Source organism: Saccostrea cucullata, unplaced genomic scaffold (genome assembly GCF_032062105.1).
Source record: "Saccostrea cucullata isolate Sc308-1 unplaced genomic scaffold, CSIRO_AGI_Scuc_v1 ctg20, whole genome shotgun sequence".
NCBI classification, from domain to species: domain Eukaryota; kingdom Metazoa; phylum Mollusca; class Bivalvia; order Ostreida; family Ostreidae; genus Saccostrea; species Saccostrea cuccullata.
The window spans coordinates 89196-233374 of record NW_026936980.1 but is presented as its reverse complement, the minus strand read 5'-3'; the positions used below and the strand labels follow the sequence as shown (position 1 = coordinate 233374).

The window sequence follows — 144179 nt, the reverse complement described above, 5'->3', positions numbered from 1 at the left end:
AAGTGATAAGGGTTTATAACTGCATAAGAAAGGGAAGTTAACAATTGAAAATTTAGAGCTATCATCATATCATGTTTATCATAAAGTATACATTATTTAAGGAATGAAGCTTATTTCAACTTTCAGTTTATAAAAAAGCGTAAACTGCCCCAAGTTATGTTATATCGTATAACATAAAATGAAATAAGCTTCATTCCTTATAATTTAATTTCAGTGTAGACAATGAGACAATCTTTCCATTTTTTCCTTCGGAAAAAGGCTTCAAATATCGCATGTTTTAAAAGTTAACGTCAAGCGGAGTAATACGTTTTTGACGTAACTCGTTGTGACGTAGGCAAGTTATATTATACAAAATGGATAAAACCAATCAAATGACCTGTTACAACTAAAATTATATATAAATATATATTATTTTGAAAATATTCAACTGAACCACAGACACCTGCATGACGTTACTTATTTTTCTTTTAATAAAAAACATATACATGTACCCCCTAACCTAATAATTCACCCTTGTGTATTATTATATATGTAGGGGGTATATGTTTTTTATCAAAAGAAAAATAAGTAACGTCAGGTACCTGTGAAATGAACGAAGTAATTTTACGTCGAATATACATGTATATAACTTTTGCTCCACTTTTATGCATAAAATTTTTGTACAAATCAATAGAGCCAAAGTTTGATATTTTATTGAGATTGAAATAACCGAGGCCTGACAATATGAATGTTTACTTAGGACGATCACCCTTAATTGTAATATGATAAAATTCCTAAAACATGCTATTTGTATTTGTCAATTTATAAGCAATGTTTATAGACATAAATCTTTGACGACTATAGGCAAACTGATTGATTTGACGTGTATTTTACGACTTTTGAACTTCTTTGATATTAGGATGCATGAATATCGTTGTACAATCTAAACTCTTCTATTCTCAAGAAATCATCTTTTATACTAACTTCGTAACTACGTACATATATTAACATATAAAGTAAAGCACTACTGTAATGTTTTTTTTTTGGCAGGATCTGGTGCTGAGTTTCATAAAATAGACATTTGTGAGCATACAGGACTTCAATGAAATCTTAAAAATGCCGTCCAAAGTCTCAGTATCTTCCGTTTCCTATGACGAGCCATCAACTGGAGTTAATGACGTTTCCAACTCTTCGTCATGTCCGAGCTGCCAAGTTCAAGTACCACCGGAAGTAGATCGACAGAACATGCAAATTTCGGATGGAAGCACTAGAGACGAATCAAAATGCTCCCAATGTGGAATTCTGATACTAAAAATAGCCACTGGCCTGTTAAGTGGTGTCCTATTAGGAATTGCCCTGGAGAAATCTCGAGGTATTTCGATTTATGCAGTCAATTTATAATAATTTTATTTGAATTTAATTGAAATAGCGATAATATATTTTCCCCAGGAAGAATTCGCAAAAACTAAACGCCATAATTATGACCAATTTCAACAATTACTCAGATTTTCTCAGAGAGATTTGAAGTAATTCTCAGAAAATTGTAATTTATGGATGTTTAGACTAATCGAAACCTTCAGATAAATCAAGTTGTACGCAGAAAAGTGTTCTTGGTGGATTTAAAAAAAAATGATCGAACGATTATACATTTATGTTGTGATTCGAGAATTTTATTGATGGATTAAAAAGAACTGATTGAACAACCAGGTACATTAAGTTTTACCCAGATGACTTGTGATAGATTTGATTTGCTCACGTTTATTGGAACATAAAAATTGTAATTAAAAATATCTTTATTAAAAATTGTGTCATTGCCAGTAGATTCTCCTTACTGTATCTTACATCTAGGACAGAACATTTTTACTGTAGCAGAACTCTTCTGTTCACATTGTTTAGAGATTCCATTTTGATGAAAAAAATTAAAAGCAAAAAGAATTCAAACAGTATAAAATTACTCATAAAAATTACCAAAGATAACTTATTTGATGACAATTGCTGATATACTAGAAAAAGTGAAAATATTAAATGATTTTTAAAGAAAAATCTACATTGTTTTTATTGAATAGTTTTTATTGAATAGAGAACATGTAATTATGTAATAACGTAAACACGTAATTATGTTATCTAAATAAGACATTAAGCAAAAATAAAAAAAATTAATAAAATAAAATAAAAAATAAAAATATTTTTTTCTGCAGTATTTGATCCTAAGAGTGTTCGGAACCAGATGGTATTTGAGAGTTTCGCCATGCTTAAGATGTTTCTGTCTGCTGTGGCAGCAGGTATTGTTAATGAACGTATTTTAATTTTTAGAATATTTATCAACCTACAATTTAAAATAAAAAAAAAATCATTGAGGGAAATGACAAGATTTCAAATGGTTCCTCGTCAAGTAGACAAAGAGGGAAAGGGGCGAAAGGCATGGGTGTCTTAAGCTAGAACAGCTTTTTTTCTTCGAAAAATGCTAATCACAGATAACTGATTGTTGTTCTCAGTGTGTTTTGCACTGATCAAAAACTATTGCAAAAAATTATTATACTGAAACAAATCTCTTACCTGAAGTACAGCTGGAAATTCACAATTTTTCAATACAGGTCAGATAGTTATGTCCATCATATCAGTGATCCCAAGGACGAAGCAGTTCTTTGAGCGAGCGGCTGAACAATTTGTCGCCTGTTTTGTCCAGAAGGGGATTCTCTCTACTGTACTGGGCTCCTTTATATTTGGAGTGGGGATGTCCCTTTGTGGGGCTGTAAGTATAACATCATTATAATTGTTCTATGTATACGAAGGTTGTTCGAAAAGTTCAGGACTTTTGTCATATCTTTTTTTTTTTGACGTCATATGTTATCGAAATTTGGTAGAAATATTTTAACAATAAATCCAAATGATTTGCATTGATGTTTTTTTTTTAAATATCACGATTTATTCAAAACTGATCCAGATTTTAAAAATGCAAAAATTAAATCGAGGAGCAGATCAAAATTTGTAAGTTACAAACAATACACTAAACAATCTCTGTACTCATATTCTCTGTAAAATGAAGCAAAAACGAAAAACAACCTAGCCATTCAAATTAAGAAATGTTACATCGATTCGTACTCAAATTATGGCTTAATATTTTGCTTTGTTAAAAAGAAATCAACTTAAGCAGCATCGGCATTCTTTAGAATCGACGTTTCCCTTCAAATAAGTAGAGATACATGTATAAACTGTGTGTATAAACATGACATATTTGATGCCTTTAGCTTACGATACATATTAATAACTACATGACATAGATCGAATATTAAAAATATCAAAATAGTTTAAAATACAATATGTATATTTTGATTACATATTTTGGTTTTAATTTATCTTGATATGTACAAATGTAGCTTTCGATTAAATTACGAGTACAAATACAAATATATAAATAGTTTGAAGCCAAGGACATGCTATATATACCAGCTACGTCGTAGTTAAGTCACATTTTTTGGCTGTGAAGAGAAAAAAATTGTAAAGACATAATCTAAGGCCCATTTTCCCCCAAATTATCAAAAATCTAATTAATGAACCTGTAAAACTTGTCATATTTAGCTTATATTGTATTACCTTTTTGGAAACCTAAGTTTTGGTTTTGATTGAGTATATGTTAATAATAAAAAGAACATTTAATACATTCCTTTTGTCTTTGTCAACTGAGCTATACGAAGTAAATTCTTCAAACGTCAATCAAATGTACTTTTTTGAACACCTGTACAGAGCTTCAAATTTCACTTTCTGTTTCCAAATATGTGGATATAATTTATTGAATCGATATAGGCCTAGTGGGTCTATTGCAAAATCGAAAGGAATCCCTAAATCAGCATTAAGTTTTTTTTTTCTTATTTATAACAGTAATGAAAATAAAATTAATATTCAAGGTTAATTAATTATTTCCAGTAAAATCTCAAAGTTGTTGAAGTATTTGATGAATATTTCCCCGTATTCTGAAGACTTTATACATTTATGATATTATATATGCAGTTATTAACAGACTTTAAACTTCTGCAATTAATTGTTATTGTCATTATATAACATATATTTAAATGTGGAAAAAAATTTTTCAAACAAAAGAACATAAAAATTAACTCTTTATCTCTTACATGTAAAACCATAGCCAAGGGTCAAGTTAACGTAAATACATGTATTGTTTATCATATTTAAGGAGAGACATCTTTAAAATAAAACTATAATATCAATTCAGTCATGCTCCCGAGATTCAAACTAAATTTGCTTATTTTCAAAAAAAACTTTTTTATTCCATAATTTTTAAAAGGTTTTTTTCTCTTGAAAGAAGCACTGTCCTGTTATTCTGCAACTGGAATTTTAATTTTCATCCGATAATTCAAAGCGGGTTTGGTTGAAATTGGTTCAACGGTTCTGTAGTACTTGTCAATCCAAATTAGATAAAAATTCTGTAATCTCTAAAAATATTTTCAAAGATACATGTTATACAAATGTTTAAAATTTAAAAGCAACCTCTTCACGGAGAGTTATGAGCTGACATCCACGGCAATTTTTTCTAAAAGAGGTAAGCAGGATGAAAAATATTTCTAAAACTCCTGGGTAGTGATATTTAATGCGCACCGGTTTTAATCAATACCCGACCTTGACCCAATTAAAGAAGTCCTAATAAATTATCCTTACAAGTTGCCCACGACCTCCAGTTTATGATTCTAAACAGCATCTGACCTTGAACCAAAAAAAAAAAAAAAAAAAAAAAGAAACCTAAAAAGTTTGACCAATTTTATCAATATCTAGTGCATTATGTAAATTTAACACATTTTTCTATTCACCTGAATGACGCAGCTTGAAAAGCGAGAAGCATTAAATACAATGTTGTTTATGAAAATAAATTCATTATTTATGTTAAGAGGTATTTAAATTCTCTTTGATAAAGAACTTAAAAGAGATTTTATTTCATGTAAGTAACAATGCATATGTAGGTTAAAGGTCTTTTTTATCACCTCTCTCTGAAATACACCGGCGAAAAACTCGCCTTCGTGAACTTGCAAAAATCTTGCATCATCAACCGTTCATTTGTCAGTGCGTAATTAGATACCCGGCGACAAGGTACATGTAATTACACCTTTCCAGAATTCTTAGGAATTACTTACAAGGTCCATTCAAATTGTGCAGATGCACGACATTCAATCCAGCCGGAGAATTTTTACTCTTTTTGTCAGTGTAACAATAAAATCTAGTCAGAAATATGAGTCATTAAGCCCTTGAGGTTACCATTCTTTCTATTTTTTTGTTGCAGTGCCCTGCCATGGTTTTTGCGCAGATAGGCAGTGTTGTACCAAATGCAGGTGCGTCCATGTAATTTTAAATTAGGAAACATAATAAAGATTTGAAGTAAAGAGATTTTGGACGGGAGAAGCTTAGAAAAGCTTCATAACCAAAAAAAAAAAAATTATGAAATTGCAATCAAAATTTTATAACAACAAATAAGAAAAAATAAAAAAAGAATTTTAAAGCTTATCATATGAGGATATTGAAAATTATTCTTGTCTCATTTGTTTATATAAATGTAACATTAGAAAAAAAAATTCTGTTGATAGTGTTCTCTCTGATTGGTGGATTATTCGGCGCTCTGACGTACGGATTAGTTGCTCCATACATAGAAAAAACAACCAAGCCAAAGAAACCCCTTGCAGTACACCAGTAAGTATTACAAAACTTACAACAACAAAAAAAAAGAAGTCAAATTTACACACGTGCGGTTTTCTTCCTTCGAAAATAAAAAAAAGAAATTGCCTTGTTTCAGAGTTTATAAAAAGTTCAACCTCCCGTACATAGCGCTTGCTCTTCCGATGGCAGTTTTTCTGGTCGGAGGAGTTGCCGTTCTTGAATGGCTGTGGCCAATGAGTAAAGACTTAGTTAATTTGAATGTAAGTAATGAAATCAAAAGTAAAGTACCATATGCATCTATCATCAGAACTTCTTTTGTTAAAAAACCTTATCATGACTAGTCATTAATTATGTTGTCATTTTTTATGTGTATAAAAAAATTAATATTCGTCATTTTATATTTAATACTATTATTTGATTTTATATATTTTTTCTCTTTCCAGATTGAAATTAGTTCAGACAAGAATTTTATGCAGCAGATTGCTTGGCCGCCATATGCTGCAGGTACGTTTCCAACAAGAAATTCTATTGCATCAAGAAAGTAATTGGAAGTAAATTGATTAATGTAGAATTCTAAAATGAGGTCACAGCAACCTTATATTGGAACATGAAACACTTTCTTGCAAGATGAAAGAATAAGAAAATCATAAGAGATACCGTAATATACAATGTACCTATAATTTCAGAATTGTGGCTCTCCGAAAAAAATATATTGACAGTCTGGACTGTCAGTATGTTTTTTGGAAGAGCTTCAGTTCTGCAGCAATCAATTTGATTAAAGAGAAATTAATTATATATACAGGTGTGTTGGTGGGACTGTGTCAGATCCCGGTGGTTCTAGTTCTGTGTGACACGCTGGGTGGATCCTCCTGTTACGCCACCATAGTGTCCCAGTGGGTGGTCACAGAGAGGCTACAGAAACTGTTCCCGTACCTGGCCAGGTGTAGGGGCGGGATGGGCAATTGGTGGCAGGTGAGACACTGCTAATTATTTAGCTTTTAATCAGCACCAGACGAACGATTTTGAAATCTAGCCATATATAGGACATCTATTGAAAACATGTAAATGCCGATAATACATATACTTTTATTCTGCTCATGCCTACAAACACATTCTGTGGCATTAATCAGTTTCGAATTACTTCATTTTACTCTCTTGTTAGGTGTTCCTAGTAATTGGGGTAACAGGTGGCGCTGTTTTGTCTGCGGGACTGTCATCATCAATCGGAAGCATAGAGGGCGTAAGCGTTCCTGACGCTGTGATTGGCGGGGTCCTCATGCTTTGGGGATCACGGTTTGCTTCAGGGTGTACAAGGTATTATACAGTAAGAACAATAAGTTGAAATTGTCCGTTTATTTAACACTAGGGCATATATATTAATTTAATAATAATATCTATGAATTAATAAAGAATAAACGTAATAGACATTCAAATTCACATTCATACCATGCATGGTATTTGTAATTTTGTAAGTATCTGTCCCTTCTTCTAGCAAACCCAATCTTGTTTGCTTTCCTTCGGAAAAGACCCTAATAGATATATTTTTTATGTAATATTATTTGGAGGAATTTTCATGTTTTCTTAAAGTAAAATCGGAAAAGTTGCACCGAATTTTCTCGAGAAACGTCATCTTGCAGGTTTTCATTTTGTTTCTTCTGGAAATCTCTTATCCTCCAATGTGACATTCATTTCTCTGTTTCAGTGGACATGGCATATCCGGTATGGGTCTGTTCGCCTGGCTGTCACTTCTAGCTGTGCCTTCCATATTCGCCGGGGGAATATCAACGGCTTTTCTGATGAAGTTGACAGGCGTCAAAGACAACTTTGTCACCTACACCGGTGCAGTGTGATTTTTAAAAATATACATGTACATTTGTTTTATATTTCCGTTTGGACCTTACGCAATGACTGCCTTGGTTTGAGGACATTTGTACTTTTTAAAATCACAATGTGATTCTAGCACACCTTAGTGTATCATATAAATGAAACGCATCACGACTATTCACAATTTCTTTGATCATTATTACCACTGATTTCTTGTGCACGTTCTAGTATTATTTATCTTTTCTCAAACATTTGAACTTCTTTTTTTACATTGTGCCATATTCTGTGTAAAAAGGGAGTTAAATCCAATCAAAATGATGGAAAATTGTTATATATATGTACGATGTAGTTATATATTTTTATTATTCATGTTGATATGTAACTTAAGATGGAAGATTACTGTAATCTTGTTTAAAGAGTATGCTTCCTTTAAAGCAATTTAACAAATCAATTTGCATTAATGAACTCAAAGTTTTGTCCTGTTAAGTATACACTGACATTAATTTATTTGAAATTTATTAATTTTCCCTTTTGTTATAGAAAATTGTGACAAATACAGAAATGAAAATAGTAAAAGTTTATCTTCCTTGCATAAAATATATTCATAATAAGTATAATAGATCTGTTCAAAAAATACTCATTCAGATATACTTGTATAATATTATGCCATTTATAAACACGTATTTCAACTGATGTGCATTGCACCTTTGGGCATGTATTCATTGTTTACAATTGTTGATTTTTTTTGATTACTTTTTATATATTATCACTCTGTATTTGGAAGAATATTTTGTTATAAATAAATAATGTTGTTATACTGAGATGTCGTTTTCCCATTATTTGTGCATTTACGGTCTGTCCTGTTGAATATATATATATCTATTTATCCTATGATACAGTATTAATCTCAATATTAAATGAAAAAAAAAATGAATCAATCTGTTTTTGCCAGTTGGTTGCGAAAGGACAAACAAACGAAGTTTTTAAGAATGAACTTCTAAATAATTCGTGAAGAAGAGAGGAAATCAAGAATTACTTTAAAAATTAGATACTGGGTGACAGAGCTGACAATCAGACCATGTATGTGTTTAATATTTAGAGAAAATATTGTGACTTACCATTGGATTCTAATTTTTAAGAAAGCTTCATAAATAGGAGCGGAAGGACCGAAAAGGTTAAAAGTACCGGGTATATCATTCGACTAAATGAAGAAAGGGATATTTAAATATTAATTAAAATTTGTAAAACCAAATACTTGGTTAAAAAAAACATTCATCTGTAGAACAGGACTTTCGTAAATAAGAAAATTAATACTTTCACAAAACTGTTAAATGTATGTTATTTAATTGCCCGAGGAAATTATAATCGTCGGAGAGTAATTATAATTACAATTTTTTAAAGATAAGATCTTTTTCATATCATTCATAATATCAGCGGCAAAAAACAGGTATCCGATGTTAAAACAGGTGTTTAATATGCATTTAAATGTGCATATAGACATGTTTCTCTGTTAATATCACGCCATTAATCAGCTATGGCAATTAATGAATCTCAGCTCACAGCATTGACAATCAAAAAGAAAAAAAAAGAAATGTAGATTCGAAATCTTAATGTTAATTTTTCTATTGTTTAAAAATAACGGAACATGGGTATGTGTCTTAATGTTGATTAAGGTACGTATAATGGGAGAAAAACATTCTATAAAAGCTGTTTTATTTATTTTTTGTAAACATTTTAATTTAACAATGAAGGTAGATGGTAAATTTAATTATATGTTTAGTCTACCCTCTGTACATTGGATAAATAATGTTAAAAACGGCCACACTAACAGTAAAAAGGTAAGATTATCTATCATGTTACTTATGACATATATAATCAATAAAATAATATTAAATATAAATAAAAAAAAAAATTAATCAATAAATAAAATAAACTACATTTAATTAATAATAATAATAAATATCTGTATTTATAAAAAAATATCTATCTAATCTGAAGGAATTTCAGTGGCACAATTCTTTTTTCATGTTTTCATTTTCACTTACATGGATTTTTAATGTCTAACTTTAATATCCCATTTATTATCTCATATCTTAAATTAGATTTTTGTTTTTTTTTTCGATTATAATTAAAAAATGATTTAAAACATTTAAATTTTTAATTCTTAATTTAGATCTCATTTCTTGATTTTCCAATTTTTATTCAAATTTAATTTTTATTTCTGATAATTTTAACACGAACATCTTGCTTTAATTTTCCTATTCTATTTCTTTATTTCATTTATTGTTGACGTTTTCTTGTTGAAACTTTTCTTTTTTTTAAACTGAAATTTCTCCATATTACTCAAATCTGTATTGCAAACTTTCCAACCTTATTTTGTTAAAAAATGTAAAGAAGCAATAATCTCCATCCCCGTTCTCTGAGTTGGATTTATGAATGAAATATAGAGATAACGAACAATACTAGTATTCAAGCTCAAAAGTCCATTAAACAATACACAATAGGAGCAGAGTAATCACGGACCTCCAAAATATCAGAGGTGGGATCAGATGCCATGGAGGAGTGAGCATCCCCTGCCAACCGGTCACATATACATGTACTTATGCATCTGTGTATACTTCAAGTATCTGTGTTAGTAGTGCAAGCACGTGGTGTGGCATATAATATGATTATACAATACGGTAAACAGCCGAATATTTTTGTATTCTTACTTTTACAGGTAATTCTTTTCGCCAAGAACTCTGTCAACTTCCTGTTATGGAGCGGAGAAGGACGTATAGAGCTCCGGAAACTTCACCTTGTCCAGATTCTGGAGAGAGGAGCAGGATATGTGGAGGAAAATCATGAAGTGACGTGCCGTATCACCGATATTTATCATCGGACAGTGTATTCGTACGCCGAGGACAAATCTATATTCCGCAACGAAATAATAGAAATTCACAAAGCAGGCAAAATGACTGCATATGTTTGGCAGTTTTATAGAAAATGTATTGGACTTAGAAGAACAGACTACAAATTTCTAATTTTAGACTTGACGTATTGTGAAGAAGACTTAGGGGAGACAATTCTCGATGAGAACGCCATTATCCGGATAAATCTCGCCCGCCATTTTGGTTACCTCCATTTGCTTAGTACATTTGTGCATGAATTAGCGCATTTTCTAGAGAATAAATTCTTTGAGGAGGATCATGGAAATACGTTTTATTGTCTAGGAATGACTTTATTAAACATTCTTCAGTGTTCGAACATAGACCTGTCAGAATTTGGTATTTCAAGAACAGACATAAAAAATCTGGAAATATCTATCATGTAAAGTAAATGTTCACATTGTATGAAATAAAATGTAAATACCTTAACTTAGTATTATATTCCGAGTCAATTTGTTTTCACAAGTTTTAATTGTTGATGATTTGTATATATGTATATGAAGAAAAGATGGTCACAGAGGGTTAAGGGATACAGTGTATATGATCTGGCATTAAAAAAATATTACTTCTAAAGTCTCAGATTTTTCCCCGTCAAAACCATTATCATCCTCGTCCTAATCTCATCTTCCTCCCCTTAAACAGCATCAAAGCAATTTTCAATTACTATAATTCAATTCAGTTTTTAAAAATTTTTTTTATTCCTTTCAAATACTTAAAATGTATTCAACTTTTGACAAAATGTGACCATAAAAATTAGACAAGCTCACCTTCTTATCAGTCTTAGTGATTCATCGTCGACATGTGAGACTGAGATAAAAAATGAACTCAGTCTGTGTAATACTTACATGTAAAAATTCAAAATTCTAACAATTATGGATTTTTAGAATTTTAATACAGTAGTTCAAATTTTTAAACTTCAAAAACACAAACTGTTATTGTGTGTTGAAATTTAATTTTTGAACACTGTTATTGTGTGTTGAAATTTAATATTTTTGTTCAAAAATTTTAATTTTCAAATTTCTAAACATGTTTTAGAATGTTTACTTTTTAAACTTTCCTCATAAATATTCGAAATTTAAATTTTCAAAATCAAGTTTGGTATTTTAAGCTTTTGAGTTTTTGTTAACCGATTGTTTAGAAAGTTTACACTTAACGATCTAAAATTCAGTACCAATTTACTTCTTTTGTTGTTTTAGTATTGATTTAAAAATGAGAAATTTCAACTTTCAGAACGTTTGAGTTTTTTGAAATTTGGAATTTAGATTCAAACAGTCACATTACAAATAACCAAAACACTTTTAGTTTTCAGAATTTTCTTCACTTTAAATATCCAAAATACATGTATCAAATTTCAAAACCTAAATTGACTTTTGAATATCAGTTTAATATACTATATATCAAAAAGCTATTTTGCTTGACCAAAAGAGTTTCTGACATGCAGAGTATATACTTTCAAAATTCAAACCTGGATTTTTATATTTTGGATATTTGAAGTAAAGTTCTAACAAAAAGCAAAAAAAAAAAGAAAAGTGTTTTTAAAAATTCAACGTTTTCAAAGTTACAATAACGAAATTTGAAGTTAATTTTAAAATATCAAAATACGAAAAATTGTAATGAACTAGATTGTTAAGCGTTAACTTTCTAAAGAAAAAACACACAAAAGAATCGATAGATCAAACACTCAAATGTTTGAAATACCTTAAAATACCTTGATTTTTTTTTAATTTAGAAATTTGAACTAATACACATATATTTGAATTTTAAAACTCTAAATCATTTCAGAAATTTGGATTGTTAAGTGTTACACGGACCTAGAGTTATTGCTCTTTTCATCTCTCAATAGTTTAGAAACTACACATTACTGCTATTTGAGGAGTCAAACATGGCCTTAAAGGTTCGTTTCAATAGGATTGTTAGATGATCCCTTGATGTGTTTTGCAAAAAAAGTCGTTAATTAATGGAATACATGTAGTACTAGTGTTCTCTAGTAAATTTATTCAATTTAAATTTATACACTAGTCTGACAATTTGTCATATATATAAATTATATTTAATGAAAGTGATATTTTTCTTAATTTGATTGAGGGCACTAATATTTGGATTTAAGCAAGACGACTTGCAAATATTGATCTTATCAAACCGATATGTGTTTATTTGGATTTATCATTCAAGATCCATGCATAAATTTTTTATGCCTCGATTCGTTTGTCTCCAAAAAATCAACGTCGCCCATAACATTTGATGGTTTGGAGCTATGATTTTCATATTTCACATATGCATCCCTTTGACAAAACCTTTCTTCACTGAAAGAAAAACCTAGTGAATTTAACTATTGTGTTTCGTGAAGCGTTGGTCGTGATTAGTAAACTTTCAGTTTACTGGTTAAGATAGTGAGTTGTGGAGCTGGGGTCCTATAGATACTTAGATACCTAGTGAAAGTTACTCATCAATCCTAAATTTGCTAAATCTTATCTAGTAAATATACCAATATCTGGTAAAACTACTATAAGTAATAGTGATTGTATGGACACTGAATCTACTAGTTTTCTTCGTGACATTAACTAGTTATTTTTTTTACAGTATTGTGGTACCAACATGAAATGCTATTTGACCTTTTGACTTCAGTCTAACATACTCTTCAATGTTTATCAAACTTTAACCTTGGCGTTTACAATGAGGTTTGGCATATTCTAAAAAAAGATTTTCACTTATGAGCTAAGGGCGTTCACAAGGCACTTCCTTATGTCGAGATCTTTCTTCTGGAACCGATATTTGATTTCTGGATCTTCACATTGGAGTTTGAGCATTTGAGATCTCGAATCCTCAACGTTTGCCATGATAGTCTATGAGTCCATTTGTTAACGGTTACATTAAACTTTCAATAATGGCAATTTTACTATTTTATACCCCCCGCTTGAAAAGCAGGAGGGTATATCGTAATCGGTATGTCCGTCCGTCCGTTTAGCTGTTCGTCCGTCAGTCCGTCTTTTACGCTTTGGGGTACCCATCTCTTATCCGCAACTCGTCTCATTCCACTGAATGAAATTTGATGAAACTTTCACAGAATCTTTATTACATATTGCCAATATGCAGGATTTTTGACCCGACACATATTTTGGGTTTCCCATAGCAAAACATGGACACTGCCATTATATTCATATGGGAGACAAAGGGTATCATTTAGTGAGCTCATTGCTCACAGTACCTCTAGTTAATTTTAATGTTTCGACCAAATCAATATGAAACATCAAATTAAAAAAAATAAAAGCTAACCTCTGATGCTTTCATGTTTGTGTTTTTGATGTGTTTTGTTTTTCGTTTCAATTGCACATTAACTACTGTCTAAAATCTTTTTATTTTCCTCGAGAAAACACAATTCTTCCAGAAAACTTGACAAATCTTTAAAATATTTATCCAAATTATAATCCAAATTCCGGTCATATACACGCGTCTTCCTTTCGAATTTATCAATCAAATCCGTTTTAATTAAACTTAAAATAAAACTTTACTTACAAATTAAAATTTTTAAATTCTCGCTTATTTCCTTCACCACGAGACCTTTTTAGTAAACAAATATCTCTAGTTCGGGACATTTATAAACAATGGGTCGTGTAAGGCATGTCATTTCGACACATTCCTGTCATAAAATTTAACCACATTAATGAGGGCTGAAATTGATTTGTAATATTTACATATTTTTTCGCTTTTAATTTATAAACTAAAAGGTTAATGAACAGTAATCCATTTGAATCCTGTCACAGAGAAATGTCTATACACATAGTATGGGAATTGTGAAATTAATTATAAAGAAGATTGGAGCATTGCAGGAATTGTGTGTACGAATCATTTGATGTTTAGAAGATTTAGAAAAAGTCCTGGCCTTGCTGAGTTCCGGTTTTACAGGACTTTTTTGTAATGGAGAAAGATGTTTGTAAGGAAAACTTTTTGACCCTTCAGCGGAATAAAAAAAATGCACACGGCGGTTGTGATCGATCGACTGGGCTGCTTACTCCTCCATGGCATCTGATCCAACCTCTGATGGTTACAGAGGCTCATATTTCATCTGCTCCCAATTTTTATTGTTTTAACTGACTTTTCATCGTGATTACTGTTCGGTATCTCCATGTTTCAGGTAGACATTCAGCAGGACTCTTCTAATGTTCATATTTTTTTCTGTTGCCCTCTTCTCATCAACGGGGAATAAAGGGTATAAACCCGTTTAAAAGTGCATTAATAATCAAATATTTACATTCACTGAATATTTTCTTCTTTATTTCTTAAGAAAACTCATTGCTTTAATCACTGCATGAACTACATTAGGCACGTCACCTGTACAGATTTCTTGATCAGTGGCTGTTCCATCAATGAAACTTATAAAGATGTTCGCATCATGAATACAATAATTAATCTTTTTAATCCTACTTTAAATGATTAATTTAAAGATATAAATATAAACAATAAAATGTCTTTCTTTGTTTGCTATTACTGGAATTGACGGTCGCAGCTATTGCAGAAAAATTCACATAACCCGCTTACGCGGGTTATGTATTTTTTCTGCAACAGCTGCTTCCGTTAATTCCAGTAATAACAAAGAAAGCATTTTATTGTTTAAATTTCTTCCGCAAAATATAAATACTTAAGTACTTGCTATATATATTCACAACTTTTAAAAAATCAGCATTTTAGTGCCCACCGCCTAAAAGTTAAGTCGAGCAGACGTTTTTGGTCAAATAATGACATACCTGAGAAAGGTCAGGCAGATATTGAGAAATATTAACTACACTGAGAAGTCTTGTAAGTTTGCAAATTAAATCAAAGTTACTAACTACTTGGTTCTCTTAGGAGAAAATGCTCCATACGAATAATACAGGCGCGGTTATGGTGAGTTTTAAATCAATTCCACTAATGCAGCAGTGCTTTACAACATGTGATTTTTAGTGGAAAACTAAATAATTTTGGTCTCTGGCTCTTCTCTGCATTATTCCCTCAAATTTTTGGTCGATTTGTTGAGAATACACACCAAGAATATTTCCATTGAATTTTGAATTGTGTTTAAATGAAAACTCAAACAATGATTTCAAATATTTTAAAATATTTTATTGATTTTCAGATAAATCAATCAGGAATAACTTTTTATTCTCCATATATTACATAATAATAGAATGGAAAAACAACTGCATACGTAGTACATGATCTTATCAAAATTTGGAAGGCGGAACAAAGTCCGCTGTTTTTATAGATTTTATATTTGATATTTATCTATAAGATTTGATATTTAGGGAGAGAGATAAAAAGGCTTAGTCTGTTGTCCAATCATTTTTACTTTTGGATCTGTGAATTAAATGGTGCATGTTGCAAATAAATTTGATATTTATCACCAAAGCCGTAGGTTTATCTTACATAAAGTATTTTGTTTATGATGAAATATTTAACATTTGTAAATTTTCTTCATATTTTGATTGGTTAAATGACTATATGACGTAAAAAGGAGATATCCAATCATCTCAAACGGCCAAAATGTTACTAAAGAGAAAGAGTATTTGTATTTTAAATATCCACTTTAAGTTTTGAAATTAAAACGTGTTTCCATTACGGTTTTAAGAAACGTCCGTTGAATTTATGCATATATATATATAGACAATGAAAAAAATCTTCACGTGTACAAATTTTATTCATTAAATGTTAGGAGTTTGATCTTACATAAAAAAAAATCACGTTTTTTTATATGCAAGAAAATTCAGTTTTTAATATCATATTTTAAAAACAAATTTCAACATAAATTGACAAAGATTGTAAATATATTGATAAAAGTCAACAAATTAAGTCTTAAAATTATTTAATTAGAACCATATTGTAAAATGTGCCTCACTTGTTCCAACACTTATCAGATTTAAAAAAAAAACAGCAACAACAACAAACAGTTCCCACTCAGAGATAGCTTCTTAAAAAGGGTCGATACAATGAATTATGATCTTGAATATTTTTTGTGTAGAAGAATTATACAAGATTTGTTTAGAGTTCATAAACATTAAAAAACACAATACATAATATCTTTGAACATCATCTATTCTCTGAATTACACCATCATAGTTTAGAAATAAACGATATGGTTGAATTCATTTAAAAAACATATTTTATTCCTAGGTCTTTTCAAAAACGGTAAAAGGTTAAATAAAGGACGAAAATGATTAGTAAAATATAGTGATAATATAATTAACAAGTATAATGGATATTGCAGAGGAACGCACATATATTAAAAAGAGCATATACGAGGGTTGATCCAAAAGTAATGTCACAACTTTGATAAAATTGCTATAAATCGATGTAAAGCAACAAAATTATACATGATGGAAGCTCTATTTATTTCAAATCTGACCAGAAAAATTCCAAGTAATATGATTTAACTTTCCAAAATATCGGATATTAAACAATGAACATTTATGGTAGTTGCCGCACCTAAATATAACGTCATATGACGGATACGCACCGTAATACTTTTAAGCATTTCCCCTTCATTTCATTAAAAAATATTAATCGCAATCACTTTCACCAATTCCACTTTCTTTAAGAATTCTTTCTTTTACAATACACTCACTCTTTTCATAAGTAAGCCCTCTCTCAAAATTTATTTACTGAAGCATAAGACAAACTTAAAGATTCACATGTCACTCTATACGTCTGTCTTTTTTGACAACGTCAGATACCATAATGATTGAACATTTCCGTCCGATCTCCTGTCTTTCGGTCTTCTTGTCCTCTGCTGATCATTCAGTGACCAATCACCCGCTAAAATTGCTGAAACCATCTACATGTATAAAGATGTCTCTTGTTTACCTTCTTTATTCTGTAAGTCTGATTAATTCACGTATCTGTCGATTGTGAAGGTTCCCATATTTTGAAGCAAAAATTTATTACAACTCGTCGAATCGTTTTTTTCCCATTTCGACAATCCATTTGTTCAATTCAACAGAGTAAAAACAACAATGTTTATGATAAAAAATACCAATCCCGTCATTTAATTTTTAATTAAAGACTAGAAAAAAATGGCGACAATTGTGTCTTTTAAAAAATTGAGAGATTAGGTACTTTTTTATTATCTTTTTTATGTGTTTGTATTCTTATTATAAGAAAAAATACACTTTAAAACGTGACGTTCCGTTTTGACGCGGCGACACCCCCTATGCTCTATGTTTTAAACATCTATAAAATAAATTCAAATAAACATTATTAAATTGAAATTTCAATGTTAATTAGATTTATATTTGTGCATCTTTTGGTCTATCGTACTTGATAATATGGCTTCAAATATAAAAGATATTACGGACACTGTGACATTACTTTTGGATCAACCCTCGTAATTATCTAAGAGAGTGAAAAAACTGCCAGTAAATGGGGTTAAGGGGGTGTTGCAATGCTCAGAGCTGGTTTATTCTCTGGTTTACTAGTATTTGACAGATCTTTCTCAATCAGAAGGCTACGCTTCTACAACTCATGTTTTTTTTTTTTAAAAAAAACTTTCTTTATGCAGGATGTAACTACTAAAACAGACATGTATTTATGGTTTGAATAAAAGGAAGTCAATTTTATCGTTTTAAATTTATCTATCAACAGAAGCGTTTGTAGAATTGATCTTTACAAACTTAAGAAATCGTAAATAGTCTACAGTCTACACATAGTATTGAATAACAGTTGACATTAAAAAAGTAAGTCCATTTGATTATCCTGGGGTTATGTGGATATATTTTCAAATACGATAAATGTTTATCTTAATAAAGAATTACCCATAAATTGAAAGAGTTTGTTTATCACTGAGCAGAGCAAACATGGACCTCTTAAACATAAGAGGTGGAATCAGGTACCAAATATTTTTAATACTACTATATTTTTCGATTTATTCCTTTTAAGTGATACTATACATATAAGAATAATAGAAAAAAGAATTGACACAAAGTTGTATTTATTTCTTTTAAAGATTTGATATTCATCAACATAGCCATAGATGAATAAAATATTGAATTTATTACAGTCAAGTAACAGTGCTAATTTCAACAATCATTAATTGAAAAAAAATCACATCACATGATTGAAAGAAAATTCTATTTTTGATTTACATATTAATAATAAACTACAGACAGATAATACACATCTGCTGGTATTTAACTTGATAGCTTTCGCCCAATCAGATACTTTCCAAAACCAAGGCAGAATAATTTATGAGAAAAACGAGAGAAAATTATATCATATAAAATGCCTTACTTCTCTACTTTTCCATTTTCCAAAATTAGCTAGGATTTGATATTTTAAAAGTAGTTACATGTATATGTGAATAAACAAGTCAGATGAATTAATACATGTACCTTATAAATCATTTCAGAATGATAGGAAACCCACCTGCACGATAAGGTCATATTTGAATGTTCCCGTATGACCTCATGATGGTTTATATTAACTGGTATTTTGTGATTTTCGAGAGACTTTCATCGAGATTGATTGTGGATTCACCGCATTATGATTTAATTCGTTTAAATATTGTGCAGCAAAGAAAACTTTTTGTTTACATGCATATATTTTATTTTATAAAAAATTCTGCACAAAATTAGATGACCTGAAGTATGAAGCATTTTTACTTAAATATTAGACGCATTCTCTCCTGTTGAAAGTGAAATACATGTATGACAATTGTACCATTTCCATTTAAATTTCGCTTTACATCTTAAGCTAAGGTTACAGATGTTTAGAAAGAAAAAAATCTAAACTTGTTAACAAAATTATGTGAAGCAAAAATAATTTATTAGAAAAAACCAGGGTATCGAAAGAGAGAAAAAGAAGATAAAATTATAGATGTCGATAGGCATGTAAATAGATAAATAGAGAATTAAATGTATAAAGATAGATAAAATATAAAAACTAAATGAGAATTAATTTTACTTTTTTAATTTAAAAAGATAAGTCATATAGAAATGTGACGCAGAATCATGCGACAAGACATGTGTTACATTAAATGTTTAAATCTAAAGTTTAACCTTATCTATAACTATCAGATAGTTATCGATAAGTTTAAATTTTAGATTTAAACTTTTAATGTAACATATGCATGGCCAAGAATGTTGAATATGATTCAGAGACTTATAACAAAATACAATTTTGTACCGGCGCAGATAACGACAATTACAATTAACTAATGCAGCTGTGACCGTACATTATAAATTATGATAACGAAGATTCTTACTCCTTTATGACACCCGATCCCACCCCTGATGATTTCAGAGGTCACTGTTTGCTCTGCTCCTGGTTGTTATAGTGTTAAAACGAAATTTTTGAGCACGATAACTGTTCTTTGTCTTCGTATCTTATACTTATGTAAAAGCCTGATACCAACACAGATAAAACATCACACGAACAGGCACACCGACTGCATGCCTTCATATCCCCCTTAGTGATAAATAATTAATCGTGTTAGAAGGGGGGGGGTTAAATATTTAGTACTTTGTTTTTAAACTTCTAAAATAGGAGAGCTCTGTAAAAAACGAATGACATCTAATCAAGTCAGAACTGTCAATACCAGGACGATATGGTACATGTATTCACTCACATTCTTTTTTTTTTGGAGAATGATCCATTTATGTGTTTTACGTGTGCAGATCATTGCAATATCTGCTTTCAAATTCGTTTAATTATTCCAGAAAAAAAGATTTATGTGCACTATTTTTTTTTTATTTTATAAAGGACTGTCTGATTAAAGGTATTTGAGAAGAACCATTTATTGTCCTATATTTCTGCAGTAGTTCTGACAAATCTTCTTTGGCCGAATTGAGTGAAGAAATATCAAGCAAGCTCATATAAATAAAATAAAATCAAAAGCTTCTTTATTTCAACCCAACATCCTTAATAATGATGAGGGAGAGATAATCTTGATATAGCCTAAAACCCTACTTTAATGTAACTTGGTCAATTTTTTTTCTTACAGTTTAGCAAAGTAAATCTGGCAATACATTTAGTATTGTTCTGTACATATAGGAAACTATTTTCCATGTAATAAATAAATTTATTTTTCACAAAGCCTAAATGAGGTTCGATCCTGAGCTTTTGCGCAGATTTTGGCCTGGACCTTTATTTCTAAAATTCTGCATCATTTTTAAGATCTAACATGAAATCTGGATTCTACAATGCAAATAAAACTATAGCCAATGAAAAACCGCGATTAAATTCCTTTCAAATAGGATTAAGCAAGGAACCATATTTTGTTTTTTTAAAGAAGAAAATAATAAGTTTTTCCCTTTTGAAATATATACAATACTGTTAAGTTTAGATTTTAGTCGGCTGGGGATGCTCTCTACTCTATGGTACTTTATCCCCCCTCTGAAGTGTTTGTTCTGCTCTTGATTTGTATTGTTGTACTTATTAGTGAATATGAGCTTGAAAATTGTTCATTATCGCCATATATTATTTGTGATTGTATGTTGTTTACGCCTTGTGATATAAGAAAATTTGAAGCCCTTTGCCTGTATATGGTTACTATATACAGACAAAGGGCTTCAAATTTAGACATTTACTCAGCACTTTGGGCAATTGAGGAGTGAGGAAACTTTATCGTGCCAACGCCTCTACCGACTGAGTTATCCTGACGGTGACAAAACTTGATAAGGAAAATTGATTGATTGATTGATTATATACTGTTTAACGTCCCTCTCCAGAATATTTCACTGATATGGAGACGTCACCATTGCCGGTGAAGGGCTGCAAATTTAGGCCTATGCTCGGCACTCAGGGCCTTTGAGCAGGGAGGGATCTTTATCGTGCCACACCTGCTGTGACACGGGGCCTCGGTTTATACGGTCTCATCCGAAGGACCGCCCCATTTAGTCGCCTTTTACGACAAGCAAGGGGGTACTGAGGACCTATTCTAACCCGGATCCCCACGGGGCGATAAGGAAAATAAAACTAAAAACAAAAGAAATTTTTATCAAGAAAATTAATATGTCATTGAGTTCTTAATTTAAGAAAAAAAAACTTATCATACATCCATATTTTTTCTTATGATAGCAAAACTTCAATACACTCTTTTTTAGGGCTCGGTAAAAGTCTGGAGCTTCAAGAAAATCAATGCAAAAGTAATTAAAAATCTATTGCTAAAATTGAAGTGCCAGTGACGAAAACATAAATAAATGAAAAACATTTTGAAGGAAGAATCTATAAGTAAATATGGCAACGCAACTATCAGTGGATATTTTAGGAAAAAGAACTATTTAAAAAATATGTTTTTACATAAATTGAAAATATTGAAATATTTTATTTTTGATACCGTTTGTAAACTTATTGATTTAGATAATAATTTTAGAAAGTACAAGTAATTAATATTCAAACCTGTTTTTCAATTTGTTGATGATATAATTTCTGGGGGGTTTTCGGTCGAAATAACATCCCATTATAGAGTAAATATAAAAACATGTTTTGATTGTTCACATTTTATTTGGCCTACCTCTTTGTATGTTCCAGGAAACGTATCAGTCTGCAATTGGTCCAAGTGTAATCAGAGGCTCATGAATTTGACATTCTACTCCGATTATTCCATAAGTTAGCTTTAACTCAATTTACGTCTCGCAACAAAATCTGTTGTTAAACGATGACATTGAATAAAATCAAAAACATGCCGAAAAGCAATAAAGATATGGTCAGGATTTCATGTTTTAGACGAAATTGTATATTAAAGAGCACTTAGTTTAACATTTTTGAGAGAGAGAGAGAATATCAACATGTTTATAAAATTATGAAAGGTCATTTTTTTCAACATTGAAATACTTCAATTTATTCCATTTGAACAAAGAGCGGTGTAAATCAGAGCATATAAATTTAATGCATTATTCCGATAGATAATAAAAAATGGACATATAAAATCTTTATCCAATGAAGTGGATATTAAACGAAGAACATGAACTTTTTATTAAAATATCAAGTTTTAAAATTTCATATAGAACATATTTGAATTGAACACATGGGAACCCAGAAAGTCAAAAATATCTTCTTTGTAGGTTTGATTTATACAAAAAAAAAATTGTGGATAATTGATATAATAATACAGTAACTGAAGGGGAATCCTAGGTGCATCAACTTTTTTGTCAGAACCTGTGCCTCTAGTAGTCTCAACAGACTGTTAGCTTTTTATACTAGACACGGCTCCCAGTTTTAAAGTGTGTTAACCTGTAGAATCAACCAATATGGAAATGCTATCTTTTCAATATACATGGGTGAACATAGACTTAGTGACAAGTATCCCCTGGGACAAACTGTCCACGGTAGAAATATATGCTCGGTGGTTAAAATGATAAAGGAGAAAATAATGAACCTTTACAACCAAAACCTAGACAAACAAATCTGCATAGAACATAAAACATGGATCCCGGAAATTCCAGAGAAAGAAGTGCCTGTGAAGAGTGAGCATCCCCTGTCGGGCGGTCACTAACACTGTGACCATTAGGTATTTCTCAGTTAGCCAGAATGTTTCAAAGTCAAATAAGGTAAACAAAGAACGAATTATTGGTATGAATCATAGGCGACCTCATAATGGTTATATTTGCTACATGTAACAAGTCGTTATTATGAAGTTATTACCGTACATAAGGATTTAATATAATATACGACTTCAACTGATAAACCAAAAAAAAAAAAAAACATCTAAAATCTACAATTGAAGTTTTGAGTATATTGAATCAATAATAAGGATTTTTAAAAAGCTTGAAATTTAAACAAGATGCATTTTATTTTCATTTACACTTATAGTTAAACATTAGTCGCTTTATCTTTTTTTTTTTTATACATAATTTGGTATATTACTTAAACATGCCGACACTTACATCCAAAAAAAAAAAAAAAAAAAAAACAAAAAAGAAATCAAAATTGATGACATAACTGGAATACGCAGTTCATTTGTGTATCCGATTTAAGGAAAGATGATACAAACAAATTTTTTCTTTGAAAAAGATTTCATATCATGTCATAAGTTTAGAAATGTGTTATGGTTCTTTGAATTTTTTTCTCCTAAGAACTGGAATATGAAAAAGACTTGGAAAATATTAGTAATATTTCAATGAAAAAACAAATATAGACAAATCAAATTCAGTAAAGGTTTACAGGTGAAAATAAATTTTAGAATATGTTATCTTAGCGCTAAAAGTGTAATTTAAACCTTTAAAAAATATACCAAGCCAGGTAAATTTTAAGAGGAAGATCAAAATGACAAAAAATTAGCAATATCACATAGGCTGATTTTTACCATATAGCTTTTTCTTATAAAATTCACCTGGCTTAATATATTTTTCTGAGGTATTATATTAAGGACTTTTAAAAAGCTTGAAACATATTCTGAAATTTATTTTCACCTGTAAACGTTTACTGAATGTGATTTGTCCATATTTGTTTTTTTAATTGAAATATTACTAAAATTTTCCAAGTCTATTTCATTTTCCAGTTCTTATATTGGAGAAAAAATTCTAAATTTAACCATCATACTTTAGTTAAACTTGTGACATGATATTTAATATTTTTCAAAGAAAAAAATTGTTTGTATCATCTGTCCTTAAGGAATAAATCAAGATGAAAATGAAACTAGTGAATTTCAGAGGCAATTAAAAAGATCGTAGTGCATTTATATTGCAATCTCAGGTGATACAAATTAGCGTCTTTTAGTCAAACACTTAAATTTAATAATATTCCACTGCAAAAAGGTTAACTTTATAATAAAACAAATAAATTGTCTTGTGCAGATAATGCAAGACAAGAGGGCAGAGAAATTGACTTTACCTTTTTGGCTAATGAATGACAAAGCATCTTGATTCAACATTGACAATTCACTTAACATTTTAAATCAAGCTTGACCCATGGTAATGAGACATTTTCTCTTCATTTGGTGACCATAAGCAGAACAAGCGATATGTGCATTTGTTTAACATTAATTACTGTATATCACAACTATATAAGGAGTGTGAATTACAAGATTTAGCAGCAACCCCTGTTCCTCCGGACAAATAAGGTAGGGTCTTGTCGAGCATCCTTAACTTTTTCTTCTTTTTTTCCAAAAGTAAATACTTTTTAAGGACAGATGCTATAAAAATGTGTGCCTGGGAATGGTATAAATATTTGATTGTAAATACATTTCTCAGTAAATGCATTTCTAAGATAATTATTGAAAACTTTCTTGGATGGTCAAAATTATATCCTTCTTCAACAAAAATTATTAAGCTATTCAAGTTTTTCATACTTAAAATAATACTAGTACTTAGGTGAAAAATTTAAAATCTATGAGTTAAATCTATATAAAGTCAACAAGTGTTGTTATATATCTTAAAGATTTTCTAAAAAATTTGTTTTATCTTCTGTCCTTAAATGTAAAAAAAACCCCCTAAATTTTTAGAGCATAATATGAAGACAACAAACTTGTCTCAGTCGTTAACAGACAGTGTTTATTTTTGGGGAATTAAATTCACATATTTTTCTACATGAGACAATATGCATGGAAGAGAACTTTTTGACAATTATTAGTTTATTCCTTGAGTTTTCAATATACAAGTGTATTCCGTGTTTTTCTATGTTTTGTAATGTAAATATAATTTGCACATCTAATGAATGTTTTCGTGTTTACTTTCAAGGTTGTTCACTATGGTTCGCCACCTGTTCGTGGGTTTACTGTTCGCATTTCTTGCGGCGAATGCAGCTGCCACTTTCTACCCACCCTACAAGCCGCATTATTATGGACTGTACAAACCAATCTACCGCAAGCCCTACTACAGACCTTATCCCAAACCTTTCTTTCTGAGGAAGAACAAATCCAAATCTTCTGATAAAAAGAAAGACGAAAAAAAGGAAAAGAAAGAGGACAAAGAGAAGGCGATGGAAAAGTCGATGGGATGGAAGCCTTATCCATTTGGACCGTATCCATTCGAATATCCATTTATGAGGAAAAGCAAGGGTGGAAAGGACAAAAAAGATAAAGACATGAAAAAAGATAAGGATGGAAAGAAGGACAAAGAAATGAAGGATAGAAAGAAGGACAAAGAAATGAAGGATAAAAAAGACAAAAAAGACAAGTCACCCATGAAATATTGGAAACCATGGTTTCCTAAGCCGTATCCGCCATTTTGGTTGATGAAGAAATCGGACAAGGAGGATAAAAAGGATAGTAAGAAGGATAAAGACAGAAAAGATAAAAAAGACGGAAAAGACAAGAAAGACGGAAGAGATAAGAAAGATAAAAAGGACAGCGGCAAGAACGGAAAAGACAAGAAAGGCAAGAAGAAGAAATCTAAGAAGGGGTTCAAACTTCTCCCTCCATGGTTCTATGGTTACCCGCGCTACTATCATTAGCTAAAATCTCAGGACTGAAAACGCTTTGAATTTGATTAATTAATTTGTGTATGCTTATTGTTAATTTAAAACGTTTGTAAGATCAATGTCCGTGTCTAATCAACATTTATATTTTTGCTTTCATGTTTATTTTGCTAGTCCTTCTTTCATTTGTAAATGTAGGAGTGGTGAATGATGCTTTTAATAAAATGTTCAAAGTAAACAAAACATATTTTAATTACTTGCAAATCGGCAGCAGGCATGATATTTATCCAATGCATAAATGGTTTTCATTTTATGTATAACACGTCTGTATTCGGATACATTCTTGTAGTAATATGTTCCTAATACTGTAAAATCATAGTTCATGGGATCAAAATTACGTGGTTTGATGGAAAAGTTCTTGGTGTGTGTGTGATTTCTTGGATGTCACATGCAGTTTTAAATTGAATTGAATATACATCTCATGGAGGACAGTAATTTATGACTCTCTTCATACCATAAAAAAAAAATTAAATAGAAAGGAAAGAAAAAAAAATTGAGCAAACAAAAAGTTAAAGGATAATAGAGTTTTTGACATAAATTCAACAACAAGCTAAAAGTTATCAATTAAAATAGCAAAAAAAAAAATTACTGATAGGAAGGACAAACTGATTTCCCTGAAAATCAACAAATGGATGTAGTGTACATAAATGACCAAAACAAATCTCATAATTAACTTCAAAGGTTAAAAAAAAACAAAACCACAAAAAAAAAATCATTTGCAAAAAAAAAAGGATAAAAAAAAACAAACAAACAAAACAAAAAAAAAAAAAAAAAAAAAAAAAAAAAAAAAAAAAAAAAAAAAAAAAAAACAAAAAAAACAAAAATAAATAAAGAAATAAATAAAGAAAGTAAGGAATATGACTCCGACTTTGCATATATTCACTTCACCTAATAGTTATTGTTGAAACGAGAATCACTGTTACCTTTATTTGTTCTCCTCTCTTTAGATATATATCATTTGAAGACTTAAAGAAGTTAACTTTGTTTGCAGACAAGAAATATCGGAAAGATCAAGGATACAAAATCTAGAAGGTGTAATAAGGCGATAGGTACAAAAAATTGACTTATTGTTTAACCTTCTAAAAATATTAAGAAAATATCAACGAATGTATAATTAATGTTAAGTTTGAATTTCATGATCTTACGTTTTCTATGACAAGTGCACATATACAGATACTGGTGCATGATTTGCAAATGTCACAGAAACACCTATTTTATGCAATAATGAAGGCGAAGAATACAAACAGTGCTCAATCTCATAAACCTACGAACATAAGTGACTATAAAACATTGACCCCTGAAAATTCCAAGCGTGGAACCAGGTGCTTCTAAGGCGTGGATGTTTTTTTCAAAGAAGAAGAAAACTCAACTGTTCCGGTGTTTTATTATATGTTGTTCCAGTGGGCATTTATATATAATATTATGGGCGTCAATAAAAATGAAAAATAAAATTCTGATCAATTAATTGAAAGTTAAGATCCCGTGTTTGCAAGATCTTCCACAGTTCCTGTACTTCGTGGCTTGTTTTTAGTTGTAGAACCTTATTATAATTCACTAAATAATGAATTTGATGGTTGGTAATTAATACTCTGTTGAGCAAAACGCTAAATATCATAAATATCTATGTTTTCCTTTATAAATTATAAATTATTCATATAGCATTTACCCCGTTGAATGTATTCTTTTGTCCATTTGTCCTGTAAGCTTTGATGTAGTTTTTATTTTACTTAAAGAATATATTTCTTTTAAAATATCACAGGAGTTTAATAAAGGCGACGTTTCCTATAGTTCTTTTCAAACTTTTGATATTTCATAAGCAAAATTTATATATATGACAATTAATTGTTTTGTGTAAAAAATACCAAAAAAATTGTATATAACACTAAGAATGAGAGAATGTTTTTAAACTAAAACTTTTTTTCCCCCAAACCATGTTTTTGTATTTGGAAAGTCTTTGAGAAGAGTCAAATAATTCAAAAACCTAGAAGGTGGAAATGATCTTTCTTCATTACATTTAGTTGATTACGGCATCGATAGTCTGAATGATTCTTTTCATTGCTACGACCTGGAACGGGCTCTAATGCTTTTTCCATTGTTTCGATTCGGCCCTGACCTGAATAAATCATAATAAGACTTACTTATTAAGCAAGCAGAGAGATGTAAAATGTAATATTTAATCAACAGTCAAATTTTTTTGAAAAAAAAAATCTGGATAAACACTGAAACAGAAAAAAAAAGATATTGCATTTGCTGATAAATATTTTAATGTTAAAACCTCAAGACATAAATCATTCTTAAAAATGATACATATCCTGTAAAAAAACTACGATAGTAACATTGTAACATTCATATATAGTTCACTACAGTTTACTTTGATAAAAATGTTGATGCATGTTCTGTAATTTTCTCAAAATAGAGATTTCTAAACTTAAAATTCTGTTAAATTGGAAGACGGTGATGCAAAACATACAAATGTGCCTGTAATTAATTGGAGGACATAAAATATAAAATCTGAAATAATAAAAACGTTGAATTACAACAGTTAAATTTTGATTTACTTTATTCAACTTAACTTATCTTTAATATTATTTGTTAAATGCAACAATCTTGATAATTAGATTTCTCGAGATAAAGGCGAATCAAGCTGACGAAGCAGAGTTTTTTCTGTTAGTTCTGTCTAAAGAGGAGATAACAATAGGATTTATTTGCGGTTTGGCAGAATTAGAATACAATCTTTAATCATTATATTAAATCCGAACAAAATTAACAGATCAATTATGATAATCAACCCATGTCAATAGCCAACTAACATGCTTTTAATGACATTTCACGAAAAAGAATTTTGACCTTATTGCTACGAACTTTGGGCGGGTAATACATAATCGAATAAATAAAGCAGGGGGGCCCCATGGGGGTAATGAATAAACTTATTTTTTAAAGATATTTTTCGGGATTTTTTTATTGCAAATTTTAGTTATCAAAAGTAGTAAAATATAATTGAGTTCACATGTATTTTTCGAAAAGTTGAAGTTTCCTTCAGCGATTCTTGTTTTTCACATGGTCATATTAAATGCATTCAAATCCCCCAAAACAATCCATCATTCTTAATACCAAACTCTAGATGAACGTTACCCTTACTGCCCCAATTTTGAAAATATCAGTTTGCATTTATTTTGCAGCGGTAGACTTATCTATAATTTATGCAATTCTGGTAATTATGCATAAAAATGAAGTCCAGATCAGTATAAAAGGCTCCAAGATTCAGACTTTGGCAGACTGATTCATTTCGAGGAGACTTCCATTTGGTAAGAAAATTTGCTTAGCCATCCTGTAGCTTAAATTTCACAATTTTTAAGTGCTTGAAAGACTTCTCTAAGCATCAAAATATTGCTCATTGTTAATGTATGGTACAGTGTAGGACGTTTTATGAAAATACTAAATACGACAGAAAAATATTGTTATATGACAAACGTTTTATTACAATCTTAGATGTTTTCTGAAGATACTAAATACTTTTCGAAATATATAAATATTGATATATAGCAACTTTTTAATAACAATCTTAGACGTTTTATGAAGATATTGAAGGTTTATCATCAATAACAATTCCAAGCAGGATAGATAAAATCTATAAAAGAAATAACTTACAATTGTTTTATGAATAGGAACCTGCCTCAGCTATGGATACCTGTCTGACATTCCTATGCGTGCTTGCCGCCTGCTTGGTGGGACAAATAGCGACCCAGGGCTATTATCCGTCCTACTATGGGGGCAAGGGAGGGTCATATTACGGGGGCAAAGTGGGAAAAGGCAGTATATGGGACTATTACGATAAAAAGTACTCCTACAACCCTTACGGCTATGGATCTAGCATGGATAAAGGAAGTAACGACAGAGGAAGCGGGGAAAATGGAAACGGAAATGGTATGGACAACGGAAGTGGAAGAAACGGAGATGACAGAAATGGAAGAAACGGGGATGACAGAAATGGAAGAAACGGGGATGACAGAAATGGTAACGGGAATGGCGACGACAATGGTAATGGTGATAATGGTATGGATTCCTGGATTTATCCAAGTAAATCATATCTCCCTATTGGAGGGTATAAGTTCAAGCTGGGATATCCTTACACCTCTTACATCCCTAAATATTCCTATACATATTCTGGAAAGAACGGAGATTATGGTAAAAATGGTGACAAAAATGGAAACAGAAATGGCGACAGTAATGGTAATGGTAACAATGGTAGTGGTGAAAATGGTAATGGTGACGACAATGGTATGGGTTCCTGGTTCTCGGGCTATAAACCATACAGACCATACAAATCATATTATCCTTACACATCCAAATCACGGTATAGCAGTAAATACTATTACTATGGGAGAAATGACGACGATAATGGAAATGGCGACGATAAAAGAAACGGCGATGATAATGGTAATGGCAATGGTGATGACAATGGTGACGACAATGGTATGGGTTCGTGGTTCTCTGGCTATAAGCCATACAGACCATACAAATCGTATTATCCTATAAATTCTAAATCTTATTATCCAAGCAAATACTACTACTATGGCAGAAATGGTGATGACAACGGAAATGGAAATGGCGATGATAATGGGAATGGAAACGGCGATGACAATGGGAATGGAAACGGCGATGATAACGGACGTGGTAGAAATGGTGATGATATGAATGATGATATGAGGACATTCTCTTATTCTGACAGATCTTACAGACCATATACTCCATACAAACCATATAAACCATATAAGCCATACTCGCCATACAAGTCCGCATCATGGTATCCAAGCAAGTACTATTACTATGGAAGAAATGGTGACGATAATGGAAACGGCGATGATAATGGAAACGGAAATGGCGATGATAATGGTAATGGTAGTGGTGAAAATGGTGATGACAATGGTATGGGTTCCTGGTACAGGCCGTACAGATCATTCAAAAGATACAGAACATATAGTCCGTTCAGATCATATTCCTACAGATACAAGCCTTGGTACCCAAGCAAATACTACTATTATGGCAGAAATGGTGATGATAACGGAAATGGCGATGATAATGGAAACGGCGATGATAATGGGAATGGAGATGATAACGGTAATGGTGATGATATGAATGATGATATGAGGACATTTTCTTATTCTGACCGATCTTACAAACCATATACTCCATACAAACCATATAAACCATATAAACCATATAAGCCATACTCGCCATACAAGTCCGCATCATGGTATCCAAGCAAGTACTATTACTATGGAAGAAACGGTGACGATAATGGAAACGGCGATGATAACGGAAACGGCGATGATAATGGAAACGGAAATGGCGATGATAATGGTAATGGTAACAATGGTAGCGGTGAAAATGGTGATGACAATGGTATGAGTTCCTGGTATTCTGCCTACAGGCCATACAGACGATACAGAACATATAGTCCATTCAGATCATATTCCTACAGATACAAGCCTTTGTACCCAAGCAAATACTACTATTATGGCAGAAATGGTGATGATAACGGAAATGGCGATGATAATGGGAATGGAAACGGCGATGATAATGGGGATGGAAACGGCGATGACAACGTAAATGGTGACGACGACAGCATGAGAACATATTTTTCGTCATTTAGATCTTACAGACCCTTCTACCAACGCAGACGATACACCCCTTACGTGTATAAATATAAGTATCCTAGCTACTATTCACTCAAGAAATACTACAAAAAGAAGAGATACAGTTATTGAGGATAAGACTTGATCTAAAAGTAAGTTCGTATTTAATCAACTCTGTCATCGACTGTAAAAGTTTCGTTTACTTATACAAAATAAATCTTGTTGACATTGTGTAATAATGATTATTTTTACTTTCAGGTATATCTTGGATGTTTGTTTGGGATGTTAACGGTTGGAAGAAATAAACTTTGTTTTACATTAATTTCACGTATTTTCGTCTTTTTTCTCTTTCGTTCTTATTTCTGTATAAGCAAAAAATATTAGTTAAAGGAAACAAAAAACCACAAAAAATGGAACTTGAGATTTTGAATCGTATTGCAATCCCTTTAAGTTGGAGGCTTTTCCTTGATCAGCCGTATTTGTATAATGCAATAATACCTAATGGAAATACAAGGGAAGAGATGAAGAATGATTTATTCCTCAATATTCACCTTATTTTCTGGAAATTGGTGTTACTTTAGTTCGTAAACAGAACATAAAAACCCCTCTATTTGTACTACTAGTAAACTACTGACTATTCTTTCAAAATTCTACTTTAACAAAACCTACATCATGCTAAAACATTCAATTTAAGATTATAGCATTTATAATTGAGGAATCTGGAAATTAATTACCCATTGATGTATATTTTTATTTTATAATTGGTGTTTAATGAACCTATGCGGGTTTTTCTCTCTTGAGCAATTAAATAATGAGTGCAATGTTATATACTTTGTTATAAACCATGTTAAATACCTTGTTATAGACAATGTTATATACTTTGTTATAGACAATTGAAAATGTTTCAGTTTGACGTGCTGCTTTCAAATTTCTTTTCATTGTTCACTTTATAATGGTCATATGAAATAGAAACGTTAAAATATCAATATGGTTTCTTTCTTCTTCGTCGCTGTTATGGTGGTACGCTTAAAACTTAAACGGTAAACACGTACTATAAGATCGTTCATATCATACTGATGGGACAAACAGTACACTCCTGATAGCGGATTATTAAAAATTAATCTGTCACGACAGCGAACATAAGTTAAAATTGTAGAAAAAAGATTTCAGTTTTAATTTGTTTTGATTTTAAATGTGAGGGCTTACTATATGGTATAGCTTGCACACAGTGTTAAATATTGCTTAAATTTGTTATTATTGTAGTTTAAACGAAAGAAAAAAAGTTTATTTCAAACAACATTAAGCAAATCAAAACATGTTTTTATATGAAGCAGCAGAGTTGTATTTCCTGTTTTTAAAATTCAGATCTGTTCTCCATAACAATAGGAGAATTTAATCAAGGAACTTAACTGTAAATGAAATAAAACTAATAAACAGCTTTGTCAAGTCATGAAATTGGACAAATACAATCTTAACCTCACATGTGTATCCATGAGAAAGTTCCAATGTTAATGTAGTTTTGTAAAAGTTTGGTATTTCATACCATGGTATCTCGAATACCTGAATTCTCTGATGTTCTTATATTTTAAGGATTTTATTTATTAAACTTTAATTGTTACACCTTAGATTCTCGAATCCTTAAATAATATTCTTTTTTTTTGTTTCAAAGTTTTTTTTGTAATCCGAAAGCAGCATTAATTCTGACCATTGTGTAAGAAGTTACTGTTAACGCACATATTTTGTGGGGTTAAATTTTTGTGGTTTGAAGAAAAACTCTTGGTTCGTGGGGATTTGATTGCTTGAATGAAGAATTGTTTAGTAGTTATATATACATGTAGCGAACATGAATTAGTGGGTCTCTTCATTTTTCGAAAACAACGAAAATTAAACCCCATGAAAATATGTGATTTGACAGTATTGATAACCGAGGATTTTTTTTTTTTTTTAGAAAACATGAAAACACACACTATTTATCATACGAAGGTATTGGTTTCTGGTAAAATATTTAAAACCGATTATAGATAATAACACAAGGCATTTAACTTCAAAGTCCATACCCTCCTCCTAAAATTCACAGTCATTTAAGCCTTCAGAGAAAATATTCGAAACCTTGTTAAATTACATTCTTTTCTACAATGTGTCTCCGTACACAGCTTCAAACTCTGCTCGCTAACTGAGAAAAATATACTCCATACCCCGAACAGGAAAAGTGAAAGTAGAAAAGAAGCGATGTCAGTAAAAGTATAACGATATAGGGCAGCGAGAAATTCGAATATTGAGTATATTTTTGGTGCTTCCAAACATGTAAAATGTACATATAAGGAATGTTTTTAAGTTTTTTGTGAATTATTGGTGTGTCAATCACATACGAAAGCCTATTAGGATCAATCTAGAGAGAAAAAAAATAAAAGGCGTTATAACGCCTTTCGAAAAGGCGAAATAACGCGAAAAAAGGCGTTATTACGCCTTTCCATTCCATAAGGTGTAATAACGAATTTTTAAAAGGCGTTATAACGCCTTTCCAAAAGGCGTTATTACGCCCTTTTAAAAGGCATTATTACGCTTTTCCAAAAAGCGAATTACGCCTTTCTAAAAGGCGTTATTACGCCTTTCCATTCTAGAAGGCGTTATTACGCCTTTCGAAAAGGCGTTATTACGCCTTTCTAAAAGGCGTTATTACACCTTTCTAAAAGGCGTTATTACGCCTTTCTAAAAGGCGTTATTACGCCTTCCTAAAAGGCGTTATTACGCCTTTCTAAAAAGCGTTATTACGCCTTTCTAAAAGGCGTTATTATGCCTTTCCAAAAAAGTTATTATGCTTTTTGAATAACCATTATTTTGCATTTAACAGGCCCGTGCTTTTAATAGCCCCCCCCCCCCCACACACACACACTCCACTGGCCAAATCCATTTGGGGAAATACTCGGTAAAAATTTATTTAAATGCAATAATTTGTCACAGTTTTACATTCTGCAACAAAATGTTCAGGAACCAAGAAACCAAGAGTTAATCATAATATTTATACTGTAGCAAGACTTTTCCTCAAAAGGGTGTATGTTTGGAGGGGGTTTACCCATTCGCACTCGTATTACTGGCCTACATGAAAAGGAAAAGGAAAAGGCGTTATCTTATGTTAATAAATATAGAAAGATTTAATTAAAACCATCTTTATTTATGCAATTCTCTATATTCCTGCACATCTCACTGACAACTGTTTGCATTCATATTAAGAGAAGGCAACACTCTACTTGTGAAGATCTAGAATATAGGCAGACAGGCGCGGATCCAGGATTCGAAGTTAGAGGGGGCGCCAAAAATAGGCAGGGCAAAGCCCTGGTGGTGTGTTAACTAGAGTTTTTTTAGGGTAAAAATGAGGTCTACCAAGTAGACATATTTACATTTTCTAGACGAAACTGTGATTTACGTTAACTTTGACAATTTTAGGGGGGGGGTGCCGGGTGCGCCCCCCCCCCTCCTTAAATCCGCCACTGGCAGACTTATCTTGCAGCTTTGCTTGCCATGTACAGTGTATTAAAATTTATGTCATTTGAAGATATTTTTCTCTTTTCTTGGAAAAAAGCAGGCAACTATTTGCATGGGTAAAATGAGCAATTGAAATCAATGACCCTTGGTAGAGGTGTGCCTGGTATGAAAGAAGGACTTAGTTGGTTCAACATTGAAAATATATGACGCATTTAAAAATCTTTTTTCCTGGAAATCTAATTGCTATCTGTTTAAATTATTTTTTGAAAAATTAGTCCTATATCTAATTGTGAAATTCATGTCCCAAAGGTACGATTTCTGCATACCCCCCCCCCCCCTCGGTTGGGCTAAATATGTTAAGTTATGTATTGAAAGTAAAAGGCGTAATAACGCTTTTTAAAAGGCGTAATAACGCCTTTTGTAATAACGCCTTTTAAAAAGGCGTAATAACGCCTTTTGGAAAGGCGTAATAACGCCTTTTGGGAAGGCGTTATAACGCCTTTTAAAAAGACGTAATAACGCCTTTTGGAAAGCCGTAATAACGCCTTTTAGAAAGGCGTAATAACGCCTTTTGGAAAGGCGTTATAATGCCTTTTGGAAAGGCGTAATAACGCCTTTTGGAAAGGAGTAATAACGCCTTTTGGAAAGGCATAATAACGCCTTTTGGAAAGGCGTAATAACGCCTTCTAGAATGGAAAGGCGTAATAACGCCTTTTAGAAAGGCGTTATAACGCCTTTTAAAAAGGCGTAATAACGCCTTCTGGAATGAAAACGCCTTTTCAAAAGGCGTTATAATGCCTTTTTTTCGCGTTATTACGCCTTTTCGAAAGGCGTTATAACGCCTTTTAAATTTTTTTTTCTCTCTAGATTGATCCTAATAGGCTTTCGTAATCACAAGACTTGCACGTAGGCATATTTTTCATGAAGCGTTAGCGCAATTCATGAAATATGCCTACGTGACAAGTCTGTGTGATTCACACACCAATAACCCTCACAAAACTTTAAAAAACATTCCTTAAGAGAATAACAAATTAAAAAGTGTCAATTTCCCTGTCAATTATTAGTGAATTTCCAAACTAATCTTTTTTGTTATACCCTTATAAATAGCTTTCTATATATTTATTACTAAAAAAAAAGTCCAACAAAAGAAATGTTTATTACATCGGTCTAACAATTTCACTGTTGACTGGCTGTCGGTCCAACATAAGAATTGTTAGACCGCAACGTCACTGCTACGTCACAAGTAATTAATTATCGTTCAATATCGGCGACACGGAAATAGCCGAAGTTAAGAGCTGCAAGAGTTGTTGCTACCAGCAAGGTAAGGAAGATGGAAAGAGTATGTTTTGTCATAAATAATTTTTTTGATATAATAAAAATATAGTAAAAATATTTACTGATTAAGCCATAATTTTCCATATAAAGTAATTGATAAAATCGTGTGTATTGATTAAATATTAAGTGAGCACTGAAGGGTATAACAAAACAGTTATAGACTGGTATTCGGGCAACATATGATTTAATTGTTGGACCTGAAGGTGAAAATGTTGCCCTTGGCCTGCGGCCTCGGGCAACATAACTGTATAATATATTTTTTAAAGAAACCGCAATTAATTACGATATTGTCAGCACGAATTGACCCCTGAGATTTAGAAGATTGCTATCTTGAGACTTTTTTACTGTATTTCATAAAGAGATGCTGATAAAACTCAGCAAAAGACTAATTCCATTTCAGGGGTTCTTAAGTTCTAGTAATAGGTTAAAATAATAGCACCATTAAACATTGGAATATTTGTTTTCGTGAAGATTTGCAAAGACAGAAAGAACAGTTAAAGGGATATGTTTCTATAAAATTTCTTTAATACAAAAAAATCTTAATTAATTAAAAGAAGAAATGGTATACACTTAAGTTAAGGTATCTGATCCATATTAGCATTAGATTAAATAGAAGTGAATCCATATCAGATATGTTTGGGCTGAATACTCAGAATATATAGAAATCATTTTCATGTTTTAGTATCAGTATGTAAGAGTGGTACTTGTCCTAATTTATGACCTTGTCCTGTCCATGAAGAGTTATTAGTATTCCTATTTGAATTTATTCAATAAATTCAATTATAAAAAAAAATCTATGCGGTGAAAAAATATTTTAAAATCATTTTTCTTTATTCCTTATGATCAAATGCATCTTTCCACTGTTCAAAGTATTGATTTTTTTTTAGTTTAAAAATTTATAGTGCAATTTTCAAAGATTAATTTCTGCTTCGGTAATGAGTATTTTGAATATTTCTCTCGGTCAATCCTTTTGTACTCTAAAATGCTGAAATAATATCATAGTATTTCTTTTATATATATGTTAATATTTAGGATTAGAAAATGTGGTCCTAATGTAGGCTAGATACCTTAAAATTACCATGTAGACTTCAAAAAATTGTATATTTAATAGAAAGTGAAAATGTAAATGTAAATTCTTCAAAATATTTTAAAAGCAAAAAATAAGCTATGAGTATTAAATCAAAGGAAAATCATAGCACGTATTATGATCATATAGGTAATAAATACTAATAATATTACATGTATTTGCATTAAATATATAATTAATTTGAAGAATTAACTAGATACTGGTTGCATTTGCAAAGATTGACCAGTGTCGTGCTGCCTCTGATTTCTAATAAGTTTTACACAAGCCGCAATAAGGGCGAGAGAAAGCAGTCCAACCAACACTCCCAAAACAATCACTGTGACGTCATTATCTAAAAATAAAATAAATTGTATTAATCATATATCAATCATGACATTTCTTATTTCATAAAGTTTTGAAAGATAAATAACGTTCTTTAATAGGTAATTCAAGATTTTTGTTCTTTTTTAAAATTTCTTAATGAATGAAGAATTACTGTTTACAAACTTTCTAGACTTTCTATTAGAAATAAAAATTTTTCTGTCTTGTATCTCTAGATGTTAGATAATAAAAGCCTTACTGCTTGATTGGTTAGAGGTATCTTGAGCTTCAGCCTGTGCCGGGAGGGACATTACGGAGGGAGTTTTACCACTAAAGCCATGGCAAGTCGGGAGTCCTTCAGGCAATAATTTGTCAATATGTTCAAATGACTCGTTTAACATAAGCGCCATCCCTGAGACCATATGTGGGTCGATGTGGCAATGCATAAACCAGACGCCTGGGTTCGTGGCCCGAATCCGAATGATTGAGTAGCCTCCGTAAGGGCATATTATGGTATCTTTACGAACTGGATCTACCAGGTTTATTCCAGGAATCTTTTTATAGTCATCCCAGGTCGTGTTCCTCCATCTGGCAATGTTACATTGACTCTGATTATTTAGCATGGTCGCATTGCATTGAATATCCTCATTGGCTAACAGATCGCCATTAGGTGAAACAGACGGAAAGCCTATTTTTAGAACCTCAAAGGTGTGACCATGCATATGCACGGGATGTGTGATAGCCATACCGGTTCCTAAGTTACTGAGAATCATAATGACCTCGGAGCCTGACTTCAGTTCCAGGGAGTGATGACATTCACAGGAATGCTCAGCGTCACATCCGTCACACGACGTGTCAAGATCACCAGGCTGTGAAAGAGCGGAAACTGTCGGCCAAATAAATTTTCGACCGTTAATTGATGATGAAGAATTTGGAAAACCAAAGTTTAAAAAATGAGTGTATGTTTCTTCTGTTCTTTGAACTCCTATCGTATCAAATTCAAAGCCGTTCCCAGGGTTTTTTGATTTCAGTTCAGAAACGGGTAGACAGGTGAAGTTTGGATTCATTGGGTACTCTTGAAATGGACAATTCAAAATCACTTCAGTGTCTCTATTTAACGGTATTGTTTGCAATGAGTTTTTGTTAGTAACTTTGATGTAACCACGTCCAATAACGTCTTCCCGAATTGTCATGTTAGAGTCTTTAAGGATATGCACGGTAATATCATAAGTTCCTTCAGTGGCATATTGTAAGTCAAGCTCAAAATCATATCTCTCTGCAGGATATATGATGATTCTATCAACTATTCGCGGTATGAATTCGTATCCGTCAGTTTCTTTAACAATGAGACGTAATCCTGGAACAGAGAATAGGAGGGTATCTTCAGATCCTACCCCTATCATTCGAAAGAGGTGCGTTTCATTTTTGTCAACATTAAATGTTTCCAATGGTGCCTTGTTGTTCTCGAATTCCCCTCTTCCATTTAAAAGAACGGAATTGGCTGCCTTAAGCTTATCAGTTAGATTAGCTTTTATCAACGTAACAGGATTATATAAATGGTTCCATTCCATGAGCTGAATGATATGTTGTTGGGGTATTGGAATTTCATTCTCTCTTCTTAGGACTATAAACGCTCCGTATAACCCCATGTCTCTTTGGTTACCCATATGGGAGTGATACCAATAGGTACCACTAAAACGAGGCTTGAAGGTATAATTAAAAGACTGTCCAGGTAAAATAGGACACTGTGACACAAAAGCCACGCCATCCATCGCCGGCCATCCCAGCTGATCTATCCCGTGCCAGTGTATGGTGACCGCTTCGTTTATTAGATTATTCTTGACTATGATGGTGATGGTCTGGTTCTGATACAGAAAGATTGGCGGTCCTGGCATGGTCCCGTTAACCGTAATCAGACTTCTTGTTGTATTCCATCCATCTACAGTTATAACGTTTGTTAAATTCAATGCATTTACGGAGTCCTCACCAGAATTTACTGGATAGATTGATCCGTTATCTGCATAAACAGGCCCTTTGGAGGGATAAATCATGGTGAATGCACTTTGGACTAGAAGTGACGTCACACAATGAGTATCATTTGGACAGATAAAGCCTTCTACAAGGTGGGGTAACCCCAGAATAAAGAATAGGGACCAGAACAGATCCTGAAAGAAAAATGCGATACAAAAATTAAATGGACAAATATGAACTCCTTATTTTTAATATTGTATCTATTATTGGGTAGCAATTGTAGCTTGCTGCATATGACATGTGCAGTGACTCGGCTGGGTGTCCAACTGATGCAATCAATACAATATTTTATTGTTTCATTTCTATCCATTGTCTACTTTTCACTTCTCGGAAGTCATTGTCATGGCGCAGTGGTTAGAGCTTCTACTCTAGAGTCGCAGAGTTAAGTCGCAACAAGCCATTAGTTAATATGTTTTCGATTGCAAGAAGGAAGTATATTACTCTCACTCTCTCTCATGTATTTATTACCTACAGCATAATTTTCTCAAGTAAAGTTAGAAAATTCCGTCCAAATGATGGAGATAACAGTCACATTAAAAATTCCGCAAAAATACTGGCATGTTAGTGTTGATATTCGTATTACACTGGTACACATACAAAAGTTTTCAATTGTGAGCGCGCTATTAATTTTCTTTTCACATTTTTTTCCAATAAATATAAAAAATTAATGCTCTTTTAAAAAATATACAGCTTTTTTAAATTGATAAAACTTGCTTCACGGATGAAATTTTATATATAACTCTTATTAAAATTAAAAATTGCACAATTGTAGCGCAAAAAGATTTATGATATTTTACCTGCCTCTAAAGTATTCATAAAACGTCACTGGGAGAAATTTTGAACGAAATTGGAGGGTATATGACTGTTTTATAGTCGTTTGTAAATGATCATTGCGTAAAAACACATCTAAAAATCGGAACGTCATTGAGCGTCATGGAGCACTGCACTTGTAAAAATTATGAATGCAGACTGGAAAATGTTTAAAAAGAGATTAAAATGTTCAAGATGCTGCCAGGAATTTCCTACACCTTCAAAGGACAAGTTTTCAAATAGTTTATATAAGAATGTTATGTGCATAAAAAGATTTATAGCAATAGAATACCCCCGTTTCGCATGGACGTTGCGTTGCGCCTATATGGGTTTGCATAGTTTCCATACCTGATCAATTAACTGATTAACTGCATAATCTTTTTTTAAGATCTCAATAATATCCGAATCAGTACAAAAGACATTATAGAAGAAAAGAAACATGTTTTGATATAGATATTAAATTTTAAAGTAGAAAAAAAGAAAAAACTAAAGATTTATAGAACTGCGACAAAGCTTAACGGGTTGAAATCTGGTTGTTACGTCGCCTTACGTCAAGTGATTGCTCCGTGAATCCCATAACCTCATAGTAAAAATCATTGTAAATTTTCAAGATTTTATTATATGGACCTGATTTTTTACATACCAATAAACAAAATGCAGGAATTTATAAATACTTCACAGTACACAATAGATTTTCCGTTTTATATCACAGGCTTTTCTGACATCCTATTAACAAAATGTATTATTCTTTTCACTTACTTTTAAACCTTTTATAAAAATATTTTAAAATCATAATGTAATGAAATTTTATATATATCTCCTATATCTTGGAATCCATTTTTAAAGTTTCCACGGATGCTGGACACTCGTCTATCAAGAAAATTTCTTCTAAAGTTAAAAATAGGATAAAGATCAACAACTTTAAAAAAAGGATTCGAGAAATTCTAAAAGGCCTATTTATTTTATATAGGTTATGTGCAGCTAAAAATATGTATAAAGAGATACACATCTACATGTACATTTCCTTTGTGGTTTTTTTTTTTTTTAAAAATCTTGCATAGAGATTTTCGTTGAAAACTGAAACGTTGGCATATACTATCATAATTACAACGACTGTCTTAAGTCATTTTATAATGCAAAATACAAAATTTTATTATGAAGAATATCATCTATGTTTAGATTAAACCATACAGTATTACTTAATTACTGAACGCTTTTTCCATCTTCTATAAATTAGGGGGGGGGGTCTCCATTCATGCATGCAATAAATTTAGAATAAATTATATCACAGGCATCGTGACATTTATTGACTAAAATGTAATTTTAACATGCAAAAGAAGCAATCTAAAAAGAAAACTAACACTCGCATACACATACTCTCACACACCCTCACACACCCTCCCTCTCTATCAAATTCTTACATCCCCAACGAAATAAAACAAAATAAAAACAAAAGCTCAAAAGATAATACATTCAAAAGTAATGCATAGACCTGTGTAAAAAAAAAATTAAAAAGGAAACTTTAAGAAATGAATTAATTTTAAAAGAATCAGAAATAATAATTAATAAAATTAACCCTGTACAAAATTATCTTAAATATTGTGTTGAAATTGATAATCAATTTATCCAAGGTTTGTACATACCATTTTGGAAAAAGACCAGATCCTATTAAATACAAACTGAAAATAAGATTTTTTTTAAAAATCACTAATCATCTGAAACCCAAATGAATACTTGGAATTTAAGTTTAATGAGGTGTTCTTATTTCGTAGAAAAATGGCTATGTAACCGATGAGTACCCCCTCCGACAACAATTAAATCAATCAGGCGTTTTAAAAAATGGTAATCTGATTCAGAAAAAAGGGACGGTTTTCTTCCAAGTACTTAATAGAATTTTATTTTGTCTTTCCTGCTCTCTATGTTAATGTATTTTATATCAAATGTACTTTCAGATGCTACAATGTTGGATCTAGATTTATAAATATGTTTAAAGGAAATAAATATTTCCTTAAATTGTGCTTGTTTTCAAAGGAGATGGATGAACATGAAGATCGAAGGGCATATAGCAAATATTCTAGTAAAATTAACCAAGAAGGCAATTCTACATTTTCTATGAAAATATGCTGAACAGAAATAAAATAATATTTCAGTCTATACAGTATTATTCCATTGTATATGAGTATTAACAAAGATTGGATAAACGACACATATTTTAAATGTTCATTATACCAGTGTTTCATATGGTCCCTTTAAATCTAAAAAAATATCTGGATAATGTTTTAACCGGTATTTTGTTGAATGTCTGACACTGAGCTGTCAAAAAGTGATTTATGTGATGATAAAATATGTTAAACGCTTGTTTAGAAATGTGATTCAATTAATCAAAATCACATATCTACTTGTTCTTAAATTTGTTTATTAATTAAAAAATAGATTTACTTGAAAGGAAAACATAAACATAGGTAATCAGAGATTACACAGCTCACCTCAACGAATGTTGTCTTTAAGTAAGGCAAAGTCACACAATTAACCAACAAAAAGTATACATTCCAAAAATGAAAATATTTTTAAAAGCAATTTTGATCTGATACTTTGAAATAGACCTACATAAAAAATTTAAACTACTTCTTCTTCATGAAAATGTAATGAAAATCCAGCATCTGAAGCAAATTTGAGAGTTTTCATCTCTTGATGCAGCATTTGTGCAAGTTTGGTTTATACAATGTTATATAAGCCTTATAGTTTTTGGTAATAGACCTGCAACCAAACTTTTACCTTGTCTATTATCTGAAAAATGTATGTCCAATTCAGCATCCGAAGCAAGTCCATTAGTGTGCATCCTTAGATGTATCATCCATGCAAGTTTGCTCATTATAGGGCTCATAGTTTATTGGAAATGAAACATGCATCAAAACTAACATTTTCACTCATCCACAAAAAGTAGGTCAGATTCAGCATCCAAAGCAAGCCTGGAAGTATGCATCCTTAAATGTAATCTATGCAAGATTGGTATTAAAGAACTCATAGTTCCTTGGAAATGAAACCTGCACCAAAAACATTTAACTATTCACTCAACCGGAAAATGTAGGTCAGATGCATCCGAAGCAAGCCTGGTAGTGTGCATCCTTAGATGTATCATCCATGCAAGTTTGGTCAACATAGGGCTTATAGTTACTTGGAAATGAAACTGCACCAAAAACTTTTAACTATTCACTCAACCGGAAAATGTAGGTCAGATTCAGTATCCAAAGCAAGCCCGGTAGTATGCATCCTTAGATGTATCATCCATGCAAGTTTGGTCAACATAGGGCTTATAGTTACTTGGAAATGAAACCTGCACCAAAAACTTTAACCTGTTCGCTCAACTGGAAAATGTAGGTCAGATTCAGCATCCGAAGCAAGCCCGGTAGTATGCATCCTTAGATGTATCATCCATGCAAGTTTGGTCAACATAGGGCTTATAGTTACTTGGAAATGAAACCTACACCAAAAACTTTAACCTGTTCGTTCAACCGGAAAATGTAGGTCATATTCAGCATCCGAAGCATTTTGCATTTAATGTATCATCCATGCAAGTTTGGTCAACATAGGGCTTATAGTTACTTGGAAATGAAACCTGCACCAAAAACTTTAACCTGTTCACTCAAAAATGTAGGTCAGATTTAAACAAGCCCGGTAGTATGCATCCTTAGATGTATCATCCATGCAAGTTTGGTCATGTTAAGTTACTTGGAAATAAAACCTACACCAAAAACTTTAACCTGTTCACTCAACCGGAAAATGTAGGTCAGATTCAGCATCCGAAGCAAGCCCGGTAGTATGCATACTTAGATGTATCATCCATGCAAGTTTGGTCAACATAGGGCTTATAGTTACTTGGAAATGAAACCCACACCAAAAATGTTAACCTGCTCCAAAAACATTAACCTGGTAGCTGAAATTGCAGCATCTGAAACTTTGTCTGGTACAATAAAACACACTAAAACCATCTTTCATAAATCACAGAAGTAATTAAAAAGAAAACTGCTCCAAAAAACTTAACCTTAACCTGGGACGCCGACGCTTTCTTTGTTGAGGTGAGCTAAAAATGGCTTTAGAAGTATACGATTTTGCATATGTCAAGTTTCCAATAATTTTGCCAAATTTTCAGTTAAAATTTACTGAAAAGTGAAGCTGTAGAGGTGAGGTTTTTTTTAAAAAACCTTTTTGTGTGATTCCCTCGAGGTTCACTGATAGTAATGAGACAATGAATGCGTACAGCTAATTATAAACACAACTGGACATTTTCTTTTTTCTTCTAAAGTCCAATCTCCGTTAAAAGTAGCTCAATTCGTGATCGGGAGGTCGTGCCTGGCTTAAGTCGATATAAAATTGGTAGCAACTGTTCCTTCGCCATGCACACAGCACTTGAAGTGGAAGTTGTGGGTCCTTCGGATGAGGCCTCGTGTGACGGTAGTCGTTGGCACGATAAAAAACCCTGCCTGCTCAATGGCCCTGAGTGCCGAGTAAAGATCAAAATTTGAAGCCCTTCACCGGTATATGGTGACGTCTCCACATGAGTGAAAAAATTCTCAAGTGGGATGTAAAACAACATACAATGAAATTCTTAAGTCTGGTTTTTAAATAATTTGAAACCAAAATACATACTTGTAAATCAAAGGCCGAACTAAACCTTCTTGAAAATCCGCTGGTAGTGCAATTAAGGAAATATGGTGCAGGGTGGTGGTTATTGCTGCAGCCAAATTAAAAATAAAATCCAGCAAAACATGCCCAATTAAGATTTTTTTTTTAGAAATAAGTTGTTTGCAAATTTACCGTTGTATTATCTGAACTAGAAATTTAACATCGGTTTCAACTTTAACACACATGGTTATTAATATTTACAAGTATATTTATGTACTTAATAAGGTGTGCCTATATCTTAAAAAAATGAGTAAGTAATCGAGAATTCTCCTCTTCGACAACAATTAAATCAACCAGGCGTTTTAAAACTTGCTAATCTGATTCAATGTAATTTTTTTTCTTTTTCTCCGTGTTAACCTTTTTCTTTTAAATTCGTTCTTTTTTCACAAAAGGGGACGATTTTCCTCCATGTATTAAATATACATGTTTATGAATGTAGAATAACCAAGTTCAAGAAAATGTAAAACTTTGCCCCCAGCCTAACATTGAAACATATTGAAACTATATATTGATACATATAGGGGGAAATTTTCTGGAGATTTAAACTATCTTTCCTTTCTGGTGTCTTTGTAAATGTATTTTATATCAAGTGCACTTTCAGATGCCTTAATGTTATATCTAGTCCTATAAATATAATTTTAAGAAGAAAAAATATTTCCTTAAAATGTGCCTGTTTTTAAATTTCAAATATTCTAGTAAAAATATTCAAGCATGTGGTTCCTTTACATATGAAAATATGCTGAACAGAATTAAAATGGAATATAACTATTCGTGTACTAAAATTCCATTATACATGAATATTCACAACGATTGTGTAGACGACATCAATTAAATGATGTGTAAATCAGTGAATGACCCTAAAAATTTATTATACACATGTATATGTATATTTTTAACTTGACTAAATTTGTTGAATGGTTGACTTTGAGCTGTCAATAGTGATTTATAAGATGATAGAAATCGCTATATATATTTAACGCTTGTTTAGAAATGTGATTCAATTAGTTGTAAAAGATTCATCAAATCATGAACTAGCATTTTTATTTGTCGACCATGTACGGGTCGACAGTTGACAGGTTGACAGATGAACCTTATATTTCTTCTTTTAATTTGGTAATTAATTCAAAACGAAAAAGACCCGAATAAAAAAAACAACATAGAAATGGCTTTAGATGTAAATGATTTTTCAGTAATAAAATAACACATAATGTTTACCACTAATTATAACATGTATAAAAACAATGGCTCAGATCTATAGGTACTTGTACACTTGTCACTCGTCAGCTTTTTAGAAAAAGTTCAGACAGAACCTCTTACTTCAAAACTATGTATTATTATTCAATTTTTATAACATATTTAAATCAAACAATGTAAACTGTTCAACATTCAATGAAAAAAATGCTCGAAAATTCATAAAGAATATAGGTCAAATCTAATGTAATAACGAATAGATCCTTGTATAGTTCTCAAATGATTTAGGTAGTCTCATTCCATGATCTGAATGATACATTGTTGGGAAATTGGGATATTATCCTCTCTTTTCAATACATATGAGTTATCCCCTGTTTCCTGGTTGTCAATGCGAGATTGGTTCTAGTAAGTATCGCTAAAACGAGGCTTCAAGGGATCTCCGGATTACACAGGAAATTGTGATACAAGAGCAACGTCATCCATTGCCGACAGAAAAAATAATTACACCTTCATTAAGGAATTGTTTTATTTAACAAAAAATGTTATGCTTTGGTTTTGGTATGGAAATATAAAAGGACTTGGCTCCATGGCACCTGATTACACCGATGATATTTTAGTGCTCCGTATTTACTTTGCTCATGATTTGTTTTGTTTGAATACCGTTCGTTATCTCCAGATTTATTTATGTAAAATCTCCATTACTTCCGTAAATCTCACAAAATGTTAATTTTTTTTGCCTATCAAATAGCATACACATGCAAAGAGGCCAAAGAGGATCATTATATTTTTTTTTGGATGTAAGTGGGATCATGCTTCAGTTTGTGAAGGTTTACCTCAATTTTTGTGTAAAAATATACTTGTGTTGTTAACAGAATCATACAGCAAAGATCCATTATACCTTCAAATTACACCTAATGTCAAAACATTCGCATATCTTTTCGAAAAATCTTTGTAGGAAGGGGTCGTTTTACAAACATGATTTTAATGCCATTCCTCACGAGTTGTATAGAGTAATGGTTAGCGTGTTTGTCTCAAAGGAAAATGATACTCAGGTTTTTAAAGTTAGGGTTTTGAATATCACATTATTTTTTATTTCAATAACAGAATGATTTTTAGCCGAGAAAACAAATTTGGGAGTTTTGTTTATCATAATTTCATAAATTTCAATACTGAGAACCTTACTCTAATTATTACGTAATTTAGAAATTTAAGGACAGATGATACAACCAAAAAATGGATTCCTGGATTGGTATATATTTTTGGCCTAATTTCATTGAAAATGATGCAAATAATAAATTTCTAGAATAAAAAAAAATTGTAAACCTTCTATGATGTTCAAAATTCTGCCTCTCTGAAACCATCCTTATTAATCTAATGAACTGAAAAATATTTATATAGAATCTTTACAAATATTTTTCAGTTCCAATCCCATTTTTGTGAAAATTTGAATAAAAAATTAAAAACTACACGGTGAAACGTGTTCATTTTATTGACGAAAATATGACTCAAGTTGTTATTTTCAGATTTTTTGACAAAAGTTTTTTGTATCATGTGTCCTTAATATGATTTTTAAATCATTCTAAAGCTATAGGCATTCTGCACACCCTCTGAAACACTTGTCTCCATTCATAAAATTTGCATTCTTTTTCCTTTGCGTGAAAATGATACTTAATGCTAGCTTGCATGATTAAAATTTAAGTAAAAAATATCCATTTTTTAAAAAAATTTAAAACTTAATTTTATAGCCTTCATAGTCTATCCTGGACGACAATTAGCCTTTTGTCGTTTGTATGCATAAAGATGTAAAGACACTCCCATAGAAGAAAGACAAATACTGGCGTGTTTTATTTGAATCGGTTGCTCAATTTACATGTTCTTATTCTGATATTGTTAATTTTCGTCTACCATTACATTCAATTTGAAAAGAGAAAAAAATTGTGGTAGATTTAAAAATTTATAATTAGGTGTACGTGAAAATCGTCTACAGTACCACAAGATATTTTTCTTGTTTTTATACGTTTCAGAGAGGTAATTGTTCGTTGCCTCTGCTTTTCATTTAGTTTAAAAATAATGAATCATCCATCGCAATATTTTTATCACGATTTTTATCACGATTTTCACTTTTTAAAAATATTTCAGTAAGGTTTACCTTAAGTTTTAAAATGAAAGTATTTTTTTGTCAAATGAAAAATATTATTTTACTTCAAATTCAACCGTAATGATTTTTAAAACTAGTTATTATGAAATTTGAATTTTTGCGCCCCCCCCCCCCCCCCCCCCGAAAAAAAAATCATTGACAAATTTATTCCTATCTAAGGTACGTTGTTGACAAAAGAGAAAGTAGACTTTTATTCTTTAAATATTATTTTAAGAAATTTTGAAAATCTTTAGTTTTAAGGAAAATTTTTGATAAAAGCACTCATATATACTAGTAATAATTTCAAAATAAGGTGGGAATTAAAAGTATATGAACTTTTTCTTTAATATATACATAAAACTACCTTTTTTAAATCGTTACATATAACCTAGTATCTGTCTTCGTAAATATGTGTAAGAATTTCAACGATGTTTTTTTTAATCATAAATTTTCAAAATAGAATTATTTTGACATTTTTATGATAGAGCAAAAAAGAAAAGCGAGAAAATAGATTTGGAATTAATTAATCAATTTTAGCATCAGTATTATAAAGCGATTAAGCAACTAGCAATGTGAGTAATCCTATACATCTCTACGTGATGTCGTCATGTGCAAACTCCCTTTGGCACTTCCGGTTCTCTCGGAAAATTAATATAGATCCTCTTCGATGGAAGCAATTACAATGAACTTCACACTATTATTGAGTAACTTGAATTGAGTGTAATAAACTCAGAACAATGTATATGCTACATACTTAATGGTTTAATTTTATAATTGTTTTCCTTCATGTGACGTCATGCATGGTACAGTTCAGTAAAACTAGGCACCGATTTTGTTGCATAACGTTTCTGATCATTTTTCAAAATTATCGGTCAAGCAATTTATAGTAGGTAAATATTCAATAACCTTTGCCCTTCTGTGTAGACCATTGTTGAAAGTGAAACTGTTATTAATTTAAGAACTTGTTAAATGTTTCACGTTTAACTATAGAGAATGTAGCCCGTAAAACATCATAGCATTGATAATTTAAAAAAAATCACGGGAATTGTTGCTATTTTGTGGTTTTTCCATTGAAGCAAAAAAGTAATAAAAGAAGAAGTTTTCTAAACTTTAGAACTAGAATTTGTCCAAATATGTTGAACATTAACGGTGAAAAAAACAACAAATTATAAAACATTCACCTTAGAAAACCAATAGAAAATTTAAATAAAATAAAGACATTGTTGCTATGGAAATAGAACAATAAAAAATATCAGAGAAAACTTAATTGCTACAATTAATAATAATTCACAATTCTTTGAAAATTTTTAATAGAGTTAATAAAATTACTAAAGTTATCATGTAAAAATGTGGAAATATATTGTTACTGGAATGAGATTATACAGTCCATTCTGAATATATTCAAAGTTGTATAGGTACAAGTACTTGTCAATCGTTTAAGAGAAATGTACACTGTATATAATGATAAATCACTGTATATTGTCAGTCGGCGACAATACGAGGGACTTTCAATAAATAATGTCATTAGCCGAAAGACAGGTCACCGACAAAAGTGAAAATTATATGACATTAAGCAATAGTGTCTTTCACTCAATGTTTTTATAATAATTGTTAAATGTCGTATTGAGTAGATCTATTCAGAAATAATAAACATAATAATCAAAGATGTATAAATTCAAGGGCTATTCGAGACACTGCATTAAAAATGAATGGTCAAGAATCAGTAAATTAGAGTAAAATTAAACGCTTCATTAAAGCAGCTGTAAAACTTGTCAATATCCCAAAAATATATTAACTTAAATATCTGAAATTTACAGCATCCAATGTCTGTTTTATAGACACGTGAACAGGTGGATTTCAATAAACAAAAATTATATAATGGGCATCAAAAATGGGTACAATCCTTGGCAACAAGGACTTACAACAACCAATGTATATTTGCAAAATATAATTTTTCACTGATTAAGTTTTATTGCACTTTAAACACATAGCAAAATTGATAGAAATCATTTTTTATAGCATGGTGTTTTTGACACTGTTTTAAATTGGAAAATTGAAAGCCTTGGAAAAGTTTAATAATTACATGTATGTTGTTAAATACTGTTTGATAATTAACCCAATATATTTTGAAAAAAAATTGTTTTGATAATGAAAAAACTTCACGGCTATGCAAAACTTGTGTGTTCCTAGCATTTGAAATCCCTAGAGGCTATAATTATAATTGGTATACAAGTCAATTAAATAATTTTCAAAGTCCACGTTTGTCTACAAATTCAGTGACTGAGAAATAATGAAACTTTTTTTTCCATATGTACAATTTTGATATTAAAACTTGAAAACAATATACTTACTGTGTTTAAGATGCACTTGACAAAACTGCAAAGGCCTAAAAAGAGCAAAGAATTGCAAGAGCAAAACCATTTTATATGTTATTTTCTTAAATATTAGCCGCGGTCTTATTGTTGAAATTCATTTTCGGGGAGGAAGTTCAATTTCTGGAGGAGTCTAGAAAAAATTTTTTTGCAAAAAAATTGAAAGGTTTATGAGAGGAAATTCAACAAATTCATCATTAAATTTGTTTTAAACCCACAGGCCATGAAGAGTAAAGAGGTTTTGGGGATAAACACAAAGTTAAAGTTTTGTCATACCAACAAAATTTGCCAGACCTTTCAACCTTTGACTTGTTCATTTCCCAAACGTAGATAAACATCTATCAGAAAAAAAAAAAACAAGTACAGCAATATTCCAGTATAAGAAGGGTTATACTCAAAAATGTGTTTTAAAAACAATTAGAAATTGAATAAAAATGTTATAACTACGGACGTGTTTTAATTAAAAGAGAATATTTTAGTGAAACCATTCAGACTATATCATAGAAAAGCGTTTTTTTTTGGGGGGGGGTTTCTTTACGAGCCCAAATGACATTATTTATTGAACGCCCGTCGTATGTGCTGCTTGGGGACAATATTTGTCAGTGGGTGGCAATATGTGCTGCTTGGGGACAATATTTGTCGGTGAGCGGCAATATGCGCAGCTTGGGGACAATATTTGTCGGTGGGTAGCAATATGTGCTGCTTGGGGACATTTTTGTTAGCAATATGTGGTGGCAATATGTTCTGGGCGGGATATGTGCAATATTTGTCGGTGGGTGGCAATATGTGCTGCTTGGGGACAATATTTGTCGGTGGGCGGCAATATGTGCTGCTTGGGGACAATATTTGTCAGTGGGCGGCAATATGCGCTGCTTGGGGACAATATTTGTCAGTGGGCAGCACAGTTAGGCATATAATGTCACCTATGACAATATCCACAGAAACGGCAACATGTACCATCACAGTCCTTGGACATGGAAAAACTTATTATGTCCCGAGGCAGACACATTAAAAATATTTTTCTGGGAAGATGAAGATAAAAGGTAGAGAGAATCCCTTTCAGTGGCCTTTTAAATATATGCACGTGTTTTTCTTCTTAACTATAAATTATTAATTATAAGGTGACGTCAGATTGAAAAATGCGAAGACAATTAATTTTGATGTGACCGAAAATAATGAGAAAAAATGCATTCACTTACACTTTAAGAATTTTTATCGACTCCTATCTTTTGAACGACCCTCGTATTAAAATATATATATTATATATAAAATCAGTGCATAAAATCAGTTAAATTAATTTACCCAACCTTTGTTCAAAAAAGGATTTATAAAGGCATTTAAAAATAATAATTGTTTTGGAATTTCCAATACTTTGAAAATGATTTAAGGTAGTGAACAATGCACTATAAATTCGAAAAAAAAAATCGTTATGCAATCAAAAATTTAAAATATGCCCTTTAAACTTGAAATGTTTAAATACACTGTACAGCTGTGCCTAAAACATTAGAAAGCAATATCTTTGGTGGTTATTAATTCCGATCCTTGAAATGTTAAATTTGTCTATTTTCGCGCTTTAATGACCAATTTGACGGAGGCATACAAATAACCTTATTAACGTGGGATTCTACGGTTAAACTGTCTCATCCAATACCCTTGAAATCCATTTCCCTGGATATTCCGACCATTATTTTGGTTCCCATACTTTCTATGATCTTTATGCTGTGTTGTCCTGTACTCTGTCTATTAATGTATGCCGGGTTAAAAGGTTTCACAGTAATGTAAAATCACTTCCAGATTTCCAACAGGACATCCCTAAGATTGCCGTAATTGGTCGTCCCACATGTCAGTACTGCGATTTCATGCAAGAATCTGGCCAATTCTGACTACAAAGTGCGGTCTTTGTGGTAAATGCTGAAAAATAAGCCATAAGACATACACATGAACAACTGAACAGCAACGTATGTTAAACGAGTTATAAGAACAAAATTGCATAAAATATCAGATTTATGTTATATGATTTCTATAAATCGCCTAGTGTATCAATTGCTGTTTAAGTGATAAAAGTTATCGCCATAACATAAGTAGCAATATGAGCGATCCTGTATACGTCTTTGCATGATGTTGTAAGGTACACATATCCCTGTGGCGGTTCTTTCATATGATGGACAAGACGTTCTATGATGGAATCATTTACAATGAACCAACCCGTTGTTGCCTTTGATCTTTCACTAACCATATATTCAATAGCCTGGCAACTCCACTCTTCCATCTATATTGTTAAAAAATCCAAACTGACTGTTAATATTTTAGAACAATTTGTGACGACCTATATTTATTGGTATAATTTCATGCAGGTTCAGATATATAAAAATCATATTCAAATTGTGAATTTAGTATTTAGAGTAAGTTCCATCATTGATTTTTATGAAATCATGATAAACAAAAAAGATTGGAGGAAAATTTTTCAAAATTTATTCTTTTATATGAAAAAAAAATAATGTGGTATCTGTTATGTAAAAATCCTGTCTTCTCTATTGAGACTGACCAATTTTGTTGTGTCATTTAAATCATGCTATATGACCATTGATATTTTTCTGATTGTTTTTCAAAGGTAATCTATAATTTTGGAAACCAAAATATGTATGTTGAAAACTTTGAGGATAAACTTTCAAAAAAATGGGAGAAGACATATATCAAAAATAATAGTGCTGTTTTTGTCCTTTCGTGTGTGTATAATATTTTATAGGCAAATAACTCTGATTGTTGTTGAAATTTTACTGTTATTAATGAAATATTAAGGAAAATTTTGATATAATTGAGATTGAATTTTTCACCTTTATGTTTGTTGCGCTTATTTATCTCTCGATGTTTTTATATCAAATGGAATGTGTTAAATGACCAATTTTAATGTTTTTTCTCACATAATCATGTTGAAAATATTCAATATTTTTGTAGAATTCTGATTGTCATTGAAACTGTTATTAATTACAATGGAAGACGTCTTATTTCATGTTTTTATATCAAATGGAATGTAGCCAATAATGTTACTGTGTAAAATATATTTTGGACTAATCATGAATTAATGTGCGAATTAAAATTTCAAAGTGTAAATTTTTTTTTTAGTATATTTCAGAAAATGTGATTAATGTTACTTTGTGTAAAATTATTATTATTATTTTTTTGTGAATTTCAGAAAATATGATAAATTCTTTAAATTCCACTCAGCCTTAATCCCACCCGAGGCACAGTCAGATGGACACTTTATCCCTTAATTGACTTCTGTTTATATTTATTAACACTTAATCTTTCATCTTTAATTCAATTATATACATGCTTCTAAAATGTCATTATTCGTTCAATAATTGTTTAATACTTGACTTATATATACTTTTTGTTAATCCTTTTTATTTTACTCTATCTTTGTTCAGTATATATGATTTGTTGTTAAAAATTATAGTGCGTTGGAATCAGACCTTATAGTTCCCAACTGCAAACTCCCGTAAAAGTATTTTCCATTCTAAGTCTATATAAAAGTACTGAAATTGTAACTCGTGTTATCTTGATGGTTTTTTTTTATATATAAATCTGGGTTCAACAAGAAGAGGAAAACTCACGGTTGACCCAGAAGTAGAATTGGACGGACAATCAAAATTCCATGGGGAATGTAATTATTTTTTTACTTGTGGATAAAAACGTAATTGTTCATCTATTTTGAACTTTAACAAAGATACTAAAATTAAAAGAAAATTTACAATTATCAATAGAAACTAATAGAAAGTTTTATAACTATAAAAATGATTTTGTTGCTATGGAAATAAAGCAATAAATATATCAGAGGAAACTTGTGACTCTCATCAACAATTATTCACCATTCTTCGAAATTATCATTGTTTTATATGTATATATAAAGTCACAGATGAAAATTTGCCAAAGGATATTTTACAAGTACAGTTTAATATTTTCTCTAGCAAACTCTACATAGCTGATTTTGTTAACTTCAAAAACTCGTATTGATTTCGTATATTAAAATTCAATACATGTATATTACTTCAAAAATTAAAATTTTCTATAAATTTTATAAATTTTCTAAATTTTCTATAAGTCTAAAACTTTAATTTTTAGCTCTACTGGTCAAGGACCAGAAGAGCTTATGCGATAGTAATGCGTCCTTCGTCCGTCCGTCTGTCTGTCTGTTAACAATTTTTCAAAATGCTACTCCTCCTACAGTTTTGGTCTGATTTCAATATATCTTGGCACACAAGTAGACTACAATAAGATACATAATTCTATATATCGGTTTTTGATTTCAATGAACGGTGTTGCCGTGGTTACTTAAAATAGAAATTTCTGGGAAATACTTTCAAAATGCTACTAGTACTCCTCCTACAGTTTTGGTCTGATTTCAATATAACATGGCAAACAAGTAGACTGCACAAAGATACATAATTCAGTGTATCGGTTTTTGATTTTGATGAACGGTGCTGCCGTGGTTACTAAAAATAGAAATTTCTGTGAAATACTTTTAAAATGCTACTCCTCCTACATTTTTGGTCTGATTTCAATATAACTTGGCACACAAGGAGACTACACAAAGATACATATATAATTCTGTGTATCAGTTTTTGTTTGATTTTGATGAACGGTGTTGCCGTGGTTACTAAAAATAGAAATTTCTGTGAAATACTTTTAAAATGCTACTCCTCCTATGCAGTTTTAGTCTGATTTCAGTATAACTTGGCACACAAGTAGACTTCACTGAGATACATAATTCTGTTTATCGGTTTTTGATTTTGATGAATGGTGTTGCCGTGGTTACTATAAATAAAAATTTCTGTGAAATACTTTTAAAATGCTACTCCTCCTACAGTTTTAGTCTGATTTCAGTATAACTTGGCACACAAGTATACTTCACTAAGATACATATATAATTCTGTGTATCAGTTTTTGTTTGATTTTGATGAACGGTGTTGCCGTGGTTACTAAAAATAGAAATTTCTGTGAAATTCTTTCAAAATGCTACTCCTCCTACAGTTTTGTTCTGATTTCAATATAACTTGGCACACAATAAGACTACACTACGATATGTAATTCTGTGTATCGGTTTTGATGTCAATGCACGGTGTTGCCATGGTTACTAAAATTGTAAATACTGTAAAAGGTTATTAAAAGCTACTCCTACAGCTGTAGTCTTATTGCAATATATTGCCACAAAAAGAGCCCAGTCAAGCATCATTATTGTATTTATTGCTGTTGTAAAGTTTCAAGTCCGAACTGCTACTTTTCTCTTCATTTGTTATAAGTACAAATCAGTAGAACTACAATCTCAACAGAAACTTCTGGTTAGATTTTACCTTAAATATTCAAAATTCAAATTTCTAAAATCGATTTTGTATTTTATGCTTTTGAGATTTTCATCTATACTTTGTACTCTGAACTCATCTTTTTTTTTTAATTTGCAGAATACCGAATATAAAAGGTTCGGAACACATTAGTAAGGGAGCTTGTGGTTTGCGACAGACACAGGTACATCTAAAGCGAAGGTGTGAAATGTCCATTTAAAATGTGCCATAAACTTACATTTACTGCATCCGTTTTGCAGAAACTTTGTACAATATTTGTGAGAGTGGTAATGTGTGCAGTGCTGTTCTTTGTAAATATGAGAAGACAATATATGTGCCTCCGCAGTTCTGGGCAATGGAATAATGCACAATGTATTATGTTAAGGGGGGCGATTGGGGTTTCCGTTTCGCAATAATTTGCGCATCATAGTAAAATGAAGCATATTGACTGTTTTAAAGCATTTTTTTTTCAATTACTCGTAATTCATAAAATTTAACAAAATTAAGAAATTACAGGCTGAAAAATTTAATTACAGTTTTATATGACTGATTTTCAAAATGATTTTTCAACTGATATTTAGATTGACGTCGTTACAGTGTGTTTTTGACGTTATGATAAACTAAACCTCTGAAAGAAGGGGTGATAAAAATATTATAAAAAGAAAAGTCATAAATATATGCTGTTAAAATTTAAAACGAAGAAATTTGAGAATATCTCCATCATTATACCCCCCGCTTGAAAAGCGGGAGGGTATATAGTAATCGGTATGACCGTCCGTCCGTCTGTTACGCTTTGAGGTACCCATCTCTTATCCGCAATTCTCAGACCACTGAATGAAATTTGATAAAACTTTCACAGAATCCTTATCACATATTGCCATTGTGCACATATTTTACTTTTTGATCAGACACATATTTTGGGTTTTACATAGAAAAACATGGATGCTGCCATTATATTCATATGTGAGGCGGGGGTATCATTAAGAGAGCTCATTGCTCACAGTACCTCCAGTTTTTATTATTGTTTTGTATAAATCCTTTGTATGTTTTAAATTTTGAGGTACTCTATAAAAACATGAAAACTCGTTAATTTTTGGCATTAATATATTATTACTCATCATTTATTGTAGTTTGAACAAAAAGTCTATTGTAGTATTTTTATAATTTGTTTCAAAGTGAGAAAAATTGGCACTTTTCTACATGGTCCCATGGTTAAAATAGTCCACGTCGTGTGACATATGCTGTCTTTTGCTTCTCGTCTGGGTCCATCTCTACCTGCCAATATCCTGAGCAGAGATCTAGAGTAGAGAACCACGAGCTACCACTCAACTGACCAGTGACTCGTCTGTTCTAGGAAGGGGGTATGCGTCCTTGATGGTACAGCTATTTAACTTGTGGTAATCAATGCAAAAGCGGAATGTACCGTCCTTCCTTTTCACTAGCACAATAGGCGCTGACTATGGGCTGTTTGATGGCTCTATCACACCTCTTTCAAGCATATCATTCAGCTGTTTGTCAACCTCCTGTGTTAGATGAGCTGGTACTTTCCTTGGTGGTATTTTGATATGATGGTTGTCCCAAGTATCAATCTTGTGTTTGACGATACCCGTGCGCCCTAAATCTTTTTCAGACTTTGCAAAAAGATTGGTATATTCAAACAATAATATATTAGCTTCCCTTCTTTTTTCTTGTCAAGTGGCTTGAGGTTTTCTTCAGCATTTCAACAAAATCAGGCCTTAACTTCTTAGGTTTGCTTGACGTATTCTCCTCTTGTGACTCAACCACTCTGACTTCACTTAGTTGTCCTATAACCATACGTGGGTAAATAACTTTGGATTCCTCGCCAATATTAAGCAAACGGACTGGTACCATCTCCTGTAGTAAGACCAATGTTCTGGCTCTTATGTAGCCTTCCCTTGGCGAACCTGATGCAAAGGGTTCTACCAAACACGTATTCCTTGGAACATGTTTGCAGTCCTTCAAGATTTGTCCCCGTGTGATGATCTCACTTCTAGGAGGTATGCTGATTATCTTTGTTGCGGTTATTCTGTTGCACCCTATGTAACCCTCAAAAAGCATTGGTATTACCATATCTCTTATGTGAATTTTGGCTCATGTCCACCGTGCATGCATTGACAGTAGAAAATCAAGCCCCGGAATTCCATCTGCTCGAATATCCGCAATGACTGCAGTCGTTTGTGCTACCATACCCTCAATATTAAGTATTAAGTCCGTCTTACCCTTGACAGACAGCTCACTCCCATTGGCAGCTTGGTGCCGATCTCGTAAATGGCCTCGAGTTCAACGGCTAGCCGGATAACTTCATTCAGGTTTTGAGGACGAGATTTCTGAATCTACCAAGCTAAGGCATCAATGATCGCATCTTTGGCCAGAGTTACTCGCACATCACCAGGTGCTGATGTATATGGCCAGATTGGTTAGTCGTCTAATGGCCTGGCCTAACTCTGGTATTGACTCAGATGCTCTTTGTCTACGTTCTTTTAACTGTACACAATATAGATCTGCTTGATTAGGAGGCGAGAACCTCTCCTCAAGTTATCTGACCAGTGTCTTATAGTGCTGACTAGTATCACTTGGTAAGTCACCTAACACTGACTGTCTTTGGCCACGCAGTGATACAGCTATGTAAAGACCCTTCTTATCCTCTGTCCAGCCGTTTACAACAGCACAAGCCTCAAAATGTGATTTGTAGTCCAGCCAAGAACTGGTTCCGTCATATGTGGCTCGCTTGATTATATGGCCTGTCTTCGCATTATCTGTCCCCATTGTCTGCATCTGTGGTTTTGGAGTGTCAAATAGATGGCCCGTCACAACGTCGTCAATCCCAGCGCGTGGTGTATAGCTTGCCCTGCCTTCTGGAAGTCTAACTTCAGACCGTGCGCCGTACTCGTCAAATGACACATCTCCTGACATACCGATTGAATCCCATTTTTGCTTCAAAACCGTCGGCCGTTGGTCATTTTTGGAAATGTGAAATGTTTTTCACGACACGAGTAAAATTTGGTCGCCTGACCATCGGCTTAAATGTGACCTAGGCAATAGGCTTACATGTAACTACATCCATAGAGATCGAACAACCAGGAACCTGAGTAAACTCAGGTGAGCTGAAAAGGCCTCATTTTATAGAAATTGAAATATGTCTTGCTTGTGTCCGTACTTTGTGACAAAAGAGATAATTTCGTCATATTGATACCTATGTTTATACTAAGTAATTATAGCAGAGTGCTGACTATACGCACTACAGTAATGTAGGACTATTAATTTTGATGACACTTTTTCAACTTTTTATGTTTATTCTTGCAGGATTTTTGAAATCACTACGTAATGTGGAACTATTTATTTTGATGACAATTTTTAAAACTTGTAAAAATGTTTGTGAAGGATTTATGAAATAAATATTAAAGTCTCCTATAAAAACGTCAAATCTGAATCATAAGTATTTTGAAACAAACATCTTACATAAAGTTTATTTAAAAACCAGAAGTCTCTGTCGAGACTGTAGCTCTACTGGTTTATACTTAAAACAAAGGAAGAGAAAAGTAGCAGTTGGGACTTGAGACTTTAAATCAGCAATAAATAGAAAAATGATCCTTGCCACTCATCAAAATAAAAACCAATGCACAGAATTATGTACCTTAGTATAGTCTACTTGTGTGCCAAGTTGTACTGAAATCAGACCAAAATTGCAGGAGGAGTAGCATTTTGAAAGAATTTCACAGAAATTTCTATTTTTAGTAACCATGGCAACATTGTTCATTGAAATCAGAAACCGATGCACAGAATTATGTATCTTAGTGTAGTCTACTTGTATGTCAAGTTATATCAAAATCAGACCAAAACTGTAGGAGGAGTAGCATTTTGAAAGAATTTCACAGAAATTTCTATTTTTAGTAACCACGGCAACACCGTTTATCGAAATCAAAAACCGATGCACAGAATTATGTATCTTAGTGTAGTCTATTTGTGTGCCAAGTTATACTGAAATCGGACCAAATCTGTAGGAGGAGTAGCATTTTGAAAGAATTTCACAGAAATTTCTATTTTTAGTAACCAAGGCAACACCGTTCATCGAAATCAAAAACCGATGCACAGAATTATGTATCTTAGTGTAGTCTACTTTTGTGTTAAGTTATATTGAAATTGGACCAAAACTGTAGGAGGAGTAGCATTTTGAAAGAATTTCACAGAAATTTCTATTTTTAGTAACCACGGCAACACCGTTTATCGAAATCAAAAACCGATGCACAAAATTATGTATCTTAGTGCAGCCTACTTGTGTGCCAAGTTATATTGAAATCGGACCAAAACTGTAGGAGGAGTAGCATTTTGAAAAATTGTTTACAGACAGACAGACAGACAGACGGGCGGACGACGGACGCATTACTATCGCATAAGCTCTTCTGGTCTCGACCAGTAGAGCTAAAAAAAGATTAAAAAAAAAATCATGCTCTTTGCTTTGTGACAATCTATCTTAAAAAGCCTTTTCACAGAAATTGGATAAAAAGGTTCGTGACAATCAGGTAAGTGATCACTTTTGTAAATCCTGTTAACAAAACTAATATCCAGTGGTGTACAAAAACAGAGACCTTGAAACACATGATGTGGTATCATGTATCTCCGAAAAAAAGTAATCCACTGACGACAAGCCATACCCCTGTGACTCTCTGTATTAATTCCTCCTGCAAAAGGATTTATCGGTCAGAATTTTTTTTTTCTTATGGCAGTAACCTAACAATTGGTATAATAAATGTACATGTTACTCAAGTTAGTCACAACAATAGGTTGTATTTGCAACCATGTGATGCCAATTTTATTGTCAGTAACCTGCTGGTTTGAAATTGAATGCACACAAAACATGCTCTTATGTACCGAATAAGCTACATATATGAGACATGAACAAAGAATTAAGTAAAAGATAGGGAAAATCTATTTAATTATTTTCCAACAGCAGTTTAAAAAGCTCGTCTTATACAAGTGGTTCACTTTTACAACCACACAAAAAACACCAAGGAATGCAATCTAGTGTTGGAGATATATGTAATGCTTCACCATAGATCCATTTTTAGCTCACCTTACCGAAGTTGGGGGAGCTTATGTGATACAGACATGCCTACCCTTTTCATTGCAAGGGTGTAATTTCAGTACATTTTTTGGTGGAATTTCAGACTGAGGTAAAAGCGTTATCAATCATGTTTTCCTATTTTGTTGTTTTTACTATAGTACTTTATTTTCTCTCAAAACAACCGAAAATGTACATTACTAAGCAAAGATGTAATAATTTTTTTTTTCGAATCATTTATTGGCAAAATTGTTGTAAAATACCAGTATCCTGTATTTTGATACAACCGTACATCCTTAATGAAGCATTAGGTCAATTTGTATCAAATCACTTAACTGAAGGCTAGCGTTTGCATGTTTACACAAATCTTATATCATAACATTGTACTTTATCTTTTTAACACTCACATTTCTCTATCTTGTTCTAAGCAATGTGAAAATAAACTAAATTGAATATAGAAATGGCTTTACTCATTGCAATATCATTTAAAAGTGCCTTCTCGTCTTCTTTCGAATCTTCACCATACCAGTTTACTTGTAACTATTAAGTGTATTATGTACGTTATCGAACCGGTCCTCTATTAATTACCTTTATTAGAACTTCTCATTTTATTTCTGCAAGTCGTACTTTAACCCTTTCAACTCTAGATTTAGTCGTTCATAAAGAATTTTAAACCAAAATATCAAAAGCGTAAAATTAATATCAGTGGCGTAATAGCGTAATTTTGTGGTAAAAAGCGGAAAAATTATGCCATAAGCGGAAGGGTAGGGTCTGGTGTCGACTCTCGGTGTCGGAGACCAAAGTAATAGTTTCAGTGCAGCTTTCGTATTAAGAACGTCTATGCCATACATTAATCAGAGATTCATGGAAGATACTTCTAGTGCGTTTCTTTGTATCAGTCAAGGTTTCAGATGCTGCAATTTTAGCAAAAGAATGTTTAGAGAAGTCTGGTTTTTGAAGTAGGTTGATTTTTTTGAACAGGTCCAATTTTCCAAGAAATTTTAAGTCCTATATTGACCAAACTTGCAGTGGTGATACATCTAAGGATGCAAACTACTTGTCTTGCTTCGAATGCTGGATCTAACCTATATTTTGAGGGCAAAGTTACATTTTTGGAACAGGTTCATTCCCTGAATCTCAAGTAACTACAGGTATATGCCGTACTTTGACCAAACTTGCATGGATGATAGAATCAGTTACATCTAAGGATGCAAAATACCTGGCTTACTTCAGATGCTTGATCTGATCAACATTTGCTGGATGAGGGCCAAGTTACAGTTTTTGGAGCAGATCTACTACATGCTCATTATGCTGTATTTTGACTGACAGTTATTTGTCCAATACCATTAAGTGACTGCTTCAGTCAAAAATGCCTTAAATTAAACTACTAGAAAAAAAATTAGAAACTTTCTTTAACATCAGCCATTTTAATTCAGCTACGATAATAACATAAAACATTAAATATACATGTAGCAAATATATGCACGATACAAAACAAAAGGGAGAACGGGGGAGTATGAAAGTGATATCACAAAGTAAGCTTCCTCACATCAAAAGCCGGGAGGATCAAACACTAAATCAGTTCTAGACTACTTAGTATACAATGGTGACACATGGCATTTGTGATTTAATGATGTATATACAATGCTTCTCTAATTTTCTGATCTAGACAAAAGAAATGAAATGATTTTAAATAGGAAGGTGATAAACAAAGTCCAGTGATATTAAATGTTTGTCAACTATAAAAAAAATGACCTCTTATAAAAAAAAAATTCATTAAGCACAAATCTCCATTTTTTTGTATGAATTCATATTACATTACAAAGAATGAGATTTTAAAAATAATTCACTTGTAATCAATTACTTTGTGTAAAACTCAACATATGCTTCTATTTAACTAAAGCTGGTTTTCATCACAAAAATAATTGTAAAGACTAGGAATGGCAACAGTTCAACATCTAATAATTTGCTGTTCATTATACTACAAATGCTAATGGCTTTGAATTTGCAAGAACTTTGTTTTCACATAATTTCTTGAGTCCGCTGCTCATGAAATTTTTTATTCTGGGTATATTTAGTTGGTAAGGATTGTATACAACAAAAACAACAGTTTGTGTAAAATTTGTCTCCCTTATAATAACCAAACAGCTAACTAGTGAAAATTAGGTTTCATCAAAATATTAACTACAGTAAAAGTACATTATAACATACATATTACTAATCAATGGATAAATACCTCTGCATTAAAATAAAGTTCTTACCGTTTTTTTTTTTTATAGATTTTATAAATAGATCAGAAAACATAACCGTCAGTTAGTGCATATGTACCCCTTAGTGCCCCTTCTTGTGAGTTTGATGCAAAATTCCCACATTTGTCAATTTTAGCAGAAAATTTTATCTCGACTGGTACATGTAATTTCCTCAACATCATGTGTCATCAAAAACATTGTTTATGAATAAACTGAAAAGTCCTATACCATGACCGATGGTGATCGGTAAAACCCACTTTCAATAGAAGTGTACTTTAAAAGTACAATTCTTTTTTATTTTGATTGTAAAGTACATGTAATTCCAATAATTTGTAAAAATATTTTTTTTTATGTAATGAACAACTTACGCTTTTCAATTTTTTTTTCCCAGTTTGTTTTGAATAGATATAATTTGAATGTAATAATTCCTTAGAAAATTACAAACAAGTCTACTTGTTCGATTAAACCAGTCACTTGGTTTATCTGATGCCATCCCTAGCACATACAGATTATCTTATAAACCTTCTTTTCCCTTGTGGTGTTATTATAATCTTTTTTAAGCAATTATGAGATGTGATTCAATAAAGAAATCGAAATAATCTGCAATTCAACTTTTTTAAACGTAAACAATCTTCATTGCTTAATCATTCAAAGCCATTTGTGATGGGTTTCGGTGAATATAAAAAATGCTGACTACATAATATTTAGAAATAACATGTTGTTTAATAATGTAAACTTATTTTAAATAAAACTGACAAATAAAAAGTAATACTTTCCTTCAAAAATCTTTTTCTTATATGTGAAAATTAGTTAGTGTCCATCTAACCAAGTGAATTATGTAACATGTCTCCATCCAATTCATTATAATTATTAAGTTTTTACTATACAAATCAAAAATTACATTTTTCATGAAAAGAAAGCTGAAGAAAACATTCTCAAACTACAACGACAGTTTATGAAGTTGAGAGAACATGAAAGACGACACTGTACTTTCTCTGCTTTAGACTGCCTTTAAAGCATCACCGCATAAAAAACTACAAAAAGGCAACAATATACTGTACCACATATGGATCTGCACCACTCAACAAGAGACGTAAGTCTACAAGTCTACAGTTTAACAAAAACTGCACGATAGGAAAATGAAACTTGTCAATGGACAACATAATAAAACATAATTCATCCCTCCCTTCTTCAATTCACAATACAGAAGCAACCATAGTTGTCGCCAAATTAGCATCAAAATATCTACATTGTATTACTTTTTTTCCTTCTAATTTCACTTTTTCTATCAAAACATAATACTTTTTGAATACATTGACATTATGACCCTCAATATATTTCATGGTGACCACTTCCTATTAAAATGAAGTGAATATTCCTTTTGAAAACAGATATAAAAAGTATGAGATTGAATATGTATCTATTACACATACACAAAAAGAAAAGCTGGTCAACAAACTTTGAACTACTGAATTCATTTCTTAATTGTACATGTACATATTGTGAAATACATTTGAGAGGCGGTGTTTACCCTGATATAACAACAAACAGAGAGAAAATGCTCCTCTCTCAATCCAGTAAAGCTTCGGTCCAGATTTGAAATTACCGGGGATTTCTCAGTGTTTGTTTACAGTGATACTGAATTATACAGTGGTATAATGCTTTTGAATACAATAAAATCTGGCAGCAGAGGAACTTATTGCATATAATCCTAGCGATTTTTACTGACTACAGTTTATATAAAAACAGGGAGGGGGTTGATAAATCACTGAACTGTTACAATACTTGTCATCAATATGTGATACAACCTTTTGACAATAAATTTGTACATTATTTTATCAACTAACTGCATCTTTTAACAGCATTTCGATCTGTTTAACTCTGGGTTGATGACAATCTCCTTTTCCTCTTCAAGAAGAATTTCTTTTCTGAGGGGCCCAAAAAAATTAGATTTTGATATCAAAAGAGAAAGTTGTGCAACATAGGCAGCTTAATGACACCTCCCTATGATTGACCCTTTCCCTAGGGTGTACGGCCTTAAGACATACTGGAGCAGGGTAACCCTGGTGACCCCATCTGGACCAGAACTCGGTCCAGCCATTGTAGTGGACCGTTCAGGTGAATTTCAATCCAGCAGGGCGTACTGGTCACAGTCTGTCTCCTGAAAAACAGAGAATTAAGGAATTACTCTACATAATTTGGCACCTATAAAATTTAACACAATCACTGGGTGTTGAGTTGTTGGCATATTCTTGAATTAGCGCTATTATACACACATCACCACTTCCTACTGTATTCATAATTATATGATTTTTTAGCGGTATTCTGTTAAGACATTCAATGTGAATTATCTTAATTAAGTGTGGGCATCAATATGAAAAGTTACGTGTATAACCCTGCAGTTTAAGTAGCTCTTTAAAGTCCTTTTCCTCCCACTTAAGTCTGAGGCCATTTAGGTTTAATTATACAGTTATTTCAATGTATTGAGGGTAAATAACAATTAAGCAGAGTGGGACTGCACCTGAAAAGTTCACTCCTTAGGTCAGCTGACTGTTAGAAATGTGCAGGTAGTGGTGTTAATTAAGGAAATACTTAAGGTACATGTATTCAGGGTAACAAACAATAAATTATGCAAGGAGGGAATTTTGATTTTGAGGGACCAAGGGCTTTGAAAGTTAGATCAAGACTGGATCCTGATTTTTTTTTTTTTGCACAAAAAGTTATCTCTCCATTTAATCTTAATTTCTGTCAATATGATGACTTTTTGTGAATTATTTCCTATGGCCCAAACTAGTTTCCATAGCAAAGAAAATGTGTTTCTTAGTTATACAGTAAAACTTAATTAGTAGGAACACAGATATTGAGAATTCACATATATAGTGAAGTTATCTTGGATCCTTAGTTATGTGAAGGATATGGAGATAACGAACAGTATTCAATCTCAAAGTCCATAAAACAATACAAAATAAGAGCAGAGCAAACAAGGACCCCCGAAACATCAGAGGTGGGATCAGGTGCCATGGAGGAGTGAGCATGCCCTGCCGACCGGTCACACCCGCCATGTGCACCTTGTCATGATCAGGAAATAATGGAAAAAATCCGTCGTCAATTCAGTGTATAAATAATGGACTAACAATTGGTATGAAAAACGTCAGTCAGCATTTGATTCAATGATAAATTGTATTTGCTGACAAGGTCATTGTATCGACCATAGAACTTATGAAATGATGACTTTGGACAAGACTGCTGTAAATTTAACAAATTCAGGGGTGTGCAATTACCATCGCCCGACGCCCGGGGCTACCAGTTTTAGAGGTCGGGCTATCTTAAATCTATACTGCGTTAGCTCATCGGGCTAGTAAATCTAAAACGAAAGTAAACATATATTTACCTCGACTGAATTGAGGTTCGAATGAACTTTTCTGTAAAATCATAATCTTTAATTCGTTTTAACATATATGCATTGTGTGTTCCTGTCGCCAGTCGTCTCAGTGACAGTTATAGTCGATATAAATAGGGGGAACCTGACAATTACAAAGCGCAAACCATTATTTGTTTTATTTATTTCAATTAAAATTTTTTTTTAAAACTTTATGTTATACTTATACATGACATGTATTGTTTTGGGTAGTAAATGGGCTAGTGACTGGCAACCTCGGGCTAGTAACTTTGTTACCGTCACTAGCCTCATGGGCTAGTAATTTATTTTTGTAATTGCACACCCCTGAAATTCCTTATACAGATATAGCAAAGTAATTTCCTAGGTCCCAGTGACTTTGCTATAACTGTACAGATTTACTGTACAATGAGACAAACAGGTGATCCCGTGGTCCTACCTATACTCCGCTCCCCAACCCTTGACAAAACTCATACGAATGGTGCACATCCTGGTCAGCTGGTACACAGACTCAAAGCCCTGATTGACGGACTGGGCAAGCAACGCAGCAAACTCCTGGTTATTAAAAATCTTCAGATTACAACCTACAATAGAGAGCATTTACAAATGACCAAAAGTCTACTGCAGTTATTGCTGAGGTCAAAGCCATGGACAGAATTCTCTAATAAATCACAGTATTGTGATAAAGTTATTCAATAAGAAACATGTGTAAGACCTGTACAGTTGAAATAAATATTTCACTGTAGAACCTAATACTTAATATATAGACCATATCGATGTGTGGTCTTATGTAGCCTAAAAAAATAAATCAATTCAGTAAAAGGACAATTAATTTGAGGGTTCCAATCATTTTTCTGTTTTTGAAAAAGGATCCACAGAATTATAAAACAACAAATGTTCAGACTGGATATATTTCTTTCTCAGTATTTTTTAACTTGAGAGACTCCATTTGGATTGATAGAACAAAAACGTGATTTATAACCATTTTTTTTTTTAGGAATGGATCTGGTGTCCTGAATCCTGAGACACGTGATATTGGTTTTTACAGTTTCGTCTGAAGGATCTGTCTTGATGTCCCATTGTGGGATTCAAATCAGCTATGTAGGGATAACTCCTTACTCAGTAAATCTAGAGAAATCTAGAAAACACTCTAACCACTGCACCCTGCAGGCGACTGTTATGTATGTTGGACTTACCTGGAGGTATTTTGCAGACTGTTGCCGGGTGCCATCCGTAACGCTGATTACAGTTCGGGCTCTGTACAAACACCGCGCTCTCACTGAGGCATTCCGCAAAAACCTCGCCTCCAATGTAGTACAGACGCACACCTTTACCTGTAAATAGACAACCAATGTTTCCCTATAAATAGACAACCAATGTAGTACAAAGGCACCCATTTGTCTACAAATAGACAACCAATAAAGTACAAAGGCACACCTTTACCCGTAGATAGACAACCAATGTTTACTTATAAATAGACAACCAATGTAGTACAAAGGCACCCGTTTGTCTACAAATAGACAACCAGTAAAGTACAAAGGCACACCTTTACCTATAAATAGACAACCAATGTAGTACAAACGCACACCTTTACCTATTAATAGACAACCAATGTAGTACAAACTTTTACAATCTGCATTACATGGCTGTGATTTAAAAAAAATTATGAGCATGGAATAATTTCTCAACTGTTTTTAAAGTTGTATTGCAATGCATAAAGAGTTAAAAATAGAAAGTTAAAATTCTTATAAGCATCTTTATGCTCTCTTACAAGAAGGTGCTGTTTTGAAATGTTGCATAATATTTTGAAATTAAATAGAAATCCGTCTTTTTCTTTTTTTTTCTTATGATCTTGGCAATAAAATACAAATCAGTTAAATTGAAATTGTTTATGTTAATGCTTATTTTGAATTAATTGGTTTGCTAAGCTGATAATCATGATAATGGATTCTTTGCTATGCTGAAAACGAGTTGTTTTTTACTGGTTTTTTTATAGGTGTCAGTCTCTTCAATGTATTTAATTTCATCTCATAAATACTGTGTTTTTCTTTCAAAAAAATATCGGTTAATACCCTTAGGGAAATCCTGGACACTGTGATCGTGCATTGATCAATTGTTAACAACAATTCTAATTGTATGTTTCTTCAAAAGGGTACATCTGGTGAAAGACCAAAGTACCCCATCACAGCATAAATCATGTAATTACACCACCATAGCATAAATCACATATAAGACTTACCGTATATACTCACCTATATGTCTGTTTTTGGGGAGTTAATCTCTGGTCCAAAACTCTTTGCCTGACTTATAGGCAAGTTAAAAAAAGAATTTTTTTTATAAGGTCAGTCCCTCTGATGTATAAGCTTATTAAATACAACCGACTTATAGGCAGACCAACTTATAGGCGAGTATATATGATATGTACAACACCACAGCATAAATCACATAAAAGACTGAAGTACACCACCACAGCATAAACAATGGTAATGTGTCATCTCCACCTGCTCAGTTCTTTTGATACTAACCAATGTGGCCGCATATCATCTCTCTATCTGCTGATTTCTGTGGATACTTACCAATGTGGTGGCGTGTCTTCTCTATCTCCTGAGTTCTACTGATACTCACCTATGTGGCGGTGTGTCATCTCTATAGAGTTCTACTGATACTAATCCATGTGGTGGTGTGTCATCTCTATATAGTTCTACTGATACTCACCTATGTGGTGGCATGTCATCTCTAAAGAGTTCTACTGATACTAACCAATGTGGCAGTGTGTCATCTCTATCTTTTGAGTTCTACTGATACTAACCAATGTGGCGGTGTGTCATCTCTATCTTTTGAGTTCTACTGATACTAACCAATGTGGCAGTGTGTCATCTCTATCTTTTGAGTTCTACTGATACTAACCAATGTGGCGGTGTGTCATCTCTATCTATTGAGTTCAACTGATACTAACCAATGTGGCGGTGTGTCATCTCTATCTATTGAGTTCAACTGATACTAACCTATGTGGCAGTGTGTCATCTCTATCTTTTGAGTTCTACTGATACTAACCTATGTGGCGGTGTGTCATCTCCACTTGCTGAGTTCTACTGATACTAACCTATGTGGCGGTGTGTCATCTCCACTTGCTGAGTTCTACGGATACTAACCTATGTGGCGGCGTGTCATCTCCACTTGCTGAGTTCTGTTGATGTTGGACAGTAGGCCCAGACAGAAGCGTTCCGAGTTGGAGGGATCAGTAAATCCATCCACAGTTAGCGAGGGCTGAGAGGCGTGAAAAGTCTCCCCCACGCGATTATTCAATTCATAGTATGCAATGGAGCACCAGTATGGAGGATCGATATAGGAAACTGGCTCAGCATCTGAAAAAGTCCAGATTACAGACATTTTAATTATTACGTTGAATGAAATACACCTTAAGTCACCTTGTTTCATTTTGAGGTATTAATGATTTCACTAATTATTCTGTTGAAGATTTTCAGTTTCAGAGCAAAGAAGGATATTGAGATAATGAACAGTATTCAATCTCAAAGTCCATAAAACAATACAAACATTTCTTTGGCAGTGCTTACTCTGTGATATAATATTTTTAGATAAGTTCTCCTATTATGTCACATTCAATGTAATAGTTTCACTATAAATCCTGAAAAATGCTGAATAACACTGGAAGCAGTTATGTCAAACGCCAGAACAGTTATGTCCCCTGATGGAAGCAGTTATGTCACCATCTCGATCATATTCACAAGTTTTTCCGTTACACATTTTAGCTCGGGTTTGAGATTTTATGACGTCGGTTGCTAAGGAAATGTAAACAAAGGAACATAATTTTTATTTTCTTGGAAGAATTTTTGGATTATTTGTCTAAACTTTAATTATTTTAGACAATTTTTTAAATTCAAAAATGTTGTATAACATAATGTACTACATACTAAAATGTGTAACGTAAAAACACGTAAACATGATCGAAAGGGTGACATTATAGTAGGTCTCAGTGACCTACTCATTGGTCAACATTCTCCGAAAACCCAAGGTGCATCAACTGACAAAATTTGACAATTCTAAGCAAATAAGTACCTGAGAATACTTAAGTATATAACATTTTTAGATAAGTTTTCCTATTATGTCACAAATGTACCCCCCGGTAATAAGTTTCGCTATAAACCCTGAAAATTGTTGAATTACACCAGAAACAGTTATGTCACACGCCGGAAACAGTTATGTCCCCCCGACGGAAGCAGTTTTGTCACCCTCTCGATCACGTTCACGTGTTTTTACGTTACGCATTTTAGCTTGGGTTCCAGATTTTATGACGTCCGTTGCTAAGCAAATGTAAACAACGGAGCGTTATTCTTAACGTCAAGAAAGCATTTTTGGATTACTTGTGAAAGTTTCAATGATTTTAAATTATTGATTAAATTTTTTTAAATTTTAAAAATGTCATATAACATATACCATATGGCTTCTCAGGAGACAATACCAGAATATTTGCCCCTCAGTGACAGGAAAGCCCTAAAGTGTTATGTCACCCTCTGCCTTCGGCATCGGGTGACATAACACCTCAGGGCTTTCCTGTCTCCTCTGGGCAAATATTCTGGTATGTCACCCTCGAATCCATGTGATATATGTATGATAGCCATAAAATGTCACAAGTAGATCACCCCGACCTACTTTTCGATCATTATTCTCCGAAAACCCAAAATGCTTCAATTGACAAAGTTTGATGATTCTAAGCCAATAAGTACCCAAGATATCTAAATATAGCCATAAAATGTCAAAAGAAGGTCACGGTGACCTACTTTTTGGTCCTCAATCTCCAAAAACCCAAGATGCATCTACTGACAAAGTTTGATGATTCTAAGCCAATCAGTACCTGAGATATTCAAAAGTAGGTCACCGTGACCAACTTTTTGGTCGACATGATCCGAAAACCCTAGGTGCATCAAATGAAAAAGTTTGATGATTCTTAGCCAATAAATACCTGAGAACACTTAAATGTAGCCATAAAATGTCAAAAGTAGGTCACCGTGACCTACTTTTTGGTCGTCAATCTCTGAATACCCAAAACGCATCGACTGACAAAGTTTGATAAATCTAAGCCAAAAAAGTACCTCAGATACCGACATATAGCCATAAAATGTAAAAAATAGGTCACGGTGACCTACTCTTTGGTTGACATTTTCTGAAGACCCAAGATGCATCAATACAAGAGGCCCAAGGGCCTTGAATCACTCTTCTGATAAATTGTACAACCTAACACTTGTATTTGAAGCCTCTAACCCTAAGTATCCTAAGACCCAAGTTGCATCAACTGACAAAGTTTGATGATTCTTAGCCAATTAGGACTGATGATATTTTAATAAAGCTATAAAAAACCATGAGTAGGTCACAGTGACCTACTTTAAGATTGAAGTTTTCTGAGGACTCAAGATGCATTAATAGACAAACTAAGATTGAAGATTCTAAGCCAATAAGTATTTGAGATATTCAAAAGTAAGTCACCATGACCTACTTTTTGGTCTACATTCTTGGAAAACCCAAAATGCATCAACTGACAAAGTTTGATTATTCTAGGCCAATAAATACCTAAGATACTTAGGTCATCATGACCTACATTTTAGTTGACATTTTTCAGAGTCCCAAGATGCATCTGCTGACCAAGTTTGATAATTCTAGGCCAATAAATACCTGAGATATTCTAAAGAAGGTCACTGTGACCTACTTTTTAGTCGACATTCTCTGAAAACCCAATAGGCATCAACTAACAAAGTTTGATGATTCTAAACCAATAAATACCAGATATACTTAAAAAAACCATAAAATGTCAAAAGTAGGTCACTGTGACCTACTTTTTGGTCGACATTCTCCGAAAACCCAAGAGGCATCAACTAACAAAGTTTGATGATTCTAAGCCAATAAGTACCAGAGATACTTAAATATAGCCATAAAATGTCAAAAGTAGGTCACCGTGACCTAATTTTTGGTCGTCACTCTCCGAAAACCCAAGATGCATCAACTCACAAAGTTTGATGATTCTAAGCCAATAAATACCACTTAAATATAGCCATAAAATGTCGAAAGTAGGTCATCGTGACCTACATTTTGGTCGACATTTTTCAGAGTCCCAAGATGCATCTGCTGACCAAGTTTGATGATCATAGGTTTGAAGGTAATCATAATATGCCTTTTAAACAATTTGAAAACAAATGCCTGCAAAATTCTAAAAGTAGGTCACAGTGACCTACTTTTTCATAAATATGATTTAAGGTCCCAAGATGCAGCAATTTACAAGATTTGGTGATTCTAACCCTCTCAGTGTCTGAAATAATGGGATTAAATGTTTTAAAAAGGATAAGTCATAAAGTTCAAAAAGTAGGTCACAGTGACCTACTTTTAAGTTGACGTTGTTCAAGGACCCAAGATGCATCAACTGACAAAGTTTGATGATCATAGGCCTTAAAGTGTCCAAAATATGCCTTCAAATCAATTTGAAAACAAATGCCCGAAAAATTAAAAAAGTAAGTCACCGTGACCTACTTTTGAGTTAACATGATGTGAAGTCCTAAGATGCATCAACTTACAAGATTTGATGATCCTAGTCCTTATAGTAAGCAAAATATAAACATTTTTATTAATTGTAAATTTAGGTCAACTTTGAAGTGACCTTGAGACCACGCCCTTTGCCCCAGGGTCATGCCTTGAACAATTTTTAATCTTCAACATATCCTGATCCTTGTATGTAAGTTTGGTGAAAATCTGCCTGGTGGTTATGGAGAAGAAGATTTTTTAGCAACCAGTACTTTTGGTATTGTTTTCATGATTATCTCCCCCTGTTTTAGGGTCCCAACCCTTATTTTAGTATAAATGGTAGCCCTTGGGCCAAGGATACCCTGTGACAAATTTGACAATGATTGACCAAGGGATTTTTGAGTTATGGCCCATAATCTAAAAAGTTAACGCACACCGCACACCGCACAAATGGCCATAGCATTAGCTCTTTGAGCCTTTGGCTCAGAAGAGCTAAAAATTGGATGATCATAGGTCTAATAGTATTCAAAATATGCCTTTTAAAAAATTTGAAAACAAATGCCTGCAAAGTTGAAAAAGTAGGTCACAGTGACCTATTTTTTTTATAAATATGTTTTAAGGCCCCAAGATGCATGAACTTACAAGATTTGATGATTCTAAACCTCTCAGAGTCTGAAATAATAGGATTAAATGATTTAGAAAAGATTAGCCATAAAATTCAAAAAGTAGGTCATGATGACCTACTTTTATATTGATGCTGTTTGAGGTCCCAAGATGCATCAACTGACAAAGTTTCATGATCATAGGCCTGAATGTTTCCAAAATATGCCTCAAAACTAATTTGAAAACAAATGCCCGCAAAATCAAAAAAGTAGGTCACCATGACCTACTTTTCAGTTAACATGATGTGAAGTCCAAAGATGCATCAACTTACAAGATTTGATGATCCTAGTCTTTATAGTAAGCAAAATATAAATGTTTTTATTAAGTGTAAATTTTGGTCAACTTTGAGGTTACTTTGAGACCACATTCTTTGCTCCAGTGTAATTCCCCAGGCAAATTTTAATCTTCAACATATCCTGATCCTTATATGTAAGTTTGGTGAAAATCTGCCCAGTGGTTATGGAGAAAAAGATTTCTTAGCAACTAGTACTTTTGGTTTTATTTTCCTGATTATCTCCCCTTGTTAAGGGGTCCCAACCCTAGTTTTAGTATAAATGGTAGCCCTTGGGCCAGGGATACCCTGTGACAAATTTGACAATGATTGACCAAGGGGTTTTTGAGTTATGGCCCATAATCTAAAAAGTTTACGCACACCGCACAAATGGCCATAGCATTAGCTCTTTGAGCCTTTGGCTCAGAAGAGCTAAAAATCAAGTACCAGTCCATGGGTTAGTGGTAGCAATAAACCCCACCCCAAACAAGATAAAAAAAATCCACTGACCCCAAAATTTTATTCCTTCAGTATTTTACCCTCAGAATCTAGGATGTCTCAATGTAATTTTTTGATTCCATCCAGTTTGAGATAACCTGATTTGATTGCATCAACATCATATAGTGCAAAAGGGAAACTTGATTTTTATGCCCCCCTTCGAAGAAGGGAGGGCATACTGCTTTGCTGCTGTCTGTCGGTCAGTCTTTCGGTCATGACAAAGTTTGATTATCTGAATATTCTTAGTATTTGAAATATTCAGACAATGCCTAGAGATTCCAAAAAGTAGGTCACCAGGACCATCTTTTTATTGAACACATTCTGAGGACCCAAGATGCATCAACTGAACAGAGTTTCTTAGCTTAACAGTACCTGAAACATTTTAAAATTTCAAAAGTAAGTCACCGTGACCTAAATTTCAGTTGACCTTCTCTGAAGACCCAAGATGCATCAATTGACAAAGTTTGACAATTCTTAGCTAGTTACAACTGAAGATTTAAATATAGCTAAAAATACCATGAGTAGGTCATTGTGACCTACTTTTTTGTCTGACATTCTCAAAGGACCTAAAATACATCAATTGACAAAGATTGTAGATTCCATTTAGCCAATGGGGACCTGGAAATAATTTCATATTGCCATTAAATTCAAAAGTTAAGGTCATTGTTACCTCTTTTTTGGTCAACATTCTCCGAAAACCCAATATGCATCTTCTGCAAAGTTTAATGATTCCAAGCCAATAAGTACCTGAGATACTTACATATAACCATAAAATGTCAAAAGTAGGTCACTGTGATATACTTTTTGGTCACTATTCTCTAAAACCCAAGATGCGTCAACTGACAAAGTTTGATGATTCTAAGCCAATAAGTATCTGAGGCACCAGAATATATTAAAAAAAAGTCTACTTTTTGGTTGATCATGTTCTTTGAAAACCCAAGATGCATCAAGTGACAAAGCTTGATGATTCTAAGCCAATAAATACCTGAGATACCTAAATGTAGCCATAAAATGTCAACAGTAGGTCGCAGTGACCTACCTTTTGGTCAACTTTCTTTGAAAACCTAAAATTTGATGATCATAGGTCTGAAATTATTCAAATTATACCATTTTATCAATTTGAAAATCTGCAAAATTTAAAAAGTAGGTCATTGTGACCCCAGGTTGATGCCTTGAACAATTTAAAATCTTCAATATATCCTCACCCTTGTATGTAAGTTTGGTGACACTCTGCCCAGTTATTCAGGGCAAAAATGTTTTTATTAGCAACCAGTACATGTGTTTCTATTTTCCAAATTATTGCCCCTTGTTTAAAGTTCACAACCCTAGTTTTATTACTTAACCAGGAGCACTTGAGCCAAATATATCCCGTGCCAAATCTGGCTATGATTGGCCAAGGGGTTCTTGAGTTATGGCCTATATTCTAAAAAAAGTTAAGGTTTCATAAAAGGTCAACATATCCAAAAATTTATTTTTACAATAGCTCTGAATTAATGTGAGGTATAAAGTTAAAACTTCTAAGTTTTATTAATATATCATTGTTTAGCATATAAAAAAGTATCATTTGAAAACAAATATTTAAAAGAAAAATATTTATAGAGAAAAAATTTATCAAAAATTTTGCATATTTTAAAAATGCACCTGCTTAATTCTGTATTATTAGTAAAAACCATCATCTCAGAAATAATAAATGCATGTTTATCAATGAAGGGTAAGTTGGACATGAATTGTCTTTGAAAGGCTCTTATTGAAAGCATGGCATGTATAAAGACATATCCCCTAAAATTTGCCATTTGCAATTAACTTTTGTTTCAGATCTTATCATTTGAACAAAATAAGCAGGGAAAACAACTTTCCAGAGACTTAGTATCAAAGTCCAAATTGCCGTTCATCGATAAAAATATATTTTTTCTGCAATAATGGCTTTCACTAAAAGTACAGATTTAATTAAATGTTTTTTTTTTTTTTAAAAATACAGGAATTCTTTTTAAAGAATTTTTCTTTATATTTTTATTCAGCATTTGTTAAATGTGGTTTATAAAATATACAGAATAGTATCGAAATTAGTATATTGGGCTAATTATCAATAACGTACAGGGGGTTAGCTAAGGCCTACAGACCTTTAACATTTTTAAATTTTTTTCAACACGGTTAACCTGACCTTTCATTGTCTTTTTATTGAATTACAAAAAAAAAAGAAATTAAGAATTTAAAACTCGCTCTAATAAGTTTCGTGTTGCAATCCTGTGGGAATAATCACAAATTTACTTTCTTTGTTTTTTGGTCCAAAATAATTTTTTCTTCACAAATTTTGTGATTTTTTTTATTTATATGGAGAATGGCTCATATTAAAAAAAAATATTATTCTCAAAATAGGATTTTGCGGACCTAAATAATTTTCATCTTATAAAATCACCATCTTAGAACATAAAAAAATAAAACCCAGTATCCATAGATGCATGTACTTACCAATTGGGGGGCTCGGGGAATGGACATCTACTCCATCTAAAAAAGACATTTTCTATCAATAAAGTGTGATGATATTGTAAATCATCAATATATAACCGCACAAAGAGCAACATTCTCACGTTTTATAAATCCAGTTTGATTGGATAATTGAAATGTGGTTTGTTATTTGAACAACGTTAAATGATTCAACTGAATTCACAGGATGTGAAAGGTAAGCAATATAATGCAGAATGATGACTTGTTGGAATATTCACCCACTGAATGTCAATGTTTCATAAGTAAAAAAAAGTTATGTAAAAAAACTAGATCTACACATATATGCCCATCTCAGGAAAACTGCAAACTATGAGAAAAAAAAGTTTATTTGGTCACAATGCTTAACTGGCTTAAGTTTTCTCTAGATTCTCAAAAGATTTTTCTCCCCCCGATTTTTTTTAACTGAACTTAAACAATAATGACCCAATATTATCATCATGATCATAAATAAACTCATCTTGCTTTACAGGAAAATAAATTTTTGAAAGATTTCCATTTCCCCATACTTATGTGAATTATACTGAATTTCAACTTTACTCCTGTCCTAACAGTGTGTCCATAATATTAAAAAATTTTGTCGACATCCTAATTTAATGAAACAATCATTGTAATAAAAAAAAAATTTGGCTCGTTTTGGAGAGAAACCGTTGAAAAAAATTGACACCCCTCACTGTCACATTGACCTTGCTGTCACATTGGTTGACAATGGTTTTTCTTGTGGTGTCAATTTCAACTTTTGCCCTCTAAAACTATGAAAACAGGCACTATGCATAAAATGGTACAATTTTTTTTCAAGACATGTGAGTATAAAATCTAGCAGAATTCTTTTTTTTTTTGTTTAACGTATGGTTTGAAATGAAGCCGTTTTGGAATGGCCTTGTGTCCTTACCCATGCCTTGGTTGTCCGTGGTGTCACCATCCTCACTGATGTAGCCCGGGGGAGGGGTCTCTGTAAATATCATAACATTTAATTAATTAAAGAATTCTAACCAAAGTCTCCAAAAAGAGTATGGCTATACAGTTAAACTCATTTAGTATGAACACAGATATTGCGAATTCACAGATATAGCGAAATTATCTTGGATCCCCAGCTATATGAAGTTAACAAATTCCTTGTACGGGTATAATGAATTATGGCTATAGTGAAGTAATTTCATAGGTCCCAGTGACTTCATTATAACCAAGTTTTACTGTACTGCTCTGTACTTATTTGTTTTTTGTTTGTTATTCAGGAAATATGGCACCATTAACACATGAGATCAAGCATTCTCAGAAATTGTAAAATTTCCACTTTTTTAAAAACAATATATATCTCAATTATAAAACAAAAGAAATTAATATGAAATGTATTTAATGTACATATGTATGCATATACTTCTTGCAAAACCATTTACCTGAGGATGCTCCATTACAGCTATTACAAAACAAATTTATTTCCAGTGGGGTCTTAAGAAAATCAACAACCTTTATTATTGACTTAAATCTAAGACAACCCAAATAAATAGTTCTCTTGTTATTGCAAATTTTATTAAAATATCACCAATGAAACGGAAGTGACCTTTAAAGGCATTTCACTGTGATTTCTACCTGGGGTAGCTATGACAACACTGTTCTTGGAAATAAGGCCCATGGACCACAATGCTCACCCCCAGTGACATTGATCTGGCTGTTTTGGAGATTTTGAAAAAAAATCTCTCTCTAGTACAATTTTTTTTACGTAATACTTAGTTAAGAAGAAAACTGGATTCAATCATTCTATAGTTTTTCCTAACCACTGTAAAAAGTCTTTAAATTTGTCAAAAAATGTAAAAAAAAAAAAATGTTTGAATTGGAACTCTTCAAAAGAAGGTTAAAAATTGTATTGGCCTGAAATATTTATAATCAATATGACTATCATAAACAGGTCCTGCTGTTCTTGAGTAAAATTTAATACTGTAAACCAACTTTTATTTGCGGGCAAGAAATTTTTGTGAAGATCGGGTCCGCCTCATAATCCCGAATATTTCCCAATGCGAACCAGTCCTTAAAGTCTTTGTGTCTATAAACTAAAGATTTTTTAAAAAGCTAAATAGTGATCAAAGTACTCAGAAGTAAGAGCCAGGCTCATTTACAGAGTAAAATGAATTTCTTACACGAATCATACGTTTATATTGTATTGACAGATAAATAGCAAGAATATCAGATTAAAAATTCTGATGAAAAAATTATTTTAAAACTAGCAATATAAATTATAAGACACTGACAGTGAGTTTTTCGATCCTAATACCACGGTCCGATTTTGTCAGAATCAAAATTAATCTGGTACTACGGCTGAATGTAAACAAACAGGCCAGTCTGGTTCCCTCTCCTAGCTGTTTTTCCTCGTTAGTGTAGAGAACTACGATAACACTGATTATCAGAAATCCTTACGCTAATAAACTATGTTCTTTGACTTAAGACTGAAGTTTTCAAAGTCATTACTACTAATGTTTATTTATTTAGATAAAACTTCGTTTTATTTATGTTGCTTTATTTAGCGTTTGTATTATCTCAGAAGAGGTTGAGAGTAAGAACTATATTGTTACACGTAACTTTAAAATGGCGACTATGGGGTTGACATCCTGTCTTGAACAGGATGACATAAGCCGGCAATTGCTCTTTGAGCAATATGCCCGGCTAAAAATTAATTGTCATGAAGTAATTTACCCCTGGTAAATCATGAAATAAAGTCATCGCGAATTAAGGGCAGATGATACAAACAAAAAATGGATGCCTGGATTGGTTTATATTTTTTGGCCTAATTTCATTGAAAATGATGCAAATAATAAATTTCTAGAATATAAAGAATTTGTGAACCTTATGTGATGTTCAAAAATCTGCCTCTCTGAAGCCATCCTTATTAATCTATACAAATATGTTTCACTTCAAACCTCATTTTTAAAATTTTTTTTTAGTAAAACAATCATTAAAAACTACGTGGTGAAAGTTATTCATACTACTCATAAAACATCACTCAGGTTGTTAATTTCATATCTTTTGACAAAAGTTTGTTTGTATCATCTGTCCTTAAAGTTGGTTTACAGTAATTTCTGTCACATATTTGCAAGCTCATCTCCTTATGGACCCCACCCAGCATTCAATATAATGACACTGAAATTAAAACAAATTGAATCTCATGATTTATACAAACTTGAAACAGCACTACAATAGGGAGCTTCTGTGTTAGTTTCTTCTGACCCAGCAGTCTGGATTATATTCTCCCATAAATGACTTCATTTAAACAAAACTGAATCCCCATTTACCCAAGGATGGTTTTTTTTTTTGTGAAAAGCATGGTTGACTTGGCATTAGTTGTTCAGGAGAAGTTGTCAGGAAAGCCTAGGAAAGACAGACAGACAAATGCCAGACAATTTTCCCTCAGACAAGTTCATCTAAACCTTCAGTAAATGTTAACTTAAAAATCAATACACAATGCATTACTGTATTATGATCAGAACCCTCAGTGTACACTGCTTGTTTTGCCATGTTTTATTGAACTTAATTTTAATGAAATCTGTAGGTGTTGTGTTTTTAGTGATTTTCACAGAATTTTTTTTTTTTAATTTTTTGTATGTTACCATGAGAACATCTTCATCGAAATCAAATATATATTGACAAGAGATGTTTGTAAAACACTTATGCCCCCCTCCCCCCAAATTGGATTTTTCCTAAGTCCAAAAGTGCATAACTCTGTCTAAAATGGTGCAATCGTACCCAAAACAAAACTTGACTTAGATATTCAGCTGAAAAATCTGTATACTAAATTTTATTTCATTATGTGCAACCTCTGCAAAGAAAATGAACGGAAACTGCAAATAATTGGAATTTTTCTAAGTCAAAGGGGCATAACTCTGACAATAAGGTTGTGATCGAACCCAAAACAGAACTTGTCCTAGATATTCAGCTGAAACATCCGTATACTAAATTTCATTTGAATATGTGCAACCTCTGCAAAGAAAATGAATGGAAACGGCAAATAAGTGGAATTTTTATAAGTCCAAGGGGCATAACTCTATCAAAAAAGGTGCGATCAAACCCAAAACAGAACTCGACCTAGATATTCAGCTGAAACATCTGTATACTAAATTTCATTTCAATATGTGCAACCTCTGCAAAGAAAATGAACGGAAACTGCAAATAAATGGAATTTTTCTAAGTCCAAGGGGCATAACTCTGTCAAAAATGGTGTGATCATACCCAAAACAGAACTTGACCTAGATATTTACCTGATAAACCTGTATACCAAATTTCATTTCAGTATATGCAGCGGTTGTAAAGAAAATGAACGGAAACTAAATGGACCGACAGACCGACCGACCGACAGACCGACCGACGGACAGCAGCAAAGCAATATGCCCTCCCTTCTTCGAAGGGGGGCATAAATATACTATACATGTAGTATACTTGTGTACCATGTTATACTGTATTACATGCAAGTCTAAAACTATCAGTACTGATAAGCTTAATTAAAAGGAAAACCCAATTTCAAAGAATTTCACAATGATTTTCTTTTAGAAAAGCCACATTTACCATACAATTACATCTGTAAAGAAAATTATTTATCAAATGTTAACAGTTTAAAAAAGTAAAATCTAAACTTATATCTACAAAGTAATATTTGAGTCTGATTCAAACAGTAGGAGGTGCAGCATTTTGATTTTTTAAAAATCTAACAGACAGATGAAGTGACTTTATTATTGCATAAACTATTTCTGGTGTATGACAAGAGCCTAAAAAATAAACACAAATATACCATTTTATTCTTTTCTAAAATTTCAAGAAAAACAAAAGCTTTTGTGGAATAAAAACCTTTCAGTTTTGTACTATGTTGGATGAAATTATTGTTATATAAATCATCCATCAATAAATCATTTGTTACAGTAACAAAAGGCCCACGGGCCTTATAGGTCACCTGAGTATTCATAATAACTTTCCAACAATTGGATTTGATTCATGTTTTAAACCAGAGGCTATGAAATTCATAATTTTGAAAGAGGCACCATTGCTTATCATAATTATACATTAAGAATGGTTACTCTGGTTCATAAATACCCAGAGGTAGATCAGAGTAACAAAGAGAAAATGCATTTCCACTTTGTAACCAATTGTGCAACCCATCCTACAGGAACCACAGACCTTGGCGCTACATATTTCAAAATTTTGGAAACCTTATCATGATTTTATTTCATCACAAATTACCAAATTTCAAAGCAATAAATTGTACCCCCCACCCACCGCCTTCCAAATACCTCTGACCCAGGGGCCCGGAAATTAACCATTTTGGAAAAGGCAATTTTCTTCAACATAAATATGTACTTAGATCATTGGCATAATACCCAGGAGCAAAGAAAAAGATTTTCCAAGAATTCATGCATTTTCAGTATATAAACCTTAGAGCCCCATCCTAACACAAGAAGCCCTGACTCAGGGGCCCTGAAATTCACAAATCTCAAAGAGTCATCCTTCCTCCCCAGAACTATGTACATAGTTCATTGGTTTAATACCCAGGCGCAGAAAAGATTTTCAAAGAAATAATTCATTTTCACTATATAACCTTTATAGCCCCTCCCTAGCACTAGAACCCCTGACCCTGGGGCCATGAAATTCACAATTTTGGAAGAGGCAGCCTTATTCAACATAACTATGCACTTAGTTAGTTTATTTAATGCCCATGAGCATAGAAAAAGAATTTCAAACAATTTATGCATTTTCACTATATACATATAATCTATATAGCCCCGCCCTAGCACTAGAACCCCTGATCTTGGGGCCATGAGATTCATAATTTTGAAAGAAGCAACCTTATTCAACATAACTATGCATTTGGTTAGTTTATTTAATGCCCATGAGCAGAGAAAAAGAATTTCAAAGAATTTATGCATTTTCACTTTATATAATCTATATAGCCCCGTCCTAGCACTAGAACCCCTGACCCTGGGGCCATGAGATTCACAATTTTGGAAGAGGCAGCCACATTCAACATAACTAGTTACTTGGTTAGTTTATCTAATGCCCATGAGAAGTGTAGAAGAATTTCAAATAATTTATGCATTTTCACTATACATAATCTATATAGCCCTGCCCTAGCACTAGAACCCCTCACCCTGGGGCCATGAGATTCACAATTTTGGAAGAGGCAGTTATATTCAACTTCACTATGCACTTGAAGATGTGGAAAAAAATTAAAAAATTTATAATAACTGGTTAAATGTAATATCTAATATTAAAACAACAAAACAAAAAAAAATTGAAAGTATTTATATTTTGGTTAAAAACAATTTTTCCTTTGGTTAGTTTATTTAATGCCCATGAGCAGAGAAGAAGAATTCCAAAGAATTTATGCATTTTCACTACTGTAAATCACTTTTTATTTGCGAGAACTTTATTTTCGCGTAATTACGCGAGACGGTATGCTCGCAAAAATTTAATTCTCGCGTATAATAGAATTCCTTAAGATTATATAGAGCAATGACCACAATTCGTGAAAATTTTGTCTCGCTAATAAATAGTCAACGACTATCTCGCGAAAATAAGGTGTCGTGAAAATTAAGTGATCTATAGAATATTATCTATTTAGCCCCGCCCTAGCACTTAAGAACCCCTGACCCTGGGCCATGAATTTCACAATTTTGGTAGAGGACTCAATGCTGATTACAATCATACCAACACTTTAAGTAACGAAGAAGATTTTTAAAGATTGCACTAATTTAAGTGGTTTTGGCCCCACCCCCCAGGTCCCAGGGGGCAGGGACTATGAAATTTAAAATTTTTCTTCCCCTTCACCCATAGATGCAATATGCCAAAATTGATTGAAACTGATTCAGCAGTTTCAGAGAAGAAGCTGAAAATGTTCAAACGACAGACGACGCACGACGATGGATGAAAACGGATAGCAATTAGGTCACCTGAGTTTACTCAGGTGACCCAAAAAAGTATACCAATGCAGTGAAGGAAGAAAAGAACTAAGGCTGATCTGCAATATAATTTGAGCACAAAACAAGTCTACTTAGAAATACATTTTTCCGCGTGGTATTAATTGACGCTGTCACCAATTGTGCGTGGAAATTTGTCCCATCGTACTCAAAATACTTGTAAGGATTACAGTGATTTTCTACCAGCGGATTAAACAGAAATAGTGATTCTGCAGAATTATGACCCTGTGGAAAATTGGTACGTCTACAGTATTTCATAAAATTTTTTCAGTTTCTAAAGAATGCACACCACAAAATTTTGGCAGTCTAAAATGTTTGGCTTCCTCCATACCTTAGAGGAACAATTGCCCTTCTTACCTTCCAGATGAATACCTTAAAATTTACTATTGTTATTCCTTACTGGTGCAATCCTCATTCTAAAAGTCTTTTCTCAGTACTTTTCAAATATACTTAAGAAATATGTGCCCTTCAGACCTACTCAATACCACTCTTAAATATCTATTGTTCTAAATCACATACTCACATACACTCTATACTACTTCCATCAAGCTACCACCTACTCAAAACCACTGTAACCACTTGAATCTCTTATCTCCTTTTAACCACTCCAAGCCATTTGCATTGACCCTCCTAGTCCATGCCACTCAAGCCTTTTAACCACTTGCCTCTTACACCTAGCTACTCAGTCACTTAACATATAGTGCTCAAATCTCTCACCTGCTCACTATCACCACTCTAAACCCTTGCTTCTCCCACTTATTTGTTACCAAGTAAAAAAAAAAATCTTTAACCTCCAATCTACTCTAAACAAATCTGAAACTCTTGTACTTTTCAGAATCAATACTATTCTGAAATATTTGCATCTCCCACTTTCTCAGTATCATTCTGAGACTTGCCCTTTCCACCTAATACTCAATACAAATTTAACCACATGCAACTCCTATGAATGCATGTGTCAATCTTTGAAACTTCCCTTTTTTATTTTTTTGATACAAGTATAAAACACTTTTACTTTCTAACTATGAATACAAGTACCGTCTTTAAATTTTTTTTTTATAACTTCTCAATACCACTCAGAATGTGCATCTCCTATCTACTCCATACCACTCAGAAATACTTACATATCCCATCTACTCCATAAAACTCAGAAATATGTTAAACTCCCACCTACTCCATACCACTCAGGAATTCTTAAATCTCCCACCTAATCCATACCACTCAGGAATATGTACATATCCCATCCACTCCATACCACTCAGAAATATGTACATCTCGCAGCAACTCCATATCACTCAGGAATTCTTAAATCTCCCACCTACTCAATACCGCTTAGGAATACTTACATATCCCATCTACTCCATACCACTCAGGATACTTAAATCTCCCACCTACTCTATACCACTCAGTAATTCTTAAATCTCCCACCTACTCCATACCACTCAGAAATACTTACATATCCCACATACTCCATACCACTCAGAAATACGTAAATCTCCCACCTACTCCATACCACTTAGAAATACTTACATATCCCACAAACTCCATACCACTCAGAAATACGTAAATCTCCCACCTACTCTATACCACTTAGGAATACTTACATATCCAAACTACTCCATATCACTCAGGAAAACTTGAATCTCCCAACTACTCCATACCACTCAGGGATACTTAAAATCTCCCACCTACTCCATCACTTTCCATTCTCTAAATGCCACACGAGAAGACTTGTTCTTTCCACACTACCACTCACTTCAAACCACTCAGTTTTCGGCTGTATTTACCACTACTAGAGCCACAGATATGGACACTAGGAGGCTGGGGCTCTAGAGATTTGGTGGTTGTTATTACTTACCACTACTGGAGCTACAGATATGGACACTGAGAGGCTGGGGCACTAGAGATTTGGTGGCTGTACTTACCACTACTGGAGCTACAGATATGGACACTAAGAGGCTGGGGCTCTAGAGATTTGGTGGGCAGGTTCATCCCATATATGAAGGACATATTAACTCCCGAACTCTTAGAAAACATCATTCTGCATTAATGCCATGGAACAATAATGATTTGGTTTAGAGAAAAGCTTTTCCCCTTAAAGGCCTTCCTAACTCTTCTGACATTTGACCAGTTCATGATTGAAGATGTGGAAAAAAATATAAAATTTATAATAACTGGTTAAATGTAATATCTTATATTAAAACAATAAAACAAAAAAAATAGTATTATATAACATAACATAAAAGAAGGGTTGACTATCATCCCAATTTTGTATTCGAATATTAAAAATATTAATATTTTTTGTTAAAAACAATTTTTCCTAGAAATGTCATGATAATTTAAATAAATTTAAAAAGTTTCTCTGTCTTCTATAATTGAGGCCATCTATACATCCCATTCAAAATTAAAACAAAAGGCTAACAGGCTACAATGCTCACCCGAGTCACTTTGGCCTGTCATTCTTCATTAAATATTCCTATTATAATACTTTAATGCCATACTGCACCCACCTTACCCCTGGGATACAATATGGTACAATCAATATATGTCTTTTCTAGTCCAGTGGTTCTAGAGCATAAGATTTTTTAATGATCTCCAAAGATTTTTCCTTCCAACATGTGTCCAAATTTCAATTTTTAAACTTTGATTCCCTATTGTGGTTCCAACCTACGCTCAAGGATTATGATCCATTTAAAGATACTTAGAATCTTCACAACCCAAAAAACTTACATCAAAGTTTTTATCTGGACTAGCTAGTGGTTCTAAATAAGATTTTTAAAGATTTTTCCTATAGATTTTAATGGTAAAATTTGATTCCTTATTGTGGCCCCACCCTACCCCAGGGAGACATTTGAACAATCAAAATCTTTACTTTAGCATAAAATTAATTTTTTTTTCTTGACCAGTGGTTTTTGAGGAGATAAAAAATTTTCATGACTATGGGAGGATTACATACCCTTGAAGGGGCTTGACCCTTCATTAAAAAATTTTAAACTCCCTTTCACCCAAGAATATGTTGTACTTTTTTTTGCTAAAGGCCCAGAAGAAGTTGGAAATTTGGAAACTGTAAAGATGGATGGACAGACAGATGAAGTGCAATGGGTGATCAGAAAACCCACTCTAGCATTCAGCTCAGGTGAGCTAAATAGGTACTTTTTAAAATTAAGTATACCAATTTTTCCAACTGACCCCCCCCTCCCTTTCTCCTAAAACTTATTAGTTGAATTATTTAATAAATTTAACTCATTTTAACTTATTATAACTACTCTGTACAGCAAAAAAAAAAAAAAAAACTTTTAAAATCAAAAACAACAAACACCAGAAACTTAATTTATACCTGAATTTCAATGTGCAAGGAATTCCCAAATTCTGAAAAAGGTCACCAATTTTTATTTCTATTACCCAAGTCTCATTATACCAAAAAGTGGTGCGAGAGCCCTGAAAAATGATATGTTTATTAAATATCCTGGACTTGGATCAAATTAGTTTAGCATAGCTTTTGAACTTTTGAAATCTAAACATTTTATCATCAGATAATATCAATTAACTGTTATTCTTTCCAGAGAAATAAAAATACTTATTAAATTAATTTTTAGAAATACGTGAGAAAATCTTCACAGCTATTAAACCTCATAATTATCAGCTCTATCTTGCTAGAGGGATTACTTTGGACTTTCCAATCATACACATATCATCTAATTTTCATAACACCTATACAGTCAGCCAATTAAATATTTTTATAATGTACTATAATAAGGGTTTTTAAAGAAGTAATCCATTCCCATTATTTTGTTTTTCACATGTAGATGTTTCACAAAAGGATACATGGGTTAAAAATTGTTCCTTTTTGATCCTCTAAGTATTGCATTAACATCAGACACTGGTGTCACAGAAAGAATATATGTCCACAAAAAGCCACTAGATTCCTCCACATTTCAAGGAAGGAATTCTAAATCCTTAAATCCTTTAAAGTCAGAAAACTTGGGTGAGAAAAAAAAGAGACTCGATCCAATGTATAATGGCCAAATGAGTGTACAAAGGACACAGGCTCGTTTTCTGCCACCAGGTCCTGGGCGAGTTAAAAAGACGTAGAAAAAACACACACAAAATATCAAATAATGTGCGCCGCCGCGGTGAACAAGTTAGGAGAACCTGACATGCCGCTTTATGCAGCAATGTCACTGCAACACACTAGAAATCTGTCTATAGCGAAAGACACAAAAAAAATCTATAGAGTCTTGGTGGACTACCTATATCTTCCTATATATAAATGGCCCACATCTTCTGTATTGATCCGAGAGTCTGCTAGAAGTCTAGGCATTCTTTGTGCGTGTTTATTTTGATTTTTTACCACTGTATTAGACCTAATAAAGCCAATGACCTGGTAGACAAAAAACAAGCAGCTGGGGGGATCAAGGAATATTCAAAATGAAGGGGTGGGGAAGAATTTCTATGAATAAAATGCTGCATTGCATGCAAGAATTAATGTCCTGGAATTGTATTAATTGCTGCGCACCTTTTAGACAATTATTACTGTATCTGCACCTTACGTGCAATAGGATCGACAAACAGAAATAAAGATTTCTTGTCATCCAGCCAGATTTTATTTCAAAATCAGATACTTTTACTCTTGTCTCACTCATTTCTTCAAAATCGTTTTCTGCAGCTGTTGTAATCTAAGCGAAAACTATGTACATTGTTGTTTTGTATGATGTACTCTGTACATTTATGTAAAAAGATGTAAAAAAAAAAAAACCAAAGAAAGAAAGAAAACAATGTACAGAGCATGATTTGCCAATCCTTCTTCAACTCTCCTTCAACCCATGTACCAAATGTATAAATTAGCTGATATTAACAGTATGTGTTTTGAATATATATATTGGTCTTTGATTCAATCTGGAGACATATCCTTTCTTCATTAACACTAATAAAAACTTTAATTACAACAAAACATCCATGTAGTCATGTTTATCATAAATGTTTTCACATATTTTTCGCAAAAACATGGGTCAAGGACACACAGCCGTACGTCATAAGGTGCCCTCCCAAAGTCCCCATTATTTTCCTCTCACTGAATTTTTCTTGGCATATTCATATACTTTTAGAAGCATTTGTTGTTTAATAAATAATTAAGGGAATAAAATGTTTTTTTTTATATCACCAAGACGTCATAAACCCTCAGGAAAATAAATTTAAATTGTGTTTTTGCTATATGATATATCATGTATGCTTAAGGAATCACTGTCTAGCTAGAATAGTATCTCTGGGCATCAACGATTGGGAAAGATGGGATAATTTGCATAACAGGCAAAGCTTGTGATTTTGGCTGCTTTGTTTGAAAATACATTCAAAGACATTGCCTACGATGTTCACATGCTGATAAGCAATGGATAAAGCAATCCTTTTGATCAGACATGGAAAGTATATCTGTGAATAAAATAAATTATCTTTATTTTAAAGAAAATTCGAAAATTGAAATTAAATCAAAGTACTCAGTAGTAAAGAGAGCCGGGCTCATTTACAGAGTAGAATGGATTTCTTACATGAATCATGTTTATATTCTGATGAAAAAATTATTTTAAAACTATCAATATAAATGATAAGACACTGACAGTGAGTTTTTCAATCCTAATACCACGGTCCGATTTTGTCAGAATCAGAGTTAATCTGGTACCGGAGCGGAATGTAAACAAACAGGCCAGTCTGGTTCCATTCCTGCTTTACCTCGTATGTTTAGAGAACTACGTAACACTGATTATCAAAAATCCTTACGCTAATGAACTATGTTCTTTGACTTATGAAGTTTTCAAAGTCATTACTACTAATGTTTATTTTATATAGATAAAACTTCGTTTTATTTTTGTTACTTTATTTAGCGTTTGTATTATCTCAAAAGCGGTTGAGAGTAAGAACTATATTTTTGCACGTAACTTTAAAATGGCGACTATGGGGTCAACATCCTGCCTTGAACAGGATCACATAAGCCGGCAATTGCTCTTTGAGCAATAAGCCCGGCTAAAAAAACACCTCCCTCATCTACTTTAGTTTATTGCCAATAAAATGATAAATAACATGCCTCCCTCCACCATCTGTTTTGGAGAAAATTGGCCTGAGAACCAGAGAATTAAATTTATATAGCCTAACCATGGAGTTCAAGTTTATATTAGTAAAATTTTATAAAACTTTTTTTTACTAAATAAATGATATTCAAAAACTGCTAATTTAATTCAATTAGCATAAAAGAAGAGCGATTTAAGTTTTATTCTTATATGTCTTGTTTCAGCTCGGCTCGACCTTACTGCTTCCTGCAGGTCTAATCATTGAGTTATTATTCAGTAATTTACACAACTATTTCCAAAACGAACTACATTCAGCTATTTCATATAATAAGAGGCCCAATTTGGCCCTGACATTCAGATTTTAACAGACCAAGTTAGTTCCATCTACAGCAAGAAAATTTGGATCCACTTGACATCAGAATTTTAATAGTAAACTTAAACCATTCATCCCCCCCCCTATTATACAGGGAAGGAAAGAAGATGCTTCAAACCCTGAAAGCATTGGACATAACTTTCTCTTTTTGATATACTGTAGAAGTACCTTTTTCTGCGTGGTATTAATTTACGCTATGTACGCGGTCATAATTTTTCCGCGGAAATTTGTCCAAGCATACTTAATGTAAATGTAAGGCATTTAGTGACAGTCTAAAAAATCGGCGTAATTTTCTACATACAGATTAAACAGAAATTGAGATTCCGCGGAATTATGACCCCGTGGAAAATAGTACGTCTACAGTAAATGTGCTTATTATAATCAAGCAAACAGTTTTCATTATAAAAGTCATAGGAGTGGGGATTTTTAACCAGAAGTCTCTGATTAGACTGTAGCTCTAGTTTTGTATATAAAATAATAGAGGAGAAAAGTAGCACTTGCATATAAATAAAAAGTAAAATTGATATCACTCAGGCTAAAACTGTATAAAAATAGCATTTTGAAAGCATTTTACAGAAATTGCCATTTTTACTAACCAAGGCAACATCTTTCTTCAAATTCAAAAACCTATATTGTACAATTATTGCTTTTTTTAAAGTCAATACAATGATTTTGCCACCTGCAGAGTATTTTGTCTACCGATCCCAAAGGGCGAGGCGAATATTGCACTTCAAAGGTGACTAAATCATTGCTCCAACGTCAAATAAGCAGTCACTATAAATGTTTTATATGAATTAAGGACTAAATGATACAAAATCATTAAGCATGCAGTCCTAGCCAAATGGAATGAGAGAAGCTGGTTAACATATAATCTGTTTTGCATAAGATAGATTTTGAAAAGGGGGGTGGGGGGTGGTCTGACACTATCAGGGAAAAATGACAACTGAATACTGTATATTTTTCATTGGGATAAAATTACGTTGATTTGTCATCAAAACTAGTTTTGTTGGCATTTAATTTCGTTGTTTTGAATGTAATCCTATTCAATATATAGTCAATGACATATATAATTTCATGTGGGATTTCATTTAGTTGATAATTGTAAACAACAAAATAAACAAAATTTAATCCCCCAAGAATACTTGTGCTTTTACAGTAAATCTTTGATTAGCCCCATGAAAAGAGAAAAATTAATTTCAAATTTTGATTCGGAGTGGGGTTAGGGTCCAACAAAACCCATGCTGCCCTCGAACTCAGTCAATAAATGTATAACATTGCCCTTGCTTCTTCAAGCAATCACTGCATCTAGTAGCATGCTAGAAATATCCTTTCTGTTATGTGGACCCTTTTTTTTTTTTACCTGGGAGATTGAAAATCTCATTGTTTCCTGAAGGAAACTCTGTATTCTCAGGAACTGTCATGGCATAATTTTCAATCTGTGGCATCTTATCTGGTACCTCTGTGTGGCGGGGAACTAGCACAGGGGGCAGAACTGGAATAGATTGAGGATTGATAATTATTTTGCTAGAATATATTAAGGATTGATAATTATTTTGCTAGTAATTAGTCCTTGCCGTATGTGCCCATGGGCATGACAAGGACTAGGTAGGTAATAGGTAGATAATTAGAAAAAATGGTCTGTACATATGTAAATTGAAGATTAATTTTATTGTTATATCCTATAGCCTACATTGTAATGCTGTTAAAGTGAAATCAATTGGTTACAGACCTGGGGGTTCGATCCGCGTGTAGTGGTAGGGGTTGACACACACCTCCTCTCTCTTCATGTGGAAGGCCCACTCACAGGATTCTATGGCCCGCAGTTCCTGGTGGTTCTGGAGGTCCGGCCATCGCCACAGGCGGCAGTAGATCACGTGGGGTAAACCTTTTCTGTGGGACACTTGTAGCCGGCCATCCAGGGACCTGAAATCCGAACTGCTGACTTTATCATCCAACGTAAAAAATCTGACTTTATCATCCAAAGTAAACATAACAAGAGGCCCAGGGGCCACATCGCTCACCTGAGCAAATGGCTAGGTAAAAGAAACAAGAGGCCCATGAGCCACATCACTCACCTTAGCATATGGGCTAATTAAAAAACACAAATCAGCTCAGTATTGAAAAGACTGGAGAGGGGGGATTTGCATTTTTTATTACTTGAGAATGTGACACTATATCAATAAAGCGTACATATATAATTTCGCCATACTTGAAAAGAAGAGTTTTAAAGATTTTTCCTATATATTTCTATGTAAAGATTTGATTGCCCATCATGGCCCCACCTTACCCCCAGGAGTCATGATATGAACAAACTTGAATTAACTCTAACTGAGAATGTGTCCATATAAATAGCACCATTCATTGTGGCCCCGCCTTATCCCCCCGAATCATGATTTGAACAAAATTGAATCTACACTAATTGAGGATGCTTCAATGTTAGCTTCACGTTTACTTGCCCAATGGTTTTGGAGAAAAAAAATTCCTAAAGCTTTTTCCTATATATTCCTAAGTAAAACTTTGATCAGCCATTGTGGCCCCATCCTACCCCCGGGGGTCATGATTTGAACAAATTTGAATCTACACAACCTAAGGATGCTTCCATATGAGTTTCATCTTTCCTGGCCCAGTGGTTCTGGAGAAGAAGATTCTTCTTCCATCAATTTTACGTATATTAATAGAGAACAAATGCTTTTCTGATTACAAAAACATGGTTTAACAACATGGTATTTGTCATTTGATAATACCACAGCATTTTGGCAACCTGACATCACTTATGTGTCTGAAATCTTTCTTTTTTTTTTTGTAGTGATAAAAAGTGTGAAACTAAGACAGATCATAATAAACTGCCAAATTCCAAGCGAATGTATTTCCAATTTCCATATTTTCATAATGGCAAAACGTGAGACGTATTTTAGACTCTAAATCCATACAAAATACGGCAAATCGTAAGAGTAAACAAGTCTGCATTTCTTTAAATTGAAATCTAAAACAAGAGGCCCATGGGCCACAACGCTCACCTGAGCACTGTGGCTAGGAAAAAGTAGAAATTGGTTTATTATTGAAAAGTTTAAATCCAAAAGTAGTCCCATGACCAATCATGGCTTTGCTATTCTTGAGAAGATGTTTTTACAGAATTTTCCTATATATTTCTATGTAAAACTTTGATCAGCCATTGTGGCCCCGCCCTACCCCAGGGGGTCATGATTTGAACAAATTTGAATCTACACAATCTGAGGATGCTTCCATATTAAAATGATCAATCATGGCTTTGTTATTCTTGAGAAGAAGATTTCTAAGGAATTTTCCTATATATTTCTATGTAAAACTTTGGTCGGCCATTGTGGCCCGGCCCTACCCCCGGGGGTCATGATTTGAACAAACTTAAATCTACACAACCTGAGGATGCTTCCATATTAAAATGATCAATTATGGCTTTGTTATTCTTGAAAAGATGATTTATACAGAATTTTCCTATATATTTCTATGTAAAACTTTGGTCGGCCATTGTGGCCCAGCCTTACCCCCAGGGGTCATGATTTGAACAAACTTAAATCTACACAACCTGAGGATGCTTCCATATAAATATGATCGATTATGGCTTTGTTATTCTAGAAAAGATGATTTTTACAGAATTTTCCTATATATTTCTATGTAAAACTTTGGTCGGCCATTGTGGCCCCGCCCTACCCCAGGGGGTCATGATTTGAACAAACTTGAATCTACACAACCTGAGGATGCTTCCATATAAATATAATCAATTAAGGCTTTGTTATTCTTGAGAAGAAGGTTTTTAAAGAATGTATTAACAACTTGACCAAGGTCAAGGTAAAAAATGTTGATGCAGTTGAATAACTTACATTAGTATGTATCAATATATGAAGTTTAATCACACTTTCTTAAATGGTATCTTTAAAACTGAGATAAAGACTAATTTGAGTAAAAGAGGATTAAGGTCATAGGAAAGGTCAAGGTAAAAAATGTTGATGCATTTGAATAACTTACATCAGTATGTATCAACATGAAATTTGATCACACTATCTCATGCTATCTTGAATGGAATCTTTAAAATTGAGCTAAACAATAAATTAAGAAAAGTAAGGTCAAGGTCAAAGGAAAGGTCAAGGTAAAAAATGTTGATACAGCTGCATAGCTCTCATCAATATCTCTCAGCATTAAAGTTTGATAAAAATATCTTGTCAATGAATAGTTTCTTTGAAACTTAGCTTTGAACTGAGCTAAGGGCAAAGAGTGATGGAAGGACAGACAAAAAGGACAGAAGGCCGGAAGATGGACATGACAAACACTATATGCCCTGGCCATATTCATGGCAGGGCATAAAAAAGATATCATTTGGAATTCATAGAAATGATTCAAATTAATTGTTACAGAATAATTAATTAAGAGACAGCCAGCTGGACAGATTCCAGATGAAGGATCAGGTCCGGCCTATTCCTCAATGTTTAGTGATAGTGTGAGACAAAACCTTCACTGCTAATGACTTCATCACATGACCTTATCAACAAGGGTCACTAACATCACAGTTTATTCTGATAATATACCGGTAAATAAATTTTCCGTGGTTATCAAACAGTTCTAAACCCATCAGACAGAACAAATGTATTACATGTACCTGATGATCACTCCGCAGCTGACAGCAGATTTTAAAACCATTAACTGTTAGCTACCTTATGCATAGCACCTCGGTAGAACGTAAAGAAACATTAGAGCTATACAATGCACATTTTCAGCTGGGGAATTTGGGTCGAAGTGTCTGGGTCAAATTTGATGTTTTTTTCACCCCTAGGGAGCCTCGCATTTCTAATTATAACCCACAGGTTTGTTATGGGTGACCCACAGAAACATTGCTTGAGAAAAGGGAATCAAATTTTAATAAGAGCTTCTTCATGTTCTTAGTACATGTAACACAATGTCTGAGCATATTTATCACTATAGAGCATTTATTCCTATACTCAGCACCAGGGGCTGACGAATAGATTTATAAGGCAGTTGTCCGAAGGCAAGTACATTGTCAAAATTCACTTGCCCTACTTGAATTTTTTCTTGCCTTACCATAAACTACTACTGTATATATAAATATTTCATAAAAAGAGGATGACAAATACTGAGTAGATCATGCAAGCCCCCTTTGCCTAGCTTTAAATGATAATCTATGACTTTTATATTTGATTTTATTAATTTTATAAGTCACTTGCCCACCCCTAAAATTCACTAGCCACAGGCGTGGTGCAATGGGATTTGTCATCCACTGGGCATGCACTCAGGGGCAGGTAGGGATCTTTTTCATGCCAACACCTAATGCAACAAAGAACCTCAGGTTACATGGTTTATATGGTCTTGTCTGAAGGACCCCCGGCTGTGGATTCAAACCTGTGGCGTAAGGATCAACTGATTCAACTCCTTACTCTGTGACTTAAGAACAGACACTCTAACCAGTGCGTCACACAGGCAAAAAAAGTTTAAAAAAAAACAAAGAGTACTAGACCTTATTTTTGTCGTTCAACAAAAACGGAGGGCTTTTCGACCCCTTAAAATAAATAATCTTAAAAAAAACAATATTTCACAATTTAAAAAAATCTTATAATAAAATATTGCAAAAGTTCTTTTGAGATCAATATTTGATTGGAAACATAACAATTCTGTATACACATCAGTATCTACTCAAAGAGACATAACTCTTTCGTGGTTATAAAACAGATTCGAAAATGTTCTGATTTTCAATCGACTAAAGCTCCTATAAGGGGTCAAAAAGTGACTCCACGGCCCATTATTTTTAAAATGTACTCTTTATACTTCATGTAGTGTCAAAATTATTTTGAATATTGGTTGAGAATTAAAAATGTTACAGAGAAAAAGCTGTTTTCTCTACTGACCCCTAAAATCCTTTCTATTTTAGGGATTTTCATTTTCATGACCTTAGCATCTGGAGACAATGCTAGAGTAAGTATTCATATGAAATTTCACAAAAATTCCATGCCTACCTTTTGAGATATTGAAACAATCATGATTTCAAATTTAACATAGAAATCTCCATAGGCAATTTTAAGGTACTTATAAAACCAGAAGTACTCTACATATCCATACCAAAATTGAAACATAGAGAGCATATTAGACTCCAAACAATTTGCCAAAGGGAGATAACTCTTGCAAAATTATTTTTGAAAATACATTAAAATACAAAATTTCAGGTCACTCAAAGTCCTTTAAGGGGTCAAAATGTGACCCCACGGACAATAATTTTTAAATTGCCCTTTTTATGCTTAACTCAAAACAGAAATCAGTTTGAAGATCTATGGACAAATAAAAAAGTAATATACAAAAAACTAATTTCTGTACTGACCCCTAAAATCCCTTTTGTTTTATTTTCATGATCTAAATATCGAATGGTAATGCTAAAGTCATTATGTATCTGAAATGTTATGAGATCTGCTTGCTTCCTTTTGAAAATAATGGACATTGAATGATTTCAAATTTAACATAGAAATCTCCATAGGCAATTTTAAGGTACTTATAAAACCGGAAGTACTCTACACATCCATACCAAAATTGAAACATAGAGAGCATATTAGACTCCAAGCAGGTTGACAAAGGGAGATAACTCTTGCTGCATTATTTTTCAAAATACTTGAAAATACAAAATTTCAAATCTCTAAAAGTCCTATAAGGGGTCAAAAAGTTACCCCACGGCTCATAATTTTTAAATTGCTTTTTTTATGCTTAACTCAAAACTGAAATCAGTTTGAAGATTGATTAAAAAATATAAAAGTTATGGGGCAAAAACGGTTTTAAGAGTTGGCCCCTAAAAATCCCTTTTATTTTAAGAAATGTAATTTTCATGACCTAAGCATCGAATGGCAATGCTAAAGTAATTTTCATGTGAAATATTATGAGACTTGCTTGCTTCCCTTTGAAAATAAGGGACATCGTATGATTTAAAATTTAACATAGAAATCTCCATAGGCAATTTTAATGTACCTATAAAACCGGAAGTACTCGACATATCCATACCAAAATTGGAACAAAGAGAGCATATGAGACTCTAAACAGTTTGACAGAAGGGTGATAACTCTTGCTCGATTATTTTTGAAAATACTTAAAAATACAAAATTTCGAGTCTCTAAAAGTCCTTTAAGGGGTCAAAAAGTGACCCCACGGCCCACAATTTTTAAGTTGTACTTTTTATACTTAAATCAAATCTAAAATCAGTTTGAAGATTGATTGACAAATAAAAAAGTTACAGGGCAAAAACGATTTTAAGAGTTGACCCCTAAAATCCCTTTTATTTTAAGGAATTTTATTTTCATGACCTAAGCACCGAAAGGCAATGCTAACGTAGTTTTTCATATGAAATATCATCAGACTTGATTGCTTCCCTTTGAAAATAATGGACATCGTATGATTTCAAATTTAACATAGGAATCTCCATAGGCAATTTTAAGGTACTTATAAAACCGGAAGTACTTAACATATCCATAACACAATTGAAAGATAGAGAACATATAAGACTCCAAATAGTATGAGAAAGGCAGATAACTCTTGCTTGAATATTTTTTAAAATACTAAAAAATACAAATTTTCAGGTCTCTAAAAGTCCTTTAAGGGGTCAAAAAGTGACCCCACGGACCATAATTTTTAAATTGTTCTTTTTATGCTTAACTCAAAACTGAAACCATCTTGAAGATTGATTAACAAATAAAAAAGTTACAGGGTAAAAATGATTTTAAGTGTTGACCCCTAAAAGTCCCTTATTTTTAGGGATTTAGTTTTCATAACCTTTTCACCTGAAGACAATAATAAATCAATTATTCCCTGTAAATATTACTAGAATTGCTTGCTCTGCCTTTGAGATAATGGATGATGCAAGATTTTTTTTTACTATAGAAAATCCCATAGACAATTTCAAAGCGTCATAGAACCGGAAGTTCGGTACTGGTGGACTTGAAACTTACATTACAGCCTTTAATTACTTTGATAAATAATATATAATCCTCAAATTAAATTTTCTACATTGTTTCAATTTTTTTTTTATTTCAATCCCCCCTTTTCTTAACTTTGGAGCCCTGTAACACAAAAATATATCATAGGTGCAAAAACACTAACGATGACTTTTTTGTAGATATTACTTTGAGGAATACATTCCTAAAATTTGAACGAAATTCAATGTAAAATAAGGAATATTTTAGGCTTTAAAGAAAACGTAGTTTTTTACTTATAAATACCGGAAGTGAAGTTTCCGGAAGTACAAAACCTTACTTATGGGACACTTTTAGATGTTCTGTTAAATGATTTTGTTTTGAAATACATATGTCCAGTGGTTTTCTTTAAATCCTTGACGTAAAAGTGTTAAGTATAATAATAATAATAAAACAAGACGAAAACAATAGGTCTTTTCGCAGAAAGCGAAAAGCCCTAAAAACAACAGGTGGAATATAATTTCTATCAAAACATAATTAATACCTATTCTTCTATACATGTTTCTTCTCAACTTTCCAAAACATGGCAAGGGCATCGAACCTGTGCCACAGAATAGTTATCTAGTGTTTATGTATGTAACTTATAAATACATAAGTCATCAAGACAGTTTTCTTATGAAATTAAGCAGTTTTATGCCCTGTTTGGATGAGTATTAAAATTTTACTCTGTTGCAGTTAAGTCTAATACATGCAATACAAATAAAATAATGAATTCTCAATGGAGTTTACAGGACAGTTTATGCATAAATGCGTAAACAAATTGCATAATTAAAGTTCAATTATTAATTTTTAATAAAGCAAAAATGATGTACATCATGTACATAATTTTAAATTATGTCACCTTATTTAAGATTTCTTATTACTGGTGTGAAATTTTTTAGTATATTTGCCATTTGAAGTCAAAAAGTGAGAATTAACAATTAATCAATTTGTGGATGGACAGTTATTAATCATGTCATTGGGATTTATTATTCGATTTCAGCCAGTAGATCTAGGTTGTGATTGGTGCTTCTAAGGAAATTCCACGACAATCTGATAATTAATTCCTCACTTGTGGTATATCTTCTGTTAAGCACATATAGACATCTGACATAATGCCATAGTGTTTCTTAATAGTTTAAAGTTCAAGCAAATTAATATAATTTGATTTTTTTCACAGGGTTAGACATTAACATTAGTCTGTTAGTCTCAATGTAATACAATTTCATTCAACCTAATAAAATCAGCTTATTAGTCCTAACTGACTCATAAAATTTCCTGAAAAAAAAATTAATTTACCGATGTTCAAGATTCTCAACAACTTTCACTGGAAAACCCAGTATGTATTTTTAGCTTTCTAGCCTCTTGGCAGGAAGTAAGGTAATTCCGAGTCAATTTTGGTGCTTCATTTTAGGAGCCATCGGTATGAAATAAAACATTTTAGCAATCATGATTTAGTATAACCCATGAAGAAAGATGTCGGATGTTTGGATGATGTAATCATTTAAAGAGAAAAACGAATAAGATTGGAAATATGATCGTAGTTCTTGCTTGCAGAATTTCAATGAATTATGGAATAAAACATTTCACATAAATGCTTTGTTTATTCCAAAAAGGTATATTGCCATGTTTATATTATTTATTCATTTTTTGATGAACTCATAAAATTGTGCGTGGAGTAGCAAAAGTAAAGAAGCAATCATCCGGCCTGACTATAGCCTAAAAAAGTTAGTATCAAACTCTATTTTCACTTGAAAATACCATAAAGTATAAATTGTATCTGACTTAACACTTGTTGGGTGGGGCTTTATATGAAAATTCGAAGTCGGATAATTTGCAAAACATTGTTTTCTTTATTATAATTCTACCTTTCCAGAGAAATTAGACTAAAAAAGATTTAAAACAAACTTCAAAGAATAATTGAGCAAAACTTAATGGAAATAATGCCTCGTTAAATAAATAAAATAGACAATGTCTAGCGTTTCATTATGACTTTTCAAAAAATATTTCCAATCTTATCCGAATTAGATTTTTTGTAATCCTAAAAGAGTTATTTGCTCATAATTTAAATCTGGGATGGAGAACTTGTGAAAATGAATTAATAACACATAAAGGTTGGTTTTCTTGTGACAGCTGTATGTATTTATGTTTAAAAAGTTAATTTAACAAGTCTGTTTTGTATAATCAGGCATATTTCAGATGAAATGTTATTTGAAGTGTAGGCCGTCTCAGGTTCTTCAATTACACAGTTTCCAGAATAACAACATGATGGCCTGCGAAGAGAAGTGGATGAAGGCAAAGCCTGTACAATTCTCTACAGAGAATACTCTAGTCTGGTGCTCTACAAACTGAGCTATTCAGGCCGATATCCACGGCCCAAACCATTACATTTCTCCCTAATATGCAAGTTTCGAGATTATCTCCCTCGGTGTGCTCTTTTGTTGAGGAGGGGAGTTTCGTTGCCATATAAACAGACAGGTAGGACAGATATTTATACCGCTATATTGGATGCATTGCATCATCGATATACTAGTTTATCATAACTACATGATTGTCAGGATGCACTCTACAAAACGAGAATAAACGAATTTATGTACAGGCATAATCTTTTAAAACAAAAAAAAAAATCGTAACAAAAAAGAAAATATCAGTGGATGTGAGACTTTTCAGACGAAGGAAGAGATATGGACCTCTAATAAATACGGTAAACATGCATCTGATCATTGTACATCGGCAATCTAAATGACACATTGGTTATTTTTCTTATTATAACTTCAAAAAAACCCACTAACATTTTTGAAAAAATGTTTGTACAATCATGAAAATCGGTTACTTTTTATAAAGACTTTGACGTTTCTTTTGTTTTCAAGTGCCCTATAATTGAAAGTAGATTTGTAAATATGCATAGTTGAGCTTGATAATATCATCAATTGCATCACTGCTTAACAATATTATCTCTCTATAACAATTAATAAAATTTAAAAGCATAAATATCTATTATTTATTTATGCACGTTTGAATACAGAAACAACCTGTCCCACCTCCATGCTGAAATGGATACTTTTTGCACCTCCTTCGTAGGAGAGTTACAATCTCGAAAACTCGCGTATTAAATGGTCTTCACCCTCGAAGACACAACCCAAGTTTTTGTTACTCCCTGGCACGACTTTCACCTGCAATTCCAGGGGTGGTCAATAGCACCAAATCTGTAACAGGCGGGGAGAAAATGTATGTCTGGACTGAGATCGAACCCAGGACCCTTGCATCTCTAACCGGGTGCTCTTCCAACTGAGCTATCCAGGCCAATATCCACGGCCCAAACCATTACATTATAATAAATGTTTTATCCATTTGTATGCTAGCCTACAATGTATGTAAATTAGCTATATCCATTTTCAACTTCAGTTATATTTTAAAATATATATTAATATATATATATATATATTATAGGTAAATTACAAACAAAGAATCCAACAGAATTTATCTAATTGTCTGATATATTTATCATATAAGCAACAGATTTATATGCAGCAACATGTATGCAAAGGTGACATTGTTGTTTGTGTAAATTTAAGTGCCTACTGCCCAATAAAACAGAACAACTCTATTTCATTGGTTCTGTCTAAACATAGCCACAGGCTACCCTAATTCAATTAATGTGTTTTAATAACAGTGATCCGTGACCCCTTCTTTGGACCCCCGAATGTTTGTATTCGATCACCGCCATATTGGAAAGGATTTTAAACATGCTTATTTCATAACATTCTCTTCTGTTTACCTGGGAATCGTAATGCACTTTGTAGATGTATCCTGGGTGCTGATGGCTTTTTTCAGCTCGTCAAGTCCGCCAGTCTTTTTTAATTTTTTCACTAAACTTTTCACAGCTTTCTCCGACCACTTATCAACTTCGGAGCTGTCCCCCTTCTTCCATCCTAGCAGAGTTTTCACGATAGGAGGCGTAAATGGCGAAAGTGTCGTCATCTTGTTCGGAAAATCTCCACTTTATTCCACCTTTACTTTGACACTGAGCGCAATTACCACATTGTTTACTTTTTATCGATGCATTTTCAGGTTATGTACCTTTTTCGCCATATGTAGAGAATAGCGCCACCTAGCAAATAATACTTCCGGTAAGCTTTTTAGCCAGTGGGCGGATCGCATTTTTCAGAGGCGGGAAATTTATTGTCATATTCAATATAGTAGTAGTAGTAGTAGTAGTATTTATTTGGTATCATGTCATCATACATAAAACAAATACACATAATTATACTTGATCTTATTACAGTTGAAAGTTGGTAATCAAGATGTTATAAATAAATAATTTAACATGACTATAAGCTGATCCCGTTTCCAAGAGAGAGAGAGAGAGAGAGCGAGAGCGAGAGCGGGGAGGGGGGGGGGGGTCCGACCAGCTCATACTTAATTATCATTATGAATTCAAGCAAAGTGAATCCTTTTCTTAACCAAATACAGTAAGGCAAATATAACAAAATGCAATTGTTTTGAAAGACCCGCATGTACATTGTGTTTACAATGTAATCGACAAATAACGTAGATTTAAGTTTTATTACATGTGTATTATGCTAGTGGTATGATTTTTTTGGTAATTTTTTGTAATATTTTTATATGGTAATTTTAATTAATAGTTAGTACAGTGTACATGTATATTTAAAAAAGAAATATTCAAAACGCTCTATTACTTTTACATTCTAGAATAAACTGTTTACTAGGCCTATATAAAATATATAATAAGTTTGGTTGTATAATTATTATAAGCGTGGCCTGTGTACTTCATTTCCAGTTTTGAAATAATTTTACGATATTGATTAGGCGTCTCCATATGAGTGAAAGATTCTCGAGTGGGACGTTAAACAATTTACAATTAATCAATCATCGACCTTGACTAAAACCAAAATTCTTAATATCTACGATAGCGAAAATAAATCATATCTCTTAAAACAACCATTTATGCCCCCAATGCAGAAGATTCTGGGGCATATAAATTTTGCCCTCTCAGTCCGTTTGTCTGCGCGTTTGTCTCTTAATCTGTGTGTCTGTAAAACCTCAGGCTCTTGGCCTTGCAATTTGACAATTTTTTCAAAATTTTACTAAACGATAACTTTGCCCGTAACTTTTGAACGGTTTGTCAAAAGAAGAGCTTTTATATTTCTTATGTGTAAGAAATGCTTATGAGCAGTTTAAGTTAAGTGTGGTTTTAAAGAGATCAAAGTTCACTATACATTGACCATGTTTCATATATGACGTTTAGACGGGTTCTATCGCTCGGTTGGTAAAACATCTGACTGGAGATTCAAGGGGCCTGGTTCGAATCCCCATCCGATCAGTTGTATTTCCCTAGCTGCAATAATGTAGCCCTCTCCGATCCAGAAAATATCAGACAAAAAAAATCGGAGAGGGCTACATTATTGCAGCTAGTATTTCCCCCTTCTCCCATAATTGGTGCCGTGCCATCCCCTTGAAGCAACAGGTGAAAGACCAGCCAGGGATCGAAGAGCCTGCATGCATGGGTTCTTCGGGGTGGGGGGGGGGTGTAAGGTATTTAAGGGGGACAAATGTGGCGATCAAACGGATTCGATCGCCGGTGGTTAGATCGTAGATTACCTGCCTGGAGATTCAGAGTGCCCGGGATTGAACCTTGGTCTGTATTTATTACAATGAATCAAACTGAATCAACGTCGCAAACCCAACACAGAAAAACATAGTAAATGATTTTGTTTAACTTTTTATTGTTTAACTTTTTCATTAATTGCATATGGTCGTAGGATAACGTAGGATAAAATAATAACACGATTTACGGAACTATGGAAAATGGCTCTAAGAGTTGCCTACCTTTGATTGTTGGATATCTAATACTGCAGCTGTTGCAGAAAATAGTTACTAGTACATATATCTAAACTTCCAAACATTCCGCCTCTCTCTCTCTCTCTCTCTCTCTCTCTCTCTCTCTCAAGTGATCTTTCCGAAAACTTTTTTTTTGAAAGTTTCTGAAACAGTTCCTGTTCAAGTCGCAGTCCTGATGAATATTTTTTATACCAATTTTTAAAATTGTTAAAACTCAGAATGAAATTAATGTAATGCTTACAAGCTAACGCTATAAAAGGATTATGAATCACGGCACATAACGCCATTGTAACGTCATTATCAGAATCAGTATTATATAGGCCTACTCGATAGAAATTATTTTTACAAAAGGTATGTGTTTTTAAATTTTGCAATATTTATTTCTCAAAAATAAAGCATTTATACCAAGAAAAAAAATGTACATGCTGTAAAATAGTGACAAGTTTGGTCAAGGAAAACTCCCTTTTTTTCGCGGGACATTCTTTAAAAACAACATAAAACACTTTCTGAATGTGTAAAATAAATCTAATTGTAAGAGATAAATCATTTAGTATATATTATATATCGGTCCTTTTAAGATTATGTAAAAATGAATACATTTTTTGTTTATTGAAAAAAAATCTAATATCTATACATGCTGTACATTGTCATAGCATGGGTATACCCCAACCATTGACCTGCTATTCAATCATTTTTCAAATTTAAATGATCTGCAGAACAAATCGTACTACCATGAATTCACTTTTTTTTTCACTTAAAGAATTTCAGCTCAATATTAAATATCAAATATTAGCTAGATCAAATTCATATATTTGTTCTTTAGGAATTGTGCAACTATAAGTCTAACAAAATTGATATACACATAGACCTAATATACACAATAATGTATGTCACCTTTAAATCTACAGTTGTACATGATTGTTTTTTATGTATTATTACCATATTTTCATGTTATTCTGTTCTTAAATTACAAAGCCTAAGTAATTGACAAATTTATAGGTTTATGATTTGTTAGGCATGTCAAAAATGGGATGGGTGGGTGAGGTGTGTGATCTGGAGAACAACATGTGTGCATGACTTGAATTGTAGTGATGTTTTTGAAATTGTTGTGTCTATCGATCATTGCTCATATCAATTTTTTAAAGTAACAATCTAATTTTGGTATTGTGCTTTAATTGGCACTTGGACCACAACACTAATCTGAGTCAACTTTGCCATGGTGTTCATTATCAGAAGATTTACCAAACAAAATCATTTTCCCACTTTTGTCACATAAAAATTCGTCTCCCATATTATGGCCAAACGTATAGCTACAATATTGTAATCCTCTCCCATTTTTTTGTGTTTGTAAACAACGTCTTCTCTTTGGCTTGAAAACTCGTTTCAAAGCACGATGTGATATACATGTGCAAATCTTTGACAGATAAGAATTACTGAAAGTATTGAACTGGATTTTGACTGGTTAATAAACTTTCTGACACCGGATAAAATTAAAATGTTTTTATGACAAAGAAAAAAACTAGGTAAAATACTTTTATTCAGTGCTTTGAAATGAATCAATCCCATTGAGTTGTAGTTGGCATAAGATGAGGGCCCAGCTGAGCTTTTCTGATAAAAAAAATCCAACATCCATCTCTCTGTCATGTGTTATATGTAAACTAAGCTTAATGCGGAAGCATCTTCAGGTCCCGTGCTTTTGTTTATTGGGGATGGAATGCCATTATTTCTGGCATTTTGGTATTGTGTCAATATGAACGCCAGTAAAGGGGTATATAAAACCCACAAGATGTTAGGTAACATCTTGTCACATGTAATGTGCATGTCAAATATATACGCCCGATTTCTTCTCAATCAAAAGTTATCAGGAAAGAAGGCAATTTTGAAAAGAGGTAAACTTCGAGGTCACATGGTAAAAAGTCATGATATATTCAGAAAGGTCATTTCACATGCATTGTACTATACATGTATAATATGAAAGCAGAATCTTGTTTCTTTCAAAAGTTATGACCAATTCAAAATAATGTTAAAACTTTGAGAAGAAGGTCAAACTTCAAGGTGTAGGTCACAGGGTAAAAAATCACAGTATCTTTTGAAAGATTCTTGTCACAGGTATTGTACATAAGAAATGTGAAAGCCATATCTCTTCTCGTTCAAAAGAGCGATGACCAAGGTTAACGTTTTGGTTGCAGATGAAAAAAATTATATATCTCCTGGCTTTTGCGATTCATCTGAAATGGAAGAGGTCAAGAAGAGTCTTCGAATTTCAAGTTTAATTGCTTCTTTTCTGAAAGGCGAGAAGAGCGCTGTATTTAGTCGGAGACAAACTGTGGCATTTAGGGCCTCGGTCGAACTGTCGTCTCTGACGTCATTTATCCCTCCAGTCACAAGTCCCAGGGCTGACACTGATGTCTGGTCAGGAGAACTGTCGTGTTGGAAAACCACCGAGCCTGAATCGCCTTGTTCAGAGAAGGGGTGGTCACCTGGGTCTAAACTGGAGACTAGGAATGAAACGGGGAACATTTTCTGTTCATCCCCGAACAGCTTATAGTAAAACTCTGAGCTCAATATCCGACCATCAGTAAAGTTAGTTGTGGCTCCCTTTTTATGTACGACAGCGTTTGACGGTATGAGTCCTTGTTGAATATTAACGTTGCATGGATCTTCCATTCTGTTCAAAAAGGTCGTGTTGCAGTGTCTTTCTTTGTCTTTATCTATTTGGAAAACGGCAAAATCATGGAGAGGTTTTTTATCTGAATAAATGCATTCACCGACTTTTGAGAGTTTGGAAGTGTCTGGAGATAAAGTGTACACATGTTGATTCTCTTGAGTTAAGGCATGATGACAAGTTAATCCATAGACTTTGTCTTTGCCATCGTCTTTCAGTAGAGCACCAACCGTGGCATAGGAAAATTGTGTATCATCAGTTTTCTTATTTAGATAAATTTTATCTCCTTGTTCTACATAATTTTGAATTTTTATTTTATCGGATACGATTTTGAGTGACATCTTGTTAAAAAAATTCGGACAAAGTTTATATAATTCAGATTTAAGCGACTCGATTTCTGCACTTTTTTCTATGAATACCCTGAAATTTGATGAATCCAGGATACCAAAACCATGTATACCAGGTTTTCTAAAAAAATATTTAACAGCATAATATAAAATATTTAATATCTTTTTTTGTAAATAATGAAAATACAGTATTCAAAGACTTAGCAAATGATAAGAAATATTTCAATTTTTTATTGAACTCAGCTTATGCCCAAAATTTCTTAAACTACGATGAAATATCATTGTTAATGTTTCAAAAGCATAGTAATGAAAACATACTGAAACAGAAATTCTTTCACAATCTGGGGAATTTCATTTGTTGAGTTCATTTCTGGAGACATATGTGATAAAACTGAAAGGCATCTATTCCTGATTTCTGGTATATTTCCTCCCTCTGATCCTTTAAATTCATCAAGAAGCCCTTGAATATATTCTTTCAAAGGGGTTTCTAGGAAAGAGATGAGCTCTTCCCGAATGCTTTCCTTTTCCAGTAAAGGGCACTTTGATTCAGTAGGGACCTCACAACGTCTGAAGAATTGGTTTTGGATTATGAAAACCTTGGTCCATGCAGCTGATTGTATGGAATCGATGAACTTATCAAAAGGAAGGAAAATAAGGTTATATTTATTTTCTTAAAAATAATCAGTAGTAAGAGGAGCGAAATGGTTTTGTGTTTGTAAAAATGAACGTACCTCTTCGATTTGATTTAAAGACTCGTCCTTACTTTGAAAATATATCAGGGCTGATACAGGCCATAGTTTCTCATCTCTGGAATAGTATCCTCTTGTTTCGTCTGTAAAATACAGTAAAATAAATTCTCGGAAGTCTGTCCCAATTTTCTCATGATCGTGTCTCTCTTGTAGATAAGATTAAAAAACTGCTTCATTTCGAAAGTCATATAATTTATATAAAATAGTTTTTCTTTCAATTCAACTGATCATTAAGAAAAATAATGTCTTTTTCGACACTTGTTTGTCCACAGACAACTGACATCTACTTCCTTCTTCTGAGATTTTCTAAGACACTAACTTTGCAAATATACATGAACTCTTAGTCTATCATGCCATTACTTCACTATCTAATATAATTTCTGTTAATTTATTAATTTTACGGTAGATAAAAATACCAAGAACAAAATCTTGTTAATACACAGGGTGTCCTGTTTCGAGAGAGATTTTTAACACGAATACAGCATTTCTAATGAAGTAAATGATACAAAAGGCAAATCAGTGAGATTGTTGTTTTAGAAGACTCTTATAAATTGATTACGATACACCTGTTCATGGGATTTTGCTAGCATAGCTAGTGTAGCCTGGAACGCTGCATTTCATTTCCGGAAATCTGCATAACATTTTCAAATTTTTTGATTTCATTTCCGAAATTTTTTTTATTTCACTTTCGACATAATATTGTTTTTTTTTTTTTTTCGGGAATTTACCTGTACGGCAATTTAAGGTTTTCCTAGTCAGTAAAAGTGAAATTTTAAAAGTTTTTATTGCAAAATATTGACTAAAATATATTAAATATCCATTTATTATACATATATGCATAAATGTAGCACTAAGTTTAGGTAAATAGAGTTCAATATTTACATTTCCAATGTCTTTGTCTGAGATAAAATTACCAATTGTAAATGTAATTGATTTCCTCATGAATGTTTTGGCGCGGTTCCAAAAAAACCACGTGCAGGGCGGGACAACACCTAGAGAGAAGCAGGCTTGGAGCCCGTGGATTGGCGGAATCAAAGCATGTAAATATAAGGAATAACTGTCAGATTTTTCAAATTCATGAAGATGATCAATGGATTGGCTTGTGTGATAATTTTATGCATAAACGCCTTCGGCGTTTATGCAAATTATCACACAAGCCAATCCATTGATCACTTCATGAATTCGAAAAATAAGACAGTTATTCCTTAAATATACATACAACTTTTTCACCTCATTTCATATGTGCATTATAAAATAGATGTCGGTGACAGCATCAAACTTATGTCCAAGACAATTGATGTACTCTAATCGAGTTTTTACTCCGGTTGATAACGCATTTATTATACTGCTTTACACAGAACAGAGTAAACATTGAGTCAATCACTCGAACTTTAATTTAGGTAGTTGCCTGCATTTTCCATTCGTTTCATTGATAAATTTACAAAAACTCAGAAATTGGATTTCAATGATTTATTTATGATTTGTATTCCTTTAAACTTTTCATAGGTAAAGTCTTCAAATCTGCTACTAATTAAAGGTACAATCTGAAAAATGTCGGAAATGAAAACAAAAAAATGTCGGAAATGAAAAAAAAAAAAAATGTCGGAAATGAAAAATTGATAATTATTAAAAATTCCGGAAATGAAATGCAGCCGATTGGAATATCGTGGTTTCGAGCCCCGGTCGCGACTGTCCTATGTCGATGAAAAATACGTAGCAACTGCATCTTTCCCTAGCGTTTAGCACTTTGAAGTGAAAGTTGGGAGTTCTTTTGATGATACCTTAGGTCACGTGTCACGGCAGGCGTTGGTACGATAAAGATTTCACTGCTAAATGGGCCTGAGTGCCGGGTAAAGGTCTAAATTTGAAACCCTTTACCACTATATGGTGACGTCTCTGTAAGAGTGAAAAATTCTCGAACAGACGTAAACCAACATACAATCAATCAACACTTTGATGAAATTCCAAGTAAGACTCCAAAGTCCGATGGTGACGCCAGACCCCGATGGTCTGCGCCAAACCCCAATGGCTCATTGTCTTTACGGACGCCAAAGTCCGATGGTCACGCGAAAGTCCAATGGCTCGTTTCATATGAAACGCGCGACGCTAGAGTGCGATGGTCTGACACGCCAACATCCGATGGTGCGGAGGAACAATTGACGTTTATGGCGTCACAATAGTCCGACGTCATGCACTGATGACGTTATTCTGTATTTAAAATCCATTGATTCAGTATTCGTCTCACATACATTTTTACTCATTTTGCTTTTTGTTTTCACCCACCAGAGGTATTAAGGTTAGTCTTCGTACAACATTCGAGTGATAAGGGTTAGTCCTTGAACACTAAGGTTCCATGTTCGTTCGCCCTAAAAATTGTTCGCCCGATTCCCCGTTCGCCCGATTTTTTGTTCGACCAGAGTCCGCTCGCCCTAAAACTTGTTCGCACAGGGTCCGTTCGCCGTAATTTAATGAAGAATAAAATCTGATGAATTTCTTTCTTAATTTTTTATACATTCAAAATAAAACAGTCCGTCACTGTATCCGTCAGGCGTTATGCATATGGTCACACCCGTTTTAGTATCAGCGGTCACACCTGTCCTTTAATTGTTTTCAAAACATAGCGCAATTCGTAAAAATAACACGAATGTATCCCCCTTAATTAACATTGATATTAATCATCTAATTAACTATAGTTCAAACACTTAGTCATTCAAAAAATCATTAGAATCAAATCAAAAATTAATTTAGACTAAATAAACATTGCTCTTCGTATCAGAATTTGAGAAAAAAATTTCCAAGTTCGTAAGGGAAATAAATAGAAAAGAAATGATATACTCGTATGTTAATTTTTAATTCATATATATACAGGTATACAATAAAAGTATATATTGGGCGAACCACATATAGGGCGAACAAGATATTGGGCGAAAGATATTTTGGGCGAACGGACTCCTGCGAACAGGTAGATCGGGCGAACGAACCCGTTACCGAACACTAATGTGTTTCTTCGAACCCGGCCGAGAAATTTTAGGGTTAGTCCTCGCACACTATTGGACTGATTTAGATTAGTCCTGCACCCACCTATGATATTTAGGTTAGAGTTGATACTCATTGTTCGGCTGATAAGTCTTAGTTTCGCACCTACATCCAAAAGACGAGGGTTAGTCTTTGCTTTTATGATATTTTGTATTTATTTATTGGCATGGCGTAGTATCGCATTTTTACGCAGTAGTACTATGACGTCATAAACGTTAATTGTTTTCTGCGCCATCGGACTTTGGCGTGTCAAACCATCGGGGTTTGGCGCAGACAATCGGACTTTGGCGTGACCATCGGACTTTGGAGTCCCATCGCACTTTGGAGTCCTACATATATGTATGATTCAAAGGAAAACTTTTCAGTGACAGGCCTAGGAGTTTTATTACCGAACCAAAATTGTGGACAAACTACCTTTGCATATTGAATAATCAAAATCTGTTGGATTTCTTTATTTTAATTATTACTCTGATCCATGTATATCTGTACATGCATATATGATATGGATTTTTTCTTCAGTTTTACTAGCCGTACCAACGCCATTGAATACTTTTAAATAAAAAGAGGCATTTAATAAAATTAGTTGCAGTAAGGAAAGTTACAATTTGTGACCGATTAACAGCAATACGGAATGACAGAAGAGACTAGAACAATACGTCCCCGAACTTATATCTTTATATTTTACGTTTACGTTAAAAATATTGGCATTAAGTCCTCTTCTTTGATCATTATAGATACAAGACATAGTATAATCTGCATCACCATGTAGGCATTATGAAATACTGTGTAAACTCCTATATTTAAAAGATTTTAGATGATTTTATTTTTTTGCTTTTATCCTTAAAATCCTTTATCTTAATTAGTCCTCATGCTACACAGCAAAAGTAAACGTTTAATTCTGTGTAGGAAAGACGCACATGTACAGTACCGACCGGACACAACCTAACACCAGAGCGAACCCGGAGCGGACCCCGGGTTCGCTTCAGGGGTTCGCTCGGGGTCCGCTTCGGGTTCGCTTTCAGAAATTTTGGGACCGCTCCGGGTGCGCTTTGGGTGCGCTCCGGGTTCGCTCCGCGTTCGCTCAGGGTCAGCTCTGGGTCCGCTAGAGCGAACCCGGTGTTCGCTTCCTGGGACCGCTTTACGCACTGATGCGTGAAGCGGACCCCGCTTTAATCTCACCGCCAGTAAGCCCCGCCCCTTGTATATTCCAATACAGTAATGGTATTGTGGATCGATCATTGTTGTTTATGCGACGATGCGGACTGTACAGTACCGACCGGACACAACCTAACAGAAAGCGAACCCGGAGCGGACCCCGGGTTCGCTCTCTGGGTCCGCTCCGGGTTCGCTCGGGGTCCGCTAGGGCTGACAAAGCGCACCTAAAGCGAACCCGTAGCGGACCCCGAGCGAACCCGAAGCGGACCCAGAGAGCGAACCCCAAATTCAGTAGCGGTCCCAGAGAGCGAACGCGGGTTCGGTATTTCTTTACAGAGCTGTCAATCAGGATAAGCGATTAACCAATCAGCGCTTCAACCAATCAAAATAACATATTGATCTGTCGATTGGGATATAAGATCGAACGTGTTGATTTAATTCGACATAAATCCAAACACTGTACATACAAGTAAACGTGTGAATGTGCTGTGTTAATCTACTCTGATAATTAAAATATTATTTAATTTTATTTATTTCAATTCTCCGGTTTGTATTTTATATTTATATAATATTTAATTTCTTTTTTATTAAAGCAATTAATTAAATAAATTGTGTAAATACATCAGTCAATGCAAAAAAATGGAAATCAATTAATATTACAATTTTTACTGACAAAAAGCGGAGAAAAGAAATATAGTTGGTCTTCGACAATTATTGTAAAATTTCATCATCTCAAGTTGAATTGGAAATTTATATATAAACACTATTAAATAAAGAAAGAAATCCGAACAGCTATAAAGTACGTCTGGTTTATCGGGGTATACATGTACTCAGGTGGAGTGCGATTTACATAATTGAACGAATTAATTACGCTAATTAATCACGACATTTAGTAAATCGTACATTGTTTCATTCTCTCAAAATCCGTAACTATACTTGACAAAGAATAATCAGAGAAATATAATATAGAAAGGATGTTTTAACATATGAATTATGATCTATTATAAATTTTGAAATGTTTTTGGACTAATTATTGGGAAAAAAAATTAATAGAGGCGTTAGCAATGCATAGTTATGTGGGTTGTTCGAAAGATGGTAACGCAAACTAACTGTAGACTGAGTTACACTAAATTGAAAGAATAATCTTGTTAAGTATCATCAGGAATTGGGTATAATTCACGTTCATTCTGGTGAAGTCATCAAATTTGTTAATACCATTAGGGCGGAATGACTTCAATCTGTGCATCCAGAAGGAAGATTTTTATATACACGCATTTTTTCATGCCCAAGAAGATTAAGAAGATCAATAATTTTGATGTAAATTTTGAATAATTTAATGTAACACGTACATTGTGAAATCATAAATAAAATAGTTAAATAATTAGAATTTTTTTAAAGACAATGTGTGTGTGAAATAGGGGGCATATATATTAACATATTCTTATTTGGTCGGGAGAACAATTATTATTTGCCTTTTTCTTTATTCTGATAAAAGTCATTCTCGCTCCAAAATTTTGACCGTGAAAAAGCTCTAATATACAGTGTATTTTTTTTTTTTAGAAAATGTCCGGTAAATATTTATCACGACCTTTTAATGTGTAACTACTATAAATGAAATCTAAATATATCAGAAGTACAAAAGGTTACATGTAATTTATAGATGCGATATCATAATTCACTTGTTTAGTGAACATTCAAACTACGATTTAGCAAAACGTAAGGAATAACAAATGTATTTTAAAACTATATAAAGCATGAATTTAAAAGGTATTTAGTTTAAATTTCTTTCGTCAGTTTCACTTGTACACGATACACTGAAAATCAATTCGACACTCTTTTCTTCCTCTTCTTTTTTGTTTTCTCGTTATAACTTAAGAAAAAATAAAACTCGCTGTTAAATTAGTTTGAATTTCTCGGGATAGAGAAATCAATGAAATCAATTATTTATGTACATGTAAATCTACGTCGAATAAACAGTTTAATTTAGAAAATTTATCAATGTTCTCCATAATGTCACTGTTTACATGTACAGTACCGACCGGACACAACCTAACACCAGAGCGAACCCGGAGCGGACCCCGGGTATTCACGGGTACGCTTTCAGAAATTTTGGGACCGCTCTGGGTGCGCTTTGGGTGCGCTCCGGGTTCGCTCCGTGTTCACTCGGGGTCAGCTCTGGGTCTGCTATAGCGAACCCGGTGTTCGCTTCCTGGGACCGCTTTACGCACTGATGCGTGAAGCGGACCCCGCTTTAATCTCACCGCCAGTAAGCCCCGCCCCTTGTATATTCCAATACAGTAATGGTATTGTGGATCGATCATTGTTGTTTATGCGACGATGCGGACTGTACATGTAAACAGTGACATTATGGAGAACATTGATAAATTTTCTAAATTAAACTGTTTATTCGACGTAGATTTACACGTAAATAAATAATTGATTTCATTGATTTCTCTATCCCGAGAAATTCAAACTAATTTAACAGCGAGTTTTATTTTTTCTTAAGTTATAACGAGAAAACAAAAAAGAAGAGGAAGAAAAGAGTGTCGAATTGATTTTCAGTGTATCGTGTACAAGTGAAACTGACGAAAGAAATTTAAACTAAATACCTTTTAAATTCATGCTTTATATAGTTTAAAAATACATTTGTTATTCCTTACGTTTTGCTAAATCGTAGTTTGAATGTTCACTAAACAAGTGAATTATGATATCGTATCTATAAATTACATGTAACCTTCTGTACACGTGATATATTTAGATTTCGTTTATAGTTGTTACACATTAAAAGGTCGTGATAAATATTTACCGGACATTTTCTAAAAAAAAAATACACTGTATATTAGAGCTTTTTCACGGTCAAAATTTTGGAGCGAGAATGACTTTTATCAGAATGAAGAAAAAGGCAAATAATAATTGTTCTCCCGACCAAATAAGAATATGTTAATATATATGCCCCCTATTTCACACACACATTGTCTTTAAAAAAATTCTAATTATTTAACTATTTTATTTATGATTTCACAATGTACGTGTTACATTAAATTATTCAAAATTTACATCAAAATTATTGATCTTCTTAATCTTCTTGGGCATGAAAAAATGCGTGTATATAAAAATCTTCCTTCTGGATGCACAGATTGAAGTCATTCCGCCCTAATGGTATTAACAAATTTGATGACTTCACCAGAATGAACGTGAATTATACCCAATTCCTGATGATACTTAACAAGATTATTCTTTCAATTTAGTGTAACTCAGTCTACAGTTAGTTTGCGTTACCATCTTTCGAACAACCCACATAACTATGCATTGCTAACGCCTCTATTAATTTTTTTTCCCAATAATTAGTCCAAAAACATTTCAAAATTTATAATAGATCATAATTCATATGTTAAAACATCCTTTCTATATTATATTTCTCTGATTATTCTTTGTCAAGTATAGTTACGCATTTTGAGAGAATGAAACAATGTACGATTTACTAAATGTCGTGATTAATTAGCGTAATTAATTCGTTCAATTATTTAAATCGCACTTCACCTGAGTATATACCCCGATAAACCAGACGTACTTTATAGCTGTTCGGATTTCTTTCTTTATTTAATAGTGTTTATATATAAATTTCCAATTCAACTTGAGATGATGAAATTTTACAATAATTGTCGAAGACCAACTATATTTCTTTTCTCCGCTTTTTGTCAGTAAAAATTGTAATATTAATTGATTTCCATTTTTTTGCATTGACTGATGTATTTACACAATTTATTTAATTAATTGCTTTAATAAAAAAGAAATTAAATATTATATAAATATAAAATACAAACCGGAGAATTGAAATAAATAAAATTAAATAATATTTTAATTATCAGAGTAGATTAACACAGCACATTCACACGTTTACTTGTATGTACAGTGTTTGGATTTATGTCGAATTAAATCAACACGTTCGATCTTATATCCCAATCGACAGATCAATATGTTATTTTGATTGGTTGAAGCGCTGATTGGTTAATCGCTTATCCTGATTGACAGCTCTGTAAAGAAATACCGAACCCGCGTTCGCTCTCTGGGACCGCTACTGAATTTGGGGTTCGCTCTCTGGGTCCGCTTCGGGTTCGCTCGGGGTCCGCTACGGGTTCGCTTTAGGTGCGCTCCGGGTTCGCTCGGGGTCAGCCCTAGCGGACCCCGAGCGAACCCGGAGCGGACCCAGAGAGCGAACCCGGGGTCCGCTCCGGGTTCGCTTTCTGTTAGGTTGTGTCCGGTCGGTACTGTACATTACCAGAAGGGATTTATTAGCTTTAAAGATGGGGTTACAACCCAGTTACCTTCTCCCATCAAAATTCGCCACCTTAAATACTCTAATACGGATCTCACAGGGTACTTGATTCTAACACAATATGTAAGAATAGCTTACATTTTGTACAGTTCTATATATTTTCACAAGCAACTTCAAATATGTATTAGCAATAGAATTTTATGATGATTTAAAAAAAGGTTTTACTAATTCAAAATGATAAATGAATTAAATAATACACAAATATATAAATACACTTTATTTATTAATCATATTCTTATCTATATTTTTTGTTGTGTAAATGCTAAATTTTATAAAAAAAAAAAAAAAGGTAAATTTTTGAAGATTTTAAGAGTTTGAAAATGTTGCTTAAAGGGGGAGGGGGAATAACTTTATGTAAATTTTCAGTCAATACTATTGAATAGTTAGGAAAAAAGATATAAAAGGTAAGATTTTTAAAGAATTTCCCTATATATTTCTATGTAAAACTTTGATCGGCCATCGTGGCCCATGTACAATAAAAATTATATTTTAAATGCAATTATAAAAATCTTCTTAATTTCATCTATTTTTTTAAATTTCATTTTTTATTATTCATTAGATTTTCGAAAATAAAAAAATCTCTAAATTTGAAAAAATTGATTGAATTTATCTGATTTATCAAATATTGCTTATCTAGGTAAACACAGGTAAGTCTACCTGTACCCCTAAGAGGGTGATAACGTACATGTACTTGTTGTTTTTTGCAAAAAGGCATTCGGCCCTCCACCGGCAAGTGTTGGCGTCTCCATATGAATGAAAAATTCTCAAAAGGGAGTTAAACAATCAATCTTCTGTTTTCTGTCAATTTCCACATTTTTGCTTCGTGTCTCTGAGGAATCAGATAATGTTTTTGATATCTGTCTCTGAAATGAAATGTTTGTTTTTGTTATCTGTATTTAAAATTGAATGTTAAGGAACTAGATATGGTTTCCCTCATATATAAGGTATATGTTTTTGACGACACTTTCACTGGCTACGGCATTCTTGATGAAAAATAAATTATTAGAAACACACTTGACTTCTGACTCTAAATAGTAAACATTTTCTGAATGAGGGCCATAAATAGCCCAGCCCATATATAGTTATTTTGATATTTTTTTGTAGAACATCACCCCGCATATGAGAAAAACATAATAGAATCTGTCACGTTGATCTTTTAAAAGAAGGAAACAAAAATATCAAAAGGACTATTGGATACTTGCTTTTGACTGGACCTTAGACAGAGGAGAATATGCAAAGTTACAGAAGGCCATTCTATAAAAGACAATTGTTTACTTTAATTAGAGATATATTAACATTTACATGTAAAGAAACAAAATACATTTCTAGATTATGGGTTCAAAATGTGAGATAAATAATTTTGTCCTTAGGACAAGTTTTACTTAATTATTCACCCTATTGAAAACATTTGGAAAAAAGGTACATTATGAACATTTATTTCATTGTTCTGTGTACTCGAGGAAGTATTTGACCAATATAATGATTCTTTGCCTGAAATACACACAAAATAAATCATGTAACCTTTCTTAAGGTTTTCTAACAACTGACATATTGATTTTGAAATTTATTTGAATATACCGTAAAATATTCATTATTAACTAAAATAACTGTTTATGGTAGAACGATTAGTATACTTGTAAATAAAGAATATACGCACTCTTTTCAATGCTGCATAATTTTCCCTTCAATGCTTCATCACTTACCCTTTAATTTTTGAGTCAATTTGCTGATGGAAATAGGCAATTCGCTATAAAACTACGAAACCACTTTGTTTATCATTCTTTCTCAGGGAAATAGCTTTAAGAGAGCCAAGTGTATCTTACCTTAGTTAATGTAAATACGAGGTAAAAATGCATTAATATTGAGTTTATATAGAAACAAGTAACCAGAAAAAATGAAGGCTATAAAACAAACATAAACTACTCATATTTTGAATTGAGGAAAGTATCAAATTTTAGGGAAGTAAATGTTATTCAATGTATGTTTATTGATTATTATTCATTATAAATAAATGTTAATGTGCACAAGGAAAAAAAATTCCCTTTATTTTGTTGTTTATAAACAGATGTTTCTGTCCATCTTTTGTGCAACTAATCTAAAGATTGCCAAAAATCACCTTAGAAATAGTATATCAGGAAATAGAATTTCAATGCATTAATGTGCATGTAATGTGCAACTGAAATAAATACCCTTAAAGGTTTTCAGGTACAATTTCTCTTTTTTAATAAATACACATTTAGATACCTGCCTCGCGTCTTTGAATACTTCCTCTTCGTTCATTGCTATTTTTTCCTTCCTATGGCATATCTACACAATGCGTTAGGAAAGAAAGAAATGTTGACGCTATACCTATGTGTATTTATGGGACAATAACCCTGGATATCAGAAGGTTGTCGGTTTTAATGTTGGTTGTATTGGTATTTGTTTCTGTTAGAAGTTTTTGTATGACTGTTGGCTTTTTGCAATTTTGTCATAGCCTGATGAAAACCATAGATTTTGATACAGGAAAATTTTAACATTCGAACTTGAAAAGAATAAAATACAATTATGTTTTATTTCACAATTTTTAAAACGTGAGCTGTGTAAAATTTACTTTTGCAAGCATCCTTATTTAAAACTTGTTCAAAAATGTTTATTAAAAAAACATCGTGACGCACAAAGAGGAAAATGACAAACGTAGAATTTTTCCACGACCCGTGTAAATTGTGTTTTTAAACTCCCAAAATTATAAGGTTTCAGAAAATAACGGGTTTCAGAAATTAGATAATAAATATATTTTTATGGAAAAAATAAAGTAAAAATAATTTCAGTATGCCCCTTAACGAAAATATAGCTTTACTTCTTCCTCTCTATAATACGCGTGTGCAGAAAAGTTTGAATAAGTTACCATAGTTACCCTGGTCTCAAGTACCCAGGAATGAATGTATGTAGACCAAGAATTTTAATGCAATCTTTTAAAAAAGTTGTTAGAACATATTTCTCACTTTTGCATGCTCCAGATGAATGTTGTTTACAAGTCTGAGATAAAAATATAAGTGGCGTGACCTTGACATACATGAAACCAACGAAACGGTAGATACAAACTTTGGTTTTCCGGCACTTATATTGTGTAATCTTTTCTTGCTTGACAGTGCAGTTTAGTTGTCATATCTTTCCTATATACTCATAAGTCTTTCTCTGTATGATACAGATATCTTAAAAGAAACACATGACTTTGACTCATTATGTAACTTTATCGTTAACGAGAAGAGGTTGACTGGCATACGGGTCTTTTGAAATTCACTCAAATCGCTTATTTTTATGGCACTTTAACATTCAGAACAAAACAAACGCATATGACTGTAAGTACCTTTGATCCTATCAGTTCACACGTCTCCAAAACGTTTTCTTTTATCATTTATTCCTCTTTCTTGAATCTGCCAGGGAATTCATTGACTATGTAGATACGTTAGACCAAATTCATTGATACAACGCATTTGGTTAATTATATGCAAATGTTGAACACGTTTCAAATAATAAAAAAAAGGAAAATGTACATTAGTCTTTATTACAATCATCAGAAACATGCTTTAGTTGATAAATATTATTCATGTAAAAATTAGAGAGAAATATCATGTTATTTTTTCTTGTGTCCGAAATTCTACAATTTCAAAATTTAAACATAGAAAAGAAAATGGACAACTAAACAATCTATGGCTAAATCTAGGGATTGGAATCCCTCAGTAGTGGGGAAATATAAATGCCAGGGAAAAAAAACTCCATGATTGGCACCTACTAATATCTTCAAATAGAAAAAAATGAAAAGGTAAAAATCTAAATGTATTGCTTTAGTAACTTATATTTCTAAACTATAATTAAAATTGTCAAAATCCAATTCGCTTTGAAAAAATCTCATTTACTTTTTTGTACAATTCTTACACACCATATAAAGAGTAAAGTCTATTGTAAACTATAACTGAGTTCTTTTTGGTATGCTGGAAGAGCTAATCTAAGAAACAACATTCTGAAAGTATCACGTAGAGGAATAAGACAGCAATTTTCATTTCATACACTTTCATCTGAACTTGAAGATACGCGACAAGAGTTTTCAAATTCCAAGTCCAACTGCTTCTTTTCAGAAAGGCGAGAAAGAGCTTTATTAAGTCGTAAGCAAACTGTTGAATTCCGGAGATCTGTAAGACTTTCGTCTCGGACTTCATCTATCCCTCCAGTCACCAGACCCAAAGCATGAACAGACCTCTGGTCAGGGGATCTGTCGTGTTGAAAAACAACTGACCCACTATCCCCTTTTAAAGAAAAGGGGCACTCATCGGAGTTTAAACTCGAGACTAGAAACATTTCACTTCTATTTTCAAACAATTTATAATAGAACTCTGAGCTGATGATTCGACCGTCAGAAAGATTAGTTGTTGCCCCCTTTTTATGTACGACAGCATTTGACGGTAGGGGTCCCTCGTAAATATTTACATTGCATGGTTTTTCCATTCCATTCAGAAAGGTCGTATCACAGTTTCTACGTTTGTCTTTATCTATTTGAAAAACGGCAAAATCGTGGAAAGGTTCTGGATCTGAATAAATGCATTCTCCGACTTGGGAAAGTTGCTTAGATTCTCCAGACGGAACGTATACAAATTCTTTCTCCCTAGGTAATGCATGATGGCACGTCAATCCATACAATTCGTCTGGACCAAGACTGTCTCTCAGAAGAGCTCCAGCTGTTGCATAGGATGGTTTTGAATTTTCACCAGTTTTTTGTAAGTAAACCTTTTCTCCTTGTTTCACATGACTGCATATTTTCACTTCACCAGACACGATGTGTAGTGACATACTATTTAAGAATTCAGGCTCAAGTTCGTATAGTTCAGATTTTAAAATTTCAATGTTTGTTTCGTTTCTTAAAAATATCCTAAACTCTGATGTTTCCCAGATACCAAAGCCTTGTACGTCTGGTCTCCTTTAAAGATAAAAAGTTAAAATTCAATGGAAATCTTTTTATAATCATAAACTATTCTAAATTAAAGCATAACGTAGTAAAATTTATCAAACTTTTTTTAATCGTCAAAGCATTTTCATAAAGTAGTATAAGTATGGAATAAAAAATATCAAACATACTCAAAAAGGAAGTTTTTAATCGTTTCTGGGATCTGCGTTTCATTTTCCGTCGGTGACATTTGTGATAAAACTGATTTGTATTCATTCAGCATTTTTGGTATTTCTTCACTCGTTCCTTCGTAAACATTCAATTCTTCAAGAAACCCTTCAATGCATTTCTTCAAAGGAGTTTCTAGGAAAGAGGTTAGAGCTTCTCGAACGCATTTCTTTTTTCTTGAGAGGATCGAGTATTTTGATTGAAATTCGTCCCCAGATAGAGATGGTCTTCCAGCTTTATTGAGGACTATATAAGCCTTTGTCCATACAACTGGTCGTATGGAGTTGAGAATCTACAAATATTCATAAATCTACAGAAAGACAAAAATGTAAAGATAAATGGTTTATTCACTTAATATAACTTTGACAAGTTTTCAGATGAAATCGCATTAAATGTACCTCTTGTATTCGTTTTAAGGGTTCATTCTCACTTTGAAAATAGATAAGCGCGGAAACAGGCCATCGTTGTTCACCATTCAAAGAAGAAGTTTCTTGCTCTTCTAAAGAAAAAATCAGTTCAAAAAATAATAATAACATGTCAATGTACCCAAATATCAGAGAGAGAGAGAGAGAGAGAGAGAGAGAGAGAGAGAGAGAGAGAGAGAGAGAGAGAGACCAGTACCATTCGAGGAGGAAATTAGCTTCTCAGTGTCTTTAGTAATATCCCCGGCTAGGTAAAGCTGGACCTTTTGGACACTTAATGGTGCAATGATCTGAGCCGATGATCTGAAATTTCTCATCTTTGTTGCAAGCTTAGAGACCAACTGATGGTGGTAAAAAAGACGTGGAAAATTGCTGATCGAATACCACTTCTCAATGTATGGTAATCGATATCCCTCTGAAATTTTACGATCAAAAACTAAAATTCTACATGCAAAACAGCGATTTTATTGGTACAATATTTAAAGAAGTTAAAATAAATCTGTAAACATAACTTTTGTTTCTTACCAGATTTAGATCTCTGATATCTGTTGCTTTCCACAGATTTAATGCGTTTTTCAAAGGCATCCGACAGTCTTTTTTTTATATGTGTCTGAATAAGAATTCGACATCATTAAGTACATGTATCAATGTAGAATTTTAACCTAGTCCTTTAAAATTGATATTTAATAGAGAAAATGTTATATGACTAATACAGTGATTAAAACCTAAACTTATTTCTATTTTAAGAGTGAGAAATTAATGAATTCTAATACCTCAATATGGCTTCTTTTAAATAATAAGGAAGCAAAAAAGCATTTGAACTATTGGATACTTACTTGTAATTAGTTTCCTGGAAAGACATATTGAATACTTACTTGTAATTGCTGATCGAATACCACTTTTCAATGTATGGTAATCGATATCTCTCTAAAATTTCCTGGAAAGACATATTGGATACTTACGTGTGGTTGGGTTCCTGGAAAGACATATTGGATACTTACGTGTGGTTGGGTTCCTGGAAAGACATATTGGATACTTACGTGTGGTTGGGTTCCTGGAAAGACATATTGGATACTTACTTGTGGTTGGGTTCCTGGAAAGACATATTGGATACTTACGTGTGGTTGGGTTCCTGGAAAGACATATTGGATACTTACGTGTGGTTGGGTTCCTGGAAAGACATATTGGATACTTACTTGTGGTTGGGTTCCTGGAAAGACATATTGGATACTTACTTGTGGTTGGGTTCCTGGAAAGACATATTGGATACTTACGTGTGGTTGGGTTCCTGGAAAGACATATTGGATACTTACTTGTGGTTGGGTTCCTGGAAAGACATATTGGATACTTACTTGTGGTTGGGTTCCTGGAAAGACATATTGGATACTTACTTGTGGTTGGGTTCCTGGAAAGACATATTGGATACTTACTTGTGGTTGGGTTCCTGGAAAGACATTGGATACTTACTTGTGGTTGGGTTCCTGGAAAGACATATTGGATACTTACTTGTGGTTGGGTTCCTGGAAAGACATATTGGATACTTACTTGTGGTTGGGTTCCTGGAAAAACATATTGGATACTTACTTGTGGTTGGGTTCCTGGAAAGACACATTGGATACTTACTTGTGGTTGGGTTCCTGGAAAGACATATTGGATACTTACGTGTGGTTGGGTTCCTGGAAAGACATATTGGATACTTACTTGTGGTTGGGTTCCTGAGGAGATATTTGTCCCAGTACCAAGTGTAAAGCGATATGAGTAAGAGCAGGTCATTCTATTTGAAAGAAAAGATTTTAAAATTTAAAAGGTTTTAAAATGACTAACAAAGAATCAATTTGTCAAAAAAAAGTTGGATTTTTCAACTCCAAAAAATACAAGAAATTTTTTGTTTGGATTTATTTATAATTATATATCTATAAACATACAAGTAAAGATATTGTTTTATTTTGATACTCATTTTTTCCCGGTTAATATGGGGACAAATATAAACAAGTACTACATGAGTACTGAATAGGAAGAGTGAAAAATGAAATGAAATCCTGATTCGTGACTCATGAGTGAAATAGATTTAAGGTATCCGATCCATAGTAACCTCAGATTCAATTAATTTGAATGCCTAACAGATATAAATTGGCTGAATTATCACTATATATGTATTCAACATTCAATTTTCTGTTTATAGCATTGCAGTCTTTTTGTAACTCCTTGCCATAGACTGTGACGTGAGCGTCATAACCGAGTGAAAAGATGTCATCAGATGCCTTAGCGCTATCAAGATTAAAATCATTGTAAAAAATGGATTTCAACGACCTCTTGAAGAAGCTTTGGAAAATTTAGCCTTTGCCTGAATAAGGAAACTATCTTTATCTTATAAAAGGCGACCGCCTCGGTAACTTAGTCGATGGAGCGCATGTCTTGTGATCGGAAGGTCGTCAGTTCGAATCTCGGTCGCGACTGATCATATGACCTAAGTCGAAAAGAAGGTTTTTCGTCAAGCATGTAGCACTTTGGATAAGACCTAAAACCCCATGTGACCGTGTCATTGACAATCAATATGTATTTTACTCATATATTTTACTTTGACGTCACAAACGTTGAAAGACGTTAAAATGTAACGTCAAAAGAGAAAATCAAAATTCACGCTCACAATGAACAGAAGCGCGTTATTCAATTTTTTCCACACATGGTTGCAGTTATGAGACTATATTTTGCAAAAATATAATTTTTAAATGCTAAAATGTATGTATTCACTGGATTCGAGGCCGTATTCAACTGAGAGTCAGTGCGTGTGCATCAACAATTGTGACTTCACAAACCACACTTCAAACAAATTTGAAAACAAGGGTTGCAAAATCAAATCCGGAGCCAATATCTGAACAGGAAAATTAGTAATGCAAGACTATTGCAGGTTTATTTTCCTACACATTGCGAATGAAAAACAAGGAAGTTATATGTTTAATTTAAATTTAGCTTTTTTTTTTATTGCCAGGAGTTCATTTATGAAAATGGAATTGTCATGCAGCCTTCAATGTATTCAAATCCTCACAATATACAATCTTTCATACAGAGTTGTCGTTCGTTCCTCTCTAAGACACCCCTGCAATGGGCTCACGTCAAGATTTTTGACATAACATATAAAACGTGATATTTTCAGGATTGTACCAAATTAAATTAATAGTTCTGATTTGATTTAGTAAATATCTATCTTAAAACTCAGATATAAGCATAGAAATTGAATTATAATTAATCAAAACAAACGCACTATTTTTCGTTTTTATCACTGTGATATACGCGAGCCAACGACAGAGGTGAATGTATGAGCCGATGGTAGAGAGTGGACAATTTAACGGAACAATTATGGATTCTTTCGGTCGTGAAATAATGTTTGTTATTCCCTCGAAAAATATTACGTTTTACCTCGACTTCGACTTTGTCAATATTGTCTTTTTCTGGTGAATAGCAAACCATATTCACAGAAAGAGTCCATAATTGTGTTATTAATACCACAAATAAATCTATCTATAAAAAAATATTAAAAGTTCTTACCTGAAACAGATAATTGTTTCTTGTCATTCACAATTAATAAGGAAACTGGTAAAGATTAATTTTTTCTTCTGAAGTAAAAAGAGGAGAGGATTTCCACGTTTCAATGGTATACTCATACAGTGCATTGGTGATGGCTGTATGTCCTGGAGGAGAAAAAAAATATCACATAAATAAACAGGGAAGTTTCAAGTGAAGTGGACTACAACTAATCATATATTATTGTTTACGGAAGATGTCGCTTAGTTTAGTTGCATCGTGTTAATGCTTCATTTCCTCTCATATCTTGATTGATCACTTATGGTGAATTTGTTGATTTTCACTCTTTAGTTTATTTTTAAGAGTGTGTAAAAGGTCAAGTGTTTCTATCTTACCAGTTGCCACACATGACAGTGCAATTACAAATGTGACAGTAAAAAGATAAAAAGTCATGTATATTTAATCCATGTCATGTGAGGCAACTTTTTTTTTTAGTTTGAGATAAAAATTAATAATTATATTAGATGCTTGATGCATAAAGCTTACATATAATTTTTTTCATGTCTACTCTTTTATCCATATGATTCACTCAAAAGTTTCTTTTCACACATTATTTTAAGAAAGTGTGATTGATTGTTTGCAAATAAATGTACATGTATATAAGTTATGTGGGATTTCAAGACAAAATTCCTAGCATGATCTAATGGTTTGAAAAATGATTATTTCAATAATTTTAGTCTTTCAATGTCTTTCAGTATAACACTTGTGGGTTATTCTTAAAAATATCGATATTTAAACCCTAGTTAATGGATACAAGACATTCAAAATCAAGTGGATGGAGTGTTTTACTTCCTGTAAAATGTATTTTAAATTCTGGAGTATCTTGGCTAGGTTTTTTTCCCTGTGTCTGAAGAAAAAAAATATTTATTGTATTCATATATTGATTGTTTGTTGTCTCACTTCCCACGTGTAAGCCTTTTCACTCATATATAGACGTTACCATTCAACGGTGAAGGGATTTGAATAGCTGCAGATCTGTAGCGTTATGGTTTTATATATTTGTCTTGGTTTTATATATTTGTCTTTTACCATAATGCTACAGATCCTGTAATGCAAAAAAGGTGCAATTTACGGCGCAATATTTTTGCGCACTTTTTGGGAGAATTTATCCACTTTCCAGCATCGGCCAATCAATTACCTTTAACTTCCTAATTCTAGGCACATTATTTAACTAATCTGTATATTTTATCTACCTCCCAACCCTTTATAGTCGTCTCTTCAAGTGATGAACACGCTTGATTAATATATTGTTAGATTGTGAAAATTCACTTCAAGCGAGTTTATTGCCTCTAGAGACAACTATAAAGGGTTGGGAGGTGGATTAAATGTACATATTGGGTACAAAATGTGTCTAGACTTATGGAGTGAAAGGTAGTTGATTGACCAATGCCAGAAAGTGAATAAATTCTCCCCAAAAGTGCGAAAAAAAAATATTGCACCGTAAATTGCACATCTTTTTTTTTTTGCATTACGTTATCTGTGGCGTTATAGTCAAAGAAATATATAATACCGTAATGCTACAGATCTGCAGCTAGGATTTGAATTGAAATCTTAACTTGGAACTCAGAACTATTGAAAATTAAGGAATCTTGATCATGCAACGCCTACAGTAACACGTTACCTCAGTCTCTAAGGTTTCCTCCGAAGGACGCACAAAATTTACTTAAAAGTGCCGAGCGCTTAGCGAAGGCACAATTTCTAGATTACATGACAGTTTATGGTCTTATTACATGTATATAAACAGTTATCAAACTGCCGCAATCAATGTGTTTCTGTGATGTTCTTGAATTGGACAATGCGATAAGATATTGGGATATAATTTTTATTTTATCGTAGATACCTACTTATTTTCTCAAATTGTAACATCCATCTGTTTTATTGCAGGATATCTTCAAAATTCACAAACTAATTCCAACCAAAAAACAATTCTTGGACAGAAAAAGATTTAAAGATGTCTAAGTAGAAAATAAAACTCAGTTAATACAAGTTTTCTTTAGGGCAAGGTTGGCAGTAGAATGCACTTAACACTTCTGTAGGATAATAAATTATACATTGTATAGTCTGTGTGACTAGTTTTATACAAACATAATTATATTCCTTAAAAATATAGATTGGTAAAAACAAATATAGGCCACTGTTGAAACAGTCTCTGCCTTTTACTGCATATAATATGTAGATTTGTCTTAAACACACTCTTCTTCAAAATATTTTTTTTAATTGATCTGATATTACAAATTTACAAGTACTCAAAACACTCTGAAAATGATATTTAAAGGAAATGTTCGGAGACCAGCAGGTATGCTTATGAAGCTATCTTAGGACTAAGACATATCTTAAGACGAACTTAACGACACATCTTAGTCTTAAGTCAGGCCATCGAAGATATCCTACCTTAGGAGAGTTCTTAATCTTAGTTCTAACTTTAGGACAACCACGAGCTTATCCATAAATAAAAATAACTATGAAATGAAAATGTACTTAAAGTATATACATTAGCAGTACATCAGCAGTAGTTTCTCAGCTCGCTGGCCTGAAAAAATTGAAATGGATGCCCAGAAAACTACAGTGCCACCCATTAAAAAAAGTATATATTTATTGCGCACCAAATATGCGCTGTTTCGCGACATATTACTCTGTATAACAAAAACTCTAGATCCCCGCCCCTACATTAGTAAATGTATACATGTATGATGGAAACTTGAAATAGGAACTTAGTGTAGTGTTCATTTTACATATAAAATGAAAAAAAAGAATGTGACTAAGATGGAATTTACAACATCTTAACTTAGGATATTCCTAAGATGCTTTCGTTTTACATCCTAAGATAATCTTAAGATATTCCTAAGATATGTCCTAAGAAATATCCTAAGACGTGTCTAAAGACACATCTTAGGAAATTTTCATAAGCATGCCTGCAGGTGTTCTTTCACGCTGATTGAAATCGGTTGAACACTACATGTGCTTCTTATTTGCCGAGCCGTTTTTAGAATTGATTCAGAATCTTCAACATAAGGAAAAACACTTGTCGTTGCCAATTACATATATCGAGGATGTATGATCGATTTAAAATATTAATTCCAATCGAATGTCAAGTAGATATCATAGTGAACTTAAAAGACGCTCAATTCGAGTCTGCCACAGGTATTCTATGTTTGGATATTTCTAAATATAGACAAATTGAGGGGAAACAAAGAAGAATGAAATTGTATGATAAAAAAGATGATTTCATGTTTTCCATCTTCAACTTTTCTTATTTTATATAATGATTATTATGAAGTAATGTTCTGTTATCACCTGCATATTGTGTTAAAATATCAAATATCTGAGGCAGGTTGCTGAGAGATTAGTTTCAGTTTCAGGGATTCCAAAAACCTCCTTTTAAAGTGGCAACGTAAATTCTATGGTTGTTTTCATTGACCTTGTTAGCAGATCCAATCTATCAGTGGACCTTTTTTGCCGAGATATTTCAAACGTATCATTATATAATTATTTTAACAATGAATTCAACTACTGATGATCTGCCTTCCTAATCAATACGTAGGATTCATGTTGGGTTGGATTGGTCAACAGGGGATGTTTACTCCTGTTAGGTACCTGACCCCATCTCTGAAAGAAAGTGGGCGCTTTAGATGGCGATTCGGCAGGAATTTTGGCTCATAAAAAGAATTTAAAAATGTCATTGATTGAAACATTTTTTTTCAAAACGTAGCTAATGACCGTGTTGTAGGTGGATATGAAATGGGTAAATATTCAGTTAAATATGTTTGATTTTATTTTAATTATGCGCCTGGAAATAGCCGTACGAGTCAAATGATGCAAAAATCGACTCTTTTATAGCCTTTTTTTTTTTTTTTTATTAATTTTATTGTTTCTGGGTCTTCTCTCCATGAATTTTACATGCGTTATCAGTGTAGTTTTAACCGTAAAATTTATTCCAGTTGTTTAAAAAATGGAGAGACGACCCAGAAATACCAAAATCTTAACTTTTTCCATTTATTTTCTGGTAGAAAATTGACAAAGTCCAATTGTATAGGGCTTTGGGTTTAAATAATGGTTTAAATAATTGCTACGCATGGTGTCCCGCAGTGGCTACATTGGTTTGTTGCTGGATTCGAGCCTTATTGAAGCGGCATTTTAGGTTCAAATACAGTGATTTTATTTTATTTTATTTTTTTTTTTGCTTGAAATTTTTGAATTGGTAGTTAAAAAAAAACTCCTTGAATAAAGTTGCAAATTATGTTTTATGAATTATTTTACATTAATTGTTTTATTTTTCAATGCGTTCACATATTTTCATATATAGTGCTATCGTTCCCAATTAGAAATAAACATACATGAACTTGTAATTACAAAGTTACAACTGATGAAAAAATATTGAATAGTAAGAAAAATTAGCAATTTCGATCGTTCTGTCACATTCAATATTTTCAGTGTATTTGAAAACTGAGCACCAAAATCATTTAGTGTTAGAGTTCTATCAAATGTATCCAGCATAGATAATTTATCTTTCATGACACCTTTTTAATTGAAATAAATCATTTACAAATAAAAAAAAAACATGCGACAGAAATCCATTCCCATGATATATATATATTAAAACTACACAATGCTTGGACATTTAAACCTGAATTGTTTCGTGTCATTGATTCCTGCCGACTGCCTATCTAATGCGCACACTTTCCTTGATATACCCTCAAGACATTTATGCATTGTTTTTGTTTTTCCTATATTTTAGATCGATCACTATTTGTTTTCTTCGCAAATTTCTATTCCATCCTGTAGTTATAAACACTTTACTTAATACACTTTCCACGTAATGACATACAAATGAAACATATAAAATCAAAGGACTACATTAACAATTACAGTGAATTCAAATTTTATGAAACGTACCCGATCTATTTTACTGAATACATGTCGTGTGTATAAAAGCTTATGATTAAAAAAAAAACAGCAACAACATAAATTAAAAAAAATTGTAAAGTCAGAAATTTCCGTTGCTATCTGTATTACATAAGCATCTATAAAAATATCAACCCACACATTGATAATAAAACCACAGATAATCTTTATGCACTACTTTGGCTTGCGGTAAATTTTTTTAAAAAGTTTTTAAAAAGTGTAAAAACAAAATATTATAAGGGGTTTTATAAGTGGCCATGTGCTAAAATTGAATAGCAAACAAATAATTGTTGGAAACAGGATGTACGAGAGATATTTACACCACAACATGAGGGGAATAAAAGCTACTAAATTCGAGCTCGTCGCAAAGCAACGAATAAGTCTCTCATTGGAGGAAGAAATGGTCTTGAGTTAAGGTCATGCCACATTCTAAGATTATAATCAATCTTGTAAGGATATCATTTTCCAATATTTTACCAGGAGAAGGACAGTAAAGGCTCTTAAATATTTAAAACATCAATACTGAACCGATCTCCGATTTACTGTCAGATGATCCATGTGCCACCTTGTCATTTCATCTCTCTTTATGGTTATAACATTTTCTCATACACAACAACATAATTCTATCCAGGAAAGAATTAAACTGAAGAGTTTTACACTGGCATATTTTTAAAAATGTTTTTAGACCAAGGATATATTAACAATACAATCAAATTGATAAACTAAAAGTATCTCCATTATTGACATATAGATTGCATTTGGTCTTGTCCTGTCATCGACAATAATTTCCTTACTCCCTTTCACATTCTCTCATGAACAGTTGGACTTATATTTTTTTATTGAATACAAGGGTCAATGAAAAAAAAAAACAACATATGTGTAAAAGAATTTTTTTTGGTGGGCTTACCAGATGTACTTCACCAAAAAAGCTTAATATTCATAAAAGATTGTTTTAAATCACAAGAGAGATTGAGAGAGAAAAATTACTTTATTTCATTGACTTGTAAAATATTTGGTCTAAATCATACAGTAAATGATTTTTTTACGTATTATGTTTTGGCGCACAACACCTCGACCTAGAACTGGTTTTATCAGAAGATATCGAGGTATAATTAAAACCACGTTGAATGCTCAAAACTATCTGTATATATTTGATTTGTAAGTTTAAACTGGTGCATTTATTCTGTTGATTAATGTCTCTTTAATAAAGCATACAGTCTGATGCTAAGGTCGCTCGCACATGTATAATGATCCATTTAATATTAGACAGAAAACTCATTAATAAAATGTGACAACTTAATGTTATACAAGGATGAGACAAATAGAATGAATTTTATTGTCTTTGATCTGTTGGAAGGTAGGATCATTTTTTCATCTATTTGAATTAAATACTGTAGTATTCAATTTTAAAATTTACATGATTAGCAGTTTATCAATGTTGATATTGAAATGTTTAGCCATATCTATGTTTAAAGTGATTTACATTTGTAATTCAATTTGTTAAAAATCAATTCTACTATCTACCGACTTTTGAAATCAAGCAAACCTTTCTACTCTCTGTGGTCGTATATTCCGTACCTATACAAAATTCATCCGGCTATGTATTAAAAAATTGAGAAAAAGATGTCACTGATATTACTAATAGTATAATAATAATTGATTACATATACGTTGAACAAATTATTCTAAAGGGTACGCCTTATCCCTCTAACACTATTGTTAAAATTGTTCATTTTTTTAATAACATGTCTAGTGATTGGTATCGCCAAAATGTATCGGGATATTTCACTTTTTTTTTCAAAATACATGTATTACAAAAATGCCATGCTATTTTTACAAGCACGTTTTACAATGATTTCAAATAAATATTCATACTTTTTTTTTTCTTTAAAAATGAACTGAAAAAAAACTAACTTCAATTTTGTATTATTTTTCTTTTAACATTCTTTTAAACTTCCTATATTTGTAATTTGAAACAAACATAGAAATAGAAAATTTGTCCCTAAAAACCGGCATAGCAATATCGATATTACAGATACGCAGTGCATTTGTGTTGAGACAAATAACACTGAAACCAAGATAGGGAAGTGATCTAAAATACAAGAATCGTGTCTAATCAAACAAAATGTGATGCAGTTAAAACCCCTTGATAGCACTTTCTTGTCGCTGGAACAATGAAAACAGATGATATTATTATATATTTCTAAAATGTATCTATTTTCTCAGGTAAAAAAAAAATCAGGAATAAAGACATTTAAATGCTTAAAATAAAGATTTTTCTGAATTATTAAGCAATATGTATTTACTTATGGTATTTTTTCAAAGTTTTAAAGATTGTCAGTGAATTTATTTGAGGAAAATGACTCAACTTCAAGTTAAAACAGAACATATTTTGACAATATATTAATAAATGTTTCACATCGCTTCGCTCGGCACCAAATCCCATGGTACTAACTCGGGAAAAGTTTACCAACTTATACTTAGTCTGCCATGGCAGCACCAGTAAACCAAATAATTTAAAAGGACAGATGAGATTGTAATCAATGTCACGATATTTTTAAATGCTTATGAAATAAGCATTGAAAACAAGAAAAAAAGAGATTTACTCTTACGTTTGAAAGTTTATTTGACATCAAGTTCATCTGCGTCCAATTAAATGTACTTTAAAGGATATCTGCTCCTTAGTAAAAATAACTCAAAATGACCAATTAAAAAGACTAAAAATTAAAGCTTAAAATTGGAAGCGTTCCCAACAACTTTATTATACTCCCAATCGCTTGAAAAGTCGGGTATCATGTAGTGAGCTCAGTGCTCAAAGTACCTCTAGTTTTTATTGCATATACATGTAGTTCGATCCAAGAAAATCCGTCTTAATGTGTGAAACAAACCATCGATAACGGGTCATTGCTAAACTTGATTTGATTTGAACATATTTTATTATGTAAGAAATACATAAACGGATTTGGCAGCAAGCATAGCCTATATAAGCCCCCTCCACATTGCTAAACTAGCCATTTATCCCTAAATCCTGTCAATATATAAAATCCATGACCCTTTGATTTGTATAAATATTTTAATTTAACAACATCTATTTTATTTCCAGTTTACCACCAGATGACACAAGCATGACCCTGCTCACAGAAAAAGAATATGGTAATTATAAATACATATAAGATGCATGGAAAACCAATTCTTGAACCGTTTACACCGGACTATTACTTGATTTCATCGTAATAAGATTCTTACTACTAGGTTTTTTTAAACTGTTAATTTTTTTAATTTTTTATAACTTTTTAGGTCACCTGAGTAAACTCAGGTGACCTATTGCTATCCGTTGTTGTCCGTCGTCGTGCGTTAACATTTGAACATTTTTAGCTTCTTCTCTGAAACCGCTAAACCAATTTCAACCAATTTTGGCACAAAGCATCTATGGGTAAAGGGGCACAAAAAATGTTAATTTCATGGTCCCTACCCCCCTGGGGCCTGAGGGGTGGGGCCAAAACCACTAAAATTAGTGCAATCTTTAAAAATCTTGTTCTTGCTGCTGGACATCAAGCAGTCAAACTGTTGCCATTATTGTAATCAGCATTGAGTCCTCTACCAAAATTATGAAATTCATGGCTCCAGGATCAGGGGTGTTAGTGCTAGGGCGGGGCTAAATAGACTGTATAGTGAATATGCATTATTACTTTGAAAATCTTCTTTGCTCATGGGCATTAAATAAGCTAACAAAGTACAAAATCATGTTGAATAGGATTGTCTTTTCCGAAATTATGAATTTCATGGCCCCAGGGTCAGGTGTTCTGCTGTTAGGGCAGAGCTTTAATGATTATAAAGTGAAAATGCATAATTTCTTTAAAAACCTTTTCCTATACGCTTGGATATTTAACTAAAGAACTACGTTCATATTTATGATAAGGAAGGATGCTTCTTCTCAATTTGTGAACTTCATGGCCCGTGGGTCAGGGGTTCTGGTGTTAGGGCGGGGCTCTTTTGGTTATATAGTGAAAATGCACGAATTTTTGAAAATCTTCTTCTCTGCTTCTGGGTATTAAACAAACAAACAAAGTACATAGTTATGATGATTGAGAATGCCTCTTCTAAAATTGTGAATTTCATAGCCCATGGGTGAGGGGTTCTGGTGTTAGGGCGGGGCTCTTTAATTGTTTATATAGTGAAAATACATTAATTCTTTAAAAAATCTTCTTCTCTTCTCCTGGGTATATAGTAGACTTACCAAGTACATGGTTATAGTGAAAAAGTCTGCCTCTTCCAAAATTATGAATTCCATGGCCCCAGGGTCAGGGTTTCTGGTGTTAGGGCGGGGCTTTGTTGATTATAAATTCAAAATGCATAAATTCTTTAAAAATCTCCTCCTATGCTCCTGGGTATAAAACCAATGAACTATATACATAGTTATGATGAGGAAAGATGCTTTTTCCCAATTTGTGAATTTCATGACCCCTGGGTCAGGGGCTCTGGTGTTAGGGTGGGGCTCTATAATGATTATATTGTGAAAACGCATGAATTCTTTGGAAATCTTTTCCTTTGCTCCTTGCTATAATGCCAATGATTTCAGTATATATTTATGATGAAGAAAGATGCCTCTTCCAAAGTGGTTAATTTTAGGGCTCCTGCGTAAGGGGTACTGTAGAAGCGGGGGGGGGGGGTGTTACATACATGTAGTCTGAAAATAAAGTAATACTTTGAAATCTGCTCTTTGATATTAATCACCCATTTCTAATGAAATGAAATGTATAAAATTCCCAAAATTTTGAAATATGTGGCCCCAGGGTCTGTGGTTCCTCTGGGTTGGTGTGCAGAACTGGTCGTTATAAAGTGGAAATGCATTTTCTCTCCATTACACTTATCTGCCTGTGGGTATTATGTAACCAGAATAAGCATGCTAAGTGTATAATTATGATAAACAATGGTGCCTGTTTCAAAATTGTAAATTTTTGGTTTTTAAAAATAGTCAAACCAAATTCATTTGTTGGAAAGTTGTAAGATGTTACTCAGGTGTTCTATACATAGGCGTCGGAACCGGGGGGGCTAGGGGGGGGGCTTAGCCCCCCCCACTTTTTTCCCAAATTTATACTTAGTATAGACATTGAACATATCTTCGTAAGTTTAGCCCCCTACTTTCCACAGATACGTCTTAGGATAGGTTAAAATTGGGAAAAGTGTTGGTGTTTGGAAGAAAATTTTTGGATCTGGAATTAGACATTTCCTTTTTTTTTTTTTTTTTTTTTTTTTTTTTTTTTTTTTTTTTTGGCTTGTCAGGTTTTTTTTAAGGTACAAAAAAATTTTTTTTTTACAATTAGCCCCCCCCCCCCCCACTTTCAATTTGCTTCCGACGCCAATGCTATAAGGCCCCTAGGCCTCTTGTATAAGTTAAAAACCATTTATATTTATACATGTGTATTTGTTAGAGATCAGATCCTCCAGCAATAGGTCTTGATTCCAATAGGCACCAATCGGGTGAAAGCAGACTATTTTTGAATTGATTGGACATAAGAACACTTGAAAAATTCTAAATGAGAAGTAAACACTGGCTGTGGCCTTTGACAGGACATTTGTATTATGCTGGAGACTTATTATCAATTGAGAAAAACAAAATTTACTTAGTAATACATATTTTTGACTTTAACATATACTTTTATGTTGATCATTGGGTCGCAGGTTCAAATGCACTGTAGGACGAAGAGACTGATCCTTCTGATGAAAGAGTTTAAACTGCATGATGAGATGTTTGCACGAAAAAAACTTCTATGCTCAAGAGCCCTTTGTGCTAATTTGGATTAAAATTTGCAAGTGTTGGCGTTCTCATGAGTTTAAAATTCACGAGAGAGCGTTAAAAAACAAACACAAACAAAAAAATCGGCAAATAATGTCAGTGTATCATTTTCTTGAGACAAAGCATCGGTACATTGTGAAGTGTCAGCATGAAATATAAGGAGATAAAGAACAGTTTTCAAATGTAATGAAAAGTCTCTTCATATAATGTCAGAGTATTAGTTTTTCATACCATTGCCACACGATTTTTTTTCGTTCATGGTGATTGACACATTTCAAAAAACCATTTCAGTACAATTGCGAATGGGGATTAAATAATTGCTTGACAAAATTATTTTTTTAAACTACCAAGAAGCCGCCACTGAGCTGATTTTTTGACATTAAGCACCTTTAAGTTTGACTAATTGATGACTTTAAGATAGTCTAGAAGATACCATTTGTTCGTGTTACTGTTAAAATGAAACATATGGGGATAATGAACAGTATTCAAGATCAAAAGTCCATAAAACAATACAAAATAGGAGCAGAGCAAACACGACCTCCAAAACATCAGAGGTGGGATCAGGTGTCATGGAGGAGTGAGCATCCCCTGCCGACCGGTCACACCCGTCGTGTTCTCCTTGTCATGATCGGGAAATGATGGAAAAATCCGTCGTCAATGGAAATCATTTAATTTAATTCAAAAATCAAAAGTTTTGAAAAATTATTCCTAACTATATACCTTAACTTAGTGATCCAGACAAACTTTTAACAGATTGTTTTAGATACATTTTATAATCATTGAATTTTTTAAACAGAGTTTTATGAGCGAACAATCAATGAATTACTAAGTCTGCGTGAAGAAAATGCAATATGGGTACGGACTTTAAGTCGGAACCAACACTTCAAGTCGATCAAAGGTATGATCGTGTACATATAATAATGGAGGTATGAAATGTATTCGCAGGTTCATTTTACTTCCATGCGTATAATTTAACTTTTCTTAAAGTAAATGCTCTTTGAACTACATGTAATATATTAATTAATTAGTTAATTTATTCGGCATTTCCAATCATTAATGTATTTCATTTCCGACAAATATGAAATATACATTAAATTTTATATTAACATGTATACGTATTTAAAACAGGAATGCAGACCAAGGAATTTCCTTTAAGACGAATGGAATGTAGCATTCTCAATTTTCCTCGCATCAAATACTTATATAAAATGCTGCAAATTCTTGAAAAAAATCTGAAAAGGACGGGAATGTTTCATGACAAATTTATCGAAGGAACTCCAGTGATTATTCTTTATGTATCATCGTATACTCCTGATGATGCACCTTTGCTTTCATGGATGAAAACTGGTAAGAATGAATAGCACGATGGCCTAAAATACAAATGAAATATAAATAACAGAAAAATTAAATTACGAAACAATCAATCTGAGAGACAACAACAATAAAATATGATCCAATCTTATTTTTTTTAAAATGATTTAAGTAGGAAAAAACTTGAAAGTTCAAGAAGAACCTTGGCCATCGTCAGTGCTTGTGTATTTTCAACAAGACTTTGAAAGCCTTAAAGAAATTGACAAGGTACAAACTACTCTACCATTGTAATAATTACGATTAAAAAGAGGACTTAATACTCTAAAATTAAACAATTTATTTCATTTTAGAAAATTGACGAATATAAACAGCAAAAATGGGATCATGTGATTGTTGTTTCCAATTCTGCTGCTTATGGCGATTTGCTCTATCTTGGTGGTGGCATATACAAAACTGTACAACGCGATAAAAAGGCCATCCAAGAGGCAATATCCAAATGCCTAGAAACACCTTTAAATCGATACTTAGATCTAAGAAAGTCAGACGTGGAGGAAATGAAGGGAATTGACAATTCCAAGTTAATGACAGAAATCGTTTCATTGCAAAACATGTTGTCAAGAGCAAGCGCACAATCGCCCATCAGAATACCAGAAAAAGTCAAAAAATTCTTATTCAAGTATGTATCATTATAATATTTCTATGATTTTCTTTCGTTTATAAATTTACATTGGAACACATTTGTTTCTATTGTAGACTTCCTTTTGTTGAGAGTTTTGGAATTTGGAAAGGGGACACGTTAAGAATCATTGTCAAAGATATAACAGCTGTAAATGGCCTTGAGAAAGCACTAAAAAGTCTTGATCTTGAAGAAAACTACTTTCAAAAAATATCAATTGAAATATTGGAAGGGAGAGTTCAAGTCAAACAGTATGTAGGACAAGGAGATAAACTTTTCCCAGAAAGTGAGCTTAATATTTCAGGTGCATCAATGTGCTGTAAGACAGACTCTTTCCAAAGTTCCAAAACAGTCGCTAGTATATATGGGACATTAGGAGCTTTTGTGGAGGACTCAACCTACCACAGTTTATTTGGTATAACATGCAGACACGTAATCTCAAAGACAAATAAAAAAGTTTTTGTGATATAAATGGAAGTGAAAATCTATCTGAAATTGGTAAATTCTTTTACGCTCCCCCAAAGAGATTTGCAGACTTCGCTGTATTTAAAGTGAACGAACAATTTTTAGATAAATGCTCAAAAACCTTCCAAAATGATGACGATGAAGATTGTAATGTCAAAGTTTGTGAAAAACCTTGCATTAGATAATATGATTGTGCATAAAAAAGGGGCAAGAGCAGGATGGACTTCAGGAATAGTTTTGAGTCCAGAAAGTTACTCTGAATTACTTGGGGAAACAAGTGAGGCATTCCTTGTCTCTGCTTTTGATGAAGATTACTTTGCACGCGGTGGGGATAGTGGTTCTGTCGTGTTTACTCGTAATGAATCGTTTGATCAGTCTACTGTGTCAGTACTCGGTATAGTATGGGGTGGTATGGAAAATGTTTATGTCGACGATCCTTCTAGAGTTGAAAAATCTACAATATGCTTCCCCCTTAAGAATGCTTTCAGACTATTTTCCCAGGACAACGCCATTAACCTTGTATTTCCTTGTAAAGAGCCAAGCAGTTGAATTCCGACTGACATGTTTTCGTTTGCTGTTAAATTAAAATGCTGCATAGTCGGATGCCTATCACATGAACTTCTCTTTATATTAAAGTTCACTTTCTATAATATGTAGTGCAGAAGCTTTACTATGCTGACAAAACAGTATACTACAAATGTCGGATGCTTATAATATATAGTCGAAAATCTAACATATACATGTACTGTCAAAAATATTATTCCATTAAGTCACTTGAGTATCATTGTATCATTGGCACATTTACTGCAAAGTTTTAAACTATGCTGTCAAAAACATATTAATCTCTGTTTTTAATATGATCATACGAGGGGTTATCAAAAAGTTCGTGTACTGGGGTTATAAAATAAGTACTATGTCGTCTGTGCTTTCAAAATTTATAAGGAACATAAACCAACAACAACAAAAATGCTGAAAAATTTAGCTTGCTACGTTCATTATTTGCCAAATTAACAAAAAATAAAAACGACATTACATGATCACCCGGCGCCATTTAGTTTCATGACGTCCGACAACGTAAGTGTTTTGCAATGTCCGCTTCCTCTACCTCATAGACTTATTTTGATGAAATTCCCTGGAGCTGAGCAAGGACTTAAACCGTCTTGTTTGAATAACTTTACAATGTCATTAACAGCGGCTTTCAATGCAATAATATTGCAAATTGATTTATGCATTGGGAGACATTTTCGCTGGATTGTACCAATATATTTATTTTTTGTTTTTTGGAGTTTAAACATTTTAAACGTGAATGATTTTTCACACCTTGACTACACAACGACATTAACTGTGTATCCTTTTTCTTTCTGAATCTCTTTTCGCATTAAAAATAAGTTCTCTGGTTGGATTATTTATTTCTTCGTAGCTAGTATAAACATTACCTAGGTCTGTATCAGTTTTTATAGAATGTTCGAAAAGAATTAAAACATCTCCCCCTTTTTGACGTAATTTTCAAGACCTTATTTGTTTCGACACTCCATGTAAAATTTATGATAAAATTTCATAGAACCTCAAGAATGAGGTAAACATGATTTCATTATTTATGGCACAATAGTGTATCAACACATACCCTAATTAACAGGATTTTTGGATGTCAAATGTTCATATCAAGGGTTTTTCTCAGTTACATTTAGGTCGAATAAACGTCGTGTTTGAGGTAGCACCGCCTGGACATATTATTGCTTATAAAATCACTTTTAATTTATTAAAAAATTAAATTTATAATTTGCGGTTTATTCTATAGATAGAAAAGATAATGCTTACTAGATATTTTAAAATTCATTATTATACCTCCACTGATTTTTCACTATATAAAAGTAAATCGATATATTTTGCCGATTTCCTGAAAATCACCGCGAATAAATCGATTCCCTGCAAAACAGACTGATTCTCTGCAAAATCAAAGTACTGAAAGTACTCATGGGAGTTGAACATTGTTATCTGAAAGATCTCACAGGAAGTATAGGAACATCTTCATGCATTCAGATTCAAGTCAGCTAAAACTGATTTGTTAGAGATACAAAACGAAACATTAAAAATGATTTCTCTTGCATTTAAATAGCCAAGATCATGATTGATTGATTGATTGTATACTGTTTAACGTCCCTCTCCAGAATATTTCACTGATATGGAGACGTCACCATTGCCGGTGAAGGGCTGCAAATTTAAGCCTATGCTCGGCATTTACGGCCTTTATCATGGGACTGCTCTTAAATTAGCTGCAGAATTGTAGCTCTCCGAAAAAAAAAAGATTTTGACAGACCGGAGAGCTTCATGTACAGTGCCATCCATTGAAAAAAAACTGTATATTTATTGCGCACGAACAGTTAAGTTTAGTTCTGGATTAATTCTTTCTAATTCTTACCTCAACAATTTGACCAAACCAAACAAACAACCCCCATCACCAAAAAAATAATTTTTCCAAACTCGAAAATACTATTTTGTTGTTAGGTTTTAAACTTCTTTCAGTACCATTTATTACTAAAACTCAAACACTACCCTTATATTTCTGAAGCAATTGAATCAAAACGCCCCCTACTCTCTTTAGAATGTGTACAAGATATTTAGTCCCAAGAAACAAACAAACACTCTTTATATTCGATGTTACCATTACCAGACACTAGATTGTCATTTTTCTTCCTCTGATTAAAACAAGTATATGCTATTCTCTTTTGGGTATGAATGTTTCTTTTCGGACACAATAATTAATTTTTATAGAACTCCATGCTTATCTATTTTATCAAATGTATCTATCTTTATAACTTAATCATCAAGTTTTCTTATTCCATAATTTTAAATTTCATTTCAAGTAATATCTATTCAATCTAAATAGAAGTAAGTATGTCTGAATACTTTACATTTTTTTGTTTTTGTTTTACGTTCGATAATTTTTCAATCATATTGAAACACTACCACTTGCCGATGGAGCTAGCTACATGTAAGTCTCCAAAATTTACCTATACACGGCTCTCAAAACCATTGAGTAGTGAGGGATCGTTTTTGCAAGCACATACTGCGACATGGGCTTTCGGTTTTATGGTCTCATCAAAAGAGTTTATCTCCAAATGCATCCCACAGGATTCGAACCTGCGACGTAAGGATCAATTAACACCTTACGTTGAATCTCTAGAGCAAACTATTCTAACAACTGCGTCACGCAAGTGAGACTTAAAGTTTGTGATTTTGATTTGAGTCAAATGTAATTAAAAATCAGACATAGTTTAAAGAGCTACTACAAGAAAAAAAACATGAGGAACGATATGTTTTCACACATCGATCATTGGGATTATTATACCATTGTGTCCGTGCATACGCATGTTCGAGGGTTGATCCAAAAGTAATGTCACAACTTCGATAAAATTTCTCCTCGTCGACGTAAATTAACAAAATTTTACAAGATGAAAGCTATATTTATTTTAAATCAGTCCTGAAAAATTCAAACTAAAATGATTTATACTTTTCAAAATATCGAATTAAACACGAAGTGCGATTATGGTAGTCGCCGCACCTAAATAACGTCATAAAACGGATACGCGCCGTCACACACTTTTAAAAACGCCTTCCCATCGTTTTATTAAAAAATGATTTTCACAAAACATTCACATATTTTATTTTCTTTAAGAACAATTGGCACCTATAGTACACTTTATCTATAATTTAATCCTTCATCAAAATTCTTTGAAGAACAATACCATAAGACAAACTTAAAAGTGTCTCATATCACTCAAACTGCCACTAATCTCTTTTACAACGTCGACGCCATTGAACGTTTCCAACCGACCTCCTATCTTTCGGTATATCTGTCCCCAAATGATCATTTATTTACCTATTACCTGCCCAAAATCTCTGAAATCATCTATGAACAAGTCTCTCGTTAACAATCTTTCCTCTGCGAGTTTGATTTACCATCATAACTGTTTCTACTTGTGATTTCCCGATTTTGAAGGAAAATACATAACAACTCGTTTCGGTGTTTTATTCCATTTCAACATTTCCTTTCTGCAATGCATCAGATATAAACAATACTGTTTATGATGAAAAAAAAACAATGCTGCCATTTAATTTTTAACTAAAGATTAGAAAATGTCGTAAATTTTGTCTTTAAAAATATTAGACGATTAGACGATTTTTTAGATGCTTTTTTAAATGTGTTTGTCTGTTTTTATTCTAACAACATTAACTTTAAACCGTGACGTTTAGTTGTGACGCGGCGACACCCCCTATGTTTAATGTTTTAAAATGAATTCAATTGAACATTATTAAATGAAATTTTCAATTTTGATTAGAATTATGTTTTATGCATGTTTTGGTGCATTATAATTGACAATATAACGCCAGATATTAAAGATATGGACACAGTGACATTACTTTTGGATCAACCCTCGTATTCATTAATCTTAACTGTTTTAATTATATAATAAAATCAAATGATACATTTTATAAGGTAATACTGCAATACAAGTACACACACATTTTTCCAAGTTCAGATTTGGTGTTGTACACATGACCAACTGAATGCTGATAAATTCATGAAATTAAGGATGCAAAATTAATGTCATTTGAAACTGTGTGATCGAATATCAACAAACTTTAATGCTATTATTTTTTTACCTTTACCAACGTAAAATAATGAGTTGCATGTATCTGGTCTGACAAAAATTTTCCAGTCTAACACATTATTTTGCTTGTCAGAGCATATAAATATTTTCCGCAGTGTTTTTTTTTAAAGAATCGTTGTTCTGTCTCTTTATTGCTGAAACAAATTGAAAGAAGTTGGGTTAAACCTTAGCGTTCCTTTCCTTACATCTTTGTTTACGTCTCTACATTTAGACAATCGCGTCATTGTCAAACCAGTTAGACCAGTTGTTGCTCCTTGGATGACCTAGCGCTTTTTGTAATGGAGCGTAGTGGAGTCAGCCGAGGATTGCCGAATGATAAATGACGGAAAACTGGGACTT

The 144179-nt window shown here is 32.9% G+C and overlaps 6 protein-coding genes across 10 annotated transcripts in view; 2 read left to right on the top strand and 4 right to left on the bottom strand.

The window, feature by feature from the left end:
- LOC134246952 (thiosulfate transporter TsuA-like) overlaps positions 1-7497 on the top strand; it is a 14941-nt gene extending 7444 nt beyond the window's left edge. Inside the window, exons 2-11 of the mRNA XM_062729298.1 lie at positions 1030-1351; positions 2178-2261; positions 2574-2731; positions 5267-5315; positions 5568-5670; positions 5774-5897; positions 6081-6141; positions 6440-6609; positions 6800-6951; positions 7340-7497. Coding sequence (XP_062585282.1) covers positions 1096-1351; positions 2178-2261; positions 2574-2731; positions 5267-5315; positions 5568-5670; positions 5774-5897; positions 6081-6141; positions 6440-6609; positions 6800-6951; positions 7340-7487 — 1305 coding nt within the window. The 5' untranslated portion in view covers positions 1030-1095 and the 3' untranslated portion in view covers positions 7488-7497. The remainder of the gene's footprint in view (positions 1-1029; positions 1352-2177; positions 2262-2573; positions 2732-5266; positions 5316-5567; positions 5671-5773; positions 5898-6080; positions 6142-6439; positions 6610-6799; positions 6952-7339) is intronic.
- Positions 7498-29435: 21938 nt separating this feature from the next.
- LOC134246951 (probable serine/threonine-protein kinase clkA) lies at positions 29436-31704 on the top strand. Its single transcript, XM_062729297.1, has 2 exons — positions 29436-31557; positions 31664-31704. Exon 1 carries the CDS (start codon positions 29450-29452, stop codon positions 31535-31537), a length of 2088 nt encoding a protein of 695 aa, XP_062585281.1. The 5' UTR covers positions 29436-29449; the 3' UTR covers positions 31538-31557; positions 31664-31704.
- A 5579-nt stretch (positions 31705-37283) lies between these two features.
- Positions 37284-42177, bottom strand: LOC134246974 (uncharacterized). Its single transcript, XM_062729323.1, has 3 exons — positions 42095-42177; positions 37870-39775; positions 37284-37641 (listed from the first exon to the last, which is right to left on the bottom strand). The coding sequence occupies exons 1-3, from the start codon at positions 42095-42097 to the stop codon at positions 37499-37501; spliced, it is 2052 nt and encodes a 683-aa protein (XP_062585307.1). The 5' UTR covers positions 42098-42177; the 3' UTR covers positions 37284-37498.
- A 22947-nt stretch (positions 42178-65124) lies between these two features.
- On the bottom strand, positions 65125-102814 carry LOC134246973 (mothers against decapentaplegic homolog 3-like). Of its 2 annotated transcripts, none has more exons than XM_062729321.1 (9): positions 102492-102814; positions 92473-92678; positions 92104-92235; positions 78254-78313; positions 77329-77364; positions 70052-70264; positions 68096-68233; positions 67339-67483; positions 65125-65663 (listed from the first exon to the last, which is right to left on the bottom strand). In XM_062729321.1, the coding sequence occupies exons 1-9, from the start codon at positions 102692-102694 to the stop codon at positions 65540-65542; spliced, it is 1257 nt and encodes a 418-aa protein (XP_062585305.1). In that variant the 5' UTR covers positions 102695-102814; the 3' UTR covers positions 65125-65539. The 2 variants fall into 2 exon arrangements, with proteins under 2 accessions (XP_062585305.1, XP_062585306.1); XM_062729322.1 differs by having other exon boundaries at positions 92473-92666.
- A 3311-nt stretch (positions 102815-106125) lies between these two features.
- Positions 106126-108985, bottom strand: LOC134246950 (uncharacterized). Of its 2 annotated transcripts, none has more exons than XM_062729294.1 (3): positions 108319-108985; positions 107906-108219; positions 106126-107708 (listed from the first exon to the last, which is right to left on the bottom strand). In XM_062729294.1, the coding sequence occupies exons 2-3, from the start codon at positions 107965-107967 to the stop codon at positions 106775-106777; spliced, it is 996 nt and encodes a 331-aa protein (XP_062585278.1). In that variant the 5' UTR covers positions 107968-108219; positions 108319-108985; the 3' UTR covers positions 106126-106774. The 2 variants fall into 2 exon arrangements, with proteins under 2 accessions (XP_062585278.1, XP_062585279.1); XM_062729295.1 differs by having other exon boundaries at positions 108351-108985.
- Positions 108986-120394: 11409 nt separating this feature from the next.
- On the bottom strand, positions 120395-126144 carry LOC134246970 (uncharacterized). 3 transcript variants are annotated; one of them, XM_062729316.1, is made up of 7 exons: positions 125981-126144; positions 124097-124208; positions 122960-123044; positions 122634-122849; positions 122411-122508; positions 121976-122304; positions 120395-121817 (listed from the first exon to the last, which is right to left on the bottom strand). In XM_062729316.1, exons 2-7 carry the CDS (start codon positions 124205-124207, stop codon positions 120908-120910), a joined length of 1749 nt encoding a protein of 582 aa, XP_062585300.1. In that variant the 5' UTR covers position 124208; positions 125981-126144; the 3' UTR covers positions 120395-120907. The 3 variants fall into 3 exon arrangements, with proteins under 3 accessions (XP_062585300.1, XP_062585299.1, XP_062585301.1); XM_062729315.1 differs by having other exon boundaries at positions 122411-122511; positions 125981-126143; XM_062729317.1 differs by having other exon boundaries at positions 122411-122511; positions 124136-124208; positions 125981-126142.
- Positions 126145-144179: the final 18035 nt, after the last annotated feature.

What these genes read in the sequence shown, in the direction of transcription:
- LOC134246970 (XM_062729315.1), bottom strand. Translation starts at nt 124,207, where the DNA reads ATGACCTGCTCTTACTCATATCGCTTTACACTTGGTACTGGGACAAAT. An exon ending in GCTAATTTCCTCCTCGAATG is followed by an intron (nt 122,512 to 122,633) that starts GTACTGGTCTCT and finishes TTTTTTCTTTAG; the next exon opens with AAGAGCAAGAAACTTCTTCT. An exon ending in ATTAAAAACTTCCTTTTTGA is followed by an intron (nt 121,818 to 121,975) that starts GTATGTTTGATA and finishes TTATCTTTAAAG; the next exon opens with GAGACCAGACGTACAAGGCT.
- LOC134246950 (XM_062729294.1), bottom strand. Translation starts at nt 107,967, where the DNA reads ATGTCTCCAGAAATGAACTCAACAAATGAAATTCCCCAGATTGTGAAA. An exon ending in GTGAAAGAATTTCTGTTTCA is followed by an intron (nt 107,709 to 107,905) that starts GTATGTTTTCAT and finishes ATATTTTTTTAG; the next exon opens with AAAACCTGGTATACATGGTT.
- LOC134246951 (XM_062729297.1), top strand. Translation starts at nt 29,450, where the DNA reads ATGGATACCTGTCTGACATTCCTATGCGTGCTTGCCGCCTGCTTGGTG.
- LOC134246973 (XM_062729321.1), bottom strand. Translation starts at nt 102,694, where the DNA reads ATGACGACACTTTCGCCATTTACGCCTCCTATCGTGAAAACTCTGCTA. An exon ending in CACGCGGATCGAACCCCCAG is followed by an intron (nt 92,236 to 92,472) that starts GTCTGTAACCAA and finishes AATCTATTCCAG; the next exon opens with TTCTGCCCCCTGTGCTAGTT. An exon ending in GATGACACGCCGCCACATAG is followed by an intron (nt 68,234 to 70,051) that starts GTTAGTATCCGT and finishes GTCTATTTACAG; the next exon opens with GTAAAGGTGTGCGTCTGTAC.
- LOC134246974 (XM_062729323.1), bottom strand. An exon ending in TACCTCTAACCAATCAAGCA is followed by an intron (nt 37,642 to 37,869) that starts GTAAGGCTTTTA and finishes TTTTATTTTTAG; the next exon opens with ATAATGACGTCACAGTGATT.